General features: G+C 41.8%; 6 protein-coding genes and 2 pseudogenes across 7 annotated transcripts; 2 read left to right on the forward strand and 6 right to left on the reverse strand.

Annotated features, from left to right (window-relative positions):
• Window positions 1–15742: 15742 nt before the first annotated feature.
• Window positions 15743–21085, reverse strand: LOC106607775 (gap junction alpha-1 protein). Its single transcript, XM_014205120.3, has 2 exons — window positions 20939–21085; window positions 15743–18587 (listed from the first exon to the last, which is right to left on the reverse strand). Exon 2 carries the CDS (start codon window positions 18572–18574, stop codon window positions 17423–17425), a length of 1152 nt encoding a protein of 383 aa, XP_014060595.1. The 5' UTR covers window positions 18575–18587; window positions 20939–21085; the 3' UTR covers window positions 15743–17422.
• Window positions 21086–22222: 1137 nt separating this feature from the next.
• Window positions 22223–23206, reverse strand: LOC123743470 (gap junction Cx32.2 protein pseudogene; annotated as a pseudogene).
• A 1051-nt stretch (window positions 23207–24257) lies between these two features.
• On the forward strand, window positions 24258–25846 carry LOC106607621 (gap junction Cx32.2 protein-like; annotated as a pseudogene).
• Window positions 25847–28781: 2935 nt separating this feature from the next.
• gja12.1 (gap junction protein, alpha 12.1) lies at window positions 28782–33243 on the reverse strand. Its single transcript, XM_014205391.3, has 2 exons — window positions 33055–33243; window positions 28782–30022 (listed from the first exon to the last, which is right to left on the reverse strand). The coding sequence occupies exon 2, from the start codon at window positions 29991–29993 to the stop codon at window positions 29250–29252; it is 744 nt and encodes a 247-aa protein (XP_014060866.1). The 5' UTR covers window positions 29994–30022; window positions 33055–33243; the 3' UTR covers window positions 28782–29249.
• An 886-nt stretch (window positions 33244–34129) lies between these two features.
• Window positions 34130–36998, reverse strand: gja13.1 (gap junction protein alpha 13.1). Its single transcript, XM_014205121.3, has 2 exons — window positions 36907–36998; window positions 34130–35731 (listed from the first exon to the last, which is right to left on the reverse strand). The coding sequence occupies exon 2, from the start codon at window positions 35706–35708 to the stop codon at window positions 34833–34835; it is 876 nt and encodes a 291-aa protein (XP_014060596.1). The 5' UTR covers window positions 35709–35731; window positions 36907–36998; the 3' UTR covers window positions 34130–34832.
• A 330-nt stretch (window positions 36999–37328) lies between these two features.
• On the reverse strand, window positions 37329–38947 carry LOC106607914 (gap junction Cx32.7 protein). Its single transcript, XM_014205393.2, has one exon. It carries the CDS (start codon window positions 38498–38500, stop codon window positions 37604–37606), a length of 897 nt encoding a protein of 298 aa, XP_014060868.1. The 5' UTR covers window positions 38501–38947; the 3' UTR covers window positions 37329–37603.
• Window positions 38948–40024: 1077 nt separating this feature from the next.
• hsdl1 (hydroxysteroid dehydrogenase like 1) lies at window positions 40025–42273 on the reverse strand. The gene is made up of 4 exons (XM_014205122.2): window positions 41808–42273; window positions 41259–41704; window positions 40799–41008; window positions 40025–40675 (listed from the first exon to the last, which is right to left on the reverse strand). The coding sequence occupies exons 1-4, from the start codon at window positions 42025–42027 to the stop codon at window positions 40604–40606; spliced, it is 948 nt and encodes a 315-aa protein (XP_014060597.1). The 5' UTR covers window positions 42028–42273; the 3' UTR covers window positions 40025–40603.
• Window positions 42274–42508: 235 nt separating this feature from the next.
• Window positions 42509–82389, forward strand: tbc1d32 (TBC1 domain family, member 32). Of its 2 annotated transcripts, none has more exons than XM_014205123.3 (34): window positions 42509–42578; window positions 43011–43187; window positions 43289–43450; window positions 43665–43842; window positions 44295–44366; window positions 44491–44616; window positions 46709–46787; window positions 46889–46992; window positions 47092–47153; window positions 47239–47389; window positions 47501–47560; window positions 47942–48044; window positions 51362–51499; window positions 51653–51742; window positions 53461–53603; window positions 54287–54414; window positions 54647–54848; window positions 57127–57206; window positions 57370–57508; window positions 59613–59700; window positions 59782–59900; window positions 60754–60873; window positions 61481–61569; window positions 64366–64488; window positions 64795–64903; window positions 65383–65476; window positions 66100–66225; window positions 67224–67325; window positions 73333–73402; window positions 73800–73915; window positions 74477–74631; window positions 75658–75798; window positions 79314–79502; window positions 81371–82389. In XM_014205123.3, the coding sequence occupies exons 2-34, from the start codon at window positions 43033–43035 to the stop codon at window positions 81488–81490; spliced, it is 3933 nt and encodes a 1310-aa protein (XP_014060598.3). In that variant the 5' UTR covers window positions 42509–42578; window positions 43011–43032; the 3' UTR covers window positions 81491–82389. The 2 variants fall into 2 exon arrangements, with proteins under 2 accessions (XP_014060598.3, XP_014060599.3); XM_014205124.3 differs by having other exon boundaries at window positions 67224–67307.
• Window positions 82390–144179: the final 61790 nt, after the last annotated feature.

The following is a 144179-nucleotide window of genomic DNA, read 5'->3' on the forward strand; positions in this document are numbered from 1 at the left end:
ACTCAATATTAGGAAGGTGTTCTTAATGTTTTGTCCACTCAGTGTATATCATACAGTCATGTTTTGGATGGGCCTGAGCCCTTTTTGGTATGGTGAAAATGGCTTTACACATTACGACCTGCTAAAAATATCCACTCCACCCTCCTAAAATGTTGGCTTACTTGAGAAAGCAAAAAGGTTAGGGATTGGTGTCTACTCTACCTTACATGCCGTTTGAATGGGACGGACACAGTGCACGCCTACTGTAAGTTCATCGTTTTCCACTAAATCTACTTCTAAATCATCACACCTTTCTTTCCAGTTGTTAATGCTGGGATTATTAATACATTTTGTTACAACTTTACAGCCACTCCATTTTGAAGAAAGTGACTCATCTGCGCCTTAAACCATCACCCAGGTGTATTAGTCTAATAAAAAACGTTGAAATGTAAAACTCAGCTAGGGCCTGTGGTGAGGGTGACATGGGGGCTGGAGGGTATCCTCTTGTGGCATAGCCACGCTGTCCCTGGCTGGCCCACTGTCCACGGGCCAAGCACACCCAGCAGGTGATGCTGGTAGCTACTGTTTATGAAGCTGTTTTGTGGGCAGTAAAACCCAAGAAGAGGGTTATTAAGCCCTGTCTATGTCTGAGAGACCCAGGCCAAACGGTTCAGTAATTACAGCATATAAATGTTCAACTGCTTTAATTTTCATTACTTATTGCTGAGCCCCAGCAAAAAATAAATATTGTTGGACAAACATACCTAGTATGTAAATTACTGAATGGCTGTCCTCCATCTATATTGACTCAACTGACTCTGATACTGTTCCAATGTGGGAGATTGGTTTTCCAAACCAATAATGTATGATACTGAACCAGGATACTGTGATTGGGTGACACTGTTGCCCCCCAAAACATGAAAGAATTTGTTTGGAAGAGACTTGGCCAAGCCCACCTGATTGACTTCCTCTGAAATACCGTGGGAACATAATGGTGGGAATGTTCAAACTGAAAAGGTGAAAATAATAATTTCCTCAGTAATTATGTTTAGGCAAAACAAACCCGAACCATACATAGAATCACATGATGCGTTGACAGCATAACATATGATTTCATAATCATGGAGTAAACTTTGTCTGGGTTCAAGTTCATGAACATAACATCATTTTATTAAAAACTCATGTTGTGGGCAAAGAATGAGCTTAGTCTTCTTGAAAAACAAAAGAATGCCAAATTTCAAGGTTTGATGTGGGATTTGAATTTCAGATCTTTAAGAGAAGTGTACGTGGTTGGTAGTGTAATCCTATTTTCCACAGATACAGTGTTTCTGTTCTGATTAAGTCCAGATCAGTCTGTGTACCAATTGTTGCTGTATTGCTATTGTAATTAATTATCATAATGCTCCTGGTTGAGGGGGTGTGTCAGGTCGGTGGCGATTCTCGCTGCTGCTCTACTTGACAAGTTTAATGCTATATCACATTTTCCTCTTCTGCACACTTTTTTATTCACACGTGGTGAGAAAACACTATTTTTATGATCTGAAGTAAATCATGAAAAGATGTGCAGGTCTTTCCTCTAGACTAGACCTAAAGGCTATCAGAACATTGTGCGAAGAGTGTTTGTACATACAGGAAGGAAGGATATAACATTTGATGAAACGGACAGCGAGCCAAATTAAACACTTCTCTGATTTGCTATGGTTACCGTTCTTCACACTTTTCTATTGCCTGTGGAATATATTGGTACAAAGGGGTGCAGACATCAAGAGCTTAGTGCACTCACCTCTAGTACGTGGAGGGATGAACCCAGTCTCCTAGAGTGCACTTTCTGTCCATTAGCTTAGTTAAATGGTACTTAATCTTACTCTTACATTACTACCATAAATCATTTTCCATCTGAGAAACTATTTCAAAGTATACATACATGTATGTACTACAGCTGAAGTAATTATTGACCATAAAAATGACAGAAGCATAAAGATGTGGCCATGCCCTAATTTATATCCACTTCTCTAGAAGACATGAGCTCATTGCTTCTGCTGTGCATTTTTTAAATCAACCCATAGAAATGATAATTGCTGTATAAATACATACAGTACTTTTGGACTCAAAGGTGTTTCTTTTAAAACCTTCATAAAAAGCATACAGAGCTTGGCAGTGCATTTAAGTATGTGTCCAACTCTTTGTTGCCAATATCCCAAAGACTGACAGCAAGGCATTCGGAGGCGTGCGAAGCAGAGGTGGGGTTGCGTAGGGAAAAAATTCCTGATTTGGGCTCATGCGGGGAAAATTTGAAAAAGCAAAACACATTTAGTTGCGGATGTGGGAGGGTGTCTCTGCAGTTGTGCGCCATTTTGTCTTTCCATCAAACACATTGAGACTAAATCTTGCATTTCTTAGGTCTGTCACTTTACATGCTACTGTCAAGGGCAATGAGAGCTCATGTGCATGAAGTATAAATCCTGAATGTGTGCCTGGGTACACAGCTCCATTGTTAGTAAATAGACTTTGAATGGGCCTTCCCTTGAGTAAGGGCTTGGTTTTATTTGTCAGCATCATTTTGAATCAGCATTTTCAGCTGATTAGTTCTGGCAGTGGGATTGGGTTGGAACGTTAGACATTTGCCAATATACTTTGGGTGAGGAAGGATCTCTCTCTCTCTGGCTGTACTCAAGTCAAAGTGAAGGATTTGACGTCTCTGCTGAATCCTGGAGTTAGGTGCATTGCTTGCAGTGGTACCTACTCCTCTGTCCCCAATCCCTGTGCATATTAGCCGTTACATCCAGGTCTAATCCAGTGCATATGCTTGGAGATAATGGGGGTCGCCAAGGTAACACCTCATTAGCTTCACTTCAAAATAACAGAATAATTAACAGATTAGACATACACTACCGGTCAAAAGTTTTAGAACACCTACTCATTCAAGGGTTTTTCTTTATTTTGACTATTTTCTACATTGGAGAATAATAGTGAAGACAGCAAAACTATGAAAAATAACACAGATGGAATCATGTAGTAACAAAAAAAGTAATTTGACCATGAAGGCCTGGTTCACACAGTCTCCTCTGAACAGTTGACGTTGAGATGTGTCTGTTACTTGAACTCTGTAAAGCATTTATTTGGGCTGCAATTTCTGAGGCTGGTAACTCTAATGAATGTATCCTCTGCAGCAGAGGTAATTCTAGGTCTTCCATTCCCGTGGCGGTCCTCATGAGAGCCAGTTTCATCATAGCGATGGTTATTGCGACTGCACTTGAAGAAACTTTCAAAGTTCTTTACATTTTCCGTATTGACTGACCTTCATGTCTTAAAGTAATGATGGACTGTCGTTTCTCTTTGCTCATTTGAGTTGTTCTTGCCATAGTATGGACTTGGTCTTTTACCAAATAGAGCTATTTTCTGTATACCCCCCTACCTTGTCACAACACAACTGATTGGCTCAAACGCATTAAGATGGAAAGAAATTCCACAAATTAACTTTTAAGAAGACACACTGTCATACGATTCGCCTTCTGATGAAGAGTAAGAAATATCGGACCAATACGCAGCGTGGTAAGTGTCCATACTTATATATTTATTCATACGTGAACACTGAAACAAAACAAGAAAACGCACGACAGTCCTGTAAGGTAACCTTGCCTATACATGGAACAATCACCCACAAACACAAGAGAAAATAAACTCATATAAATATGGCCTCCAATTAGAAGCAACGAAAACCAGCTGCTTCTAATTGGAGGTCGTTCCCCAAACTAACATAGAAATACAAATACTAGAAATACGAACATAGAAATACAAAACATAGAACAATACCCCAAAAAACCCAACAACACAAAACAAACACACCCCTGCCATGTCCTGACCAAACTACAACAACAAATAACCCCTTTTACTGGTCAGAACGTGACACACACCTGTTAATTGAAATGCATTCCAGGTGACTACCTCATGAAGCTGGTTGAGAGAATGCCAAGCGTGTACAAAGCTGTCATCAAGGCAAAGGGTGGCTACTTTGAAGAATCTCAAATATAAAATATAATTTGATTTGTTTAACACTTTTTTGCTTACTACATGATTCCATATGTGTTATTTCATAGTTTTGATGTCTTCATTATTATTCTACGATGTAGAAAATAGTAAAAATAAAGAGAAACCCTTGAAGGAGTAAACTTTTGACCGGTAATATATCTAAACTGCTTTTATTGTTATGACAGGACACAAATCCTCAATTATTTTCACTGTGTGATTGACCTGATTGAGATTTGATTTGGGAAGATGGCTGGCCAAGAGACTACCATGGGTAGTAATAGGGTGGCAAAGTCCATTCTGCAAGAGGTTGTGCCATTTCCAAGCCTCTTCAAAGAGTTCTCTGTGAGTTGATTACTAATTAGCGTCTTGTTGGTTCCCGGTTTAACATGTCTGTTGTTTTTGTTGTTGTTTGTGCCTGGCTTGGTTGCTGAAGGTATTTGCCTTGCTTGGCCTTCTCATCGTGCAGTACGTGTTTAGCTCTTGTTCATACAGTACCTTCATACATTTCTAGAACTCTCTTTCCATAACTCTCAACCCAACCCACTTGGCACAGACGTCAATTCAACGTCTATTCCACTTTGGTCCAATGTAATTTCATTGATATTACATGGAAACAATGTTGATTCAACCAGTGTGTGCCATGTGGGAAGTTTTTTGTTGTTGTACTTCCGTTTCGTAATTCCACTGCAAGATGCTGTGGAAAAGATGACAAATTATTGTCTAACAATCCTTAATGAAACATTTGGTATTTGTTGATGTTTTAGTACACAAAACATTCCATATGGTCATTGTATGTGCAGTGTTTTGGAAAATAGCTTTGAGTTCATTTAAGAACATAAACCAAATGGATTATCACATTAGTCCTGAGTACAATTACCATTTGTCTAGGATGATGGAGAGGAAATATGGCAGTATCTCTGATGTTTGGAGATCTCATCACTGTCATTGCCCCAAGGTAGTGGCACTAGCATCTTACATTTTTTTGTCCTCTGTTTTAAATGCCATTTAATCCTGTTCATTTGTGCTGCGTCCTCCTTCCTTCCCTCTTGAACATAATAGTTTGTTCCACATTGGGTATTTTTTGTTCTGTCCAAAAACACTTGGGATTGTCTCCTTTCTATCACAGCGTGAACATTTTGAGAGTCTCTTTTTATTGAACAAAGGATGTTGAGGGTTCCCAAAAACTGTCTGGATGGTATGCAGGAACTAGCAGGATCAACATCCTCTGTCTTCTTTCATTTTGCTTTGCAAAACCTGTCCAGTCCCCATTGTTGGAAAGCACACGTACCCTCCACTTCCTGTTCAATTTCCGCAGTGGCCTGTCTCCTCCTTTTCTACATGAGTTGCTTATGCTCTTTTCCTCTCTTTTCATTCTGCTTCATCCAGCTAAATGCCCACGTCCCCAGTGTGCAGGTTTGTATGCTAATAGAAAAGCAGTATGCTCTAAGAATGCGTGACTCATTACCAGTAGCAAAGACACTGCCCCGGTAAATCTACTACAACTACAATCGCTTGAGAGGCAAGACAGTAGCCTCTCATCTTTACATTTCATATTCATTACATCTTCAACATAATCAACTGCTTATGTACATAGCCTTATATTGCGTAATAGCTTGCCAATGAAAACAAGTTCAGTTTTGAAATTGGTGGATGTGTTCTTCAACTTGTTTGTTGATTGCGTCCACAGCTTTAAGGTGGTGCTATGTCATACTCAGCATGTTGTATTGGCCTCTGAAAGTCATTTGTAGTCCTCACTAATCTACTGAATCTAGTTAGCACTTTCTTGCAGTCAATGACCAAAAGCGCTCTATTTGGCCTCATGGGTGGAATGTTATTAATGTTTTCATAATTTCATAGTTAATACATAATTTTTTTAAATGGTCCACAAAAATCCAGTGTTTCTATGTTACACAGTTTTGTTATATTTCAGTCTCAAAATGTAACAAACTCAAAATGTAACACATTTCAAGTGTAAATCTGACATTGTACAGGTGTCTTCTTTTTTAAAGCCCATAACCATGTGTGTGAGGTGTATACTTGTGTTTCAAAGTAGATTTGTTTAAGACTACCAAGAAACACTGTGTGGCCCTGATTTAGCCCACTGCAGTAAAAGGCTAACTAACCAGCCTGGCCTCGGAGCCATACAAAGCATACTGTATATATTTGTATGTACCTTCAAGACGAATGAAATGTACTAATGGTCTAGTTAATTTGGTAGGGAGGTCGGTTGGGGAGGATGGGTGGGCGTATACCGTGACAGTCTAGCAATCCAAACATTGTGTGTTCGAGTCAGGTTGGAAACAACTGTAGTATTTTTTACCTAATTCTCCTTTTTCATTTTAGTTCTCCTAACCTTTTACGTAAGTTATCCCAACCTTTGTTGTTAGTTCTCCCAACCACCAACCTAAATTGTTCCCCTTTTTCTTCTTTGTTGTTATGATGCAACAAGCAACCTGGTCTCAGAGAAATATGTATAATATTATACGTCCTACAAGATGTATGATACATCGCTTCATCCAATTCATATGCTATTCTCGACCAGGTAAGACGAATGATACTATACATCCTCTAATTATTATGATATTATATGACCGCTATTACCTTCATAATGTAACCTAACGTAACCTAATACAGTATTACATACTAACTGGAGGTAGCAAATTTACAAGTCCTACAAATTGCCCTGAGACAAGGTTGATCTACCATGTTATGGAAAACTCCAAAGAGTAATATAAAAATAAATATAAATGTCAGAGGGTTTAAGGGTTTGCATTCTTGGTGTGATTGCAAAGTGTTTATGAGTTGTATCTTGTGATATAAGCTACTGTGGTGATGAATACTTGGGCAAACTAAGGACTGTAGTCATTTGGGTGAAGGTAAGCTTTAGCTATTGCTATGAGTTAGTGCAAATCCAGATTTAGCTTAAACACCGGACTTAACTGGTTCTGATTATCAATCATAACAGAATGATAATCAGAAAGTTTTTTTTCCTAAAGGAGATTTGGATCAGTTTACAGTGAGTAACAGTTTCCACTGGGCAGTCTGTTCTGCTCTGTACTCCTCCTACTGTCTTAAGCCATCTCACTTGCTTTGGGATTAAGAATTATATGTTACTACCAACTGGTCTTGTTTCGTTTCATTTGCATGAGAGGCCAGGTGGTATACAGTATGTACTGTAGGGTCTTTATTTTGTTATGCAAGTGAGAGGTTGACTTTGGGCCTGACCCAGTGACTCTCCAAGCCATTAATCACACATTACCTCTGGTTATTTCACTCTGTTCCCTCAGCGAGAGCAAGCGTATAACTGCTTACAGACCTCTCCCGGTGAAATTATTGCTTTGGCGAATATGTACAGCATTGCCAAAAGAATCTTGTGCTTCAATGTGAAAGTGATTCAATCTCAAGCATATTAGGTATGTGAAATATAATGTAGAACTCGCCATTCCTGGCTTGATTTTTGAGATTTGGATCTTTCCATGGAAAACCAGGACCCAACTGGCTAAATATAGACTAACCAGCATTGCCTATGCACCAACCAGGCTGCGTTGTTAGCGACTGCTGATGTGGAAGTGTTAAGAAAGTATACAGAACAGTATTTAGTGAGATGTGGAAATACTTTGTGTGTGCCAGTAAAATTAGCTGAGCTTAACTTTTTTTGTACATAATGTCTCCGCCATAAATTCCTACGACCGAAAACAGCTTCTGGACATCAGAACAGCGATCACTAACCTCAATTTGGATTACAATTTCTACTTCAACAAGTCGTCAGCTCTGGACGATCTGCTTACTCTGGACCAGGTCCTAATCCCCGGGACTAGAAAGAGAAAGCGACGGCGCAAGAGAGGCAGACGAGCCGGCATCCTGACTTGACTACGTTGGTGAGCAAAAAAGACCCTTCTACCCTCCGTTCTATTGGCAAACGTACAGTTACTAGAGAACAAACTGGACGAGCTCCGTTCAAGACTATCCTATCAACGGGACCTGAAGAACTGTAATAGTCTATGTTTCTCAGAGTCGTGGCTGAACAAGGACATGGATAATATACATCTAGCTGGTTTTTCCATGCATCGTCGAGACCGGTCGGCAATGTTCCCTCTAAACTGCACACGGGCGCACAGCTCCTGCCATGCAGAAGAAATATAAGCCAGCGCAGGGAAGCACGAGATAGAACTTCACTCAAATTTCTAGAGTTTTCCCCTTTAGTTAACACTATCAACATTTCCCTTTACAGTGGGAATTAGGATCAAATCAACACAATATTAGCCACTTTCAATGCATCAAACCGAAACAAAATGAACTCTGGAACACTTAGTATGCAAACTAACTATGCAAGAGATTTTGTAGAAGGCCGAGAGCATCGGAATAGGATTCTATTGCATTGACAGGCTCAACTCAGGCCTCAACTCAGGCGCTATAACCAATCAGAGCCAGAATAGGCCTATATGCAAATAGACCATTGCCATATATGGATCTGTGCCATTCACTTTGAACTGGACTGTTTTTACAGCATGACCGGTTGTGATTAGATGCATTTGTTTTGAGATCAAAGTGAGAAATACATGTAGCCACATGTGCACATTTGTTCATATCCTTTGCTAGTTAGTGAGTTATTATCCCAGTTATAGCGAATTTGTAGTCAGCAATGTGGGAGTGATTGCTTCCTACAAAAAACACAAAACGTACATTTCTAGCCGTCTTTAAAAAGCGAGTCAGGTAAAGATTTTTTTTTTCTTAAAAGGGCAGTGGTGTATTTTGAGACAGGCTTGAATAAACTAAGTAGCTAATAGGCAGAGGGTAGCATAATTTGTCAGATTTTCTGTAATAATGGTATTGGAATAATAATGAATTGTATTTTGTAAAGTGGTTTCTTGCATCAAACAACACAACAAAATGTTCAGTCACCTCGTTGTCGGAAGGACAAGTGGATAAACAAGTTCATGTCAAGACCTGCATGTTTTTTTCAAAAATCTCAAGTAATTTGTCACGGCTTCCGCCGAAGTCGGTCCCTCTCCTTGTTCAGGCGGCGTTCGGCGGTCGGCGTCACCGGTCTTCTAGCCATCGCCGCTCCACCTTTCATTTTCCATTTGTTTTGTCTTGTTTTCCTGGACACCTGGTTCACATCTCCTCATAATTACTATGTGTATTTTGCCCTCTGTTCCCTCCATGTCTGTGTGGGGTATTGTTTATTGTCAAGGTTGGCACGCTTCCGGCTGGTTTGCATCGGGTTTTGTTTTGTACCCGTGCTTTGTGGCAGCCGGTACTTTGTACTTGGTTGTTGTTCTTTGTGCTGCCACACTTGTTCTTTGGGCATTTGTTTTTGTGACGCGGTTGCGTGTGTTCTAATAATTGCCTCAGTAAAGTGCTTTGTCCACTCATCTCTGCTCTCATGCGCCTGACTTCCATGCACCAGCTACACCCACCGTTTGAACACCACACATGGTAGGCCTACATTATGATCAAATAGCCACAGTAGCCTACTTGGCCACAGTTAAAACACTAAATTAAAAATGATAACGCACGTTGGAAGTTGCATAGAAGTTTGCGCTCAGCAGACCTGAAATGTTCTCAGTGCCCGAATTTTTTTTTGGTGAACATTACCAGTCGGCAGCCTTTGGTAAGATGGAGTGGGGAGAGGTGGGTCTCTTTGTTAAAAACAGCTGGTGCGCAATCTATAATGTTAAGTCTCAAGTTTTTGCTTGCCTGAGTTAGAATACCTCATGATACGATGCAGACCATACTATTTACCAAGAGAGTTTTCATCTATATTTTCCGTAGCTGTCTATCACAAACTGATGCTGGCACTAAGACTGCACTCAATGAGCTGCATAGGGCCATAAGCAAACAGGAACATGCACGTCCAGAGGCAACGCTTTTCGTGATCAATGATTTTAATGCAGAGAAACTGAAATTTGTTTTACTTCATTTTTACCAGCATGTCACCTGTGCAACTAGAGGCAACAAAACTCTAGATCACATAGATTACTCCACACACAGAAATTCATACAAGGCTTGCTCTCACCCTTCCTGACAGGCCACCCTCAGGTGGTGAAGGTGGGCAACAACACATCTGCCACACTGACCCTCAACACTTTGTCCCCTCCTGTACTCCCTGTTCACCCACAACTGCGTGGCCGTGCACGACTCCAACACCATCGTTAAGTTTGCCGACTACACAATGGTGGTAGACCTGATCACCGACGACGATGTGACAGCCTAAAGGCAAGATGTCAGTGACCAGGCAGCGTGGTGCCAGGACAACAGCCTCTCCCTCAACGTCAGCAAGAGAAAGCTGATGGTGGACTACAGGAACAGGAGCACGCCCCATCCACATTAACAGGGCTGCAGTGGAGTGGGGAGAGAGCTTCAAGTTCCAAGGGTTCTACATCACTAAGGATGGAACATGGTCCACACACACCAACACAGTCGTGAAGGCACAACAATGTTGCTTCCCCCTCAGGAGGCTGAACAGATTTGGCATGGGCCCTCAGATCCTCAAAATGTTCTACAGCTGCACCATTGAGAGCATCCTGGCTGGCTGCATCACCACTTGGTATGGCAACTGCTTGGCCTCAGACCGCAAGGCGCTACAGAGGGTAGTGCGAATGGCCCAGTACATCACTGGAGCCGAGATTCTTGCCATCCTGGACCTCTATACCAGGCAGTGTCAGAGGAAGGCCTTAAAAACTGTCAAAGACTCCAGCCACCCAAGTCATAGACTGTTCTCTCAGCTACTGCACTGCGAGCGGTACCGATGCACTAAGTCTGTAACCAACAGGGCCCTGACCAGCTTCTACACCCAAGCTTTAAGACTGCTAAACAGTTAACCAAATAGCTACCTGGACTATCTGCATTGACCCTTTTTGCACACATTTGTGTAAGGACAGACGCTAGGAGATGAGAAGCAAGTGCAGGGAGTGAACATTTCATAAACAACGGACATGAAACAGAACACGGACAGTGTCTGGACAGGGGGAACAAAATAACATTAATGCAGACGCGGGAAGAAACTGACGAAGTGACAGATATAGGGGAGGCAATCAATAAAGTAATAGAGTCCAGGTGAGTCCCATGAAGCTCTGATGCGTGTAACGATGGTGACAGGTATGCGTAATGATGGGTCTCCTGGCGCCTTCGAGCGCCAGTGAGGGGGAGCGGGAGCAGGCATGACACTTTTGACTCATCACATACGCTGCTGTTACTGTTTATTATCTATCCTGTTGTCTAGTAATTTTACCCCTACCTATATGTACATATCTATCTCAATTACCTTGTACCCCTGCACATCGACTTGGTACTGGTACCCTGTGTATATAACCAAGTTATCGTTACTCATTGTATATTTATTTCTCATGTTATTACTTTCCTTTTCTTCTCTATGCATTGTTTGGAAGGGCCTGTAAGCATTTCACGGATAGTCCACACTTCTTGTTTACCAAGCATGTGACAAATAAAATTAGATTAGATTTGATTTTGATTTGATTCCAGCTACCTGAGAGATCCTGTTTTTGTCCTCAGTGCTTCTTCTCTGCATATCTCTCTGCCTTAGGCTCCAGTTGTGTGGGACAAGGAAGCTCATTAACCATATGCCTCATATGCTGTTCACAGACTTCAAAAGCAAAAATGTCTGGGACACAGCTTTCTGCAATCTGTGGTTTATGTGCCTTGAAATAAAGGCACATAAAAATATGAATGTGTGTGTGTGTGTGTGTGTGTGTGTGTGTGTGTGTGTGTGTGTGTGTGTGTGTGTGTGTGTGTGTGTGTGTGTGTGTGTGTGTGTGTGTGTGTGTGTGTGTGTGTGTGTGTGTGTGTGTGTGTGTGTGTGTAATGTAATAAAAAAAAGAATGCATTAAGTTTAATGAAGTGATGTTTTATGGCTGATATTATGGTAAGAACCCCTAAGAATGCTTTTAGCTTTCAGTGTCTGGTAACTTTTCAACAATTATTCAACTCTTCTATTTAAGTCAGTTCATAAAAAAAGGAACTAATAAAAACACATAGTTCAGATACAGAACTGTTTACCTTGTGTTTTTGTGTCCTTTTCCGTGGGAGGAAACCCTGGGGGCACATGCTCTTATGCTCTGGGACCCCACATTTCAGCACATACATCCTGCTATGGCTCCACTTATGGTGGACACTTCCAGGGCAGATCCCTAATAGATTGGGCATGGTGGTGTGTGCTTGTCTAACTGACAGTAAAAGTGCATTAGCACAAACCTACTTTGACTCAGTGCATGTCCTCGTGTTCATTAGACATGTTCGGAGCAGCTTTCCCGTGTTTAATAAAACAACAGTGCTCTGGTTGGGGGCCTCCGTCCGGCAGAGGAAAAATTCTAAGAAAATGTATTGGGTATGAATCCAATTTGCAACCACAAAGAAAGCGGAGACCATTTGAGATCTGCTACTCTTGCCATTTAAAATTGGAAGCATCCTAATGTTTTCCTTTCCTTATGCTTATATAAACAGTTAGGAGTTTGTAGACAGCTCAGGAAACATGACTGAGCATGATATCTGCACTCACTGTGGATCTGCCCATTAAAGAAGATCTGAGGTTCCAGTACACAGGTAGCACATACAGTGACTATGTGATCTCCTACATTTTTCTCACATACATGTGGAAGGGTTGGGTTTATCCAGCCTGGGTTTATACTCTCTGTGCTCGGTTTGAGTCTGATGAAAGACCTGCTTGAAGGGATGAAACATGATGTTCTGTTTCACCTATAATCCCTGCAACTGCCAGCTAGCAGCAGGTGGGATATTTCCATGCTGTGATTTTGAAAGAGCTACATGTCGAAGTTTGTTAGCTGACCCAATAACGGTGACTGTAAAGTAAATAGGGTCAAGTCTGTGTTGTGGCCACAGCTTTGTCCTAACAAGAGATGGGAAAGTGAAAGGCATGTAAAAAAAAAACTCCATAGGTCAGTTAAGAGGTGAATGGTATACTGTCTAGTCAGTTCCATAATTATTGGCACCATTGATAAAGATGAGCAAAAAATATTTATACAAATAATGAGCTGTATTGTATGCTAAAATATATATATATATTATTTTATACTAATACAATTGCTCAGAGAAAGAGATTTTGTTGAACAAATAATGCAAAATCTTAAAAAAGAAAGGGGTCACAATTATTGGCACCCCGTTGTCTATACTCCAGAACCCTCTCCTTGCCTTTTCTAAAATCTTTTATGAGATTGGAGAACGCGTTGCGAGGGATCTTAAAACCATTCCCCCATACAGAATCTTTCCAAAATCCTTAACACTACAGTATCACTCCCGAGACCCCAGCAAAAATTGTATTTTCATTCATCTGACTTTAATTTATCTGCATGTCCAGCTCTTATATTTAGCCTCACAATTAAGTGTTTTACCATTTTATTTTCAGGACAACCAGGGCTACAAGTACAATACAAAACTATTTGACATAAACAATAAAATAACGTCTGCCAGAGCAAAAGCCTGATAAAAAGGAATTTCTATAAATGCTGTAAGTACAGAAATGGTTTGATCAGTGGGGAAATGAATATTCAACTAGTCAATGACAACTGTGTGGAGTTTGGAGTTTGTGACAACCACTATGTGAGCTTAATACAGTATTGTAGGGATTTCCTATGACAATCTTCTATGTAGAAGAACCCTTTATCTTCTCACAAATCTCGTGTAGCTTGTGAGCATCACAGAGGAAAACATACAGTATGTGTATTCGTGGGATTCTCAGCTTTTCATAGATAGTTTTTAATAGTTTGTAGCTCAAACCATTCAGACTCTACAGATGATTTTATAAAAAGACCCAGCCACAGGCCCCTTTGGGATACGTCCTTGTCTCACAAACACCGCTTTAGCTAAGCCCCCATTAATCACACTGACTAAGGCAGAGGTAACCAGGTTTTTGTCCTAGCACTGGGTAGAATGTCCTAGCACTGGGTAGAGTTCATGATGCCCTTGACCTTAACAAGGGCCCCAGGACCAGTGGAAGCAAAATATCCCCATAACGTCAAAAATTCATCACCATATTTTACCGTAGGTATGGGGTACTTTTCTACATATGATTCTGTTTTTCAACGCCAAATCCACCACTGGTGTGCGTGGCCAAAGAGCTCTATTTTCATGTCATCTGATCATAGCACCGGTTCCGATCGAAGTGGTGTATTTGGCGTAGAAAAACAGAAGCATATGCAGAAAAGTACCTCATACCCACTGTAAAATATGGTGGTGGATCTTTGATGTTATGGGAATATTTTGCTTGCAATATGCAATACAGCTCAGTATTTGTATTATATATTTCATACAGTCTTTTTTGCTCATCTTTATCAAAGGTTGACAATAATTATGGACCGGGCTATATCTACCATAGACAGTACAGTAGATAGTTTATCTCACTTTTTGATGTGTTGTGCTACCCATTCATCTGTAGTTTTCCTTTAGAGGACAAGGGAATGGCTAATCTGTCAAAGATGCCTAATAAAACTCATTTCCACCCCACTGACATGATAAAAGGAATAAATAACTTTTAAAAGCTTATTTTGTGACGTGAAATATCACGTGAGGTCTACACCAGGCACCAGCTGTTTCTATTAGCTTTACTACAGTATGTATTGGTAGCACCGCCCTGGCCTTGTGGTCTGAACGGTTGAACAGGCGGTGGAAATGTAACTCAGACGTTGAGGTTTACAGTAGTCTGTGAAGAAAATAAAGCTTAACGCGCTGTAAAGCTGTTCTCATTTGAATCCTTGTTGTCTAAAAAGAAGCATGCATAAACACAGTAAAATGTTGTCTTTCTAACCTGACCACTGCACCAAGTGCAGTTACAATCACAGGACTTTATTTGACATTTATCAAGTATGCATGTGGTTAGCATCTGCACCAGAGAGTCAGAAGTTGTAGTACTATAGATTTCCATCACCTTCTGAATGCTTTCAAATGTGCTAGGACGACTGTTTGAAATGTGAAAATGCTGTGATTTAGTTTTGCTAATTTTGTTTTACGTTTGAACTATTTCTGCCATTTAGTACTCAACAGTAATGTATTTGCTTTTAAACAGAGAATACAGATTGTTGAAACACATTTTAGATAACTTTATCTTAATTGAGTAAACTGCTGCTCTGTTACTTTTCAAACTCTGGCAATAGTTCTTAATTGGTATCTACTGTTATGTAAATGCATTATGTAATAAATATTTTTCTTTTAAATGGTGTGTTTCAACTGTTTTTGTGTCTTACAGTGACATCTTGTTTAAAAGTCCTGATAAAAAAGTCATTGTTAAATTAAAAATGTAGATTAATTAGCATTGGATCAAAGTCGAGCTTTTCTCCTCGGCTCCAGCCACATGTGGTCTACAGACTGGATCCAAACATGTGGTTTTATTTAGCTTTGTGGAAAGGTTAAATAGGAAACTTGGATAAGAGAAAAAAGTGCTGAGTCTTTGCATATTATGAAGTTTTCAAAGTCTCCAAGGCATTTTCACTACATATACTATATAGTACTTATCATTCTCTTAATATCCACGAGCAGGGGATCATATATGATCATTGGGGGGGGGGGGGGGGGGGTGTTACCTATGATAGAAGAAAGGCTACTCTGTAGTCTCAACACATGACAAATGTATCTTTTGACCATAATATCTATTTCATACCTATTTTTAAGGCACTTAGGTTCTGGTGGCCCAATGAGTCTAGACTATAGACACATACTGAATCAAGAAGAGGAAAGGCAGAATGAGGTGCATATGATGCCAGACTTGTAAAGAAAGAAAAAATCTTTATTGGTTAAAAAAAGCCTTTCACAGATATAATTAATTTTTTTTTTTTTCTTGCTCTCATGCACTTACACACTGTACAACAGTGGATTTCCATGGAATGACATTAGCTGACCACATTATTAAACAAATGTACACCGAAGTGTGTCTTGTATTCTGAATGGAGGCCCTTTGCTTTAGCCTTTTGAGATCATTGAAACCAGCGGTCACAAAAAAAAAAGCCCTGTCTGAATGTATGTACTCTAGTGATTTCTGCCTGGTGTATAGTAAAATAAATTAGTAACATGCATATCAGAAAACATTTGCCACTTTTTTTGCCTCATATTACACCGTAGTCAAGATCTCAGTGCAAACACCATTGTAGCTGAATAACCCATGAAACTCTCTGTTGACGTACCGAAATACCATGATGCAATATTGGGAGAGAAAAAAACACAGAAAACATGAAAATGTCCAATTGAAATCCCATCTACAAGTGTTTGGTAGTTGTGGAGCTACATTGGCATATACCTTTTAATATATTTGACTAAATATTAGTCCAGCTCTATAAGCAGTCTTCTAAAAACTCACATTGGTGAAACAGTTAGCTTGATTTACAGTACTAAAAATCTATCTCTCAAGCAGAAATGATTAAATTGAGTTAAAAAAAAAAGAAAAATGTCACTCCAAAGGTAAAACACAAATAATCATTCTACTGCCCTCCTCTACCATCCTACAGGAAAGAAAAGAAAAAGCAGACATACACTTTAAAATGAGAAGAAAATAAAGGTTTCTTTCAAAGATGCTTCGAGACCCAAAATAAAAAACTGTTGCTCTGTATTTCTCTTACAGCAGCTTGAGTCCACAATCTGAAAGCAACCACTTTCCCACAAAACCCAAAACAACAAATATCAAATAAAACAACCGACACCACATAAATTCAAAGTTTATCAGGAAATGACAGTCCACGATAATAAAAGCAACCTCTTATTTGTTGAGAAAATGGTATTGTATTAATCATTTTTTATTATTATCAATAAATATGCAGTTGGGTGTGGTGACTTTATATCATTTCTATGGATATGACCTTGGATAGTAGTACATTTTTTATCTAGTGGTGGATGTACTTTTACTAATAAATAAATATTAATTCATGAAACTGAGCATCCTTCTTACAATCCTGTTTCACAAGACAGACTTGGAAGTCATACAGAAGATGAGTGTGACGGAGACATACAAGCCAAATGTTTTCAAACTACTTGCAAAGCATGGAAAAAAGACACATTGCTGTTATACTGAAGTGCAATCTTTCTAAATGGAATGTAACTGTGTGAGGCCATATAATGAAACCTACAGGTAAAAACATGATAACTAACACATCGCCAAGGCATATTCTTCTAAAGTGAAACGTGGGCACAGTTATCGGAACAGGGTCACGTGTTCTTCGCCCACTAGATGTTTTTGTTGTTAAAGCTTGTTAGCTCCACTAGTTTCAAAGTCATCAATAAATGTATAGTACCTCCAACAGTGTAAGTATTTTAATGTCTCTTTATTGACTCTCTAGTTAGGACAGTGAATGGGCTATGCCCCGCCCTGCCCCGCCCTGCCCCGCCCTGCCCCCGCCCCCCTTGTACTCTCTGTTCTCTGGCGCCAAGGCCACCGACAGGGGGGGCTGGGGAGGGGCTAGACATCTAGATCGTCTGGCCTTGGCCGACTGCTCATGCGACTGCTGGCTCGACTGCAAGGCCTGGGGTCCATCAGGGCCAACGGCTGCAGCTCGTGCCCTGGGGTCATTTTCTTACTCTCCTGGGTGTCGTCAGGGAAGTCAAAGGCCTGTGCGTGGGAGTTGGAGATGGTGCTGCCATTATGGCCCAGGCGGTTCTGCTCTGTGCTGTAGTTGGCCCAGTTTTGCTCGTTGGCTTGCTTGTTGTAGTTGCGAACGGAGTTGGTTCTCTCCCCAGTGGCCAGCTTGTACCCCGGGGGTGACATGGGTGACAGGGGGGCAGTGGGAGAGGAACAGCCATTATAGTATGCATACTTAGTGGTGGACAGATCCTTGGGAGTGGGGCTTAATGTCCCAGTGCCAGGGTAGTGGACGGGCGGTTGTTTCCCTTTCACGCGGTCTTTGATCCTCTTGAACGTCACGTAGAAGAGCTCAATGACATTCAGAACCAGGGAGACCAGAGAGACTACCAGCATGAAGATGATGAAGACGGTTTTCTCAGTGGGTCTGGAGAGGAAACAGTCCACTCTGTGAGGGCAGGGGGACCTCTCACAGGTGTAGACAGCGGCCAAGCTGAAGCCGTAAATGTACCACTGTATGACCAGGAAGCCCACCTCAAAGATGGACTTAAAGAAAATGCTGACAATGTAGGTTCTCAAGAGGGCTCCCTTCATCTTAACCTTCCCATGCTCCTCCAGCCCATGCTTGAGCTTTTTTAACTCAATCTTCTTCAGAGGTACGTCCACGTCGCCTCCGTCGTTCTGGATGGTTTTCAGCCCTTCCTCTTTGCGGTTAATCTTCTGCTCTATTCTCAACAGGTAGAACACATGGGCAAGGTAGAGAAGAGTCGGCGTCGAGACAAAGATAATCTGTAACACCCAGAACCTTACATGTGATATAGGAAAGGATTTGTCGTAGCACACGTTCTCACAACCAGGTTGCTGGGTGTTGCACTTGAAGGCGGACTGCTCGTCCCCCCAGGCAGACTCCACAGCCGTCCCCAGCACCAGGATCCTGAAGATGAAGAGGACAGAGAGCCACACCTTCCCTCCAGCCGTGGAGTAAGCCTGAACCTTGTCCAGTAGCCTCCCCAAAGCACTCCAGTCACCCATGATGGAGTTTTAGCTGCAATTAGACAGAAAATAATGAATATACTGTAAGTGTTCAAACATATTCCTATATACAGTAAACACGGTTATATAGCACTATATCTCAAGTTACATTTGTGAATTGGATCAAATCAAATCAAATTTTAATTGTCACATGCGCCGAATACAACAGGTGTAGACCATACAGTGAAATGCTTACTTACAAGCCCTTAACCAATGATGCAGTTTTAAGAAAATACAAGTCAAAATAAAAGTTTCAAAAAAGTAAGAGATAAGAAAAACAAATAATTAAAAAGCAGCAGTAAATAACAATAGCGGGGCTATATACAGGGGGTACCGGTACAGAGTCAATGTGTCAAACACATCTCAATGTTTGAGGAAAATCTTGTGATGGCTGTAGTGACGCACAGAACAAATCCAATTGCCGGAAAAGACCTGAACAAGACCGATGTCAAGCGCCACCTTTCACTATGCTTAATGAATCGTCAATCCGGAGAGCCATTTTAAAGGCTATTGTCTTCCTATTGGAAGTAACGAGAGGAGGATCACATTGTGTGGTCCTACCAGTGTTGATGGAACTTTTTAAAATACTAAGTAAGTGAACAGTGTAATGGTAGATGATAGGACCCAGGTTGGGGAAACACAAGCGCAGACATTTGTTTCCCCTTCATCAGCAGGGTATGAAAACATGCGCCGGGGACCTGTTTCTCATCAAACCATTGTTTGTTAACAACTGTAATAAACATGAAACAACGCAGAAATAAGAGACGCCGACCAAATTAAAAGATGTCAAATCGCGTGTATGTAAGCATTTGTCAATGTTAAATTGTGCCGTACTGTGTAATCTAAGGATTGCTATGTAAATACCCCCCCCCCCCCCCAGTCTCAAAGAAATGTCGTGCAGTTGTAGACACAGTTACTGTTCCTAACATAACACATGCATTTACTAGTCAGCTGAGAAAATAACTATACGGTCTTCAGAATAGATGCCATTTCTTATCCTCATTAACTATCATCCTCAGTAGATATCATTCCCAAAATCTGGTAGAAACTCTACCTATACAGCCTATGAAGGAAGTGGACAGTGTACTAAGGCGCGATACTGTACTAAGGCACGATACTCTCTGCTCTCAGTGCAAGCCTAAGACTGGGGACCAACAGCTCTCCTGCTGGGGAGTGTCTGGAACACGCTCTCTCTGAGCCTCTGAGTCTGGAGCACAGGGCCCCAGTTCATTGTATGCATTTTAGTGACCTGCCTAGCTCCGCTACAAAGACCCAATTCTTACAGATACTAATGACACTGCATGTCAGATAGGAATCAAGTTTGTAAACATGAATACTACCCGAATAAAGATCCCAGGAATGACTGCACAATTAACAAACATGGATCAGTAGAAGCCATCTGTTGGAGGGTGTACCAACAGCATGGCTTCACTTAGCTAATGCTGTACTCCATAGGCTACTGTACAGGATGCCTACAGTATAGTGGAAAATAACCAAGGACTGCTTCTTACTCAATAATGATGGTACCATGATGTAAAAAAATATATTTAAAAAATGTTTCACTGAGTCATTTATAGGCCTATTTAATATCACAGTACCATTTGGAAACTAGAAGAAGAAGAAACACGTCCATGTAGACGTTGCTGATCTACAGTAAGAAACCCACTGATGCCATCGTCCCCCTGAGATCTCTGATCTTGACATTATGTTATTACAGCAATGAAACGAGAAGTTGGGTGAATAAAGCAATTTGTAAGGTTGTAAGCACATCAGCTCAACTTCAAGATCTCCTTACATTGGAAGAGGATTTAAACTGTGCTCTCAAGATGCAAGGAAGACGTTTAAAAATCCGAGTAGCCCAACTCGATCACATTTCATGAAGATTTTCTATAAGGCCAAAGAAAAATATCAATGAAACATGTCAATATGCTTGGTTACGATGTAGCTTGTTTTAAAACAAATCAATCCCCAGTTTACAATTTATAAACTGTTCAGTTAAAGTCCTCTATAAAGCGTGTAATAATTATTCATTCCATGCTGCTTTGAGTAATTTTCCGCAGGTTACTCGTTTATCTTAAAAGCACCAAACACACGCAATTGGAAAAATAAAACAGCAAAAGAAACAGATGGATCATTTAAACTTTTCCTTGTTAAACCCTGAAAAAATTAAATGTTTTATAAAGGATCTAGTATGGACCATACTATATCGGATAGCCTATAGAAATACAATGCGTCTGGATTGGCACAGCGTGCCTGGAATCTGAGCGCAAATTAGTTTCTTCTGACAGTGACAAAAAACATATATAGATACGAATTTTTACTTCTTCATGTCAATAATGGCAGTTGATATAGCGCAAAGCTTACCTGGAAAGTTACTGAGAAGTCAGAAGAGAGCCCTTAGGGACTTTCTCCGTCACTTCTTCAAAACAGTCACCGCTTTCTTGAAATCCAAGTTTGGGACCACGGAGAATCTGAGACTGACTTGTCAAACTTTCCTTGCTTATAACAGTCCACATACGGGCTGGGGGAGAGAAAAAAAAAGTAACGATGGAGAGAAAAGTTTGGAGTCAGTCACCTGACCCCTACGTCAAGACTTAGACATCCTTACGCTCTGTTTCTGTACTTTTCTTCTACTGAAATGTAATTGTGCTATAGAAAAATGAACCTTTTTTATAACAAAGATTAATAACACCTTTTTCAGACCAGTATGGATTTAAAACTTTACCAAGACCAAGTCTACAGCCTATACTAAAGCGTTCTGTATTAGGTCCTGTGGGCAAACCTGTAAACTAGTAGCCTAGTTGTGGAATATGCTATGTTTTAATGGGTGAAAATAATTCATATTAATCGCATGTAGATCAAAACATGTTTGATCATCTTGTTTTTCATCATTTCTTATGCCATGTTATGTTGTTGTCATAGGTCTCCCTTTATGTCGTTTTGTGTTGTCTCTCTTGTGTTTTGTCCTACATTTATATTTCATGTATTTTTAATCCCAGCCCCCGTCCTCGCAGGAGGCCTTTTGCCTTTTGGTAGGCCGTCATTGTAAATAAGAACTTGTTCTTAACTGACTTGCCTTGTTAAATAAAGGTTCAATAAAAATGACAGACCGAAAGTGTCAAACATGAATCAAGATGAGAGTTTTTTATTTTTTTATTTTTTTTTAGTCATTTAGCAGACGCTCTTATCCAGAGCGACTTACAGTAGTGAATGCATATATTTCATTTTCATTTCATACATCTTTTTTTTTCTTTTTCTTCTTCGTACTTGGCCCCCCGTGGGAATCGAACCCACAACCCTGGCGTTGCAAACACCATGCTCTACCAACTGAGCTACGGGGAAGGCTAATTCATCAAGAAACCTACCGATTTTATGTTGCACTATAATATGGAACTTTGACATGAAAGGTAACTTGTGTTGCGTGTGCTTATGTACATCGAACTAGACCTATAGATAAGACTATAACATATAGCCTATACTGCAGATCAGCAGTGCTGTTAACGTGATCTCAATCACCAAGTTTATGCTGCCATCTAGTGTATGCTCTGGGAATGAGCGGCTGTGTGGTGTTTTTCTAATTTCTTTTTAACAGTATACATAGCCTGCCAAACATTTGTCATTGCACTGTCAGCATAGAAATGAACTGTAATATGAACAAATACATACTGAATTCACTGGAATGTAACTTTACACTTTTTATATTACTTGTAGGCCACCCATTACAGTATGTCACTTCACAGAGCAGAATATCATCAAGTGAAATCTATTGGAAGCCTAACACGTGTTTTTCTGTTCCTCCAACAGTTCAGCTTCGCTCTGGAATCTGTGAAGGCATGAGTGAGTGATCTTTATGTCTATCCATGATACAGTACCATGCTGGTGCTTCATTGTAGAGGGTGGCTGTGTTCTCAGATGAGTTAATATGCAGTGGGCACTGTTTCTTGGCTCCACATTTTACTCTAGTGCAAATCAAATAAAACACCTCGACCACATTCAAAAGCAGAGACACACAGGCCACAACAAGCATGGATATTATGAAAATGGTCTTCTCTGTAGGACGGGACATGAAGTATTCAGCATCCAGTTTGGAACTGGGCTCTTGTTGACATTGGAAGAAGGATTTCATGACAAACCCGTATAAGTAGTACTGTCCCACAATAAAAGCGAGCTCTAACGCTATCTTAAAGAGCAATTGGGTCATGTAGCTACGCAGCAGTATTACCTTGATTTAGATTTTCCCCCGGTCATCTGTGTATTTGGGCTTCTTCAACTTGCCATTATCTTCTTGGTTGTGCAGTATGACTCTTAGCTTGTTCTCCTGGCTGATGACATGCATGGCATGGCCCAGGTACAGAAGAGTTGGAGTGGAGATGAAGATGATCTGCATGACCCAGAAACGGATGTGTGATATGGGGAAGATCCAGTCATAGCAGACATTTTCACAACCAGGTTCTTCGTTGTTGCGAGAAATCAGACTGTTCGTCGCCCCACACGCTCTCCGCTCCAGCACCCAGAACCAGGATCCTGAAGATAAACAGGACACTCATCCATATCTTCCCAATCACCGTTGAGTGGGACTGCACCTTGTCCAGTAATTTAGAAAGATATGACCAGTCCCCCATTGCGGCTGATTAGTATCTATGGAATAAGAAAAGGAGTAGTCTAACATTTTATTCAGGAATCCCTTCATAGAGAAATAGTTAAATCCTACTAAGATTATACTTTGACTTTGATAGTAGACTAGTGAGCTGTCAACCCGACTGGAGAAGTACATTTGTTTCACAGGACTATTTTAAAATTAAGTTTAAATAATTTCTAATCAAAATCTATGATAGTTTATTGTATATTTCTATTGACATCTACGTTTACATGATATACTGTATTATCCTCAGTTTGTACAAAACTGATTTACTCACCAGTTTTGTTGCTTAGGTCAGAAATACATTTTAATCTACAAGCCGGAGGCGAGGAATAATGTTTGTGCCCATGGATTAGGATGTTGAAAGACTGAAAGGGTAGGCCATTCTTATAAACCTGACGGTTTGGTCAGCCTGACTCACAGTCACACTGCATGCTTGTTGTCACACTTTTACACCAATCAGACTTCACTTATGAATTTGACCCATGCAACAATGGGTCATTTCCTTGAAAAGTGGATGACCTTTTGATGCTCCACCCTCACCTCATGTTAACTTCAGCACAAAGAAGATCTAAACATGTGAGATCCAAACACACTCCGTGGAGTCATTCAACCCTCTCTGACTGTATTGTCTGCAGAAAGTTAGTGGTTCTTACCGGATGTTTGTCTTATCTGAATGTTTGTGTCAGTACTTGAAATGATTGTACACAGCTGAGATCCTCCATGAGTAAACGCATCTGTTGATGTTAGACATCTTTGAAAAGTACAGTTGCCTACTCTCTACAGTAGGTAAGAACCAAATACCATGGGTCGTGTTTGATAACATCCATGAATCCACCATGGCCTTTTGGATTTACAGACACTTGATTCCTTCACAGGGATGAGACATTGGGTGTTGACTGACCAATGATAACATATTTAGTTGAAAAAGCAGTTCTGAGGAAGAACATGAGTTCCACCTTCCTTGGTTTAAACATTTGTAAAGAGGAATGAAAATCATGCAGGGTGTCAGTGAGTATCGGGGTGGACGGTGTTGACAACATAATGATACAAACCGATGTCAAACTGTAAGAGGAGAGAATCCAATTCATCAAGAGAGTTCAGTAGAAAATAACTGGCGTGAAGAGACGGTGCTCACCTCTGAGGTAAGAAAGCTGCTTTGGTTTAACAGTTGTATTCAGGTGGTACTGTATCCTTGAGCTTACGTGGCAGCAAAACATGTTACATAGAACATCGGCTGACTACTTTATTTACATTTGTAATAACACAATTATTATCACGTTTTCATTTTTTTTGTCTTCCCTTTGACCAATTAGCCAAACTTCAATCACGGAGGACTGGTCCTTTCTTGCCTTCCTGTTGGACAAAGTACAATCCCACTCTACGGTTGTCGGGAAGGTTTGACTGACTGTCCTGTTTGTGTTTAGACTGCTGGTACTGGTGGCAGGGATCGACAAAGTATGGGGAGATGAACAATCCTATATGGTCTGCAAAACACTTTCATCGGGCTGTAAGAGTTTGTGCTAAGACCGGGCTTTCCCCATCTCCCACATCTGCTTCTGGGTTCTTCAGATCGTCTTCATCTCCACCACCACTCGGGTTTACCTGGCTCATGTCATACACGTCATCCGCAGGGAGAACCAGCTAAGACACCAACAATCAAAAGGAAATAATGGAATTGTGAAATCACCACGAAATACACTGATGCCAAGGAGAAAGTTCACATATAGGGGACCTTGCTTGTCAGTAACATGTTCATGTGTTTTTTTAAGATTCTATTTGAGGTTGGATTCATAGTGGGTCAGTATTCCCTGTATGGCTTCGTGTTGCCCAGTAAGATTAAATGCAGTGGATACCCATGTAAGGGAGACCGTGTAGAGTGCTTCATGTCATGGCCCACTGAGAACGCTATCTTTATCATCTTCTTGCAGGTGATGGCTTGTGTCTCTTTGCTCCTCAATGTGGTTGAGATGTTCTACCTGATTGGGTCAAAGGTTAGGCAGGGGCGTAGCAGCCCTTCAGCAGCTGAGATGTATGCACTTAATGACAAACACAGTTTGATAAAGATGCGTTTTGCTAGATGTCCGGTTGAATCGCTGTCTATCTTCGTAATTAGTTTTCTCATGTATAGATATCCATGCTGATGAAAGCCATGCAGTGTAGACCTCACAACTATAACAAGAGATCCCAAATACAGTAGAATGCTGTTGATTTTACCAGTGATCTCTGACTCTGTTGTGTAACACTGATTGAATGTATTGCATAGATGTTTCATTTGTGTTACACCCTTTTACCACCATGGGGTGTGGCATATGCAGGTAACACTGGGATGTTGTAATGAATAATGAGACATTGCTGAGTTGTGACTTAAATATCTCATATGTCTAGGAATGTTAGAGGAGATTAGATGCATAGGCTACCGACATCTGGGTTAACGGCGGCAGGTAGCCTAGTGGTTGAGAGCGTTGGGCAAGTAACTGAAAGGTCGCTGGTTTGAATCCCTTAGTCGGCTAGGTGAAAAATCTGCCTATGTGCATTTGAGCAAGGCACTTAACCCTAAATGCTCCTTTAATTTGCTCTGGATAAGACTGTCTGCTAAATGATTAAAATGTGACTGAATTCGTTGTTTTTTGTGTGCGTTTCTTGGGTGACACCTAGCCAGGTGTTGTAACCAGAATGTGAACCCCAACCTAGCAAGGGGGCAGGAGGCAAACCATGCCAGCTCGGCCGAGGGCCACGTGTTGGTTGTGGAAAACCGACACGGTTTTAGATACAAACTGTTTGATTGATACAGGTTCCACGGGGTGCATGATCACAGAGAGTTTCTTTAAAGAAACCTACACCTTGAAGCTGAAGGTGTAGGTCTGCTGTCAGATTGTGGTTGGCTTGTGCTGAAGCAGAAAAGGGTCTAGACATCCCTTATGTAGGCAACCTAGAGTTGGATGTACTGGTAATAGGTAAAACCCTTTCAAAACCAAAATTATTTTATTTTATATTTATATATTTTCTCCCCAATTTCGTGATATCCCCAATTGGTAGTTACAGTCTTGTCCCGTACGGACTCCGGAGAGGCGAAGGTCGAGAGCCATGCGTCCTCCGAAACATGACCCTGCCAAGCCACACTGTTTCTTGACACACTGTTCACTTCACCCAGAAGCCAGCCCCACCAACGTGTCGGAAGAAACACTACAACTGGCGACCGTGTCAGCGTACATGTGCCTGGCCCGCCACAAAGAGTCGCTAGAGCGCAATGGGACAAGGACATCCCAGGCGGCCAAACCCTCCCCTAAACCGGACGAAGCTGGGACAATTGTGCACCGCCTTATGGGTCTCCTGGTCGTGGCCGGCTGCAACATCGAACCCGGGTCTGTAGTGATGCCTCAAACACTGCGATACAGTGCCTTAGACTGCTGCCAATCTCGGGAGGCCAAAACAGGGAATTCTGTCATGTCTGCTCCCGGTCTTCCCCCCGGGCGCACGAGGGCGCCGGCTCCCCAGCATTACGCACTCCTGCCACCATCATTACGCACACCTGCTTCCCTTGTCACGCGCATTAGCAATTTATTGGATTCACCTGGACTCAATCACCTGTTTATTACCTCCCCTATATTTGTCAGTTCCCCAGCTCTGTTCCCCGCTGCTGCATTGATTGTCGTCTGTCTTTGTATATCCGTGTGCTGACGCTGTTCCTGTCTTGTTCCATGTCTGTTCCTAATGAAATGTTGACTCCCCGTACCTGATTCTCGACTCCAGCGTCGGTCCTTATAGAATTCTAGTTGTCAAGGACTCCATGGACCCAGATATCAGGGAGAGAAAAGGGGAGGTTCCAGGACCAGTGGGAATGAATGTAATTCAAAATTATTTCAGCATTCTCAAGCAGCATCATGGTCCACAATACTGCCAGATACCAGTGTGAAGCCACATTTAGGCAGGCCTTAGAGGTATGTTGAGCCTAGGACATACAGGACAACAAGTTTGTAAATCTTCTCTCCCCTGCAGACCTTTTAATCCCACTATGAAGTTGGTCTCAGCCACTGGCTGCCAGGATGGGCTGAGCTCAGGGGTACCAGTACTGTTAGAATCTTTGACACCAGAGGAAGGTGACTTACCAGCAGGTATCTTGATCACCTTTATAGCTCAAGAAACAGGCCAGTTAATGATGCCAGTTATGAATGTGGGGGTAGCGAATGTGTATCTGGAACCAGGTATGCATTTAGCCTCCGCCCAGTCAGCAGAGGTGGTGTTTAGCAGTTCAGAAACAAAGGTTATGTTTACAGGTTTTCCCGATGAGAGTAGGTCTACTGTATTCATAGAACATATTCAGGTGTGTTCAAAACCAGATAAACCATCCATTTCACAACAGGTGAACGATCTACAGTTTCACAAATTGAGTCCATCTCAGGAAGAACAGGTCAGGGGTTTACTGCGTAAGTACTCGGATGTTTTTGCTAAAGGGGATGGAGATGTAGGATACACTGACCTGATAGAACATGAGATTCCTCACATAGATGATGTTCCAGTATGTCAGAGGTACAGATGTTTTCCACCAAGTCAGTAGAAGAAGGTCAAGGCTCACATCAAACTGCTGTTAGAGCAGAAGATTATCAGGGAGACGGCAAGCCCGCATTCCTCACCTACAGTTATTGTTATGAAGAAGGATGGCTCAATAAAGATGTGGATGGATTACAGGAGACTGAATGCTACAACGAGACGAGATGCTTACCCACTCCCAAGAAGTGAAGAATCCTGGATGCACTGAGTGGCGCCTGCTGGTTCCCCACCCTGGAGCTGGTGAGTGGCTTCAACCAGGTGGAGGTGGCAGAGAAAGACAAACACAAAACTGCTTTTTTCCCCCCGGATGCCTGCGACACGGGACTAGGGGCCCAGGTACACGATAGAGGGGAGCAAAAAATAAAATAGCAAACAAAATAAAACATCAACAATATGACCATACATTGAGAAGTGGTCTGTGGTCCCCACCTGCAGAACCACTCCTTTATTGGGGGTGTCCTGCTAATTGCCAATCATTTCCACCTGTTGTCTATTCCATTTGCACAACAGCATGTGGCATTTATTGTCAATCAGTGTTGCTTCCTAAGTGGACAGTTTGATTTCACAGAAGTGTGATTGACTTGGAGTTATATTGTGTTTTTTAAGTGTTCCCTTTATTTTTTTGAGCAGTGTACTTGCGTCTCATAAAATTAAACCATAATTGACTTGCAATATACTGTACATTCCTGCAGATATACATACAGCCTGTAGTCTACAGCCTCATTGCACACACATTTGCTATAGTCCATTATTACCATGAAGATTTTGTTGCACCTCTTGACCGAAGAAGACAATGCTATATTTACGGCTTGTATTTTTTTCTGAGTCATTCAAATCACTGATACAGTATACACATCATAGTCTAGTTTTGCTGCACGATTTACTTTTTTATATGCTGTACATACAGTATATTGACAGGAGAAAATATGATGGTATAAAACATCACACCAGTCGCCTGTTTATAGTTATTTAAATGTTTTCCTCATCTTATAACATAAAATACACTCTAGGCAAAGCTCACATTTTTTACATTTTATTTACAACCACATAAAATAAATACAAAAATCAAACTGACATATTTACAAATATTGAAAGTCACAAATATTTTCTGGATTTTGTTTTGGTCACTTTAGGTCAGTGTGGTTTCAATAACCCAAACAATGTATGATGAATCACATTATATTAAGATTCATACATGATCACACTGAGGAGTGACAAGACCGCTGAAAATTAGGTTGCAATCCATTTGATTCCCTTCTATTGCACACCATGAACAAATACAACATGTTGGCTTGGTTAACCAGAGGACAATAAATTAAAGCTCAAAGTTTTGGTCCTGTTACACGTACTGCATTGTATTAACCCATACTTATAGAATCAAGCCGAGCCTAACAATATTTTTTAGACACTGCATTATTTTAGGACTGAAAAGTTTCAGTGTCATCCTTTCTCTGCCACTGAATAGCTGAGTGGTGATCAATGATTTCAGGCAGTGCTGCCTCCATCCAGACAGCTGTGCATTGCGATGGCTGGGACTTGTTTGGCTCGTCTTCTTGAGCCAGAGCCACACGTAGAGCAGATCAGATAAAATATCTCCACCACATTCAGCAGCAGAGATACACACGCCACCACCAGCATAAAGATGATGAAGATGGTCTTCTCTGTTGGTCGTGACATGAAACATTCTACAGTGAACGGACAGGGAGCTTTGCTGCATTCAATCTTGGGTTCCAGAATAAACCCATACAAGTAATACTGACCCACTATAAACGCTATCTCAAGCAGAATCCTGAACAAGATATTGACTGTGTAACTAGCCAGCAATTCACCTTTGATTTTGACATGACCCTTCTCATCAGAATACTTAGGCATTTTCCCCATCTCATTGCCTGCCTGACTCAGCCATTGCCTCAGTTTATTCTCCTTGTGGATGACGTGCATGACATGTCCCAGGTACACCAACGTTGGGGTGGAGACGAAGATGATCTGAAGGACCCAGAAGCGGATGTGGGAGATGGGGAAGGCGTGGTCGTAGCACACGTTCTTACAGCCGGGCTGTTTGGTATTGCAAATCATATTGGACTGCTCATCGCCCCACACCTTCTCCGCCCCTGCTCCGAGGACCATGATCCTGAAGATAAACAGGACGGTCATCCAAACCTTTCCAATGACCGTGAAGTGCGACTGCACCTTGCCCAGCAGTGATGACAGGAATCCCCACTCTCCCATTTTTGCTGTTACCTCTGGCTAGAAAGAAGCTGGAAAAAACATAAATACGTTTGGTAAAACAAAGCGAAAGGTTGAGTTACACTATTGGCAACATTCTGACAAATGATTGGAAATCTATGATGAGATTGAATGAAAAAGGATTAAATGGGTAAAAAAAATCACAGAGTAGATGAACAGAGAGCGGTCTGTGTTACGGGGAGAAGAACACAAGCTGTTTATGGGATATTAAGGCTATTTCTTTGAGTAAAGTAAGCTATAAAACACATTGCCTGACTGGAGAGATTTCACATGCTGTCTGTTATCAAGAGATTAACTGTATTCTGAGTCAAAATCTGACGTATAATATTTTAGCATCAGACATTATAATTCAGTTTTTTTTCAATAACCAAATATACTGCTCAAAAAAATAAAGGGAACACTTAAACAACACATCCTAGATCTGAATGAAATAAATAATCTTGTTAATTACTTTTTTCTTTACATAGTTGAATGTGCTGACAACAAAACCACGCAAAAATAATCAATGGAAATCCAATTTATCAACCCATGGAGGTCTGGATTTGCAGTCACACTCAAAATTAAAGTGGAAAACCACACTACAGGCTGATCCAACTTTGATGTAATGTCCTTAAAACAAGTCAAAACGAGGCTCAGTAGTGTGTGTGGCCTCCACGTGCCTGTATGACCTCCCTACAATGCCTGGGCATGCTCCTGATGAGGTGGCGGATGGTCTCCTGAGGGATCTCCTCCCAGACCTGGACTAAAGCATCCGCCAACTCCTGGACAGTCTGTGGTGCAACGTGGCGTTGGTGGATGGAGCGAGACATGATGTCCCAGATGTGCTCAATTGGATTCAGGTCTGGGGAACAGGCGGGCCAGTCCATAGCATCAATGCCTTCCTCTTGCAGGAACTGCTGACACACTCCAGCCACATGAGGTCTAGCATTGTCTTGCATTAGGAGGAACCCAGGGCCAACCGCACCAGCATATGGTCTCACAAGGGGTCTGAGGATCTCATCTCGGTACCTAATGGCAGTCAGGCTACCTCTGGCGAGCACATGGAGGGCTGTGTGGCCCCCCAAAGAAATGCCACCCCACACCATGACTGACCCACCGCCAAACCGGTCATGCTGGAGGATGTTGCAGGCAGCAGAACGTTCTCCACGGCGTCTCCAGACTCTGTCACGTCTGTCACGTGCTCAGTGTGAACCTGCTTTCATCTGTGAAGAGCACAGGGCGCCAGTGGCGAATTTGCCAATCTTGGTGTTCTCTGGCAAATGCCAAACGTCCTACACGGTGTTGGGCTGTAAGCACAATCCCCACCTGTGGACGTCGGGCCCTCATACCACCCTCATGGAGTCTGTTTCTGACTGTTTGAGCAGACACATGCACATTTGTGGCCTGCTGGAGGTCATTTTGCAGGGCTCTGGCAGTGCTCCTCCTGCTCTTCCTTGCACAAAGGCGGAGGTAGTGGTCCTGCTGCTGAGTTGATGCCCTCCTACGGCCTCCTACGCTGACAGACACAGCAAACCTTCTTGCCACAGCTCGCATTGATGTGCCATCCTGGATGAGCTGCACTACCTGAGCCACTTGTGTGGGTTGTAGACTCCGTCTCATGCTACCACTAGAGTGAAAGCACCGGCAGCATTCAAAAGTGACCAAAACATCAGCCAGGAAGCATAGGAACTGAGAAGTGGTCTGTGGTCCCCACCTGCAGAACCACTCCTTTATTGGGGGTGTCTTGCTAATTGCCTATCATTTCCACCTGTTGTCTATTCCATTTGCACAACAGCATGTGAAATTTATTGTCAATCAGTGTTGCTTCCTAAGTGGACAGTTTGATTTCACAGAAGTGTGATTGACTTGGAGTTACATTGTGTTGTTTAAGTGTTCCCTTTATTTTTTTGAGCAGTGTATATAATGTTTTTTATATATGCAGTACATCACAGTCATATCCAACATTATTGGCACCCTTGATAAATACACACTCTATAAAATAAATAATACAAATCTAAGCTACAGTATATTGTAATATTATTTTATGCTAATAGAATTGCTCAGAGATAAAAATAAAAAAAAATATTGCTCAGTCATTTAAAAAATCTAAAAAAGATACTGGTCAAAATGACTGGCAACCCTGTTTTCAGTACCTTTCAATACCTCATCTTGTGAGGATAATGGCACTAAACATGTCCTGGTACTTGGTAAAGGGCCCAAGGACAAGTGGAAGGCAAAATAGCTCCATAACATCAAAGATCCACCACCAACATATTTGATGTTATGGGGCTATTTCGCTTCCACTGGTCCTGGGGCCATTGTTAAGGTCATACGCATCATGAACCCAGTACCAGGACATTTTAGACCTGGTTGCCTCTGCAAGGAGGCTAAAACGGACAAAAGTGCATCTTCCAGCAAGACAATAACCTCAAGCAAACATCAAAATCCACAGAGAAATGGTTAATTGACAACAAAATAATCTCAGTCTCTGGACTTGAACCCCATTAAAAAGCTGTGGTTTGAATTGAAGAGGGGATTCCAAAAGCACAGACCAAGGATATCAAGGATCTGGATTCTGTTTGCAGTAATGGTCTAAGATACCTCCCAATGTGATCTCTAATCTAAATCTCTAAACTACTGTATATCTATTTCTCTGAGCAATTGTAATAGTATAAAATCATTTCTATATTTGTTTGAGCATACAATATAGCTCAATATTTTATACTCCCTTTTTTGCTCATCTTTATCAAGGGTGCCAATAATTATGGGCCTGACTGAACATTCTGTTTTGAGTATCATTTTTTTACAAATTATTTATTTTTATTTTTATGATATGCCCAAAGTATGTAAGTGTAAAATGTCCCAAATACCACAAAATCAATATTTAAATAAAAACTCAAACTTTTGTTTGTAGGTTAAAGATATGTTTAAGCCTAGGTTGTCCATCTTACAATGGTTTAAGCTTATCCATAAATCATTTTGGTTTTAGTGATGTTAGATTTGCATTCTTATGTGTTTTCATGTAAAGTGAAAACAACAAAATAGTTCATTAAATATGTCTTACCTTTAAACAGACACCTTCTGGGCAGAACACAACATCCACCAGTTGTAGTGGCAAATGTTGAAATGCTACGTACTGCTACTAGTTTACCTTGAACTTTAGTTTTGTCGAATTACACAATTGTCTTGTCGTGCGAGCTGACACATGTTGTACATGGAAATGATACATCTGCTGTTTAGAATTATGTGTTCCTGGGAATGATTGTACAAGTTAATAATTGGCAAAACAATGATAAGGTACATTTTAAAGTTGAGTCATTTTGTATTTCCAAATGAGTCAGTAATAACCATGAAATTGCATTGTAATCTAAGCCATAGACTTTGCTAATGATTTCTCATAGAAAATGTGGGTGGTCTAGGTCTAGGTAGGCAAAGGGTAATATAAGTTCATGAAATCTTAAATCAATATTTTGAAGGGGTGGGGGATTTCTTTGGATAGTTTTCGGAGTATACTGTATGAAATTGTATATTTGTTGTTGACAATGCTCTCTCAGAATATGTGCCACGATTGACATTAATAGAGTTCTGGCAAAAAATAAGGATACTTATTTTATTATACTATAGCTATAAGCCCCTTTATTGTGAGGGTTGGAGGATGTGCCATTCCTTATTTTCAAGTTATGCCTATAGCAATATTTTCATATGCAGTGTACACAGTCTAGCACTCCTAGAACATTTGTCTGGATTGGTATTTTTACAAAGTTCTGGTATAATAATAAGCCACTTTATTTTGAGAGTTGGGAGACATACAGATGTAGGATCTTAATTTGAGCCAGTTTGCTACAGCAGGAAAATAATCCTGCAGCAACAGGAAATGTGAATTATTAGGTTATAATTTTAATTAATGTATTTTTGTAGGTGTTGATAAACCTTAAATACACTACAGCAAGAAAATAGTGATCAAATTAAGATCTTATTCTTCAGTGATGTTCATTTAAAAGCAATATTTCCATAAATGCTGTCCAAAGAGACTCAACTATTCCTTCATGTGTATTATTGTAACATGTTTCAGTGATTGTTTGATGAGTTTTCAGTCTCTAAGGTTCATGCAACCACCATTAATACAAATATTTAAAACATTTTTTTTTACAATATATTTTATTTATTCCTTCAAACAAATAAACACTGCATATCTAGATTGTATTGTAGGATAGACAATTTCTCGGTTGTTAACATTCATCAGGCAATATACAAATAATTTCAAGACCCCAGGTGGTATGGATTTTGGCAATGGGGCCCTTTATCAACTTCTCAATGCTAGCAGATACCCATAGACTCCCATTCATTGTGCTAACGCTAGTTAGCATGGGCTCACTAAACTACCTCTAACTTCCTTCATACTGGACACGGAGACATAGAAATAGTATCCACAAATTCATCTGACTGGGGAAATAGATTTCCAAAATCCCAAAGCTTCCTATGACAGAAAATGTTACATAGAACATACCATTGGGATATTATAACTGAATTACATTTCTATTTCACAGATATCAAGGTGTATTGGCATTTAGGGGTAACATTTCATTTTGTAGTAGTTCACAATTGAACAGTAAACATTCAACATCAATACATAAAATACACTAATTACTAGTGCACTGCGTTTAAATCAATAAACAAAAGCAAGCAAAACAGGTAGTGTATTCATTCAGATTTTCAACAATACAAAAGATTCGACATCAATACATAAAATACACGAACTACTAGTGCACTGCGTTTAAATCAATAAACATAAGCAAGCAAAACAGGTAGTGTACAATCATGGCTAATTAACTTTCAAGTGTTTTAGTGGTCACCTAGCAACCTTTTCTCTTGTGTGGCTCCATCCAGACTACCCCCTAAACTCTGGCCACTCTCAAACTCCAGGTTCATCTTGTTCTGTCTCAGTGGGTCCATCTCAGTATCCACGCGACCAGACCACCTATGGGAGCGGAGGGAGGCAGGGTTCGCTGCTGAGGTAGTGTGATGAGTGCGCCCCTTGGAGCCGCCACATCTCACTCTTGTGTAAAGCAGATAGAAAACCTCAATCACATTCAGAGCCAGAGACACACAGGCCACCACCAGCATGAAGATGATGAATATGGTCTTCTCTGTGGGACGGGACATGTAGCATTCTACAGTAAAGGGACAGGGAGATTTGGAGCAAGGGAACATGGGGACCATGACAAACCCATACAGGTAGTACTGGCCCACAATAAAAGCGATCTCTAGAATGATCTTAAAGAATAGCTGGGTCATGTAACTGCCCAACAAATCTCCCCTAATTCTGACCTTCCCTGCTTCATCTGTGTATTTGGGCTTCTTCAACATGCCATTATCTTCTTGGTTGTGCAGTATGACTCTTAGCTTGTTCTCCTGGCTGATGACATGCATGGCATGACCCAGGTACAGAAGAGTTGGAGTGGAGATGAAGATGATCTGCATGACCCAGAAACGGATGTGTGATATGGGGAAGATCCAGTCATAGCAGACATTTTCACAACCAGGTTGTTGCGTATTGCATATGAAACCAGATTGTTCATCGCCCCACACGCTCTCCGCTCCAGCACCCAGAACCATGATTCTGAACAGGAACAGGACACTCATCCATATCTTTCCAATGACCGTTGAGTGGGACTGCACCTTGTCCAGTAACGTGGAAAGAAAACCCCAGTCTCCCATGTTTGCTGATGTTAAATGGCTTTCTGAAGAAGAGAAGAAAATAACCAGTTAATTAATTTGACAGTAGAAGGCCCATCTTTTCAATGAGTCAAGTTGTCAATGTTTTCCACTTCTCTTTTTATCCTTAATCATTAATTTGATTTTTGGGGCACGCACTCAACAGCATCAAGACCAAGTTCCTAAAACTGATATCCCTCTATCATTATTAAGACTCTCTGGTCACCCCCAAAGCCAATTCCTCCTTTGGCCGTATTTCCTTCCAGTTCTTTGCTGCCAATGACTGGAACGAACTACAAAAATCTCTGAAACTGGAAACACTTATCTCCCTCACTAGCTTTAAGCACCAGCTGTCAGAGCAGCTCACAGATCACTGCACCTGTACATAGCCCATCTATAATTTAGCCCAAACAACTCCCTCTTCCCCTACTGTATTTATTTATTTTATTTTATTTGCTCCTTTGCACCCCATTATTTCTATTTCTACTTTGCACTTTCTTCTACTACAAATCTACCATTCCAGTGTTTTACTTGCTATATTGTATTTACTTTGCCACCATGGCCTTTTTTTTCCTTCACCTCCCTTATCTCACCTCTTTTGCTCACATTGTATATAGATGTATTTTTCTACTGTATTATTGACTGTATGTTTGTTTTACTCCATGTGTAACTCTGTGTTGTTGTATGTGTCGAACTGCTTTGCTTTATCTTGGCCAGGTCGCAATTGTAAATGAGAACTTGTTCTCAACTTGCCTACCTGGTTAAATAAAGGTGAAAGAAATAAAAATAAAATAAAGACAATATATATATATAACAACATTGTATGTAATAACCCTTCTATATTGAAAGATAACCCTCGTTCCAAAAAAAACTTAAAATGTAAGCAGTTAGTCACATAATGAAGAGCAACAAAAAGCACATGACAGGCTAGATCATAGTTCATGTCTAGTATGTATTGATAATGAGGAAAAGTTGATGTATGCCTTATTTACTATTAATAATATGTTCATATTTTATGATATTGCATGGTAGTCAGTACACCCCAAACACCTTACGTACTGAACAGTCTACTACTATAATAACTTCAATAAAAATTCATTAGATCCAAAAGAATTACAGAACAAACTATTACTTGTTTTTGTTTTTTAATGACTCAAAGGATAGGAAAATGTGAAGTGAGGAGAAAAAAGTTGCCTCCTACCTGGTCCTGACTCTATGGAAAATATACCTCTAAGACCAACTGATTGCTAACATGAGTTGAACCTTGAGTTTTGGAGGATGGTGGTAAGGATTGCGTCAGGTTCCCTGTCACGTTGTCATAATCAGCAAATGCCATTTTAAAAGTTAACCTGTACAGGACTGACAGGAAGGGCCATATATAATGACTGACAGAAAGATATATACCCACAACAATAAGAAGCATGCACTCAACAGTCTTAACAGGAACACATCTAAATAAACCATTTTGTCTTGTAATGAATTGATAACACAGAGCCCAGAGTTTTTCGTAAAATAGGTATCATGGTGTCCGAAACATTCAAACCAAACACAATACCAGCCAGAATAATTTCCTTATAAAATAATAATTTATTAAATCAAGATTATTGTGTTATATGAATGACATCTACTTATACATGCAATGTCACAACCAATTATACAAATCCCAAAGAAATATTTAGAAAATTAAGGAATGCATCTAATATAAAGAAACATATTTATATTAGACAATATTTGTCTGTGGTACAAGCTCAAACATGAATCCTTTATCACATAAAAACATGATCAATATGTAATTTAATATTTAGGAGAAATATGTATGGCTGTAGACTGGCATGCGAATCATTGAGTCAACAAACAAGCAGGTTGTGTGAAAAAGAATGTGTTCAAAAGCTGACACCTTAGATGTGGACCTCCCCCATGTTAGCAGTGTTTTCCTCAGAAGCCACACTTTTCGTCACCCCACTGCCTAGCTTCCTCCCCTGCAGCTCCAACTCCAGATTGACCCAGTTCTGGATCATCTGGTCTTTGTTCTCAAAGGCCTTCCTCTCCAGGACAGGGGTGACCGGGGTCACCGTGTAGTCCTGCCTTCTGTCCAGACACTCTTTGACCAATTTGACAAACAGGTAAAAGAGTTCAATGAGGTTGAGGAGTAGAGACACACAGGCTACAACCAGCATAAACCAGATGAAGACGGTTTTCTCTGTGGGTCTGGACAGGAAGCAGTCCACCTTGTGAGGGCAGGGGAAGCGAACGCAGACAAAGCGGGCCTGGAGGGTGAAGCCATATAGGTAGTACTGTCCCACAATGAACCCCACCTCTAGAAGGATCTTCACCAGTACGTGCAGTACGTAACTGCGTAATAGACGGCCACGCAGGTTAATCTTTCCATTGTCGTTGCTGTACTTGGGGACTTTGTAGCCCTTCTTCAGGAAGTTATTTGCTTGCTCATCCTGTGCTTGCTTCTTCATCTTCTCCCTGACTTTCTTCTCTACGTGGATGATGTGGAGGACATGGCCCAGGTACACCAGGGTTGGGCTGGAAACAGAGATGATCTGAAGCACCCAGAAACGGACGTGTGAGATGGGGAAGGCGTGGTCATAACAGACGTTCTCACATCCAGGCTGGTCTGTGTTACAGACGAAGTCTGACTGCTCGTCCCCCCACACCTTCTCTGCCCCGGCCCCAAGGACCAGGATCCTGAAGACAAACAGGACAGTTAGCCAGATCTTCCCTATGACCGTGGAGTGGGACTGCACTTTGTCCAGCAGCCGGCCCAGCAAGTCCCATTCACCCATTTTGATCAGTTAGACAGTTTGCTGTGGAAAAACATAGAATTGATTTATCACATGGTAGATTACTGTTGCGACTACAACAGTAAAATGTATTTAATGTTTTAAGCAATGTTTTAGAGAATGAATAGATCTCATAACAGCATGAATTAAACAGTACTAATTAAAATGTACCAATGAGTCGTCAATCAAGGACCTTCTTTATCGGTTAATTTGAACCATTGAGTACATTGATAAGTGAAGGCCAATGAGGCCCAGATATCAGGAGCCATTACAACAACAGACCTTTCCAATCTGGTGGGAACCAAGGACCCGACCTTGTTAAACCCCCAAACATTGATTGCTTTATTCAGAAGGCACAAGAAGACATTACAATTATTTCCTGCCTTTCCATTACAGTTTCCTGTGCCGCAATTTAATTCAGGGTCATTTATTGAACGCATACTCAAAATTGAATTTTTGCCTATCAACGTTTTCTGAGGAAAAACCTCTCACTGCAGATAGTTTTTCATCAAAGATGTACGTGCAGTCTAAGTATTGTTAAACAGGTATGTTCACATGTTATAAATACTATAATTATAGGCTATGTCATTACTTTTTAGTCATGGTCAGCAAATCTCATGCACCCTTATAAAATATCCCTTTAATGTAAATGTCAATTGATTAACCTCACTGTCTATGCATTATGACTGTCTAGTATAGTATTACCAACAACTAATCAGACACAATGTACTTAACTATTTTAAGAGACCCTTGCATTTCCGTAATAAAGAGACCATTACATCTCACTTTCTAATGTCATGAATGCAATTTGCACAAACCTGGTATTTGATTATGTAATGATCATAAGTGAATTGCTTGCTTTTTCAACTTACCAACGGACAAGACTTGAAGAACGTTTGGAGCGCTCAGTCTTTCAGGAGGGTGATGTCAGAGTGAAGCCGAGAATCTTCTCAACCTTCCCCTCTTATGGAGGCACCATCCAAACCACAACAAAGACTACATATCCCACCTCTTAGTCATGACACCATTCAATGACCTGTGGTAGTGTTGTTGCCCAAGGTCAAACCATAAAATGATCATTTAGGTTCATATGATATCTACTGTATGGCTATACCAAACATAGAGGCAGGGTATGCTAATATCCGAGAAATTAAGCTTAAAAAAACTAAAGTGAGACACTGCCAACCTGCAACAAAATTGAATTGACTACAGATCAAATATTGATATTTATACACAATATGCATTTTATGTGTCTAATAATTAGACATTTTGCCATTTCTTTGTCAGTTGTTACTTTCCAATTGTTCCATCAATTGTTTTGGTTTTAACAGCAGACTTTGCTTCACATGTCCTTGTGAGGATTACAGACAATGACTGACCACATTTTTTCGAAATAATATTCCATATGTCAAGATGGTTGATCTTTCTAAATAAAAATGATTTACAAAACTATCTTGTCTTTGTTGTTAAACACATAGATATGTTATGTTCAAAAATGAAACCCTGATCAAGTACATCAACAAATAGTTATCTAGTAAGGACCATATTTATTGAGATGCATAGCATAATAAAAAATGTATAACATATGCATATTCACCAAGCATAGACTACATGAAAAGTCATTCACAAGCACACAAGTTGTTTCTGCAATCATATCACCAATAATTATAATCACAGCACATCACTAAATAAAAAATAACCCATTTCAAAATCTATTCTCAAGTATACTGTCCGTTGTATCAAAACAACTCTTTACATAGGAATGCCAGTTAAACACCTCAATGATCACAGTTGGTCAAATAAACCTCAAATCACTGCAAAAAATATCTCCATCACCTCCCATATCTGTGCATTTCACAGACGTCATCAACATAATTTGGGCACTACACTCCTGGAGATTCTTTAGTATTATTATAAACTATGAATAAATATAATTTTTTATGCAATTCAAGATACAATCATTGCACACACTAATTCACTCATTAGTGTAATATTATCTGTATGATACTAGTGTAATATCATCTGTATGATGACTGTATGACTACCAGCTAGACATAACTTTGTTGTCATGAGTTCAGCTGCTGGAGTTCCGTTTCTGGAGACCTTTCAGCATGAGCTTGTGAGCATACGTGACCCCAAGACCCAAATCCATTCTGGCATTGACTGCACAAGTCGAAACTGGAAAAGATAACACCAACAAGAGAGTCATGGTTAGTCTATAGTTTAAAATGGACGATGGCTACTAAATGTCTATCCCTCAAATCTACCAAGACCCATTTTAATCAGCACTGATCTGTGTACCTGCAGTGTATGGGGCCAATAGCCTGTGGTCCTGTGTGAGATGCCCAGGGTGGAGATGGCATGACGGGCATACACATCTGACTGCGGTATTAGCCACCCGCCTGCTGATGCTCCATGGGGCGCCACTTGGAAAGGTACCAGACTTTGCACAAAGATTCCCTGACGACCATATTCATGGTGCAGAGCCCGGGAAAAGTTGTCAAGGTAAGCCTGAGAAAAAAGAGAAGAATCACAGCCATTTCAGTTCAACAAAACAGTAAGCTGATAAGGCCACAACGCATTTAAAAACATGAACGTCATTAGGGTCACACACACACACACACACACACACACACACACACACACACACACACACACACACACACACACACACACACACACACACACACACACACACACACACACACACACACACACCACACACACCTAATAGGGTGTATGTGTGTGCGTAGAATCTGACCGTAGACGCAGAGAGAGCAGCTTTGCTTGGAGAGGGTCTATAACATGCCCCAGAAGAGATGTTCACTACTGCTCCACGTCTCCTCTCTACCATGCCAGGTAGAACCAGGCGCGTCATCAGTGTGGTGGCAGCAATATTTCTGTTGATTACGTCCCATAACAGGTCTTCAGACAGACCAGTAAAGTTTGGCGAGTTGCGAAGGGAGTCATCCACACAGTTAACCAGAAAGCCTATGTCTTTGTCCCGCAAAGCGTCTTTGACAGGCTTGCAAGCTGCATGGCCCTGACTGAAGTCTGCCACAAGCACCATTGTATCCACTCTGTGAGTCTCAGATATGGCCTTGGCTGTGTCAGTGACACTGGCACCATCTTGGCTTATCAGGATGATGCAGATGCCCTGCCTGGCAAGCTCCTCTGCATAGGCTTTCCCTATGGCCTCTGAAGCACCTGCAATACATGGGCATAGAAGACATGATGAGAACCATAACATAAAAACCCTCTATGTGAACTGTGGAATTATTCGCTGTCTATTCTATTGCATTTACCTTACCATAAATGACAGCCCATTCACCAAAACGGCGGCCAAGGCGCACGCTTGGCATCAGTCGAGGAAGGAAATGCACCCTGACAAAGCTGTAGCAGTCCCGCACGAGGATGACAGCTTTGCTGGCTGTATACAGAGCACCCACAACGGCTAGGGTTTCCACACATGAATTGCATGACCGAGCAATTTCTCTATACAAAAGCTCAAAACTGTCAACAGCAGCCATAGCAGTCACGGGTTGGTTTTTAGCTAGCTAAACTAAAAGAAACTACAAACAATGGTTTCCAATCCTAGCCAATCTGTACTACTTATGTACTTCAATAAGCTAGCTAACGCTTTTCTGATTATATACTTTACTTGATACTTAGTTAAACTTTGTATCGTATTATGCCATCTAGATAAATAGCAATTCTGACAGGTGCAATCTTGAGCTAGTTTGGCTTTTGACAAACGATCCTTTCCCGGAAGGGATTGTAAACATAGGGACCATGTGACACCTAACACAGGAACGGGATTTAAAGGCACAGTAACAAGCATAACGTCTGAAAACCTTTTACAAGTAGTAGCTGTAATTTATTGCATATCATCATTGTCAATATTAACTTTATAAATATTCAAACATCCTTAAACATCCTCCACCATTGATGTTTGTTTGCAACCCTTTTCTCAGCATCATCTTTGCCTGTGACCTTCATCTGCTTTGAATATCCCACAATGCACGAGTGTGAGCTAGCTACCTGTTTCCATAGAGACAGTGGTCCAGCCAAGCTGCAGCAGGTACGAAATGTTTACAAACTATTCAACTAGCTAACGTTAACTAGCTATAATGACTAAATAAGCTGTACCATATGTAGCTAGTAAGTCCTACACCGTTTATTACAATGGGATACATTTGCTATGGTTTGGGAAAATGTTGAACGAAGTTAGGTCATGCAAAGGACTTTATCTAATTTCCTTCGTTGCTAGCAAGCTAACGTTAGCAACCGTCGTTAGCAAACTATGTTAGCGCCCTAATAGCAGAAATGTCAACAAACACAACATCAACTAGCTACATAGCAAGACAATGCGTGTACAGGTTTTTAATACAATTACATCGCTTGTCTAACTAGCTAGTTATCGCATTGAAGAAGCACTGTAGGAGCTAGCTAGATAACTAAGTTGGCACATTCTAATCTGAATTCTGCAGATAACGTTACTGTATTTCTGCAGAGAGTGAATCCACATCAAGACTATGTCTCAGTTCTCAGCTGAGGCTGAGGCTGAACTTCAGTCTCTGTTGAGGCAACTTCTAAAAAGCATCAAAGACAGAATCTCTGGTGCACCATCCATTGAATGTGCAGAGGAAATCTTGCTTCATCTGGAGGAGACAGACAAGAACTTCCATAAGTATTCAGAAATGAATTGCTTTCTCGATTGTTACCATCAAATCTGTAGTAATTTGTATCCATTTTCATATAATTCTTGTTTATTATTGGTCTCTTTTTTAGTTATGAATTTGTTAAGTACCTGCGGCAGTATGTGGAAAGCTCTCTGGGAGCAGTCATCGAGGAGGAGACCGAGAGCTGTGCCCGAGGAGAGGGATATGCTGTTGGGTCTGTTCAGGACACCTTGGTCCATGCTGTTACAAGGAAGACAAGAGAATCTGGAGAGTATGTATGGTCTCTCTCTCCAGTGTCCATAAAGCATTCCCAGTGAAGACGAGATGACTAACATGACTCGCCACTTATTTCACTGAATATTCCACTGCTTACAGGGGGAATCTGTATGTGCTTGTATGCTTCACAACGAATACAATCTTGAAGCAGGAGTGTAGACTAGATCTGACATTGCATTCACCCATCACATTTACTTTCTCATATGTAGATACAAGCAAATGATGCAGACATTGAAGAACACGATGATGGTAGTCGTTGAATCATTGATTAATAAATTTGAAGAGGACCAACTGAGAAAGGAGGAGATGCACAGGGAGAGCCAACATCAGCAGTCAAACAGCCATTACACAGACAACTGCTCTGACAGTGATTCGTCCTTCAATCAGGTAATAGCATGTAAAATAAATAGCCTACAAGTCACTCTTGATGCCCTAATTGAAATTGGTCTGCAACTCTGTGGTCTGCTACTCAGCATTGCTATATAAACGCATGATGTGTTTTTGTTTGTGCTGGCAGAGTTCATATTGATTTATAGGGGGTTTAATCTAGTCCAGGACAAAGTGAGGATCCACCCAACTATCCACTGAATGGCTTTTTATACACTATCAGAGCAGTATCATTATACCTTATTAACATATTTATTTTGGTTTGGATAAGTAATACTATTAAACGTGTAAATCATTACGTTATAGGCAACATTTGTTTGTGTTGCCTCTGAGTTGCGTTTGTAATCAGTGTAATTTATGCTGTCTAATTATAGCTTACCGAGCTCAAAAAAGTGAATGTACAGTAATTACACATTAACTACAGTTGCAAATGCTTCCATGTTTTTATACAGAGTTATGCATTTATCAAACAAGAACAGCTGCAAGTTCTTGCTGAAAAGCTTGACCCTAGTAGGCCTAAAGAGGTAAAAGGATTTCAATATGATTTCTATCCTGTATAATTTGCTAGGTTATTACTAGTGGCAGAGATTTAATTGATTGGAGCCAATGTTGTGTGGTCCCTGAGAATGAAAGTGATGTGTTGTGCAGGTGCGCTGGGAGGCCCTGCAGGCTCTGTGCTGTGCCCCGCCCTCGGATGTGCTAAGCTGTGAGAGTTGGAGTGGCCTGCGCAGGAACCTCTCTGCTGCCTTGGCTGACCCAGACCCTGACCTCAGTGTAAGTCACTGAATAATGCTCACAGAAAAGTTGGCTCCTATGAGTGCAGATAACATGTTCTCAGAGAGATGCCTGTCTTATGACATTTTGAAAATCATATTAAAGAGCCAACAAAGGAGAATGAATACTGTCATCCTTGTTTTGCTTATACAAGGAAAAGAGCTGGCCAGCTTAGTTTGGCAGCTGATGATTTCTAATATATAGTGAGGGAAAAAAGTATTTGATCCCATGCTGATTTTGTACATTTGCCCACTGACAAAGAAATTATCAGTCTATAATTTTAATGGTAGGTTTATTTGAACAGTGAGAGACAGAATAACAACAAAAAAATACAGAAAAACGCATGTCAAAAATGTTATAAATTGATTTGCATTTTAATGAGGGAAATAAGTATTTGACCCCCTCTCAATCAGAAAGATTTCTGGCTCCCAGGTGTCTTTTATACAGGTAACGAGCTGAGATTAGGAGCACACTCTTAAAGGGAGTGCTCCTAATCTCAGCTTGTTACCTGTATAAAAGACACCTGTCCACAGAAGCAATCAATCAATCAGATTCCAAACTCTCCACCATGGCCAAGACCAAAAAGCTCTCCAAGGATGTCAGGGACAAGATTGTAGACCTACACAAGGCTGGAATGGGCTACAAGACCATCGCCACGCAGCTTGGTGAGAAGGTGACAACAGTTGGTGCGATTATTCACAAATGGAAGAAACACAAAAGAACTGTCAATCTCCCTCGGCCTGGGGCTCCATGCAAGATCTCACCTCGTGGAGTTGCATTGATCATGAGAACGGTGAGGAATCAGCCCAGAACTACACGGGAGGATCTTGTCAATGATCTCAAGGCAGCTGGGACCATAGTCACCAAGAAAACAATTGGTAACACACTACGCCGCGAAGGACTGAAATCCTGCAGCGCCCGCAAGGTCCCCCTGCTCAAGAAAGCACATATACATGCCCATCTGAAGTTTGCCAATGAACATCTGAATGATTCAGAGGACAACTGGGTGAAAGTGTTGTGGTCAGATGAGACCAAAATGGAGCTCTTTGGCATCAACTCAACTCGCCGTGTTTGGAGGAGGAATGCTGCCAATGACCCCAAGAACACATGGAGTTGGAAACATTATGCTTTGGGGGTGTTTTTCTGCTAAGGGGACAGGACAACTTCACCGCATCAAAGGGACGATGGACGGGGCCATGTACCATCAAATCTTGGGTAAGAACCTCCTTCCCTCAGCCAGGGCATTGAAAATGGGTCGTGGATGGGTATTCCAGCATGACAATGACCCAAAATACACGGCCTAGGCAACAAAGGAGTGGCTCAAGAAGAAGCACATTAAAGTCCTGGAGTGGCCTAACCAGTCTCCAGACCTTAATCCCATAGAAAATCTGTGGAGGGAGCTGAAGGTTCAAGTTGCCATACGTCAGCCTCGAAACCTTAATAACTTGGAGAAGATTTGCAAAGAGGAGTGGGACAAAATCCCTTCTGAGATGTGTGCAACCTGGTGGCCAACTACAAGAAACGTTTCACCTCTGTGATGGCCAACAAGGGTTTTGCCTCCAAGTACTAAGTCATGTTTTGCAGAGGGGTCAAATACCTATTTCCCTCATTAAAATGGAAATCATTTTATAACATTTTTGACATGCGTTTTTCAGGATTTTTTTGTTGTTATTCTGTCTCTCACTGTTCAAATAAACCTACCATTAAAATTATAGACTGATCATTTCTTTGTCAGTGGGCAAACATACAAAATCAGCAGGGGATCAAATACTTTTTTCAATCATTGTATTAACTCAAAGTAAAGTAAGCCATTTTCACATATAGTTACACATTGTCGGTTTTTCTTGTAGGCATACTTAGAGTAGACATTTGAAACCTCAGATGAATACAAGGTCCTTAAATAGAAAAGGATACTCTGATATGGGAATTCACCCCCTAGGGAACTTGTGTACAACTTTAGCTGTTTTCAGTCTGATGAACATTTGTCACAGTGAAATTGCAACAATTCACATCTGTATGAGTCCTATTTCCCAAAGGCTGTCTGTTTCTCTCCTCAGATTTCTAAGTATTATTTTGTTTACTCTCTACTCAGGATAAGGTCTTGCGCTTTTTTGCAAAAACATTCTCCTGTTCTCCACTGAATGTAACAAGGGAGATCTACACCAGTTTAGGTAATTCATTTGTTTTTCCCATATATGTTTCTGAAATGTATTGTTTCTTTTTTATTCAAAGTCTGATGTGGATAATGCATATTTTGCCTTCTGATAAATAGCCAAAAGTCTGGAGTCTGACTTCCTGTACCATAAACTGAGCCTCCCTACTGGATCAGCGGGGATTGATGTAAACAGACAGGACATTACCCGTCTCCTAAAACAAGTATGCACCCTCTCTAATGGGATACTTTCATGGCAGTTATACCTATATGAAAATTATGTCATTTTTATAAATACTGAATACTTTTTTTCTTTTTGCCAGATGCGATTAATGAATGATTTTCAGAAGGAAGTAACAACCTTTTGGATTCGGCACCCAGAGAAGTGAGATGTTTGTTCTATTTTATTAAGTGATCCAAATTAATAGTTTCATCTAGAATTCGATTTAGTATCTTCTTTCTGTCACTAGGTACATGGAGGAGATAATAGAGAGTACTTTCTCCCTCCTGTCCTTACACCCTGAACACGGGTTAGAGACACAAGGGTCAGAGAAAGCCTTGAAGCCCATGCACCTCATTGCCTTACTGGATATCAAAGCCACCTGGTTTAAGAAGTGGATGGTGAGCACAATATTAACCTTCTCTAAACACCACAAAAAAACAATCCCCCTCATAGTAGTCAAACCAATTGTCAGTGCTGAGTGAATATGATGTCATTCCTGTCTCTTCCAGCATGGTTACTACAGCAGGACCGTGGTCTTTAGGCTCCTGGAGAGGAAGTACAAGTCTCTGGTGAGTGAGTGATGACTCATCTTTATGGTTCTGTGACAGTGAGGGTGGTGGTGATGCGATCGGTGACGAGCTGATGATTGTCTCTGATTGTCCTCCTTCGTGATGATAGATTTGTTTCCAGTTTTATTAAGATTAAAGTCTAGATTGCCTTTATATCTATTAAAACCTTGCCATACATTTCATTATTGTCTTGCAGTATATAGTTGATGGATGTTGAAGACATTAAACTTTCTATATATCGAGTTAAATTCTATTCGCAGGTAGAGTGCTGGAAAATGTATTACCCTCAAACAAATGATTTACTTTACAGGTCTTCAGTTGTATTTTTTCAGTGTTTTCAACATTCCTTTGATGATTGTAATGAGCGCTGTTCTATCCCAGATTGTGGCAGCTCTTCAGCAGTGCATTCATTATTATGACTCCTGTGAACCAGTCAGAGATGAGACGGCTGAGGTCATCCACTCTATGGAGCACCAGCACATCGGTAAATTGAACTTTCATCTACACTGGTATTTCTCCATTTTATTCAAATGATATTGTAACCAAGATCTACTGTAGCACAACACCAATAATCAACATGTAGACCTATTTTGTATTTGGTTGTTGGAGAACATTTCTAATTATTACACAGGACATTTTAATCAGTAGAGGCTAATAGCTTTTTTCTGTGGCTTCTCACCTGCTGTACATCCCTTGAGAACTCAATGCAGGCGCCAGGCCCTCCCTCCCAGCTCGCCTCCACCTCTCCCTATTCACCTGGTTCACACGCCTCCTTATCCCACTGAGTGTGGGGTGTTTCGATGCTGAATAAGTCAAGTCTTGTTGAGGCGGCCCGTATCGGCAGTTATCAGACACCCGGTGGTTTGTTTTCCTCTGTCTGTGGTCTTACGGTCTGTCCTCCTCCTCTCCAGGCCCGATGGCTCTGCTGCTATCTATCTATCGCCAGGGCCGAGGAGGGCTCCCATGCTTTGAAAGAGATTACCACTGTGTATACTGTGTAGTCTGGGGAAGAGCAGAGAAGCTGCATAGTGAAATACTGTTAGGGATGGTGGGGATGGAGGAAATCACTGACTGGCCAAGCTCAGGGAGTAGAATAGCATAATGTCTATAATATCAGCCAGAGTATATTCAAGTCTGGTCTTTCAAGTCTTGAGAAGCCCAGATTATGTATGACCATGTGTTATGTATTCATCATTTGGTCCATGATACAAATAATGACTTGTGTGGACTAGAGCTCACCTGTAATGAATATGCAGTGAGTCAGGAAGCAGGTGCAGAAAGAGTGTTTAATAATAAGACAAGGCAGATGAACAAACGAGGAGTAGTGGACTGAACGTGAAAACAAACCAATTCTGCCTGATGACTGAGGCTACTGAGAGCTAAAGAAAGGGAAGGTAATCTAGGTGATGATGAAGTCCAGGTGTGGGTAATGATGGGGAGCAGTGTGGGTAATGATCGGGAGCAGGTGTGGGTAATGATGGGGAACAGGTGTGGGTAAGGATGGGGAGCAGGTGTGGGTAATGATCGGGAGCAGGTGTGGGTAATGATCGGGAGCAGGTGTGGGTAATGATGGGGAACAGGTGTGGGTAAGGATGGGGAGCAGGTGTGTGTAATGATGGGGAGCAGGTGTGGGTAATGATCGGGAGCAGGTGTAGGTAATGATGGGGAACAGGTGTGGGTAAGGATGGGGAGCAGGTGTGTGTAATGATGGGGAGTGGGTGTGGGTAATGATGGCAAGCAGGTGTGGGTAATGATGGGGAGCAGGTGTGGGTAATGATCGGGAGCAGGTGTAGGTAATGATGGGGAACAGGTGTGGGTAAGGATGGGGAGCAGGTGTGTGTAATGATGGGGAGTGGGTGTGGGTAATGATGGCAAGCAGGTGTGGGTAATGATGGGGAGCAGGTGTGGGTAATGATGGGGAGCAGGTGTGGGTAATGATGGGGAGCAGGTATGGGTAATGATGGGGAGCAGCTGTGGGTAATGATGGGGAGCAGGTGTGGGTAATGATCGGGAGCAGGTGTGGGTAATGATGGGGAACAGGTGTGGGTAAGGATGGGGAGCAGGTGTGTGTAATGATGGGGAGTGGGTGTGGGTAATGATGGGGAGCAGGTGTGGGTAATGATGGGGAGCAGATGTGGGTAATGATAGGGAGCGGGTGTGGGTAATGATAGCGAGCGGGTGTGGATAACGATGGGGAGCGGGTGTGGGTAATGATGGGGAGCGGGTGTGGGTAATGATGGGGAGCGGGTGTGGGTAATGATGAGGAGCAGGTGTGGGTAATATTGGGGACCGGGTGGGGTTAATGATGAGGAGCGGGTGTGGGTAATATTGGGGAGCGGGTGTGGGTAATGATGGGGAGCGGGTGTGGATAATGATGGGGAGCGGGTGTGGGTAATGATGAGGAGCGGGTGTGGGTAATATTGGGGAGCGGTGTGGATAATGATGGGGAGCAGGTGTGGGTAATATTGGGGACCGGGTGTGGGTAATGATGAGGAGCGGGTGTGGGTAATGATGGGGAGCGGGTGTGGGTAATGATGAGGAGCAGGTGTGGGTAATATTGGGGACCGGGTGGGGTTAATGATGAGGAGCGGGTGTGGGTAATATTGGGGAGCGGGTGTGGGTAATGATGGGGAGCGGGTGTGGATAATGATGGGGAGCGGGTGTGGGTAATGATGAGGAGCGGGTGTGGGTAATATTGGAGAGCGGTGTGGATAATGATGGGGAGCAGGTGTGGGTAATATTGGGGACCGGGTGTGGGTAATGATGAGGAGCGGGTGTGGGTAATATTGGGGAGCGGGTGGGGTTAATGATGGGCAGCGGGTGTGGGTAATGATGGGGAGCGGGTGTGGGTAATGATGGGGAGCGGGTGTGGGTAATGATGGGGAGCGGGTGTGGGTAATGATGAGGAGCGGGTGTGGGTAATATTGGGGAGCGGGTGGGGTTAATGATGGGCAGCGGGTGTGGGTAATGATGGGGAGCGGGTGTGGGTAATGATGGGGAGCGGGTGTGGGTAATGATGGGGTGTGGGTAATGATGGTTGCCAGGACCGGTGGTTAGTAGACCGGCAACATCAAGTCCTGGAGAGGGGGAGCGGGTGTAGGCGTGACATCACCATGATTGTGCTAAACAACTAATTGTAAGCTATGTAGGAGGTAATTAGGTAAGGGAGACTCTGGGGTTATGGAAGTGCAGAAATTATTTAAGCATCCCTTAGGCTTTTTGAAAAAAAACTAAGCCTGTATTCTAATTCAGACTAGCTTCTCTCTCTTCTCTCCCAATGCTATATCCACTGAGACCTAAGAATGGCCCACTATTTCTCTCCCATACGTTGTTTCTCCTGAATACAGTGCCTTTGATATTTCCTACAGCCTCATGTATAGTATGGAAGGCCTAATAAAAAAGATGCCTAATGCCTCTCTCCCTTATAGGTCTCTTTAAAACAGAGCGTGCCTCGTGTTGTCTTCTGTGGGGCAGCTCTGCTGTAGAGTGAGGCTGCATTCTTGACCTTGCATTGGATGAACACAGATAAACTGACCCTGTTGTCAGTGATTGTGCAAAAGGCTTTTTTGTCCCTTGTTTGAACCTGTATTATCAGCACTGCCCATAGTGTTTTATTGTTTCAGCATATGCTAAAAGATAGGTTGGTGAAGAAATTGTATTTTGTTTCATATGAAATTACATCAGCATGCTATTTGTTACATGTCGTGAATGGAGTTTCACCTGAATAAATGTTAAAGGAGTTAAGACAGCATGTTATCTCTTTTGTTCCCACTGTTGAAGCATAATCTTGTTTCTGTCCAGGCACTGCTCAAAGGACTCTCTACACTACCAAGGAGCTGGAATATATGTATTTCGTTCACTCATTATGTGTGCTTGGAAGGCTTCTCATGTACACTAATGGGAGAAAGCTCTTTCCCATCACAGTGTGGAAACGCAAAGGTAAGAACAGAAATTAATACTTTTTTAAATGGAAAAAACATAGTGTGACAGTTATTTCACAGAAGTTACGTAGACCCCATCCTGGAGGAAGAGCTGTTGCATTTCTCTAGGTTGCCACCCTAACTGTCTGATACATGTGTACTTTTCTTCCAGATCCAGTCAGTCTGACAGACATGGTTGTCATTCTGATTAGCATCATGTACCAACACCCCAAGCCTCCTCACAGTGACTCATCACATGCAGGTGTGGTTCACATTGCCTCTCCCATCCCATTGACTCACTATCAAGCCTTCTTTTACACATGCTTCCCACCCTCTCATTAAGATGATGAATTAACTATGCAAGAAGGTGCAACAAGAGATGAGTTGTTCCACGAAGAGTGCCTTTTGCATCCCTTTGATATTTTAAGTAGAAATATTGCATTTAAAAGCAAGTTATATTAATGGAGGTGCCCTTTAATATAGACCACATGGAGAATTCAATGCATCAGATTTTTATAATGACTGAAGTCCCAAAATGCAGCATTTTGATATGTCCCTCGGTGCACCCTTTGTGACTTCTAGGAAGATTTTTTTTTTCACCTTCATTGGCCCTAGTACTTTTGCTGCTTTGACAAAGTCATTTCTGAATAGTATTATTTATTTAATTGTTCACGTCTGTCTGTCCCTCATTTTAAGGTCAACCCTGTTACGTGAACTGAACTCTTGTTTTAATGTGGTGAAACTATTTCTTTTTAAATATATATTTTAAAATGAACATTGAACATCTAATCCTGAAACCATAGTGTAAAAGCAGCTGAGCTGGTTCTATGATTTTTTGGGCTGTGTTCTGGTATTTTGTGGTTGAAAAGTGAGAGGGTTAAGCATAACTTGTCAACCCTGCTACCCATTGATAGACAAGCTAGAAATGTTTTAACAATACAGCCATTTTTGGGAAGCTTTCTTTCAATTGCCCCTCCCTGTTGCCAACGGCAAACTTCCAATTCCCCTGTCATAAGGGGATTTATGGCTGTTTTAAGATGAAATCGTCAACCCTGTTACTTTATTTGGCACTTTATAGGCACTTACCATATTCATTTTTTTATTTAACCTCGTGAGATGGGAAACAGTGTTTTATTTTTTTAGTTCTTTATGACAGAATGTAAAAATTACGTGAAATCTAAGTTTGTTTTTGCCCAGTTACACTACTCAAAGGCACCCAATTGGTGGAACAACTCAGATACTCCAGTATGTGGCTTAGTTTTTATGACAGGCCTTTATCTTGATATGTGTGTTCTAGAGTACACCCACTTTGTGTCTGTCAGACCTTTGTCTAGAGAACACTGTGATACTCACTGAGACGAGACATAACATCACTGAGACTCAACATGCAGACTGACCAGGTGAAAGCTATGATCCCTTATTGGTGTCACCTGTTAAATCCACTACAATCAGTGTAGATGAAGCGGAGGAGACAGGATATAGAATCATTTTTAAGCATTGAGACAATTGAGACATGGATTGTGTATGAGTGCCATTCAGAGGGTGAATGGGCAAGACAACATGTTTAAGTGCCTTTGAACAGGGTATGGTAGTAGGTGCCAGGCACAACTCAATATTAGGAAGGTGTCCTTAATGTTTTGTACACTCAGTGTATATTATCTGTTGGTGACACCAACACCCATTTTATTGCCCCTACACTTTCATGAGCAACACTACAATACCTTTACCCCAGTCAAATGATCAATAGTAATGTACCTTCCCTGTCTAACAGCATGTCCTTTGCCAGTGCTCCACAGCTAAAGCCACAAACTTTAGCTTAAAATAAACATATATTTTATGGTCCTTGTTCAAATAATGATTACTGATACTTAGGAATTTTCGTTGCAGTGTCGTAAGATCTTAAACTGAGCTGTCCCGTGTGTTTGTGTGCGTGGGTGTATGTGCATGTCTGCATGTGTGTCGTTGCAATTGTGTTTCTAGACACTCTCTCTCCCACCACTCTTGTAATGGAGTTGCTGAGGACCCTGGGTGACCGCACAGAGTGTGCAGTGGAGTGCCTTTACCAAACCCCTGTCATAGAGACACTGCTGGCTCCCATCATCACTCTGCTCAAAGGAAAACAGGTCAGTATAAAACAGGTCATCATAAAGCAGGTCAGTATAAGCAGGTCAGCATGAAACAGGTCAGCATGAAACAGGTCAGTATAAAGCAGGTCAGTATAAAGCAGGACAGTATAAAGCAGGTCAGCATAAAGCAGGTCAGTAAAAACCAGGTCAGCATAAAGCAGGTCAGCATGAAGCAGGTCAGCATAAAACAGGTCAGTATAAAGCAGGTCAGTATAAAACAGGTCAGTATAAAACAGGTCAGTATAAAACAGGTCAGTATAAGACAGGTCAGTATAAAACAGGTCAGTATAAAACAGGTCAGTATAAGACAGGTCAGTATAAAACAGGTCATCTTGCATTTTAGGTTACTTGGTACAATATCACTAAATAACTACACTAAAATAATACAATCTTTCAGCTCTAATGGTTATAAACCTGTATGTATTCAATATATGTAATGCAGTGTAAGCTGGGGTAAATCCAGGTGTTTATTTGGACATAATGTATACAATATTTCAGTTCAGTTCTATATACAAATGAATCAACCAACATCCCCAGCAATATGTTTATTAGTATTGTAGAAATGTGTTGATGGTATGTGATAAGTTAGTTACATTTGCACTGTATGAGTTGTCTGTGTTATTTTGTATTAATTCCGCAATGTGCCCAAAGCCATTTCAATTAAGTGTTTTGTGTCACAGGCTAAATTAAACTCCCCAGAAACTACATTGATTCATATAGCAGACACTCTCGCAAGAATTGCCACCACTGAGCGAGGATTATCACTTTTCTTATATGAAAGAAATCTAGTTTCTGGTGAGGGGGAAGGGTAAGTAAAAACGTATTTTATACACAGGGTACTTATTCATTGTTTATTATTATGAATATTGCACTTTCAGTATCTTAAGTATACTAAACAAGTATGATGTTTTTTCTCGTGTACTTACAGAGCACAACAATTTATGTTGGATTGTTAATCCTTGTACATCAAACAATTGAATGGTATACCAGTATGAGTGACGGCTCATGTAATCGATCAGGGTATTTTATTTGTGGTCTAGTATTTCAGCTGCCCATGTAATCGTTCAGTTCACCCAGAGGCTCCTGGCTAAAGAGCTGCCATTGTTACGGAATGCAGAGACATCCTATGGCGTGAGCGGGGCCTTCATCTTCGTGTGTCGGCAGATGTACAACACATGTGAAGGACTGCAGGTGCTCAGGCCCTATGGCCTGCATGAGTGCATCGCTGCAGCTTGGAAAAAGGTATGTTTTTACTCTACCGAAAAGGAAGCAATTTTTCCATCATACTAATCAAATCAAAATGTATTGGTCGCATACACAGTTTAGCAGATGTTATAGTGGGTGCAGCAAAATGCTTATGTTTCTAGCTCCTAACAATGCAGTGAAATGTCAAACAGCTACACAAATAATCAATAAAAAAATAAAAAAATGATGACTATGAGGTTAAATTGCAGACTGTCAGCTTTAGTTACAGCACTTTTTGTACATACAGTGGTTCTTCCTTTAAAAGTTGCGGCGTACTGCAGCACAGCTTGCGGGGTGCCGCAGAGTTCTATTGGACGTTATTTAAATCTCAGCCATTGTTGCCAGAATGATGCAATTTACCACAATCTGCCACCATCTACCACAAATGGTCGCGGCATAAGCTCAAAACTTTTAAAGGAAGAACCACTGTAGTCCCCCCGTTTTAGGGGACCAAAAGTATTGGGACAAAAGTACTTCCACTGAGATGGAACATCACTGAGACCTAACTTGTGTTGAGCCATTAAACACTGAGTGTACAAAACATTAAGGACACCTGCTCTTTCCATGCCATAGACTGAAGAGGTGAATTCAGGTGAAAGCTATGATCCTTTATTGATGTCACCTGTTAAATCCACTTCAATCAGTGTTGCCAAGAGTCAAGAACTGCCATGCTGCTGGGTTTTTCATGCTCAAAAGTGTCCCGTGTGTTTCAAGAATGGTCCACCACCCGAAAGACATCCAGCCAACTTGACACAACTGGGAAGCATTGGAGTCAACATGGGCCAGCATCCCTGTGGAACGCTTTTGACACCTTGTAGAGTCCATTCCCTGACGAATTCAGGCTGTTTTGAGGGCAAAAGATGGTGCAACTCAATATTAGGAAGTTGTTCCTAATGTTTTGTACACTCAGTGTATACTATATATATATATATATATATATATATATATATATATATATATATATATATATATATATAGTAAAAGCCAACAGCATATCATACATGCTAGCTGGCAAATGAGTAATCAAACTAGTAAAACTGCTGATACACTGGGAGTGTCTTAGGATAAGTTTAAGATCTTGCTTATGTAACCTTATATATATCAAATCTACACTCCCAGTGTATCAGCAGTTTTGCTAGTTTGATTACCCATTTGCCAGCTAGCATGTATGATATGCTGTTGGCTTTTATGAGCCATTGTCTACGCCTTTATCAATAGGAATTCTAAGTACTCCTTATCCCACATTCAGATACCAAACTCCACCCTCCTAAAATGTTCTCATACACATAACATGTGAAATACAGTATTAACTATTGTACTTGGTGGGTGGAAAACATCAGAAAAATACTATTTTACCATATACAGCAGCCCTATACAATATTTGGAGTCATTAAATGACCATGGATGCTGGAGTTTACCGAAAACCATACTTTATGATGGACAAGCTGTATTTTCTTGATCGCAAACCTCCAGCATCTGTGGTATCTTAAAAATCAAATCAAATTGTATTTGTCACATGCCCCGAATACAACGGGTGTAGGCTTAACCATGAAATGCTTGCTTACAAGCCCTTCCAATGATGCAGAGTTTAAAAAAATTATATTAAAAATAAAAATAGTAATACAAGAGGAATAAAATACACAAGAATGGAGCTATATACAGGAAGTACCAGTCCCAGATCAATGTGCAGAGAGAGGTATGAGGTAGATACTGTACAGTCATTTAGTCATTTAGGCAGGTTACCTTGGAATTCTTGGGAACAGAGACAATGGTGGTCAGCTTGAAACATGTTGGGATTACACACTGGGACAAGAAGAGATTGAAAATGTCTGTGAAGACACTTGCCAGCTGGTCTGTGCATGCTTTGAGAACCGGTCCTGGTGTTCCGTCTGGCGGCCTTGCGAGTGTTAACCAATTCTCAATTAGAGCTTCGCAACTACCCTCACCATCCCAGAACAAAACGTTGCCTTCACAATAGCACCTCCACAAACCAAATACCATGAAAGTTTAAACAAAACCATATTGTCTAAGGCCATTGTTTTGTGATGGGTGTTGCGTATCAGGCAGGCAGCTACAGGAGACAGAGAACTTTCTACACTGCTAATAATGAATCCCTGTGAGCCCTGTGCCTCTATGGAGGAAGGTAGAAAGACTGGAGGAATGAGATGCAGAGCCTCTAACATGACTGCTGAACTCCTCATTATTGAAGTTCAGTGTACGGGTTCAGGGGAGAAAAACAAAGGCTTAAGCTGAAGGTTTCTTTTCTCTCTCACAGACAAGCTCCCTGTCAGAAAGAGTTCCCACACCGGTTCCCGGAGCCATCCCCGGCACATCCTCTCAGGAGCTGCAGAATGTGTAAGTTTCTTTGTGTCTCCCCCTGCAGGCAAACAGCATCTATTAAAATGATGTTGTGATTTTATTTTCAGTCACCCCTCTAGCAAGTTGTTAGGAAGGATAAATAAGATGGAAAATAATGAGTCTTCCCATCAATCTTTCCTTCTGCTGTCTGTTCACACAGAGTGGTTTGGGAGGAGACATTGCTGGACAACCTGCTGAACTTCGCTGCCACACCGAAAGGCCTGCTGCTCCTCCAGCAGACTGGAGCCATCAATGAGTGTGTCACCTACATGTTCTCCAGGTTTACCAAGAAACTACAGGTATGGAGAGAAAACACCATGGTAGGGATGAATAGGCAAAATTGAGTCCACTACCCTACTTAGTATTTATAACGCCCAGCTATATACAGTTGAAGTCGGAAGTTTACATACACTTTAGCCAAATATATTTAAACTCAGTTTTTCACAATTCCTGACATTTAATCCTAGTAAAAATTCCCTGTCTTAGGTCAGTTAGGATGACCACTTTATTTTAAGAATGTGAAATGTCAGAATAATAGTAGAGAGAATGATTTATTTCAGCTTTTATTTATTTCATCACATTCACAGTGGGTCAGAAGTTTACATACACTCAATTAGTATTTGGTAGCATTGCCTTTAATTTGTTTAACTTGGGTCAAACATTTGAGGTAGCCTTCCACAAACTTCCCACAATAAGTTGGGTATTTTTCCTGCCTCATGGTGCCATGTATTTTGTGAAGTGCACCAGTCCCTCCTGCAGCAAAGCACCCCCACAACATGATGCTGCCACCCCCGTGCTTCACGGTTGGGATGATGTTCTTTGGCTTGCAAGCCTCCCCATTTTTCCTCCGAACATAACGATGGTCATTATGGCCAAACAGTTCTATTTTTGTTTCATCAGACCAGAGGACATTTCTCCAAAAAGTACAATCTTTGTCCTCATGTGCAGTTGCAAACCGTAGTCTGGCTTTTTAATGGCGGTTTTGGAGCAGTGGCTTTTTCCTTGCTGAGCGGCCTTTCAGATTATGTCGATATAGGACTCGTTTTACTGTGGATATAGATACTTGTGTACCTGTTTCCTCCAGCATCTTCACAAGGTCCTTTGCTGTTGTTCTGGGATTGATTTGTACTTTTCGCACCAAAGTACGTTTATCTCTAGGAGACAGAACGCGTCTCCTTCCTGAGCGGTATGACAGCTGAGTGGTCCCATGGTGTTTATACTTGCGTACTATTGTTTGTACAGATGAACGTAGTACCTTCAGGCGTTTGGAAATTGCTCCCAAGGATGAACCAGAATTGTGGAGGTCTTGGCTGATTTCTTTAGATTTTTCCATGTCAAGCAAAGAGGCACTGAGTTTGAAGGCAGGCCTTGAAATACATCCACAGGTACACCTCCAATTGACTCAAATGATGTCAATTAGCCTATCAGAAGCTTCTAAAGCCATGACATCATTTTCTGGAATTTTCCAAGCTGTTTAAAGGCACAGTCAACTTAGTGTATGTAAACTTCTAACCCATTGGAATTGTGATACAGTGAATTATAAGTGAAATAATCTGTCTGTAAACAATTGTTGGAAAAATGTCCTAACCGACTTGCCAAAACTAGTTTGTTAACAATACATTTGTGGAGTGGTTGAAAAATGAGTTTTAATGACTCCAACCTAAGTGTATGTAAACTTCCGACTTCAACTGTACATATGCTGGTACCCCTACACTGAATTTGATGTATTAATGTCTCATTATGTAGCCTTACTGCCCAATGTATACATCATGTACTGCAAACGTGGGCACAATTCCCTGCTGATTTAATTGACTAGAATTGTTAACATGCACTTCCTAATTACCTTCCTTGTTTTGCGTACATTTTGCTCCAGATTGTAATTAAGCTAATCTATTTTTAATTTGCGCCATTGTTTTGTAATTAGTTAAGAATCTTTACGCATGAAATCACTTTGTATTCACATTTATAAATGTTTTAAATCTTGCATTTCAGATTTTAGTCCTATCTGTAGTTAATGCTCATTACTTTGATTCATCCACAATATTGGTGAAAATGTGTTTGGAATCTGAGGCTTAATAGGCTTAAATTCTGTAGGTCTTTCTTGCATTTTCCACTTGTTATTTTACTTTCATCGTTATTTTCGATCAATTGTTTGAGCTAGTGATTTACATCAAATCAATTAACAGAAATACGATGTATTTATACATCTGAGTGCCATTTCGATAACCCAGAGTATAGAACAGTGCCTCTGGCCTAACTAATGTGTTCCCATTTTCAGAATAAACAAATATTCTTCACACAAAGACACACACATACACTTTTTGATTATGCAAGATAGTAAATAGCATTGGGCCAATAGTAATCATGGGCTATTTTAAAATCTGTGAAAACGCTTTCCTCCAGGTCAGCCGATGTGAGAAGTTTGGCTACGGTGTGATGGTAACACAGGTAGCAGCAACAGCCCCCGGTGTGGTGGCTTTACACAGTTCTGGTACAGTATTACTACTAGTAAAACAGAGCATATTGTTATACAGTGTTAACACATGAGTTACCCCTCAGTATGTCCTGGCAGGTTTTGTGCAGGCCTTAGTGGTGGAGATATGGTCGGTCCTGGAGTGTGGGAGAGAGGATGTGAGGGTCGTTCACCCCAAGTCCACCCCCATGGACCCCATTGACAGGAGCTGTCTGAAGGTAAATTATTTTGCTCAGATCTTTACAGTGCCGTGTGCTTCAACGTCCATGGTTTCCTCATGCAGCCTCCTGAGGATAATCAGCAGGACAACTCAGCCGTGGTATTCACAGTCAGCCTTTCTCGGTCATCAGGTCAGCGAGAGGACTTACTACAGAGAGTGCTCATGAACGGGATGGATGGTTTATTTCAGTGAGCAGTCCTCTGATTGACATTGGTGTTATGACTGTGGGCCCTGTTCTGTTAGCTATTCATGGTGGGTGGGTCAAAGGTTGAGTGGTAGGTCTATACTGTATTCAGATAGGATAGGAACCAGAATAGTAGAAGACCTGCAAGAATGACAATGTTTATTTATTTTTTGCTGCCATTTATCCCCTAAATTAAATAACGGTATCTAACAGAAAATAGCCTAGCTCTTGTTTTCTGATGTTTTATTTCAATACGGTCTTTTATATTCACCAATCTACAGGAAGTAATCTACTCAGGTATTCACAGTTGGTGTTCATCAGTTTGAGATGATCTAGCAATATGTCAGTCCTCTGATACGCCTCAGCAATACACACTGTCTGGAGCACATGTGAATGTAATTGTCATCCCTTTGATCCTTTTTTATTGAAATGCAGTATAGATCTTTAGACCTATAACGTTCCAAGTTCCATTTTCAGCAACAACAAAAAAGCTCTTTGAATAAATAGAATGTAGGAAAGAAACAAAAAAATTGCTGTACCCCAACCTTGTCATAAACCCAAACTCATTTCATCTTGACCTTAGCTTTTCAGAACAACCAAATGACGTATGACTGTTTGATGTATGATGTATGACTGTTTTGACCCCACCCCTCCCCTTCCCCCCCAGTCGTTCCTGTCCTTGGTCAACCTGCTGTCCTCCCCCCATGCTGTGTGGGAGCTCCTGGGACACCAGCCTCTGCCCAACAAGGCTGAGTACAACCTAAGGGAGATGCCCACATCCGTTACAGTCAGTCCCGACCCTCACACCCTACCAGGAGAATGCTGGACTTGACATACACTTGTATCTGTTTCCTATGTTGGATATCATTTTAACATCAGTTTGTTCAGATTATGCTACCCATAAATAAAATGTATTGTTTCAGATATGTGAAAATGTGAAATATAAGATTATGCAGACAATGTTGAAGATAAGGTAGTACCAAAAGGTGAATACATGAAGATAGTTCACTCGGGCCGTTTACCATTGGAAAACAATGGTCAGTTCCGGTCTGCTTAACGGGGTGGTTCTCTCATAGACACCAATGCAATATCAGCTGGGTCTGGTCTGCTTAGTTTATTAAATGTAATGTAACCAGCTAAAAATGAGGGAATGGGGTGTGTCGCTTCCTCTTCTGTCTCTGGTAGTACTTTTAACTGTGGTTGCAGTTCCAGGTTTTGCCATAGGAGGCCACACTTACATTGTAACATAGTCCTACATGTGTACTTCTACAGGCATAGCCTAATCAATAACTACTGCACACGATCAGGATGTAGGTAGAAATGTAATTATCTACCTTTCACATCATCACAATCTTTTCAGCATTTTCACTCTGTATTGTACCTCTTTGCCACAGGATTTGATTGATAGGCTGATTGCTGTGAACTCAGATGTGAAAATTCATTCACTGTTCAACTACGAGCAATCTCACACGTTTGGCCTGAGGTAAGATCAATACTGTTCTCCGATCTTTCTTTCAGAATGAATGGGGGGCGGGAGCACAAAGGCACAGCAGTGCATGCATTGTGTGGTTTATCATCTGATTGGCCTGATTAGCCTGATCAATATGAGATTGACTCTTTGCTTTATGCTATTTTTATGCGACATCGACTGTCTGAATAATTCCACTATATAAAAAGAGTTTTTCTCAGAATTGACTCGTATGTTTTCTTAGTTGAATTAAGGCTGTGTTACTGAGTCACTATTTTAGACACAGAGAAAGCAAATTAATATAACACTAAATAATTTGCTACAGATTAGACCCCACGACTGTTAAAGCTACCACAAAGGATATTCTTATTTTTGAAGTATTTTTTTTAAAATTCTAAACATGATTTGATGTGAATGTTTTGTTTTGTTTATATTGCTCACATCTTTTGTGAACTCTCCGGAAAATAATCTTCCATCAACCTAGTGATGTATATGGATTGGAAAGGGCAATGTATTCCACATCGACTTCAAACAAACACCAGGCTGCCTCAGTGTTAACATGGCTGGCTGGTTCTTTCACTTTTACACACTTCTAGTGGTTATAGACTTGTCACTGGATGACCTCTGCCTGTCTCTCTGGGGAGAGGTCATCATTACTGAGCCACTGTCCCTCCTCACGTCCTCATTTCACCCAACAACTGTCACAGCCGTCTGTGTGTCGCTGGAGTGGCTGGCAGGATATCACAGGGAGGACTAGTCAGAGTGACGTGTACGGTGTCCATAGGACAGTCGAGACATGTCTAGTCTCTGACAGCACAGCACAGTGTAGATGTAGCAGCTGCTGTGTGTTTATGGGTGAGTAAACCAGTTTCCTAGTGGAGGAAGAGTGGATAAATAATGCAGAGCACTGTGAGTACGGACCACCTGGTAACCATTTCTCAATGCTGGGGGGCTGTATTTCTTCTCTGGCATGGAAGTAGCTCTTGGAAATGAGGAAAGTATTTTTTGTTCCACTTCCAAGCTGCCTTACTCAGGCTTGACTGGGTGTTAGCTCACTCACTGTTTGTTAGGGTTTCTCCACGCTAATTGTCCTTGGAACTGAACACAACATCTACATCTTGAAAAAGAACTGTAGATATAGGTTAGATGTTGACCTGCATGCTAAACAATGAGTTGGGAAACGGACAGCCTTCAGAACTCACAAAGCCATTCTGTCTTCCAATGGACATCAAACTGAATGACTGAAGGTGTCCATCACACTGAGGGCATGATGACAGTTGACAGCATCACAGAAATGAATCATCTTGCTTTGACAGAATGCTCCATCACAGCAACAACTCACACCTCTCCTTGCTTAACCAGATCACATCTCTGTGTACCGCATCTCAAAGGGCTGTCTCTAGATTGTTCTCTTACAAACACCTTATTGTTTTTTAACACATTGCCCCTGAATTTTTCACTACTTTAGACTATTTTCTTTCTGCTGTTTCGAATGTTCTGTACTTTCTGCCAGAGGGACACACTGGTTTTGAAGTCAAAGGGAATCCTTAGCGATGGCCGCCCCAGTCAGAAGGAGGGCAAGTCAGTGTTGGTGTTTCAGGGAGCGTGGCGGAAACTGCAGATGAAAGAGCCTGAGCTACATTCTCTTAGGAGGGCCCCGCTCAGCTCCACCAAATATGCAAAATGGATCAATTAGGAGACTCTTGTTTTTGAAGAGGAAGGCTTCCTGTTGACAAAACGCTGTGGCTGTGTAATTTGCTTGAATGGTTTTATTCAGTGTTCATTTCACAAGTGTCTCAGCAGCACGTTGGCTCCCATTTTTCATGCTTAAAATAATGATAATGAATTGCCCTCACGCTGCACTCCTTATCAGAGCCTGTAATGGTATGAACAAAGATGGAGCTCCTTGCTCCCTGAATGCAGAACAAGCATTTATAATGTTTACTGCCTCCTGGCTGGCTTCTACACAATCTTTCACTTGTAGTTAATGATTTGACTGGTAGGATTATTTCTGCTCAAGGACTGGATCTTTTTTCCTGTTTACAAGAACTTGCATTCCTGCAGTTTGGTGTCTGTGTTGAAACAATTATATCTAGAATTGCTCCAAGGGTCCCAAGATTGTTTTGGTCTTAAGTTAAAGAGCAGGCTGCAATGGAAGAACCATTTTGGTTGAGTACAGCTTCAGTACAGTATGTTGTGTTGCTGCCCAAATCCTGTTCAGTAGGCTTGTGTCACTGTCACTGTAAAATGACCAGGCTGATATGAACTGACTGCTAGGTAGGAAATCCCTTCATTATAGCTATTAGAGAGGGACATCTCTGTCACTTAACAATATAACCCAAGGGTGTCATATTTTACTGTTCACTTCCACCTGCCTGTTTTATGTCGCAGCTATGTTCTCCAAAAATACACAATGTCTCCGTCACATCACTGCTGCATCCGCTTTCAGGATTTATTACTCTCACAACTGCTGCATTAATGTTGAAATCTATTTCCACAAATCAGTTAGGGATTCTTTCTCCCTATTATGCAAAGCACTCTGGCTTGGTCCTCTGTGGAGTCTGTTAATATACAAGGCAATAAGGCAGGCTACCAGAAACAAATGATAGCTTTCATAAGCCCTGGGAAAAAGACAACATGCTGTCCGTTGTAGGTGTGTAAGCAGTAGGCAGCTAGACCCAATGGGTTGTCAGAGCAAGCACTCGAAATCAAGTGGCTGAGTCATGTTATAACGATTACGTCTGTACGATCTGTAATTCTGTCCTTGAGAAGTAAAAATGTGTTTATCTATGTATTTTGGTGTACTTTCAGATTACTTAGTGTGATGTGCTGCAACCTAGACTCCCTCCTTCTTCTGGAGTCACAGTACAACATCTCCGACATGTTGCTGCAATGTCAGAAGGACAACATCACCGATCCATCGTCTGGTGAAGGGTATTTGAAAAGGGTTTTGATTTCCTGTGCCTCATAATGGTATGGCAGGCTTTGGTTCCACCGTTAGAGGTTAATCACAACAAAATAAGAAATGGATCATTTGCCTTGTCATGGAAATAAAGCGTAAACAAAAGGCAATTTCCAAAAGGGTGTTTTGAATGCCTCAATGGATATTGCAACTGTTCATGAATTGAAATGCTCCATATTGTCCAGTCACAAAATAAATATATCTGCATGCACGCTAGTTTTATTTGTGAAGTGGAGATTTCTCCTCCCATCTTTCATTCCCCCCCTCTCCTCTCTCAGAGATTTCATCATTGATGGTCTATCTGTGGAGAGGAACCACATCCTGGTGCGTATGAGTGTGATTGGAGGACCATCGGAGAGGAGGCTTCCCCTTAGGGTCCTCCAGAAGGTCAGTTCCCTTCTACTCACACCCCTTGGCCTCACATCAAGTCGAGGAAGTCCTGATGACTGAAGGAATGGTTTTCCAGAACTGTGTGTTACATTTAAATGCTATCATCTGCATACAAAAGGTTCATCATGGTAACCTGTTCCAGGGATGCTGTGATATTCCGTGGCTTCCGTGACACACATGTCTTCAATGAATGTAAATAGCACAGACAAGATGATAAGGATTAGCAAACAAAACCCATTAACATTTAGAGTACACTGAATCTGAAAAGTAAACCATGGTTCATATGTGATTTATATTCTAAATCTTTACATGTGGAATAGCTCAGATTTCACTTATTACATAGCATCTACAGACAATCAGTAATACACCATATTTTTATTAGGTGTGTGAATAATATGAGATACGTACGCTTGTAGGAGTTTGTAAACAGAGAGATCACATATATTTTAACATAATGATTATTAATATTTTTTTAGGGCACTGACCCTTATCCATGGCCGATGTTTTCATCATACCCTCTGCCCAAGTATTATATACTGAATCTTCCAAAGACAACCCGAGGTAAACAGGGTAAGTGTTACATACTGAATCTTCCAAAGACTACCCGGGGTAAACAGGGTAAGCATTACATACTGAATCTTCCAAAGACTACCCGGGGTAAACAGGGTAAGAATTACATACTGAATCTTTCAAAGACTACCCGGGGTAAGCAGGGTAAGAATTACATACTGAATCTTCCAAAGACTACCCGGGGTAAACGGTAAGAATTACATACTGAATCTTCCAAAGACTACCCGGGGTAAGCAGGGTAAGAATTACATACTGAATCTTCCAAAGACTACCCGGGGTAAACAGGGTAAGCATTACATAGTGAATCTTCCAAAGACTACCCGGGGTAAGCAGGGTAAGAATTACATACTGCATCTTCCAAAGACAACCCGGGATAAATAGGGTAAATATTACATTATACATTGTCAGGAATTGTGAAAAACTGAGTTTAAATGTATTTGGCTAAGGTGTATGTAAACTTCCGACTTCAACGGTATGTCAATGTTGTTTTAAAGGTCAGGGTCACAAAAGAAAATATATCTCCGATTGCATAATGGAGGCAAAAGACTCCTGGAAGTTAATGAGAATGTGAATAAATGCATTTGGTAGTCGGAGTGAACAATGTATTTTTGTTTTGTCTGTAGACTGTGAGATAAGTGCCTTCCTGGCCTCCACCAAGAACACAGAGAAGGATGGGAGCTGGATGGATACCTGTAGGAGACAGTACTGCAAAGTCATGACCACCAAGTCCAACATTGTCTCAGGGAACGGTGGGTGATATACAATGATGTTATGTGTAGGGCAATATGTTTTTCTAGACCACATGGTCTAACCAGGAACAACTCTGGGCCCTAGATACGATACAGAGATATTCCCGGTAAGGTCACATGGTCAGAAGGGAAAAAACCCAGACCTAGACTTCTGACCTTGAATAGTTTATCAATAAAAACCCTGAATCAACATTTGAAAGTTCTTGCCATTACATGATATGCTACAATCAATACGTTACACACAGTATTTGAGAACGATAGTTCTGTTGGGTTATAACTCATCTGTTTTATATTCAAACCACAGACGGAGGACACAGTATGTTAACATTTGATAGTCCGTTAAGTTCCCACAAATAAATGGACGATCAATTTGTCAGTGAATGATCAATTTGTCAGTGGATGAAATGATAGACCCATATTGAGTGTCCTGACTACTAGATAATGAAGAACCAATAGCTCTCTGCATATAACTGCAAATGTATCAATGACCAATTTGTTAAGATTCCTATCTTTCCCACATAAGATTTTCATTTACTGTACTTGTAATTGACCATACTTGTCATGTGTCAACTGTTGCGGTCTCTGAGGGTGTTCATGTCATTTATTGGTTGCTAATCATCGAAACCGTCATGATTCATTGTGTGTTCAATTGCTTCCTCTGAATGTCAATCTAAAATAGTTACATTTTGAATTATTGCTTGTGAAGGGATCACGGAGTGCAGAGTCAGAGACTTCATGATTTCCTATTTAATTCAGAGACAAAGAAGCGCCCAGGACGAGGGCCTTTGATGTAGCTTAAATTATAAAAATTGTCTACACAGAGCTTCCTTTCTTCATATATTAGATAAACAAGATGCTTGATTACCTTCCTATTTTCCCAGCTGTGTGTACAGTAAAAGCAGCTCAATTTGTACTTGCATGATGTATCATTGAAGACTTTTCAAAGGCATCTGTGATGTTCCTTAAACCCACTATGTGTTTCCTGTATCCGCCCCCAGTCCTGGCTGATCTACTGGAGAAGGCTGTGTCGCACCTTTCTGCTTTGCCGTCAGAACGTTTCTTCCCACCTGCGGACTACATAGGTCAGTGTGGCCTAGTGAGTGAGTGAGGGATTCATCTTGCATTTTTGTGGATTTTGGCTTGACGCTTTCCCAGTGGTGACACATTTATCAATCAAAAGTAAAGAGCAAATGATAAAATGCTGCCATCGGTGTCACATTCACAGTTTTGTTATCTATAATTAACTGTTTTAATTAGTGATGATTCTCTCATCTACAGTTGAAGTCGGAAGTTTACATACACTTAGGTTGGAGTCATTAAAACTCGTTTTTCAACCACTCCACAAATGTCTTGTTAACAAACTATGGTTTTGCCAAGTCGGTTAGGACATCTACTTTGTGCATGACACAAGTCATTTTTCCAACAATTGTTTACAGACAGATTATTTCACTTATAATTCACTGTATCATAATTCCAGTGGGTTAGAAGTTTACATACACTAAGTTGACTGTGCCTTTAAACAGCTTGAAAAATTCCATAAAATGATGTCATGGCTTTAGAAGCTTCTGATAGGCTAATTGACATCATTTGAGTCAATTGGAGGTGTACCTGTGGATGTATTTCAAGGCCTACCTTCAAACTCAGTGCCTCTTTTCTTGACATCATGGGAAAATCAAAAAAAATCAGCCAAGACCTCAGAAAAACAAATGTAGACCTCCACAATTCTGTTTCATCATTGGGAGCAATTTCCAAATGCCTGAAGGTACCACGTTCATCTGTCCAAACAATAGTACGCAAGTATAAACACCATGGGACCACGCAGCCGTCATACCGCTCAGGAAGGGGACGCGTTCTGTCTCCTAGAGATGAACGTACTTTGGTGCGAAAAGTACAAATCAATCCCAGAACAACAGCAAAGGACCTTGTGAAGATGCGGGAGGAAACAGGTACAAAAGTATCTATATCCACAGTAAAACGAGTCCTATATCGACATAACCTGAAAGGCCGCTCAGCAAGGAAGAGGCCACTGCTCCAAAACTGCCATAAAAAAGCCAGACTACGGTTTGCAACTGCACATGGGGACAAATATCGTACTTTTTGGAGAAATGTCCTCTGGTCTGATGAAACAAAAATAGAACTTTTGGCCATAATGACCATTGTTATGTTTGGATGAAAAAGGGGGAGGCTTGCAAGCCGAAGAACACCATCCCAACCGTGAAGCACGGGGGTGGCAGCATCATGTTGTGGGGGTGCTTTGCTGCAGGAGGGACTGGTGCACTTCACAAAATAGATGGCATCATGAGATCGGAAAATTCTGTGGCTATATTGAAGCAACATCTCAAGACATCAGTCAGGAAGTTAAAGCTTGGTTGCAAATGGGTCTTCCAAATGGACAATGACCCCAAGCATACTTCCGAAGTTGTGGAAAAATGGCTTAAGGACAACAAAGTCAAGGTATTGGAGTGGCCATCACAAAGTCCTGACCTCAATCCCATAGAACATTTGTGGGAAGAACTGAGAAGGCGTGTGCGAGCAAAGAGGCCTACAAACCTGACTCAGTTACACCAGCTCTGTCAGGAGGAATGGGCCAAAATTCACCCAACTTATTGTGGGAAGCTTATGGAAGGCTACCCGAAACGTTTGACCCAAGTTAAACAATTTAAAGGCAATGCTACCAAATACTAATTGAGTGTATGTAAACTTCTGACCCACTGGGAATGTGATGAAAGAAATAAAAGCTGAAATAATTCGTTCTCTCTACTATTATTCTGACATTTCACATTCTTAAAATAAAGTGGTGATCCTAACTGACCTGAAACAGGGAATTCTTACTTGGATTAAATGTCAGGAATTGTGAACAACTGAGTTTAAATGTATTTGGCTAAGGTGTACGTAAACTTCCGACTTCAACTTTATGTGGATATCTAATGTCAGGACAAATCAGCATCCATCCCCCACTCATATAGAATGGAACATTTTAAATCCAACTCAAATATAGTTTTTTCCCCTAGTGTTATAATCATTTATCTCGTACAATGTGCTCCATCATGACATCTGGCTCTTTGTCCAGAAATCCAAAGGCAGGTTATTTACTGTTCAGTGAGCACATTCTCTCCATCTCATCACTAGTTATTTAACTAACTTTCCGTTGAAGCTCAAAGGATCCTCAGTGCTTTGGTGTTCTTTTAGCCGTCAACACACATCAACGTTTTCAGGGTCCAATGAGACCTCACTGCCCATTATCTATTAATGGGAGCTAGCTAGTAACTTTAGACCAGTCAATGATGGTCTGTCATTTCTAAAGCATTGGTGCTGATGTTTTCTTGGAGCTTAGTTTTAGTGTTTCCTCAAACCTAGGCTAATATACCTTTATCACCGTTTGAGACCCCTTCCCTTATATATGTTCCGTTATGTGTTCCTGTAGAATTCTGTTAATAAATGTCTAATAATATAAGGTTGACTTGGTAACATGCAGAGGTGCGTCAGTGTTTCTCATTGAGCCCCCTGTGTTTTAGTCCTGATCAATAGCATGAATGTGGCAGGGCTTGCAAACTATTGTAACGGCTGCCGTAGAGAGGGGACCAAAGTGCAGCGTGTTGATTGCTCATGATGAATATTTATTTAAACTCAGAACACAAAATAAAAAAATAACAAAGAGAAAACGAAAGCGCACAGTTCTATCAGGTACATAAACTAAACAGAAGACAACTACCCACAAACACAGGTGGAAAAAAACCCTACTTAATTAAGGTAATCTCCAATTAGAGGCAACGAGGACCAGCTTTCTCTAATTGGAGATCATCCCCCCCCAAAAAACATAGAAATAGAAAACTAGATCCTAAACATAGATATACAAAACATTGAAAAACACAAAACACCCCATGTCACGCCCTGACCTACTCTACCATAGAAAATAACATCTTACTATGGTCAGGACGTGACAACTATCACAGATTACAAAGGGAAACCCAGCTGAGAGATGCCCAGTGATGTGAGCCTACCAGATAAGCTAAATTCCTTCTATGCTCGCTTCAAGGCAAGCAACACTGAACCATGCTGTCCCCTGACAACTGTATGATCACACCTCTCCGTAGCCGATGTGAGAGAATTCTAAGTGCTTTTAACAGGTTAACATTCACAAGGCCGCAGGCCCAGAGGGATTACCAGGGCGAGTACTCAAAGCATGCGCTGACCTGCTGGCAAGTGTCTTCACTGACATTTTCAACGTCTCTCTGACCCAGTCTGTAATGCCTACATCAGGGCTGCCCAACCCTCTTCCTGGAGATCTACCGTCTTGTGGGTTTTCAGTCCAACCCTAAATTAACACACTAATTAGCTGCTCAACAAGACCTTAACTAGCTGAAACAGATATGCTAAATTAGGGTTGGACTGAAAACCTACAGGACAGTAAATCTCCAGGAAGAGGGTTGGACTGATAACCTACAGGACAGTAGATCTCCAGGAAGAGGGTTGGGCAGCCCTGACCTACATGTTTCAAGCAAACCACCATAGACCCTGTGCCTAAGAATGCCAAGGTAATCTGTCTAAATGACTACCACCTCATAGCACTCACATCTGTAGCCATGAAATGCTTTGAAAGGCTGGTCATGGCTCACATCAACACCATCATTGCAGACCCACTCCAATTCGCATACTGCCCTCAACAGATCCACAGATGACACAATCTCTATTGCACTCCACACTGCCCTTTCCCACCTGGACAAAAGGAACACCTATGTGAGAATGCTGTTCATTGACTACAGCTCAGAGTTCAACACCATAGTGCCCTCCAAGCTCATCACTAAGCTCAGGAACCTGGGACTGAACACCTCCCTTTTCAACTGGATCCTGGACTTCCTGACGGGCCGCCACCAGATGGTTAGGGTAGGCAACAACACATCTGCCACGCTGACCCTCAACACAGGGGCCCCTCATGGGTGCGTGCTCAGTCCCCTCCTGTAATCCCTGTTCACCCAGGACTGCATGGCCGCACATGACTCCAACACCATCGTTAAGTTTGCCGACAACGTGACGGTGGTAGGCTTGATCACCGACGACAATGAGACAGCCTATAGGGAGGAGGTCAGAGACTTGGCAGTGTAGTGCCAGGACAACAACCTCTCCCTCAACGTCAGCAAGATAAAGGAGCTTATCATGGACTACAGGAAACAGAGTGCCGATACGCCCCCATTCACGTCGACGGGGCTGTAGTAGGTCGGGTCGAGACCTTCAAGTTCTTCAGTGTCCACATCACTAAGGACCAATCATGGTCCAAACACACCAACACAATCGTAAAGAGGGCACGACATCGCCCCCGTCCCCGTCCCCCCGTCAGGAGGCTGAAAAGATTTGGCATGGGCCCACAGATCCTCAGAAAGTTCTACAGCTGCACCACTGAGAGCATCTTGACTAGCTACATCACCGCTTGGTATGGGAACTGCTCGGCATCCGACCGCAAGGGGCTACAGAGGGTAGTGAGTACGGCCCAGTACATCACTGGGGCCAAACTCCCTGCTATTCAGGACTTTTATACCAGGCGGTGTCAGAGGAAGGCCCTAAAAATACTCCAGCCACCCAAGTCATAGACTCTTCTCTCTGCTGCCACATGGCAAGTGGTACCAGAGTGCCAAGTCTGTGACCAAAAGGCACCTGAACAGCTTCTAGCCATAAGACTGATGAAAAGTTAATCAAATGGCTACCAGGACTATTTACATTGACCCTTTATTATTATTTATTTATCTTAGTTGTTTTGCACTGACTCCCTTGCACTGGCTGTATGCACACTCACTAAACTACACCCACACACTCACACTACATACGCTCACACACACAAAACACACATACACACATGCATATTGATGCCATACACACACACTCACAGATTGACACTTTCACACACTCTGCTGCTACTCTGTTTATGGTATATCCTGATTGCCTAGTCACTTTTACCCCTACCCACATGTACATACTGTATTACCTCAACTACCTCGTACCCCTGCACATTAACTCGGTACTGGTACTCCTTGTATATAGCCTCGTTATTGTTTTTATTGTGTTACTATTTACTTTTTTATTTAGCAAATATGTGTCTTACTTTTTAACTCTACACTGTAAAGTAAGCATTTCACTGTAAAGACTACACCTGTTGTATTTGGCACATGTGACAAATTACATTTGATTTTGATTTGAAGTGTTCTTTCTCCGCTTCGCTTGCTTAACTCAAACAAACACTGGAGTCTCTTTGTGCGAGACATGCTCATTAGAGCTGAGCTGTACTCGTGGGCTGTACTGTAGCTCACAAAGGAGGGTGAATCGTAGAAAAAGTCTAAAGAAACTTGAAAAGTCAAGAAAACCATTTCTCTCTCACGCTCTCCCATCTCCCCCTCAGACACACATGCACACACACACTCCCATGCCCTGTTTTCCCCTTTTGTCCTTTCCTCCGTGAAGTTATTCCTTTCACCAAATGGTCCATTAGGGGAGCAGTTGTCATAGCCTGTGCGGTTTAGCTCTCTTCCCCTTTCCTGTCATGGCGTGTGATTGACATTAACAACAGGCTCACAGATTTGCTCATGTCGAGGGGCTGCCATTATGTGGTGGAGAGTCATTTGCTGGAGTTCCTTCACCTCACTCCCAGGCCTTTCTCAGGGGCTCATCTATCAAGAAGAAACAATGGCCGATGGGAGAGAGAAGCCATTCATCTCCATTAGATAGTCATTTCAATCAGGGAGTGGCACTGATATTAATAAGGAGGGAAGAGTAGTTTCCACAGAGCTGCAGGTTTACTTCACTCTCATCAAGGCCATTTTCTCAATTAAAGCATGCATTGGTTTCTATGATGAATACAGAATGCTCGTCTGATCATCTCTGCAGTGTAAGTCGCTCTGGATAAGAGCGTCTGCTAAATGACTAAAATGTAAATGTAAAAAATGTATCACTTGATGCGAGATTAGGGTTTGAGTCATTTCGCCAAATGAGCGAGCATTGCCAAAGGCACAGTCGCTTTGCTTTGCCACAGTCATTGAATTGACATTTTTATTGATGGCTGGGGAGCGCTAGTGAGTAAACCCCTGGTAATTTCCAGTTCCTTTATTGCGTGTTTTATAGCGTCGGGGAGCGGCATAAAGACTGGCAGCCTGTCGTCTGTGGACCAGCTGGGGATTCAGGCCTCTCTCAGGTAACGCCGTCTGCATCCTCAAAGTCTGAACCTCCCAGCTTTGTTCCAATCCCCCCAGTAAGCACCAGCCATTTTCTCAGATAGGGCAGGTACTCAACGGCCAATAAAGATAACAAAAAAACGATTATTACAGAATGATATGGTGATCAGCACTATTGCAGAGATATTCTAGAACAATAGATAAACTTTCTATAAACTCAAATAAGATATTGCATACTCTTTGGGCAATATGCTAATGAGAGATGAGTGTTAAGACAAGGCTCATTTAGGCTAATTATATCCTTCTATTAACCCTAATTGTTCTGATTGAACACCACATAATTTGTTAAATAGATGAGTCAAAGTGTGATCTACAGTAGAATCCTGAATGTTTGAATTTGTGTCTGTTTGTTTGTAGGTATGGGAGACATCTGAACTTACTGAGGGATAACTCTGAGCAGGACCTCTGTCTTTTGATGAAACATTGCCAAGAGCTCCTATCGCAACAGAGAGCCAAACTCACGTCGGAGCTTTGTATCCTTATCAACTATGTTGGATAACCTTACGAATCACAATGGGACTGACTAAGCATCCGCTGACTATTCCAGAGTCAGTCAAGTGATATCTATTATTTTCTCTCAGAGGAAGAAAATATATTTTACACCTGCTTTTTTCAAGGACGCAACATGAACCCTCAAGAGCCTTTCAGAAACTTACATTTTTCTCAAATGAATGATACTTGAAGTTCTGCTGAGATTCCTCTCTTTATTCCCTGATAAGAGCCTCTCATGACTATGCTCTGTTTTAAATTTAGATTCATACGTCTATGTTTATCATCCTCATCGTCTACTCCCCTACAGTATGTGTCTGTCAATCACATTAAGGAGGCCCACTGCATCCAGCCTCGGGCCCCTCAATCTTTAACCCCTCTCCTGCCTGCTGAGACTGACCTGTGGTGCTCTAGGTGTGGTTTTTATAGTGGCCCTGACATTACCCCTGGTCTGGCTGTTCTGCTGGGGGGCCATGGTGATGTCCAGTCAGACAGGCCCGGATGTTGCACTCTGTCAGAGCCTCTCCATAACTCCCCTCCACCAGACACTCTGCAGGGAGCCTACCCCGGTCATGACTGGTTCGCCTCCACCGTGTTCCTCATCATGGCTGGAGACATGGAGAGAGCCCTCCGCCTCCTCCTCCACCTCTCCACCCTGCTCACATCAGCCTTCCTCTGGCCCGCCAGGCTCCACGGATCGGTGAGTCCAGCAGCCCACCTCTCGTTCTTCCAGGAAGGGACTGAATACTAAGTTGCCTCCAGTCTGACAGATAGAGCGTAGCTCTTTTCTCCCCCTGCTCTCTCCCTCTGTTTCTCCCTGCCTTCTATTTTCATGCAGCTGTGGAAGTAGTCAAGGAAGAGGACGGTTAAAAGTATGTAAGGAGATAAACACGTCTTTCATTCGGTGGGAGCGTGTAATGAATCCTGCTGCAAAATTGGATTCTTATGAAATACTGTCATTTGTATGGCCATACGTTGGAAAGATGAGTTGCGTTTTAATGCTAAATATTCTCACCCAATTTATGAACCACAAGCCAAATCATACACGTTTGAGTTATGTTATCGTTTGTATCCATGTAGACTAGGGATTCTTAATACTGCGTGTTTTCTTGATGGAAATGGTGAATATGATAAGATTATGCTGGAATCGTCATTATCAATGTCCCCACTTACATTTGGAAACAGCCATCTTTGGCTGCTGATGACGTTGAATACTCAGCCGTTAATAGCGTTTCAGCAGTAAGAATATGTCTTGGAAATGGTGGAAGCGTTTGTACAACTGATTACAAATCTTCATGGCTCTGCCATCCGAACAGCAGTGCATGCAAATCAGGATGTACGCAGGCAGATGGGAGTAAGCACACCATGTTGCAGATGAGGGAGAATTACTAAACAGTGGCGGCACAATCCTCTGTAAGTTTTATGCGGTCGATGCTGTCAATACCTAGAAGAACAGAGGGACAAGTGATTAAGTGATAGTAGCAAATTTACACAGTGTACCCAGTGAAACACATACACGCACGCACACACACTGCGTTCTCCGAAAGCATTGGGCTCTAACAATTCTGTTTTGAGGAAATTGAGGAGTGAAAATCAGACCAATCAGCTGTCTGTTTGTGTGGCATTTGGTGTTCACATTTGGCAAGTTTAGCTATTAACCTACAGAGCTTGGCTTTTGTAGTTAGTTACTATGCTTTGTAAATCTGAACTTCTCTTCACCTTTTAGGTTCACCTGCCCATGGAGATTGCTCAGTCTAGCATCCATCCGGTCTACTCATGCACAACACACTATGTAGAGATGCTGCTGAAGACTGAAGTGCCTCTAGTTTTCTCTGCCTTCAGGATGTCCGGTTTTACCCCCTCCCAGGTATAATATCACCCTCCGTCCTTTCACTCGTCCAAATGTTTTGCTCATCAGGATGGTATTATAATGAAATGGACACCCTAGGAGACTATTTTGACCATGCTTATGACCATTAAAATGGGATAGAAAATGAGTTTTCATGAACCGGCATAATACGTTTTCCTCAAGGTGACAGTAGTACTTATTCTCCATATAAAAGTTCAGAACTGAGGCTGCGGAATCCCTCTGTTGTTCAGGCTTGCCACAGTTGATTCCCTTGACGTAAACTTTCATCCTCAAACAAAAAGTTCACCTTGAAAAATCTTCCTTTTGATCTCATCTCCTTTTGGCTCAGTGTTTCAGGCGGACTGTCATCTCAGACGTAATGTGTGTCAACAGGGACTATAAGCCAAAGAGTCTCTCACAATAAAAAAAGTTTATAATATAGCTTTTAAGTCAAAGTCATTGGGTGCAAACTATTGAATGCACTTCCTCCCAGTTTCCCAATCACAGCTCTATATATAAATCCAGTATATTCTTTGCCATAAATGAAAATATACCCTAATAAATTGAGTTTTGAAAACATGACAAATCAGGAATCACGTCATGAATCTGACAATCGGATGAAGGTCAGATTCATTCCTCCATCAGGAATGGCAAGATATTATTGTGCTCCTGGGTGCCTCGTTAAAATTCCAGCTGCAGCTACGCCACATCCTTTGGAGTTGCTAGGAAAGATATTCAGAGAATGTAAACATACAGAGTAAATTGCAGTGTGGAGTTGGTGGGCAGAGGTGAAGGGCCTAGCAGAACAGGCTGGGACTTGAGTTAGCTCTGTCTTTTATTTATTTTTTATTTATTTCACCTTTATTTAACCAGGTAGGCTAGTTGAGAACAAGTTCTCATTTGCAACTGCGACCTGGCCAAGATAAAGCATAGCAATTCGACACATACAACAACACAGAGTTACACATGGAATAAACAAAACATACAGTCAATAATACAGTAGAACAAAAGAAAACAAAAAGTCTATATACAGTGAGTGCAAATGAGGTAAGTTAAGGCAATAAATAGGCCATGGAGGCAAAGTAATTACAATATAGCATTTAAACACTGGAATGGTAGATGTGCAGAAGATGAATGTGCAAGTAGAGATACTGGGGTGCAAAGGAGCAAGATAAATAAATAAATACAGTATGGGGATGAGGTAGGTAGATAGATGGGCTGTTTACAGATGGGCTATGTACAGGTGCAGTGATCTGTGAGCTGCTCTGACAGCTGGTGCTTAAAGCTAGTGAGGGAGATATGAGTCTCCAGCTTCAGAGATTTTTGCAGTTCGTTCCAGTCATTGGCAGCAGAGAACTGGAAGGAAAGACGACCAAAGGAGGAATTGGCTTTTGGGGGTGACCAGTGAGATATACCTGCTGGAGCGCGTGCTACGAGTGGGTGCTGCTATGGTGACCAGTGAGCTGAGATAAGGCGAGGCTTTACCTATCAGAGACTTGTAGATAACCTGTAGCCAGTGGGTTTGGCGACGAGTATGAAGCGAGGGCCAACCAATGAGAGCGTACAGGTCACAATGGTGGGTAGTGCATGGGGCTTTGGTGACAAAACAGATGGCACTGTGATAGACTGCATCCAGTTTGTTGAGTAGAGTGTTGGAGGCTATTTTATAGATGACATCACCAAAGTCGAGGATCGGTAGGATGGTCAGTTTTACGAGGGTATGTTTGGCAGCATGAGTGAAGGATGCTTTGTTGCGATATAGGAAGCCGATTCTAGATTTAATTTTGGATTGGAGATGCTTAATGTGAGTCTGGAAGGAGAGTTTACAGTCTAACCAGACACCAAGGTATTTGTAGAGGTGCACCCATGACCAGCTCTGAAACCAGATTGCATAGCGGAGAAGGTACGGTGGGATTCGAAATGGTCAGTAATCTGTTTGTTAACTTGGCTTTCGAAGACCTTAGAAAGACAGTGTAGGATAAACTGAATAGTTCTAGTTGAATTCACTTCTTTCCCTTCAAAATACTGTCATTGAAAATAACTTGAAAAGACAATGCATTCTCAACATGCTCTTGGAGGCCCAGTTAGAAAGAACTGTAAAGGGTGTCCAGCGTACTGGTGATTCTGACAGGAAAACCAATTAGGATGTGTCATTATTTTTATTGGTGCATTATATGAGCTTGATAGTAATCCATTATGCATTGAAAATAAACTCAGCAAAAAACAAAACATCCTCTCACTGTCAACTGTGTTTATTTTCAGCAAACTTAACATGTGTAAATATTTGTATGAACATAAGATTGAACAACTGAGACATAAACTGAACAAGTTCCACAGACATATGACTAACAGAAATGGAATAATGTGTCCTTGAACAAAGGGGGGGTCAAAATCAAAGTAACAGTCAGTATCTGGTTTGGCCACCAGCTGCATTAAGTACTGCAGTGCATCTCCTCATGGACTGCACCAGATTTGCCAGTTCTTGCTGTGAGATGTTACCCCACTCTTCCACCAAGGCACCTGCAAGTTCCCGGACATTTCTCGGGGGATTGGCCCTATCCCTCACCCTCCGATCCAATAGGTCCCAGACGTGCTCAATGGGATTGAGACCCAGGCTCTTCGCTGGCCATGGCAGAACACTTACATTCCTGTCTTGCAGGAAATCACACACAGAACGAGCAGTATGGCTGGTGGCATTGTCATGCTGGAGGGTCATGTCAGGATGAGCCTGCAGAAAGGGTACCACATGAGGGAGGAGGATGTCTTCCCTGAAATCCACAGTGTTGAGATTGCCTGCAATGACAACAAGCTCAGTCCGATGATGCTGTGACACACCGCCCCAGACCATGACAGAACCTCCAGCTCTGTCTTTGGCGTCTCACAGTACAGACATTGCCATTTATTGCCTTGGCCACATCTGCAGTCCTCATGCCTCCTTGCAGCATGCCTAAGGCACGTTCACGCAGATGAGCAGGGACCCTGGGCATCTTTCTTTTGGTGTTTTTCAGAGTCAGTAGAAAGGCCTCTTTAGTGTCCCAAGTTTTCATAACTGATCTTAATTGCCTACTGTCTGTAAGCTGTTAGTGTCTTAACGACTGTTCCACAGATGGATGTTCATTAATTGGTTATGGTTTATTGAACAAGCATGGGAAACAGTGTTTAAACCCTTTACAATGAAGACCTGTGAAGTTATTTGGATTTTTATGAATTATCTTTGAAAGACAGGGTGCTTTACCTATTGTCCTCTGTGTGCTTCAGTATCCTAGGTAGAGTGTTAAAGTCAGGTCATTATGTCAGTCAGACTGTCCAGTTGTTTTTCATGTAACCCCAGTTATTAAAGCACGTGGTAGACTTACAACCACTCTGCATGCTCCACAAAGCTACTGCCTCAAAGCCTTAATACTCTTTTCTCCAAGTCATTAGATAAAAAAAAAAAAAAGCATAACCCTTTATTTTCATCACTTCAACCATCTAATTTTATGGTTTACATTCTTAATATAATTTATTCAATGTGTGGGCGGGTGTTTTTCCAGATGTGTGTGCAGTGGCTAGGCCAGTGTTTCTGGAACTACCTGGACTGGTCTGAGATCTGCCACTACGTGTCCACCTGTGTGGTGATGGGGCCGGACTACCAGGTGTACATGTGCGTGGCTGTGCTGAAACACCTGCAGCAGGACATCCTGCAGCACACACAGACCCAGGACCTGCAGGTCTTCCTCAAGGTGAGTCTGTTTGTCTACCTGGGGTTAGTGAATCGGTCTTCAGCAGATAACAGCAGAGTCCACGCTCCATCGACAGACTCTGACAGTAGTTTGAATAAAAGATCATGTTATGGCTGTATCTGGAGATATTCTTGTGATGAATTGTAGCATGCATTTTTGTAGCAAATACAGCTTGACAGAAACACACTTAAGCAGTCTCTTCACTGTCCCCGGTTCAACTTGGAAAGTTTGAAACGTGCCGTCTTGTATATGTCCCGTGTGGCTCAGTTGGTAGAGCATGGTGTTTGCAACGTCAGGGTTGTGGGTTCGATTCCCACGGGGGACGGGTACAGGGAGAAAAAAATGTATGAAATGTATGCATTCACTACTGTAGGTCGCTCTGGATAAGAGCGTCTGCTAAATGACTAAAATGTAAAATGTAAATGTATATGCTCATTGAGGTTCACACTTTGAATAATAGGAGAAGGGTTTAAGCCGGACTTCGGATGGGTTTGTTGGGTTTTTACATATCTACACCTTCTGAGTCTATATTTCATGTAAATAAAACATTGAAATGGAAATGACTTGTTACAATTGTTCTTGATGTCAGTCTGCAGCTTGATGCGGTGGAAGACACAAAGTGAAAAAGCATCGTCATTGACTCAGAAGTTACATGAAAAACTGAAAATAAAGCCTTTCTTTGTTTGTGAAAATTCTAAAGGAAATGCCTGTCATTACATAATGCTGCCATAGGTTTTCAGCCAACATAGCTTGGCTTTTTCAAAGAACTGCTCCGAAACATTTTCTAAAGTGCCTTCCAACATGTCCACTTCTTCCCCTACTTACTTCTCTCTCACTGTAACAATAAGATCAAGGCTGCAGTACAGTTGGTATACCTTCTTGCAGTATGAATTCTTATCTGTTCACTATTTCCACATGTTTGACGGTGTTTACAGCTCTTTTTTCTGGGTGATAAGTGATAAAGGGAAATTGCATTGGTCATTTTGATGGATTTTCAAACAACGATTGGCGTTGTCATCTACAGAGAAAGAAACAGGATGTAGGATGTTCTTCATGCTAATCTCACATTTATCATGACGGCACTCATGTTTTGACAGGGTGATTAAGTGAATGTACTCCTGAACATACTGTAGATAACAGGTCTACCTTATGTCTGGCAATGTACTCAGACACAAAGACCTTGTACCTGTACCTCTCTGCATCATTTAAAGTGTGAATTTAAGAATGTGAAATTAGCTTTGCACTTGTTTGATCAGGGTTGTTCATGAAAAAGTCATGAAAATAAAATGTGCTTTTTGATCTTAATTGAAGGTTAGGGTTAGGCATTCAGATTAGGCTTAGCAGTATGGTTAAGGTTCGGTTTAAATCAGATTTTATGATTTTGTGACTGTGCTAGCTAGTGACCACACTGCATAGCTGCCTCCAGGGCAAGATTCATGACAATAAATGCCAACCTGCCCTTTGGGTGCTGTGTTCTGTAGGTAGCAAACAGAATACACTTGCACACCGAGTGTTTTTCATTTTCATTGTCTGTGAACTTGAGAATCACCATAAAAGATGTGTCACTCCGAGAGTAATTATAATACCTTAAGGTAAATTGCTGACAGTACAAATGACCAAATTAAATGTTATCTTCTTGTCTCTAGCATTTTGGCCTTGATCCAATTGGGGTTGTTAAATTGTCCTTGCAAATTAGGTCATACCACATACTGGCTGCACTATTACAGGTTGTTAAGTCCACGTTGTTGTTAGTTGTATATTGCTATGCCACCCTCCTTACCACACACACACACACAGCCCATAAAACTCTGGACTAGGAGCCTAACCAGAGTTGTTGTGTTTTCTTCTCTCCCCTTGATTCCCATCAGGAGGAACCCATCCAAGGCTTCAGAGTGAGTAATTACCTTGAGTTCATGGAGGGTCTGGAGCGCAGTTACAGAACAATGGTACTGACAGACATGAACAATATCTCCCAGAGAGTCAGCTAGCAGTGCTAAGACAGACAATAGTCTCCACTCACCAGGCTGCACTGGGACTGGTTATAACAAGGTAAAGGATTCTCAAGACGGGTTAAACATGTGATATTGTGTATGCTTTCTGTAAATGTTTGATTTATTTTTTACCTCTAAGATCTGTCAATATTTCTCGCCATATTTAAAGATGTACAGTGGCATATAATGTATGTATGACATATTATTTAACGGATTGAGATAATGTTATGAAATACATGGTAATTAACTTCTTGCTTGATGTACTTTCTGGTCTATCTTCATGGATCTTCTTGAAATGTTATGATCATTCTCTATATTAATCCAACCTTAAGGGCATAATGATATTTACCTGTAAACCTACTGACCTCTCCTATCCGATACAGCCACTACTAATACCTCCACTAGACAATGTGATGACTGTTTGTTCACACCTTTTAATTCTACTTCTACTCGTCAATGCATTACAGATCGTACGCTACTAACCGTAATGGGAGGTGTAGGGTCTGTGTACGTGCCGCAAGTGTAGCTTACCAAGTGGTTCTACGTTGTGGGTCCGATCTCCTCGTTGAGAGGCTTGATGGTGACAGTGGAGAGGCAGCGTGTTGTTGTTACAAGTCTTAGTAAACAGCCCATCTCTCTCTTTCAGCTGAACCATCTGATATGAACGCCTCTGAATAATGAATGAGATCATTAAAGCCTTTGGTTACTCCAACACAACTGTTAAATATTATATACTGTTTACCATCTACGTAGGGCAGAGGTTGACAGACGAGATAGAAATCAGTGCCACCAAATGTTTACCCGATAAGCACTTAAAGTGAGGTTTAAAATGAGTTTGACTTTTATTTCTTTATCTTTGATCTCCATGTGTTAAATAAAATTGAACATTCAGTCAAGGTTTGATTGTCTGTCAGTGTCCCTTGTCCCCTGTTGGTACGTCCCATAATTCCGTTGTGCTAAATCAATTAATTTCAGTGTAATGAGCTGTTTATTTAAATGTGAAAAATCTCATCGGCCAACACTGCTGCATCTGCTGGAGATGGCGCTTAGATTACATTTTAGAAATGACAACAGCAACCTTTACAGTAATGATGACTCTAATAGTTCATCTCAATGATAGACTTGAAATTACAGGAACTAATTTGAATTGGCTAATTAGTTATCATTACACTGATTGTGGTAATTAAGGCACACCCTCAGCTGCTGTGCGACACTACCATGCCAAGCCTTTTCTTAGCAGATTCCCGATATTATTATTTACTTATTTATTTATTTTTTACTAGCATTTCGGTGGTTACTAATGCCTATGTTGGTGCGGTATACTGTTGAACTTGCATGCGTGTGGAGCAGGGTGGTTTGGGAATAACAACTCAATACCTCCCACCATTACATCAGACATATTGATGGGCAACCAACTCACAGAATAGCATAGGTCATTGGATGCCATCTGAACTTAGTATTTTACAACCACGTCTTTGCTGACTATAACAATTTGCAATTGTTTATTGATCCAAAAGTGCATTAAACAGCGGTAGAAACTCCATAACTTGAGTCTCCATTCCACTGCTGCCTCCCCTTTAATTTGAAATGGGCTGGTGTTGATTAAAATGCAAGAGGTAGACTCTCGTAGTCCCTCTGCCTAAACCCTGCTTACGTCAACCCCTAGATTTGACAGTTTGTCCCGTCTGAGAGAGAACAGAACGACGGAGAGAAAATAATACATTCTGTTCTCTTCGTTGGATAGAGGTGGAAGAAGGAATTGGATGGAAAGGACAAGATAATAGGGAGACCAATCAAGAAACTTGAAACAACTCTTGAAGAAAGATTCTTTGTCATGGGCACAGGTTCTGAATTGGTAGATATTCACGAGGCAACATTTTGCTTGGTCTTTTAAGATTGTAATGGCTTTGCTGTCCCTAACATAGTGGCTAAGTGGTTGGCTATATATGCCCTACCCATTTCTCCACATCTAATCTAATGCCTCCATGATCTAACATTTCATAGTTGTATTAGTCCACAGTCACACTTCGACTTCATCACTGTTGATCCGCATTATTGTTTGTTGCCGTTTGAAAAGCAGTTGTAGGTGTTTGTACAGAGATTTGTATAGAGCCCATGAGAGAGTAGAATGGTTTGAGAACCAAAGGCAATGAGTGAACTGTAAATGATAACCCGGCCGATCAAACTCCCTCTAAGTGTCTATCAGTTGTAATCGCTGCATTGGCCACACTCCCAAAGCGTTTATTCCACTCACTGGTCCCAGGTCAGTGGAGGAGGACTGAACTAGAAAGGTGCAGAGGCGCGACTGTGGCACCTGGCTGGCAAAGAAGTCAGCTTTGCATGTTTTCATTCTGTGTCATCCAAGCCGTTGCACTCTGACCCTTTGGGAGACTTTGTGAAGGAGAACTGTAAATTGGCCTGTAGATTGCTTGTGGAGACTCCTCGCTTTAGAGAGGAGAGGTGAGAGGATCGATAACGCATTAATCACCCTGGTCAACTCGCTCTTATTACTCCCCTTTCACACAAATAACACTCTGCCACAGCACCCTCATATTCTTTATAAAAGATTCCAGATTCCACACCTCCTTGTTCGGCTGTCTGTTGTATCTGTCAGGGCTTGGTGACACAGGCAGAAGTGTAGTAATGAAGAGCTTCCAACAAGACATGTTTGGTGATGTACAACTGAGAGGTGAGGGATAAAGGTTAACACTAATTTAACACTCATTTAATTAGTCAAAACTCTGGTCTCTTTTGCTTTCTATTTATATAAAATATATGGTTTTCAACTTCTGCTTCAACTTCTGCAGTTGAAGGACATCTTTCCAAAGAACACACAACATGCACTGGTCCATGTGTCCTGTTAGAATACTGAACAAGAGCCCTGAAAGAAAATAAATGAGAAATGGCAAAGAAACCCAGACCTGAACTGCAATACAGAGAGGAACACACACTGATAACAGCGCGCACACTCTCACTCTCCTGCACGCACACATAAACACACACACTCACCCGCAAACATTAGGTTTCCAACCAACACTCAAGTAGCACTTATCCATCCAAAACAATGAAACAGGAAATCAAGCTGCAAACCAGTCATAATTAATAGGCTGGCAGTTGCAGAATAAGAGATGCTGCTATGGTGACCACTCTGATACATCCGTTAAATGAAGGGGCAGTACCTGACTAACAGGCACTGTGTAATGCGTGTGAAGGGCAATAAGTCAGAGCAGCTCCTCACCATACATCACAGCAACATGATAGCAGGGACACTACCTCACGTCTCAGACACCCGCGGAGAAAGGTCACTAGCTGGAGACATCATTAGAAGGGCCTGACCGCTGTGCAAATAATGGATAGATCCTCTCATTCTGACTCAAGTGCTCTCATCACCTCAGCCCTCATAATGGTCAGCATTGAAACATGATTTAATCGTGTTGTGTTGTATTCGTCTCAGCTGTGCTTCATTGGGATTCACATGTTGCGCAGGCTGTAATGAATGACAGATGATTATGGCTAACCAATAACAGTCATGTTTTTGGACCATGCTCCGTACTAGCAACAAAGCAGCATGTCAAACAAAAACGTACAGTATATTTTTTTTGTTTTTTTTACCTTAATTTAACCAGGTAGGCTAGTTGAGAACAAGTTCTCATTTACAACTGCTGTAAGGGGTGCGTACTGGCGGCAGAGAAGTCAGACGCAGGAGAGCAAAAACTGTGTTTCCAACGGCACAGTTTAATAATAAAAACCCACCGGAAAACGGAACAATCAATAAATGGGTACATAACCCGACGCACACCAGACATAACGTGCACAAGCACTTACAATAAACAATACCGGACAAGGACATGGGGGGAACAGAGGGTTAAATACACAACATGTAATTGATGGGATTGAAACCAGGTGTGTGATAAAACAAAACAAATGGAAAATGAAAGGTGGATCGGCGATGGCTAGAAGACCGGTGACGTCGACCGCCGAACGTTGCCCGAACAAGGAGAGTGATCGACTTCGGAGGAAGTCGTAACAACTGCGACCTGGCCAAGATAAAGCAAAGCAGTTCGACACATACAACAACACAGAGTTACACATGGAATAAACAAACATACAGTCAATAATACAGTAGAAAAAAGTATATATACAGTGTGAGCAAATGAGGTAAGATAAGGGAGGTGAGGCAATAAAATAGGCGAGGTAATTACGATATAGCAATTAAACACTGGAGTGATAGATGTGCAGAAGATGAATGTGCAAGTAGAGATACTGGGGTGCAAAGGAGCAAAATAAATAAATAAATAAATACAGTATGCGGATGAGGTAGTTGGATGAGCTATTTACAGATGGGCTATGTAGAGGTGCAATGATTTGTGAGCTGCTCTGACAGCTGGTGCGTGAAGTTAGTGAGGGAGATAATAGTCTCCAGCTTTAGCGATTTTTGCAGTTCATTCCAGTCATTGGCAGCAGAGAACTGGAAGGAAAGGTGGCCAAAGGAGGAATTGGCTTTGGGGGTGACCAGTGAAATATACCTGCTGGAGCGCGTGCTGCGGGTGGGTGCTGCTATGGTGACCAGTGAACTGAGATAAGGCGGGGCTTTACCTAGCAGAGACTTGTAGATGACCTGGAGCCAGTGGGTTTGGCGATGAGTATGAAGCGAGGGCCAGCCAACGAGCGTACATGTCGCAGTGGTGGGTAGTGTATGGGGCTTTGGTGACAAAACAGATGGCACTGTGATAGACTGCATCCAATTTGTTAGGTAGAGTATTATTTTGTAAATGACATCACCGAAGTCGAGGATCGGTAGGATAGTCAGTTTTACAAGGGTATATTTGGCAGCATGAGTGAAGGATGCTTTGTTGCGAAATAGGAAGTCGATTCTATTTTGGATTGAAGATGCTTAATGTGGGTCTGGAAGGAGAGTTTACAGTCTAACCAGACACCTAGGTATTTGTAGTTGTCCACATGTTCTAGGTCAGAACCGTCCAGAGTGCTGATGCTGGACGGGCAGGCAGGTGCGGGTAGCGATCGGTTGAAGAGCATGCATTTAGATTTACTTGCATTTAAGAGCAGTTGGAGGCCACGGAAGGAGAGTTGTATGGCATTGAAGCTCGTCTGGAGGTTAGTTAGCACAGTGTCCAAAGAAAGGCCAGAGTATACAGAATGGTGTCGTCTGCGTAGAGGTGGATCAGAGAATCACCAGCAGCAAGAACAACATCATTGATGTATACAGAGAAGAGAGTCGGCCCGAGAATTGAACCCTGTGGCTTCCCCATAGAGACTGCCAGAGGTCCGGACAACAGGCCCTCCGATTTGACACACTGAACTCTATCAGAGAAGTAGTTGGTGAACCAGGCGAGTTAGTTATTTGAGAAACAAAGGCTGTTGAGTCAGCCGATAAGAATGTGGTGATTGACAGAGTCGAAGGCCTTGGCCAGGTCGAGGAATACGGCTGCACAGTATTGTCTCTTATCGATGGCAGTTATAATATCGTTTAGGACCTTGAGCGTAGCTGAGGTGCACCCATGACCAGCTCGGAAGCCAGATTGCATAGCGGAGAAGGTACGGTGGGATTCGAAATGGTCAGTAATCTGTTTGTTAAAACCTCTCTAGGCTAGGCGGGACGAATTCGTCCCACCTACGTAACAGCCACTTGCAGCCTGTGGCGCGATTTTCAAAACATTAAAAATCCTATTACTTCAATTTCTCAAACATATGACTATTTTACAGCTATTTAAAGACAAGACTCTCGTTAATCTAACCACACTGTCCGATTTCAAAAAGGCTTTACAACGAAAGCAAAACATTAGATTATGTCAGCAGAGTACCAAGCCAGAAATAATCAGACACCCATTTTTCAAGCCAGCATATAATGTCACCAAAACCCAGAAGACAGCTAAATGCAGCACTCACCTTTGATGATCTTCATCAGATGACAACCCTAGGACATTATGTTATACAATACATGCATGTTTTGTTCAATCAAGTTCATATTTATATCAAAAACCAGCTTTTTACATTAGCATGTGACGTTCAGAACTAGCATACTTCCCGCGGAATTCGCTAACATTTTACTAAATTACTCACGATAAACGTTCACAAAAAGCATAACAATTATTTTAAGAATTATAGATACAGACCTCCTCTATGCACTCGATATGTCCGATTTTAAAATAGCTTTTTGGTGAAAGCACATTTTGCAATATTCTAAGTACATAGTCCAGGCATCACGTGCTCGCTATTTAGACACCCGGCAAGTTTAGCACTCACCATAATCATATTTACTATTATAAAAGTTTGATTACCTTTTGTTGTCTTCGTCAGAATGCACACCCAGGACTGCTACTTCAATAACAAATGTTGGTTTGGTCCAAAATAATCCATCGTTATATCCGAATAGCGGCGTTTTGTTCGTGCGTTCCAGACACTATCCGAAATAGTAAAGAAGTGTCGCGCGCATGGCGCAATTCGTGACAATAAAATTCTAAATATTCCATTACCGTACTTCGAAGCATGTCAACCGCTGTTTAAAATCAATTTTTACGCCATTTTTCTCGTAGAAAAGCGATAATATTCCGACAGGGAATCTCCTTTTCGGCAAACAGAGGAAAAAATCCCAAAGGCGGGGGCGGTCGGGTCACGCGCCTAAGCCCAGTGTCCCTTGATCGGCCACTTGAGAAAGGCGATAATGTGTTTCAGCCTGGGGCTGGAATGACGACATTCTGTTTTTTCCCGGGCTCTGAGCGCCTATGGACGACGTGGGAAGTGTCACGTTAGAGCAGAGATCCTTAGTAAATGATAGAGATGGAAAAGAAGTTCAAGAAATGGTCAGACAGGCCACTTCCTGTAAAGGAATCTCTCAGGTTTTGACCTGCCATTTGAGTTCTGTTATACTCACAGACACCATTCAAACAGTTTTCGAAAATTTAGGGTGTTTTCTATCCATATGTAATAAGTATATGCATATTCTAGTTACTGGGTAGGAGTGGTAACCAGATTAAATCGGGTATGTTTTTTATCCAGCCGTGTCAATACTGCCCCCTAGCCCTAGCAGGCTAACTTGGCTTTTGAAGACCTTAGAAAGGCAGGGTAGGATAGATATAGGTCTGTAGATGTTTGGGTCTAGAGTGTCTCCCCCTTTGAAGAGGGGAATGGCCGCGGCAGCTTTCCAATCTTTGGGGATCTCAGATGATATGAAAGAGAGGTTGAACAGGCTAGTAATAGGGGTTGCAGCAATTTCGGCAGATCATTTTAGAAAGAGAGGGTCCAGATTGGGGGGGTCTGGCTGATTTGTAGGGGTTCAGATTTTGCAGCTCTTTCAGAACATCAGCTATCTGGATTTGGGTGAAGGCGAAATGGGAGAGGCTTGGGCGAGTTGCTGTGGGGGGTGCAGGACAGTTGACCGGGGTAGGGGTAGCCAGGTGGAAAGCATGGCCAGCCGTAGAAAAATGCTTATTGAAATGGTCAATTATCGTGGATTTATTGGTGGTGACAGTGTTTCCTAGCCTCAGTGCAGTGGGCAGCTGGGAGGAGGTGCTCTTATTCTACATTGACTTTACAGTGTCCCAGAACTTTTTAGAGTTTGTGCTACAGGATGCAAATTTCTGTTTGAAAAAGCTAGCCTTAGCTTTCCTAACTGCTTGTGTATATTGGTTTTTAACTTCCCTGAAAAGTTGCATAACACAGGGGCTATTTGATGCTAATGCAGTACGCCACAGGATGTTTTTGTGCTGGTCAAGGGCAGACAGGTCCGGAGTGAACCAAGGGCTATATCTGTTCCTGGTTCTACATTTTTTGAATGGAGCATGCTTATTTAAGATAGTGAGGAAGACACTTTTAAAGAATAACCAGGCATCCTTTACTGACGGGATGAGGTCAATATCCTTCCAGGATACCCGGGCCAGGTCGATTAGAAAGGCCTGCTCGCTGAAGTGTTTTAGGGAGCATTTGACAGTGATGAGGGGTGGTCGTTTGACCGCAGACCCATTACGGATGCAGGCAATGAGGCAGTGATCGCTGAGATCTTGGTTGAAGACAGCAGAGGTGTATTTGGAGGGCAAGTTGGTTAGGATGATATCTATGAGGGTGCCCGTGTTTACGGATTTGGGGTTGTACCTGGTAGGTTCATTGATAATTTGTGTGAGATTGAGGGCATCAAGCTTAGATTGTAGGATGGCTGGGGTGTTAAGCATGTCCCAGTTTAGGTCAGCTAGCAGCACGAGCTCTGAAGATAGATGGGGGGCAATCAATTTACATATGGTGTCCAGGGCACAGCTGGGGGAAGAGGGTGGTCTATAGCAAGCGGCAACATTGAGAGATTTGTTTCTGGAAAGGTGGATTTTTAGAAGTAGAAGCTCAAATTGTTTGGGCACAGACCTGGATAGTATGACAGATCTCTGCAGGCTATCTCTGCAGTAGATTGCCACTCCGCATCCGTTGGCAGTTCTATCTTGTCGAAAAATGTTATAGTTAGGGATGGAAATTTCAGGGGTTTTGGTGGTCTTCCTAAGCCAGGATTCAGACACGGCTAGGTTGGCAGAGTGTGCTAAGGCAGAATAAAACAAACTTGGGGAGGAGGCTTCTAATGTTAACATGCATGAAACCAAGGCTTTTACGGTTACAGAAGTCAACAAATGAGAGCGCCTGGGGAATGGGAGTGGAGCTAGGCACTGCTGGGCCTGGATTAACCTCTACATCACCAGAGGAACGTTCGGAACAGAGAGTAAAAGGAGCAGGTTTCTGGGCGCGATAGAATAGATTCAAGGCATAATGTACAGACAAAGGTATGGTAGGATGTGAATACAGTGGAGGTAAACCTAGGCAAAAAGTGATGATGAGAGAGATATTGTCTCTAGAAACATATTTTAAACCAGGTGATGTCACCGCATGTGTGGGAGGTGGAACTGAAGGGTTAGCTAAGGCATATTGAGCAGGGCTAGAGGCTCTACAGTAAAATAAGACAATAATCACTAACCAGAACAGCAATGACAAGGCATAGTTACATTAGTGAGAGGCATGCGTAGCCGACTGATCATAGGGGTCCAGTGAGTAGCTAAGCTGGCTGGAGACACGGCGATTCAGACAGCTAGCGGGACGGGGCTAGCAAGCTAGCAGAAGGGCCTTTGAGGGAGGTCGTGACGGAAGACGTTTGTTGTAGCCTCCTCGTGCTGTTCCGTCGGCAGACCAGCCGTGATGGATTAGTAGGGTTCCATGTAGTAAAGGTGCCCAGTCCAATTGGCAAAATAGGTATAGTGGCCCAAGAAGTTGGCCGATGGACCTATTCAGCTAACAGTCCGATGTGCTCTAGACAGATAGCCGGGCCGTGGCTAGCAGGCTAGCAGATGCGCATTCAGGGGACGTTGCGACGGAGGGTCCTGTTGGAAAAAGAACCCTCGGGCAGATTACGTCGGTAGTCCAGTCGTGATGGATAGTGTTGGCCTTACAGGTAGTTAATATCTTTAACTCTTCACAATGCATGCGTTTAACTCGCTGTCATAGTATTATGCACCTGCGGCTCAGGCGTTTTGAGTTCAGATGATGTCCATGGGCATTAGTGTGCAGACGAGGGCTATTTCTGACAGCTTGTATTGGTGTGAGGAAATGTCAGGCTAGTGTCAGAGTGTTCATAGCTGCGTTAGCTGCTCTGTGCTGTTGAATGTCACAACTCCAGAGACATTGTTTGGAGCGGAGCACGCCCGGTCAACAGCTGATGCTAAACTTTACGGTAACAATGGCTCCCTTTAAAGGTCAGAGCTGAATGTCATTCATTTTTTACAGGGGTTTGGTAGTGTACGTTGAGAAAGAAACCTGTCGGTCTAGAAGTGACATTATTTGTTGAGTGTACCACTCTATCATGCTTAAAACATATTTTATCCAGGGTTGGCGATGCCAGTGATATAGTGCTTTATTTATTGACATGAATACAGTTTGTGTATACTGTGCATAGTGATACCCTTATAAAGGTGTCCATACAAAAGCAATGTGATTACAGGAGACACTTTTTCTTACTGATCACCATGATTTATTACAGTGAAACAAGGCAGTAAAAATAATCACTGGCCTGCTTTGCTGGGGATGTGACAAACAACATCGGGTGAAAGATAGATGAGACCGATGAATTGGGATGCAACTGTTCTCTATTGTATAGCCTTGACTGGGCAGATCAAACAAGCTGAACTTAGTGCTCTTCATGCATCAATACAGGCCCCTCAGGGGGAGGGAGACACAAGAGTCCAGGGACAGTTCCAGTCAAATATTAATCATAATGTCACAGAGTATGAGTGCACTCTGCAAGCTCCCAGTCATGGAAAAGTGGTCCACTCTGCAAGTCATGCAAAGAGATTAGATTGATAATGACAAGGCTTTGCAGACTCACTAAAAGTCTGAATTTAGCTCTTAGCCAGGCAATCTATAAAGCTAAACAAAATCTAATAATAATGTATTAATATTAATAGCTACGATGACTAACCGAGGGCGTTTTCCCATGCCGTCTTGTTGGCTGTCTTGATATTCCCCTTTGGATATGAGCAGTTTGGCAGTTTGAGAGAGAGAGTGTGATAAAAGTGCAACAGTAAATGAGTTTGGCCTGGTGAGGTGCAGGAGTTCTCCCTGTACAGAGGAGATGAAAGGTCAGTAAGCGAGATGGGCTGAGTAATCAGATCAAATGGGCCGGTGAGCTCAGCCATGAAATAAACATGACCTCTGTCATCTAGATTTTTTCACCAGCGACAGACGGCCAACAGCATCTCATCTGCTGATTAAAAAAAAAGAGATAACAAAAACAGATCACACTGCACCTGTAAAAGCAAGTCCTGGAATCACCCCCTAGCACCATACTGCAGGCAATGCATTTGAACTAATATTTAAATACAATAATATGACATAAGTAAAACGTCCAATGCTGTTGTGTGCAGAGGTGTCCCGGTCAGGATGGAGTGAGTCAGGGAAGAAATAGAGAAGATGAGATGGAGAGATTGATTATTCAGTGGGGACGCTGACATGCATGGTAAACGCAGCCTGTCTCTTTCCTCGTATTACCATTTGAAATATTCCTCCAGTTTCATTAACCCTGGCAAGTTCACATTCGTCATGCTGCTATTGATCCCACTGGCATGACCAGCAGAGGAGAGGAGAGGAGAAGGGGAGGGGTGGCCCTCACATCGAGAGCTAGCGTCAAGCTACATTATCTGGATGCATTCATTAGCAGTAGGTAGACTTGTAAACCATCTGTTGTCATGGTCAAAGTCTGTCCTTGTGCCAATCAATAACCTTAACCATATTCGTATCATGCTAAATCAATGTTTTGTGTACAGTTTCTACTTACGTAGTTACCAAAATTAGTTGTGTCAGGGATTATGCAATAAGTGTAGCTTCACTTCTTGAATGGCAGCTAAATGAGCATTAGAGCCACTGATGTCTGTGAGGGCAGTACAAAAATAGGAGACGCTCATTTACATCCACATACATTGACATTAATTTGGTGGCAGCTGCACTAGCCCTGAAATCCCTGCAAAGTTCAGCATGTGGCACAGATTATACCAGCTCTAATTAATGATGTGGCCCTGGAGCCTCAGCAACCAGTGATCAGAGTGGCAATGAGCTCACATGTCAATCGACAGAGCACGCGCACACACACACACACACACACACACACACACACACACACACACACACACACACACACACACCCTGTAGGCACACACACACACACAGTATGCCCTCATTACCCTCATATACATTTGGATGAGTGCTCATTACTGAGGGCAAATCAAACTAACTTATCAACGATTTTACAGATCCTACCACCTGAGCTTTTTGTAGATTACGAATTTTCATAACCATAGCCACTACAATTAGAATATGATTCCCACCTTCCAGACATACTATATCACAGTAAATAGATACTGGAGAAGAATATAATAAAAAGTTGCCTAGGCTTTCAAGAGCGCTTGTCACCAAACTATGGATTGATTGCAACACATTTTCCTCCCAGACAAAGGGCGCCTTAAGAGAATTCCTCATCTTACTAACAAGCATCCTGTCGAGAACTTTGCAGTTCATCTGATTTAAATTACACATTCCATCATCCAAAATTTGCATCTGCACAATATCAGTAATTAAAGAGAGAGCTAGCGAGGCAAGTTGGTAATAATTTCAGCCTTTCTCACACTGAATGAGACACACAGTCGGAGAGGGAGGAATTATCACTTCCATCCCAGCCTCCTTTCAGCACATTCACAGACCTACAGTGTTGCTCTTTAGAATATACAAGAGCAGAGGTTATGTCCAAGCACACATAGCTAGTGAATTACCCTGAGTCATGGTAGATGTCTGTTTATGGTTAACAGTAATAATATTGTTAGCAGTAGCCAAGGATACCGTGTCTATTTATCTCATTTACCTTTTCATCAACCCATCGTCTTCTTGAACTGTCATTAGCTAGGTTTCCATCCATTTGGGGACAGATTTGAATGCAAATACTCTAAAATCTGCATAAAAACATTTTCAACTTTACCGATGGTTGTCACAAAAACTGTTGTGATTAATAAAAATGTGCTCACTCTGCTCTCTAGACAACAGTTTGTTGATAAAGTGGACAGCTAATATGATGAGATATGGATAAGAGCAAGATTATTTTATTTGATAACTGGCACCCAAGCACTGATCATAATGTCACCATCATTAAAAAATAGCCTACCCTCGCTATTTAGCCTATTGGAAACGAGCATGATCACAAAGCAACTGTTCTTTCATCTGAAGTTCATCATAACATGTTTAATCTGCCTTGAAACTCTTCATGCTTTTCCACCTCATGGAGGTATGCCTACAACTTAACATATCATTTGCATGACGCCACATTTTTGTTGTTGTTGATATTATGGTTATTTTAGCAATATTTGCGAATAGAGGCGTTTCCACGGCAATTTCTCTCATAATACATTTTGCCATGTCGAACGAACAAATTGTCTGTCGACGTCTATGAATTTGAACCGACATTTCCGGTTTCCATCAGCACTGTAGTGACTTTCTTTTTATGTGTCAGGTAATTCATCCGCATGAAAAGGTTGGATGGAAATCTTCCTAATGGCACTTCAGAAAGGCTTGAATTGAAATGTATAAAAAGCGGACAAGCCCAGATGGTCTCCATGGTGGCTGGGCACACAGTGCAATGCTCATGATGACATTATCATCGTCCTGAGAAAGGACCGTGGTTTATGTCTGTGGTTGATGGGGACAGTTAAGGAGGTGATCTGCCTTGACTCCATCACGTGGTGTCGTTATCGACACCTCAGATGATGTTCTCTCTCTCTCTCCTGTCTCTCTATCTTTCTCCTGTGGAGGTTCTGTAGGAGAGAGATCACCTCATCACCTGCCCTGACAGTGGTCCTTGTCTTCATAGATGAAGAGGGGGCTTGGGTAGTCATGCCTGTCCATTCGGATTAAATGGGTGGTTTGTAAGGGGCTGATGGGCGCATTTATATCACCTTGGAGGCTCTGATTTAGCCTACTGTGCCCAGGGTCTTCCTGCTCAGCAGTAAAACAGTCATATCTGATGAGCAGGCCCAGTATTGGACTTGGGTGGAAGTGTTCTTTAACACCTATTTTTATATCTGAACAATGGTTGTCATTTGAAAGGGTGTCATTTTATAGGGTTAGAGCAGGAGTCAAATTCATTTTGTTTCTGACATAGCTGTTGTGAGTGACACTCAAACCTCTGTTAGGAAAGTTTTGCCCTTTCCCAGTGATGGTGTATCTGGGCGGAATAGAATATACTGTACATTCCTAGTGACAGTTATGGGGGCACAGTGTCCCCTATTTCCTGGTTATTGTGGCAGAGTAGAATATCTCCATTACCGCCATATTTCTGGTTGACAGTAATGGACCAATACAAGTGCCTGAGACCAGAGTCCAGTGACAGGCAAAAGACAAGGTCCCAGCCAGCCCAGGCTAAAATAGTCAGTGGAGGACCTCGGGCCCCTAGCAGCCCCACTCTGTCTTCTCTGACGTAGCCTAATATGATTTGAGTCTGGTACTTTGAGAGGGGAGGTGTGTGTGCACGTTTGAGGCATTTGCACTGGCGTAATTCCGACAGCTTTTCTGTGATGCAGACGGCCCCGCTTGAACTTGTCACTTCACCGTTCTAAAATACAGAGCAATAATCACAAACACAAGAGCTATTTCAGTATCCACAGGAAGCATAACAGATGCCATTATTTCCATTTGTGCGAGACGTTTCGCGCAGTCTTCTCTGAAATGCAAAAATGAAAGCTCAGAGCAGTGATCTGTGTATTCAAATGAATAGGTTGTGGATTTGTCAGCTAAGGATGGTAGTCTAGGCATCAAAATGCCGCCTTGCTCGAACACAAAAGGGCCTTCACATTGGTGTATGGTGTGGCATGAAAAGGTGCCTACTCTCACAGATTGAAATTGTAAGGCATAAATTATAGATAATAAGGCGATTTTTGAAAATGTACCAGTAGAACAATTAGTCATCATGTCTAGACATGGCTTATGCTTTGTTTTTTAGCTGTCAAACAGAATTGGAGGCAGAATGTAATAATGAGAGGCCGGGTGTTTGCTCTTCAACCTTCCTGTCTTGAGCAGTGAAACCCCACCTCTTCAAGGAATACCTGGGATAGGATAAAGTAATCCTTCTAACCCCCCCCCTTAAAAGATTTAGATGCACTATTGTAAAGTGGTTGTTCCACTGGATATTATAAGGTGAATGCACCAATTTGTAAGTCGCTCTGGATAAGAGCGTCTGCTAAATGACTTAAATGTAAAATGTAAATGTTAAGTATTCTTCTGTTCTCTTGTTGCTCACCAGGTAAAGCAGAACATATAAGGAGGGGATTTGTAGGCTCAGTTGGATTCATCATTCATCAATGTCATGTCAAATTATCAGATGGAAGCAATCTCTGCCTAGCTATTTTCAGAGAAATAGTATTTTCTGACTAACACCTTCAGAAAATACTTCAGTGTTTTTCGACATAAACAGTCAGCGAGTGGATTTGCCCAATGAGTCCCACCGTGGTGGACTTCTATCCCCTTTAAAAATATTGCCTAGGGGTTAAGAGCGTTGGGCCAGTAACCGAAAGGTTGCTGGTTCGAATCCCTGAGCCGCCTAGGTGAAAACTCTGTCGATGTAAACTTGAGCAAGGCACTTAACCTTAATTGCTCCTGTAAATCGCTCTGGATAAGAACGTCTGCTAAATGATAAAAAAAAGGACTAATAATAAGAAGAATTAACAGGGGCTGAGCTCGAGCGTGCTTGTGAAACAAGGAAGGATCCCAAAGGGGTCCGGGGCCGGGTCTTTTTACAAAAACGTCTGTAGAGTCTGAATGGTTTGCGCTACAAACTATGAAACGCTATCTATGAAAAGCTGAGACATGTTTTGCGCTATGATGCTCACAAGCCACACAAGAGTCGTTAGAAGGTAAGGGGTTCTTCTGCATAGATCACAGGAAATCCAAGGACATAGTGTCTATAGTACTGTAATAAGCTCACATAGTTGCTGTCACAAACGCCAAACTCCACACAGTTGTCACTGACTAGTTGAATATTAATTTCTCACTGAGCAACCTATTTCTGTACTTTTCTGTACATTTTTACAGCTTTGGCTGACCTTTTCTTCTGGACATTTGTCAATAAAACTCATGAATGTAACTATTTATGTCAAATTCATTTGTGTTCTACTTGTAGCCCTGGTTGTCCTGAAAATAAAATTGTAATTGTAAAATTGTGAGGCTAAATATAAGGGCAGGTCATGTAGATAAATGAAAGTCAGATAAATGAAAAGCAGATTTTTTTTGCTGTGGTCTCGGGAGTGATAGGGTTAAATTCACTGATCAGCGATGTAAAAGGTTAACATTTCATTCACTCTATCAGGAATTAACAGAGAAATGTGACAGTAACATAACTGTTGGTTACTGTTGTTCAGTTCTCCTCTCCCCTCTTGTTCATATTCCCATGTCACTCACACATAGCCAGTGTTCCCGCAAACCATATTCAGCATGAAAACTGACACTCCATTTATTATACAACGGTCATATTTGACTGATAAACGATAATGGTTCTAAATAAATCAGAACTTTCCAGCGACAGAGGCCATTTGAAAAACGTGTTTCAGTTTTTTGTTGTTGCTGTTGTCTCTTTCATTTCTCTATGTCAGAGGGGGAGAATGATGGTGGAAGGTTGTTGAAACAATACACTCCCAGGAGGGGATGTCTGTCCTGTTTTTAATGGATTCCTTCAAACAGTCCGATCGGCCGGTGCCCGCTGCTCGTTCAGCTCCGGAGCGCGTGCAACATATATCCACTGCTCACTCAACAAGATGAAATTCTGCCACCTCAGAACGCCACGCCATAGAAAATATCAACAACAGACAGCAGAGGGATTGCTGCTTTCACTGCTTGCTAGAACCGCTGTGATTGTTTCTTAAGCATTTTCACTCAAAAGACAAAGATTAGGACTAGAGGAGAGGAAGCAGACAGCATCAATGAAGTGATAGCAACGTGTTTAATAACCGGCAGTTAAACAGCAGGATTGTGACTTGCAATTAAGTGCTAGAATCTGTCAAATAATCCTGCTCATAAAGGAGAAGGGGAGGACATTTTAGAAATCCTACCTTCAGAAACTTTGAGAAGCTATGTTTTTGGAGAACATTGTTTTTTAATAAAGAGATCTTTCTACTCTCACAGTGGAGAACCGTCTTAGTCAAAACTTTCACAATAAAGTTCTAGATTAGCAGTGGAGTCCACATTTGCTGGTGTGACAAGTTTATCAAGCAGTACTGAAAGTCCTTACAACAGTTTTTTTAGGCTTTTGAATTGCCTCTTGAAGCATACAGCTTTTACAATATGTCTATACTGAACTAGTATGAAAATGTATTTTAAAAAGACTATGCTAGATAAATCAGGGAATTACCACTAATACTGCAATATTTTTGTAATACTCATGTCCGGTGTGATATCACAATCCAAAAGTAGTAAACACTGGAGGGTAACTACTAAGGAATGCAGTACCGTAATTTCCGGACTATTAAGCGCACCTGAATATAAGCCGCACCCACTGAATTTTAAAAAAAGTATTATTTTGAACATAAATAAGCCGCACATGTCTATAAGCCGCAGGTGCCTACCGGTACATTGAAACAAATGAACTTTACACAGGCTTTAACGAAACACAGCTTGTAACAAAAATAAATAGGCTTTTAACGAAACACGGCTTGTAACAAAAAAAAAATAATTAGCAGTAAACAGTAGCCTACCAAGAAAGTCATTGCTCCAGACCAAGCTCCCGTTCAGCAGCTCTATTTCCTTTTCCAACAGCCAGATCAATCGCCTTCAACTTGAAAGCTGTATCATATGCATTTCTCCGTGTCTTTGCCATGATGAGGGTGACAAAATGACTACCGTAATCAGAATGATGGGAAGTTTGAGAGCGCTCGATTTAATCTAAACAGTAAACAAAAAAGGTGCTTGACCTTAACCCGTTCGGCAATTTCATTGGTCTAATGAAAGCTTCATGCCGCCAAAAAACTGAGCACGTCACAGAATGTGTTTTTTTTTTACATTTTTATTTGAAAGCGGGAAAAATCCATATATTAGCTGCGTCATTGTTTAAGCTGCGAGGTTCAAAGCATGGGAAAAAAGTAGCGGCTTATAGTCCGGAAATTACGGTAGTTTGTGGTGAGGCCATAGCAGCATGCTTATGAAGAAACCTTTGTGAGCACAAAGCCTAGGAAGTGTTTGAGAGCAGAATTGAGATGAGACAGAGGAGCTTCTTGGCCTGAACGCATCACAAAGCATACACACTCTGAGACCTCCATCTCAAACATGTAAATCTCAGTGAGCCACATCCTCCAGGGACGGAGAGAGAGAGGGAGAGAGGGGGGAGCAAAGAGGGAGAGAGTTTCACTGAAGTCAGCCTCTCTGACTCTTTGCTCTCCTTGGGGAAATCCCATCCTCTGCATAGTATAAAACTGCAGAGGTATGCAATAAAAAATCATGTAAAATACATATAGCTAGCTACATACGGTATGTCAATCTTTATCTATACTTCATGCTGACCCCAATCTAACCAACTTGCTCAAAGACACCGACCCAATTTTTTTTATCTGCATACAGAAATGGATTTCTTGTAACAGACTCTCTAGAAAGTAAGAGAATTCTCCCGGGATCTCTAAGACGACCAATAGTTGGGAAACAACTTCAAAGGAGGATTTTTCCCAATAGCTGCTTATGTAGGCATCAAAGGGACTGTATTAAAGACATGCTCCGGAATTTTAACGACTACTAAGTAGTTTTTAAACCTCCCGCTTTGGGCTGGATGTGTCAATGTGTAGTTCATACATGCATAATCTATGAGCAGAATTGCTGTTTTACCTCAATTAGCCACGAAATCCCCTAGTTTAAAAGCGACTGTTTTCTGGAAGGTGTGCAGCGCCATTTTCCCTACATTTTCCCCACATTGCTAGCCCCCTAGTAATTTCAGCCAATGAGCTTGAGCCCCTTGCCATTTGAGTGACAGCTAGCAAGAGCACACACAGCGGAGCGCGAGAGAGCTCTGAAGTGGTGCCCATATCTGCACATATGTGACGTAGTACACAATTTTCAGGGACCACTTTTGGCTCGTGAGCAATACTTTCAGAACTACTGGCTAAAAAGTATACAAAAGTACCGGAGATAAAAATAAAAATAAAATAAAAAATCATTGCAGCCCAACAGGCTTTAATGTCAAGATTTCTATATGAAGTTGTGGGAATTGTTGAAATAAAATATAAATTATGAATGCCTTAAGATACAGATGTGTATGGGTAAGATTGTTGTCAATATTATATTGTCAATGAATGTAATATTCCAATGCCTTTATAACAATACGTTTGTGATGTCCTGCAATGATTTTGATTTTATAGTCATGCACCGGTAGTGCCAAAGCATAGTCATTCTAGGTACCTTGAGTGACCTTGAGTCATTAATCCTCATGTCCAGTAAATTCATGTAATGCAGTATTAATTGCTCTACAGCACATTAGATTTTTTTACATCTCCTGTGTATTCACCCACATCTCAGTGGATTTAAAAATATATATATGTTCTGTGCTGTGGTTCATTGACAAGTTTATGTTTTCCAAGCTCCATCAATTCATCTGAAAATATGTTAAAAAATGTTTACTGTGTTTGTCAATAAAAATGATATATCAAAAGATTCCCAACTCATTTGAATTCATATTCCGGTAGCAAGTAAGTGAAATAACCATGACACTCATCACCTGCAACAAAACATGCAAGGAATGTCAAATAGTGCACTTCATAGATCCAGTACTGTATTGTTCTGCAGTCAGAGGATGCAGGGCACAGTATCTATTAGTGAAGATGTGGCCGTCTGTTCCCCTTCCCTGGGTTCCCTTGGATCATTTTCACAACGGTGTGTCTGCTTTAAGGAGAGCTCTCCCCGGGAAGAGTAAGAAGAGACAAACGTCAGGCCAGATTAAGGCAAAACCACAGCCATAGAAGAAGAGCCTCATCCACTCCAACACTACACTCCTGAGTGCACTTACTCACCCTCATCCAGTCACTTACTCAGTTTCAAAACTCTCTGAGACAATGGAGACCTTACTGTCAGTGACAGCGATATGGACTACAGCTAAGAATGAAAAGGCCCAAGACCCACTGCAGTCTGCCCAGTTTGCTCACTCCTACAAGCGTCAGATCCAAGATTTTTGTGGATTATGGATTTTTGGAAGCAGTGAACATAAATACTGTACAGACTATAGGAATTTTGCTTTGGTCATTGGAGAAAATAACCACAAGAAAAGCAATGCGAAAGAGATGAAGAACATAGCATAAAACATGGATAGGGAGTTTCACCCAGCAACAGGGATCTTCTACCTATGATCTCTACCACACTGATCCAGAATAACCCTGCTGTGATCCCCGGAGATTATACCAGCACCCTAAGAGTGGGAGGTTCTGATCCCAGATCAGTGGAGAAGGACGCCCTGTTGGAACAGATACATTATGGGATTCCTTTGAATGTCCTCCCAGGGATACGCAGTCTAATCTGTTTTTACCCTTTGAAGCATCTGCTCACAAATGAAATATTAATCCAAGATGGTTGAAGTAATTTCAATATATTCTCAAGTGCAACGCCGGATGTGATCTGTTGCCAAGAGCAACAGCGTATTCATATTTCTTGTAAACATGAACTGATTGTCGAGGGAAACGCATACAAAATAAGCTGTCAACTTCTTGATTATTCATCTTTATTTAGATGGAAAATGGTGATGATTTCTATTATATTTCCATCTCAGCACTGTGAGCGGCTCTCAACTTCAGTCAATCATTCTGGAAAATATGTAAAACTGTGTTATATAGTCAGTAGGGGACAAAACAGTTATGAAAGACAGAATAATGGTCAGAGTTTGAAAGGTTTCTCAAATATATGCACTCAAGGAAAAAAGTGGAACCCTCTATCTACAGTGAGCTCCAAAAGTATTGGGATAGTGACACATTTTCTGTTGTTTTGTGTCACGTCCTGACCAGTAAAGGGGTTATTTGTTCATATAGTTTGGTCAGGACGTGGCAGGGGGTATTTGTTTTATGTGGTTCGGGGTGGTTGTGTATGTAGAGGGGTGTTCGATTTATGTATTCCGGGGTTTTTGGTTATTGTTCTATGTTAGTTTATTTCTATGTTCTGTCTAGTCGTTTGTATTTCTATGTGTTGCTAATTGGTGTTGGGGCCTTCAGTTGGAGGCAGCTGTCTATCGTTGCCTCTGATTGAAGGTCCTATATTTAGGAGTGTGTTTGTTTTGGTGGAGATTGTTTCTTGTTTTGCTGTATGCCTGACGAGACTGTCTAGTTCGTTTGTGTTTTTCCTTCTTCACAAATAAAAAGAAGATGAGTATACATTTTCCCGTTGCATTTTGGTCTACACCCTGTGACATTTTGGCTCTGTACTCCAGCACTTTGGATTTGAAATGATACAATGACTATGAAGTGAAAGTGCAGACTGTCAGCTATAACTTGAGGCTATTTTAATCTGTATCCGGGGAACCGTTTTGAAATTACAGCACTTTTTGTAAATAGTACCCCCATTTTAGGGGACCAAAAGTATTGGGACAAATTCACATAGTACCAGTCAAAAGTTTGGACACACCTACTCATTCAAGGGTTTTTCTTAATTTTTACTATTTTCTACATTGTAGAATAATAGTGAAGACATCAAAACAATTAAATAAAACATATGGAATCATGTAGTAACCAAAAAACTGTTTAACAAATCAAAATATATTTTAGATTTTAGATTCTTCAAAGTAGCCACCCTTTGCCTTGATGACAGCTTTACACATTCTTGGCATTCTCTCAACTAGCATTTCAATTAACAGGTGTGCCAATCAGTTGTGTTGTGACAAGGTAGGGGTGCTATACAGACGATAGCCCTATTTGGTAAAATACCAAGTCTATATTATGGCAAGAACAGCTCAAATAAGCAGAGAAATACCAGTCCATCATTACTTTAAGACATGAAAGTCAGTCAATGCGGAAACTTTCAAGAACTTTGAAGGTTTCTTCAAGTGCAGTCGCAAAAACCATCAAGCGCTTTGATGAAACTGGCTCTTATTAGTACCGCCACAAGAGAGGAAGATGCAGCGTTATCTCTGCTAGAGAGGATAAGTTCGCTAGAGTTCCCAGCCTCAGAAATTGCAGACCTAATAAATGCTTCACAGAATTCAAGTAACAGACACATCTCAACATCAACTGTTCAGAGGAGACTGCGTAAAGCAGGACTTAATGGTTGAATTGCTGCAAAGAAACCACAACTAAATGACACCAATAACAAAAAAAGACTGGGCCCAGAAATACGAGCAATGGACGTTAGACCGGTGGAAATCTGTCCTTTGGTCTGACGAGTCCAAATTTGAGATTTTTGTTTCCAACCGCCCTGTCTTTGTAAGACGCAGAGTAGGTGAACGGATGATCTCCGCATGTGTGGTTCCCACCGTAAAGCATGGAGGAGGAGGTGTGATGGTGTGGGGTTTCTTTGTTGGTGACTATCTGTGATTTATTTAGAATTCAAGGCACACTTAACCAGCATGGCTACCACAGCATTCTGCAGCGATACGCCATCCAAACTGGTTTGCACTAAGTGGGACTATCGTTTGTTTTTCAACAGGACAATGACCCAACACAAGAAGAGTGATGGAGTGCTGCTTCAGATAACCTGGCCTCCACAATCACCCTACCTCAACCCAATTCAGATGGTTTGGGATGAGTTGGACCACAGAATGAAGGAAAAGCAGCCAACAGGTGCACATGTGGGAAGTCCTTCAAGCCTGTTGGAAAAGCATTCCAGGTGAAGCTAGTTGAGAGAATGCCAAGAGTGTGCAATGCTGTCATCAAGCCAATGGGTGGCTACTTTGAAGAATCTCAAATATAAAATATATTTCGATTTTTTCAACACCTTTTTGGTTACTACATGATTCCATATGTGTTATTTCATATTTTTGATGTCTTCACTATAATTCAACAATGTAGAAAATAGGAAAAATAAAGAAAAACCCTTGAATGAGTAGGTGTGTCCAAACTTTTGACCGGTACTGTATATGTAAAGTAGTTAAAAGTGTAGTATTCGGTCCCATATTCCTAGCACGCAATGAATAGATGAAGCTTGTGACTACAAACTTGTTGGATGCATTTGCTGTGTGTTTTGGTTGTGTTTCATGTTATTTGTGCCCAATAGAAATGTATGGTAAATAATGTATTCTGTTATTTTGAACTCACTTTTATTGTAAATAAGAAAATATACACTATATGACCATAAGTATGTAGACCCTTGTTCATCAAACATCTCTTCCAAAATCATGGGCATTAATACGGAGTTGGTCCCGCCTTTACTGCTATAACAGCCTGGGAAGGCTTTCCACTAGATGTTGGAACATTGTTGCAGGGGCTTGATTGCATCAGCCAAAGGAGCATTAGTGAGGTCGGGCACTGATGTTGGGCAATTAGGCGTGGCTCGCAGTCGGCGTTCCAATTTATACCAAAGGTGTTCGATGGGGTTGAGGTCAGGGCTCTGTGCAGGCCAGTCAAATTCTTCCACACCGATCTTGACAAACCATTTCTGTATGGACCTCACTTATTGCACAGGGGCATTGTCATGCTGAAAAAGGAAAGGGCTTTCCCTAAACTGTTCTCACAAAGTTGGAAGCACAGAATTGTCTAGAATGTCATTGTATGCTGTAGTGTTAAGATTTCCCTTCACTGGAACTAAGGGGCCTAGCCCGAACCATGAAAAACAACCCCAGACCATTATTCCTCCTCCACTAAAATGTACAGTTGGCACCATCCATTTGGGCAGGTAGCGTTCTCCTGGCATCCGCCAAACCGGATGGTTTGCCACCAAACCTCGGTGGATGGTTTGTCTTCTGACAAATCAACTGTACATTTTGGTGTTCCTCAAGGTTCCGTTTTAGGACCACTATTGTTTTCACTATATATTTTACCTCTAGGTGATGTCATTCGGAAACATAATGTTAACTTTCACTGCTATGCGGACGATACACAGCTGTACATTTCGATGAAACATGGTGAAGCCCCAAAATTGCCCTCCCTGGAAGCCTGTGTTTCAGACATAAGGAAGTGGATGGCGGCAAATGTTTTACTTTTAAACTCAGACAAACAGAGATGCTAGTTCTAGGTCCCAAGAAACAAAGAGATCTTCTGTTGGATATGACAATTAATCTTGATGGTTGTACAGTCATCATAAAACTGTGAAGGACCTCGTGTTACTCTGGACCCTGTACTCTCTTTTGACGAACATATCAAGAATACTTCAAGGACAGCTTTTTTCCATCTTCGTAAGATTGCAAAATTCAAAAACCTTCTGTCCAAAAATGATGCAGAAAAATGGATCCATGCTTTTGTCACTTCTAGATTAGACTTCTGCAATGCCCTACTTTCCGTTTACCCAGATAAAGCACTAAATAAACTTCAGTTAGTGCTAAACACAGCTGCTAGAATCTTGACTAGAACCAAAATGTTTTATCATATTACTCCAGTGCTAGCCTCTCTACACTGGCTTTCTGTTAAGGTCTCCTATAGAGGTCAATTTTTATGGAATGGTCTGCCTATCCATGTGAGAGATGTAGTCTCGATCTCGACCTTTAAGTCTTTATTGAAGACTCATCTCTTCACTAGGTCCTATGGTTAAGTGTAGTCTGGCCCAGGGGTGTGAAGGTGAACAGAAAGGCACTGGAGCGATGAACCGCCCTTGCTGTCTCTGCCTGGCTGGTTCCCCTCTCTCCACTGGGATTCTCTGCCTCTAACCCTATTACAGGGGCTGAGTCACTGGCTTACTGGTGCTCTTCCATGCCGTCCCTAGGAGGGGTGCGTCACTTGAATGGGTTGAGTCACTGATGTGATCTTCCTGTCCGGGTTGGCACCCCCCTCGGGTTCGTGCCGTGGGGGAGATCTTCGTGGGCTATGTATACTCAGCCTTGTCTCAGGGTAGTAGGTTGGTGGTTGAAGATATCCCTCTAGAGATGTGGGGGCTGTGCTTTGGCAAAGTGGGTGGGGTTATATCCTGCCTGTTTGGCCCTGTCCGGGGGTATTGTCAGACAGGGCCACAGTGTCTCCCGACCCCTCCTGTCTCAGTCTCCAGTATTTTTGCTGCAATAGTTTATGTGTCAGGGGGCTAGGGTCAGTCTGTTATATCTGGAGTATTTCTCCTGTCTTATCCGGTGTCCTGTGTGAATTTAAGTATGCTTCCTCTAATTCTCTCGCTCTCTTTTTCTCTCTTTCTCCTTCTCTCTCTCTTTCTCTCTCTCTTTCTCTCTCTTTCTTTCTCTCTCTCTTCTCTCGGAGGACCTGAGCCCAAGGACCATGCCTCAGGACTACCTGGCCTGATGACTCCTTGCTGTCCCCAGTCCACCTGGTCATGCTGCTGCTCCAGTTTCAACTGTTCTGCCTGCGGCTATGGAACCCTGACCTGTTCACTGGACGTGCTACCTTGTCCCGGACCTGTTGTTTTGGACTCTCTCTCTACCACACTTGCTGCCTCTAACTCTGAATGATCGGCTATGAAAAGCTAACCGACATTTACTCCTGAGGTGCTGACCTGTTGCACAATCTGCAAACACTCTGATTATTATTATCTGACCCTGCTGGTCATCTATGAATGTTTGAACATCTTGGCCATGTACTGTTATAATCTCCACCCGGCACAGCCAGAAGAGGACTGACCACCCCTCAGAGCCTGGTTCCTCTCTAGATTTCTTCCTAGGTTCCGGCCTTTCTAGGGGGTTTTTCCTAGCCACCGTGCTTCTACATCTGCATTGCCTGCTGTTTGGGGATTTAGGCTTGGTTTCTGTACAGCACTTTGTGACATCGGCTGATGTAAAAAGGGCTTTAAAAATAAATTTGATTGATTGATTGAAGCGGGATTCATCACTCCAGAGACCGTGTTTCTACTGCTCCCGAGTCCAATGGTGGCGAGCTTTACACCACTCCAGCTGATGCTTGGCATTGTGCATGGTGATCTTAGGCTTGTGGAAATCTATTTCATTAAGCTCCCAACGAAAGGTTATTGTGCTGACGTTGCTTCCAGAGGCAGTTTGGAACTCAATAGTGAGTGGTAGCATTAATGTGAATGCTACCATGATTACGGATAATCCTGAATGAAGCGTGAATAATGATGAGTGAGAAAGTTAAAGGCATAAATATCATACCACCCCAAAAATCCTAACCTCCCCTGTTATTGTAATGGTGAGAGGTTAGCATGTCTCGGGGGAATGATATTTGTGCATCTAACTTTCTCACTTGTCATTATTCACGATTCATTCAGGATTATCTGTAATCATGGTAGCATCCACGTGAATGTAGAAACATATTATATTCTTACTTAAGATAAAAGTGACTCCAAAATGACACCATTATTTACCATACATTTTTAATGGACCCAAAATAATCTGAAACACAACCAAAACAAACAGCAAATGCATCCAACAAGTACCGTAAATTCCGGACTATAAGCCGCAACTTTTTTCCCACGCTTTGAACCTCGCGGCTTAAACAATGACGCGGCTAATATATGGATTTTTCCCGCTTTCAATTTTTTTTCCCCAAAAAACACATTCTGTGACGTGCTCAGTTTTTTGGCGGCATGAAGCTTTCATTAGACCAATGAAATTGCCGAATGGGTTAAGGTCAAACAGTGACGAGAGCGACAATGAAAACGATCCAATATCGGATGAAGCAATTCTGAGGCTATTCAACTCCGACACCGAAGGAGATGACTTCAGTGGTTTCAGTGCACAGGAGGAGGAAGATAGTGACCAATGACTTTCTTGGTAGGCTACTGTTTACTGCAAATTTGTTATTTTTTGTTACAAGCCGTGTTTCGTTAAAGCCTATTTATTTTTGTTACAAGCCGTGTTTTGTTAAAGCCTGTGTAAAGTTAATTTGTTTCAATGTACCGGTAGGCACCTGCGGCTTATAGACATGTGCGGCTTATTTATGTTGAAAATAATAATGTTTTAAAAATTCAGTGGGTGCAGCTTATATTCAGGTGCATTACGATATGTAAAGTCACAAGCTTGATGTAACTTTTTACTACGTTAATACACGTATAAATGAATTTGTCCCAATACTTTTGCTCCACTAAAATGGGGGGACTATGTACAAAAAGTGCTATAATTTTTAAGCGGTTCACCCAATATGGATGAAAATACCCTCAAAGCTGACTCTCTGCACTTTAACCTGGTAGTCATTGTATCATTTCAAATCCAAGGTGCTGGAGTGCAGAGCCAAAACAACACCAAACGTGTCACTGTCCCAATACTTGTGGAACTCACTGTATTTCATTTCTGAAACACATTTAGGTTAAAAAAACATCCACAAAGCAGTCTGTACACTTTGTTCCCACCATTCCAGTGCCTGGCGTGGGTATAGTTCTGTATATGCTGCTGTAAAGAGCATCCTCACAACGGATGCACCAATCTAAATTAACAATTGAAAAGAAGGTACTCTACATAACTGGTGCCCCCTGTGAGGACTATTCCTTTTCACAGCTTTACTCTTTACTGTTTAAGATGCTGCCGTCCCCTCTAGTCACCCTTTCTATTTTAACTATGGACATACTCGTTTGGACGAGCTGCTTTACATTTTCAATGCGGAACACTGTATTTTTCTTTCTGATTTCATCTTTCCCATCCAATTTTACAGTGTCAATAACCCCCAGCCATTTAAGCCTAAGGCAGTGGTTGGAAGAATATCCTTGAACATCCATATGATGCATCAGCCTTTTCAAATTTAATGAGAGCAGGAGAGAGCTGAGTGACAGTATCTGCAGGTGGGCAGGGAAACAAGAACTGGTGCTGAGAGCCTCTTTTAACACCCTGGTTGTGTGAAGTAGAAAACACCTCCTCTGGTGTGTCTTACAATTGGGGATATCATGTAAATATCAGAAAAGCTACTGTCTTTGATATCTACTCATTCCAGTAAGTAAGTGCTAGCCAGCTTCATTATTAGTGCTGTGTGTCTCCCTATGGGAGTGATCTTGTAGTGGTTTTATATAGCATCCCCATCTGAATCACACAACAGGGGGCTGATGGGACATGAAGGTGTAGTAGATGGATTTATAACTCCAGGCTGTGGCACACAACTTGGCATAGGTGGTGTGTGAGTTTTGGGAAGCTTACCGATCAGTGATTTCCATATGCGCATTTTTGTGGAATGGTTTCATTTTAATAATTTGTTTCTCAAAATCATTATCAGGTGTTTAATTATATAAATCAGAATTTAAATGATAAAAATCTAAAAGTTAAAATGAACTAATGCAAGCGCAACAGCCTGTGCCATATGGACACATTGATACACCGTGAGCCATTGTCGGCTAAAGAAATTAGCTTATGCAATGCAGCATGCCTATAACTTCCCTTGTCAACTAAGTAAAAATACATAAAGCCGACAAATAAAAACATTAGAAAATATCCTGATGAAAAAAGATCTTCTATATATCACATTGACTACAAATGGCAATTGGTTCAGATTCTTTCAATCGCATTCATCTCTCTATTCCGCCTGTCTACCTCCCTTTCTGTCTGTGTTGACTTGAGCTATCGCTGGTGAATGTGCAACGTTGTATCAAATCAATCAACAAGGTCCTGCCCGAAGCTGTTGCTAGTGAACTTGCAACTTAATATAAAGTGAGTCAGTCCCGAAGCTGTCTAGCGAACTTGCAACATTGTATCAATTCTATTCTGGGCCCTCAGAGTTTTACATGCCAGTGAGCTCGGGACAGACACAGCTGTATTTGTAAGGGAATGTGCAAGAATTGGTGGGAGACAGCTGAGAGCATTCTGAAGAGACACACCTACTGTACGTACGTTTGCCACACACCTCTCTCCTTCTTTTTGTCTCAACATTTTTTATTATACTCAAGACACGTTATCTTTCAGATGCTTTTCACTGACAGCTGCAACTCAATAATCAGCTAGGCCTATTGCCGTGCTCCCTGCCCAAGTTGCGGCCTTCCCAACTGTAGACTATATGTGCTTGAGATTTGAAACAATCCACAGCTATTTTTAAAAGAAGCAAATTATCCTCTGTGGCTAAGTCATGCTCTCTGGTGTAGTACTTAGAATAATATTTAATTTATTTCTGTATAGACTGGGGTAATTATATAATTTTGGCAAATGTATTTCAATTTACTTTAGGGGAAGCGTAGTTTAGCCTATTGGACGCACCGCCTATGCCTGGTGGTAACAAAAAGTGAGTGATGCAACTCACTATTTGCCATTAATAGCATAGGAGAAGAAGGAGATTGTGCAGTAGTGTTTTTTTTAAATGATTTATTCTGTTTATTTCCCCCATAATAGGTCTACTAGGGTGGAATAAATGTATTTCTGATTCAGGTGTGTTAAATTAGTCTTAGATTTTTTTTAACAACCTCCCCACATAGTGATATTCAAACATAAACCCTTATTTGTTAAGTCCCTTGTTTATATGCAGTGTTTGAGATCCTTCACTCCCCTGCTAAACTGAACAAATAACAAATCTTCGGAAACATTAAAACCCCAGCTAAATACTAACATTTTCCCAATATTGTTTTGATGTGAAAGATACTTTAGGCTTGTCTTAGTTGTTATAAATGGAGATTGATTTCTTTCTGTCTGTGTCCGCTGCTAATTGGCCAGCCAGTATGTGTGTTTTAACGTGGCTGAAGAGATTGACAGGTATACAGCCCTTTTGTGCATCATGATCACAGAGTCGTCGTGGTGTCAAGCTGCATCTGAATGAACTGAGCTGCTGCTTGTTAAATGGGCTCCACTTCATTTAATTACCAATTTTTGAAGGTAATTACATGCACCTCCGGGAAAAAGTCTTCCACAGCAGCGGTCAATCATGATTTTTATTTTTATTTTACTTCGAACATAACATCCATATAAATTATGCAATCTCTATGAAATGTGTTCATACTTCAATTTACTAAAATCAACTTCAGCAAATCATACAGCACAGCATGCTTTCAAAACCTGTCTGTTGCCTGTAGCATAATTCTTCCTGCAGCAGAATTATGTGAGGAGCATACACATTGCTGTCGTCGGGTGAAAGAACAGGTCCATGTCAGCCAGATAGTTCTCCTTCATTACTGAGGCTAGCCCTCAGAGAGATAACCCAGCTCATTGGGCATTCATGTCCAGCCTCCTGCTCTGCTCCCACTTAACTCAGACCCTCATCTTGTGCATTGGACCTGCATCCCCGATCACTAATTACTTACAGTAAACATGGGCCTCAATCCTGGCATACATGGGGGAAAGGGGGTCAATACCCTGGCATACATGGGGGAGAGGGGGTCATTTTTGGCACTGCATTATGGTTTTCCAAGTCTGTATCCTTTCAAAGCTAATGAGGTGTGTTTTTCAAATAATATTTATCACAAAAGCTGACCTGAACAACAGAATAGCACCACACGCTCCTGGAGAGCTATAGTAATGGCTGTGTACAAACAGGAAGCATAGCGCTGATGATTAAAGAACGACATTCCACGTTACTTGATTAAAGTACATTTGAATCAACATACAGTTGTGTAAAAAGTAAATCCACAAATTTAACATCACTGTAAGAGTTACATTTTATTTCAAAGGCAACAGAGAGAAAGACATTGTTTACTGCAGGGATTTGAAGACGTGTACATTTGAAAATATAGTAAGAAAAACATGGTAATTGTTACAAGTATAACCTACTCTATTATCCCTGAGATACATTTCAAATGTGGCAGACCTTGTAGTACTGCATCTGAATGACAAAATGTATCTTATTAAATGTGTGTATCTCTGGATAAATGTAACATATACCAAAGCTTATGGGATTGAAAAGCATATTCAGTCATCTGTGTGCAAAATCACTGATTCTGTCATTCAGGCACATTATTTATAGCGATTCTACAGAAATAAATCAGAGAGGGAAAGCAAATCTTTCAGTCCTTGAGTTTATGTATTCCATTTTCCTCATTATATCATCAATTAATAATTCAGCGTTTGACGTGGTGAGACTGATGATTTCAACCCACTGATGGAGTCATTGCAATAATCAGCCATGCACTGGGGATGTGCAGTTACCTGAATTAATTTTATAATTGAATGGTTTTCATGTCGCTGTGTGCACTGGTGTCTGCTGCCTTCTATCAGTAAGTCCAGGGAATCTGTCACGCTTCCTCTGAGCCGGATGTAAGCCATGGGCCATATCCGAGCAGCCTCTCATCGGGGTGGGCCTGTCTAAGATCTCTCTCCCCACCAGGCTGCATCACTTGAAAAAGGCTCAGCAAAGCAGCATGGCAACAGGTAGATTTGCAAGGGATTCAGGATCTGCTTAGGGTTCCCAGACATGCTTGATATACACTCTGTGCAGTGTCTGAAAGAATCTGAGGGCCAAAAGCTGTCAGTCATATGCCCACTGTCTGTTATTTTCATTGTTGCATCCGTTTACTGTTGACAAATAAAGGAATATCCATCGTAAGGCTTGCCTGACGACTCAAACTGAATTCTTCCGCTGCTTTATTGTTCGCTACGTACTTCAGTCTGAGATTGCCATCATTGAAGTCGTTTGAGTAAATGTCATAATGAGGGGTGTTGTACAAAACAAAGTCATCAGCGATTGGATCATCTCTAACCAATCAGAGTATCAAAGCCAATGACAAATTTTCTAACCGCCGCTTTACCCACGTGTGTTCTAGATCTAGCTCAACCCATCGGTTTCTGGGACCAATCAGAACGGCTAGAATCGTTTTCTGTTCTAGAAATCGTCTAAGAGGTATTCAGATTCAGACTCGGAGAAGAAACTTACATCCTTGGGCGTGGTGCAGCGTTTGGCCGGCCAAGGAGTTTGGGTAGCCAGGCAACTGTAAGGCAACATCATCTCCAAGGTAACTGCTGAAAGGCTTCATAATTTCTAACATAATTCTCTGCTCTCTTCTGAAATGTGACTGTGGTGAAATATGTCCCACTGGGCACAGACATCAATTCAACGTCTATTCCACGTTGGTTCAATTTAATTTCATTGAAATGATGTGAAAACAAGGTCGATTCATACAGTGTGTGCCCAGTGGAGTAGCCTGCTATGGTAGAGGTAATGTAAAATGACAGAGTGAGGAGATTAGCATTACAGATATGATGATCAGGACATTTTAAGGTCTGAAATCAGCAGGTGAAAGACCGGTATCGGAGCCCCAGTTCTATACAGCTTTCATCTGCCAGTGATTATAAGGTGGCCGTGTTACAGCATCCCTCAGGGTACCACTGGTATCCAGAGACAGGAGAGGAAGTCACACTCCGACTGTTCCATTTGCAAGCCCCTTTCAGATCTGAGAATTCCCATCATGTAGCTATTCATCAGTACATGGCTGCCAGAATGGCTGAATGGTAGAGAGAGGGGACCCATTTTTATTCTCCTGGGGAAAGGAGAGCACATGCTGATATGTCACAGCCCCCCACTCTCATCACATAGATAAATATTTTTCAGGTTCATTACTCATAAGAGGTCTCTTATGTGGGAGCAGCGTGGATCCGTCTGCCCTGGTTACATAGTTAACCAGGATAAACATTGACACTGACAATACAGGTCACGGAGATTCTAGCTATATGTGCCGCACTCAGAATTTCAAACAGGGTGTGCTCACTTCTGTTGCTGTACACTGTATGTCTCCGACAAATCCATGTGCTATAGTGGTTGACTCGCCCTTTCCCTTTGTTCAGTAAGTATTTAAGCAGCTAGCCTATTCCCCAAAACAGCCAGTGACTGAAACTGGTGACATTTTTCAAATGTGTCCTGATTTTCAGTATATTCAGATACTAATATACACTGAATGTACAAAACATTAAGAACACCTGCCTAATATTGAGTTGCACCCCCTTTTGCCCTCAGAACAGCCTTAATTCATCAGGCCATGGACTCTACATGTTTCAAAAGTATCCCACAGGGATGCTGGACCATGTTGACTCCAATACTTCCAACAGTTGTGTCAAGTTGGCTGGATCTCCTTTGGTGGACTATTCTTGATACACATGGGAAACTGTTGTGTGAAAAACCGAGCAGCGTTGCAGTTCTTGTCACAAACTGGTGCACCTTGCACCGACTTCCATTCCCCGTTAAAAGGCACTTAAATATGTTTTCTTGACAATTCACCCTCTGAATGGCACACATACACAATCCATGTCTCAATTGTCTCAAGATTTCAAAATCCTTCTTTAACCTGTCTCCTCTCCTTCATCTAAGCTGATTGAAGTGGATATAACAGGTGACTTCAATAAGGGATCATATCTTTCACCTGGATTCACCTGGTCAGTCTGTGTCATGGAAAGAGTAGTGGTTCATAACACCCAGTGTATGTACAAAATGAATATGTAATGCAATCAAAGGCCAATCCCCAGTCGTTAGTCTAGTATCCCTAGTAGTTAGTCTAGTATCCCTAGTAGTTAGTCTAATATCCCCAGTCGTTAGTCTAATATCCCCAGTAGTTAGTCTAATATCCCAGTAGTCAGTCTAATATCCCCAGTAGTTAGTCTAATATCCCAGTAGTCAGTCTAGTATCCCCAGTAGTTAGTCTAGTATCCCCAGTAGTTAGTCTAATATCCCCAGTAGTTAGTCTAATATCCCAGTAGTCAGTCTAGTATCCCCAGTAGTTAGTCTAGTATCCCTAGTAGTTAGTCTAGTATCCCTAGTAGTTAGTCTAGTATCCCCAGTAGTTAGTCTAATATCCCCAGTAGTCAGTCTAGTATCCCCAGTAGTCAGTCTAGTATCCCTAGTAGTTAGTCTAATATCCCCAGTAGTCAGTCTAGTATCCCTAGGAGTTAGTCTAGTATCCCCAGTAGTTAGTCTAGTATCCCTAGTAGTTAGTCTAGTATTCTACGGGACAGCATCTCTTGCTCTCAAGATGAAAGTAGTGACTAATTGTATTAATGCATCTACATTCAAAGGAGAAATCAGCCCGTACACCCTCTCCTACTTCATCAAGTTTTATTTTCATTTCTCATTAGTTGGGGAGAACTCAAGGAGGAGTCGCAGTGTGCATCTCCATAAAATCCCATTGCCGTTAATACTCTAAATCTGCGTGGAGCTGCTGCGTGAAATCACAGTCGTGGGGGGTAGATTAGTTACAGTACCCCTCAATGAAAGAGAGAGAGAGAGAGAGAGAGGAGACCGGTTTGTCAGTCAGGATGTGTTGTTCAGCAAGCTAGCAAGCCACTCTGCAACCCATCATGAATGTTAACCTGCACAGCAACCCATCCCTGTATACATGTTGGAGATAGAATAACGACAGACTGGCAATCATCACTCCTGGCTAGACGTTTCATTATGTACTGATGTTTACATCTGAAATCTATAGTTTTTTATAGTCCAAAATTATAGACAAATTAAAATCCATAGTTTAGAAAAAATGTGTACAGGTTGTCCTGTCATCATGTCTTGCGTTCAGTTTTACAGGCCAACATTTCCTTTCATTCTCCACAAATAATAAGTATGTACAAAAAATGATTTTGGAGACCGCTGATAAATTGTAGCAGTTTTGCTGTTGGTTGTACTTGTTTGTTTGTTTGTACCAGCTCTGAGTGGTGAAGTCACAGACTTTACATGCCATTAAGATTTGTTGTTAATTAGAAGTGAGAGGTGATGAAAATGAGGGAAAACAAGCTGTCTCCTGGGAGAAGTGATTACATATTTAATGACAGTATCGTTGATGTTGGAGAGAGAATGATTGGCAAGCCTGTCGATACAGATATTTAAATACTTTCCTGAGATACCTTTAGTGTCTTTATTCAAGCCATTGCCGTTACATTGTCATTGAGTTGTATTTATTGCCATTGACCATTTGTATTTCTACTCTCTCCTCCTAGCATTTAACCGTACTTACCCCTATGTTACATCTGTTTATGAAGGATAAATGTAAAATAAGTACCGAACAAGTTTTACTTATTCATGAGTATAGCTCAAAACAAACTGTACTTAATTCCCTACAATAGCTAGGGTAATCAACATCAGAACGCTGAGTTTCCATAGTCACACATGACCACAGCAAGTCCTAGCACATCTAATATGATGTATGAGGCGCTAGCCAACCAGCTTACATAAAGTGATTAATTATAAATGGGATAGAGGAGCATATTTTCCATGCAGTAAACCAAAACAGGGAACGGTTTGATGCACCAGGCAGAAGTCATTAGTATGCTCACTAATCTCTGAAACACTGGTTTTCCTTGCAGCTACAAAAAAGCTAAAAGCTCAAAAGGCACGGGGAGTCAGACTTCAGCTCAGTACCGACGCTGAAGCAACTTGGGAAAAGACACTCAGCAAGGAGAGAAGAAGAAGTAGAAGAAGAACTTCAGTGCAGCCAGCCAAGTGAGAACAGATACTGTAGTCCTCATAAATTGAGGTCAACCTCCTGCGAATCACTCAGTGAACATACTTAATGCAAAATCCCAATGTGCCCGTGTGCAAAATTAGGCGGAAAAGTGTTTTACGTGCTTGTAATCATCACAATAGGAATGCATCTCATGGTGATTTATCCATAAGGTTTCTGATTTTGTGTGCTGTAAATCAGACTGTGCTTCTGGCTACTGCTGCTCGCCTGCTTTACAGCCTGCAGGCTGATAAGGAGACAGATTTATTGAACGTTTGCCTGCTTCTTTGGGGCATTTACGAGCAATTCTGTGCTACCGCAACGAAATTAGAACCAGGCTAGGATTATTGTTTTGTTACTGGCAAGGGCTGTGTAACAAGCTTTTTATATCTTACAGACACTGTGAAAGAGTCAGTCTCCTTCAGAGTGATGTGCGTTACTCTCAACAGGTGCTTGCACAACTCCAGCTAGACCTTGAGCCACAAGTTTTACAAACTTTAAATATACTCCTTCAGTTCTTAGATAAGCCAAATGTATTCAGCCTCATGTTAAATCAGAGTTGTTTTCACTCTCTCTACTTCATAACTTATTTTCTTTCATTGGGTGATGACTGACGAGGGAAGGCAGGCAGTGCTCAGAGCGGTGAAATAATTGTCAACCGTATGAGCCAACGCCGGGCGTAGGGCGGGGGATGTGGTGTCATGGGAGTTGCTACACGGATCAGTCAGAAGTAATTACTGCAGGCAGCCACAACACTGAGGAGAAACGCTACAGGGTCCACAGGTCCCCAACACCCCACTCACTTCCTCATTAGCACGACACCTCCCAACCCAATCTCACAAAACACTACCACACTCACTACCACAAACTAAGTGCCATCCATTCCTGAACAATTCAACCCACTCTCACACCAGAGCCTCTCCAGTCCAATCCATAGTCCATTAATCCACGGCTAATACAGCTACTGGCCACAGAAAGTCTGATGTTCATTAGAGAGAGGAATAATTGGTCTGGGGTGTTTGTAAAGGTGTTGTTATCTCCCCTGATTCATTTTGAGTATTAGGTATTTTCCAGTGGTGGAAAAAGTACCCAATTGTCATACTTGAGTAAAAATAAAGATACCTTAATAGAAAATGACTTAAGTAAAAGTGGAAGTAGCCCAGTACATTTCTACTTGATTAAAATTAAAAAAATATTTGATTGGAATATACTTAAGTATCAAAAGTAAATGTAATTGCTAAAATATACTTAAGTATCGAAGTAGAAATTCAAGTATAAATCATTTCAAATTCCTCATATTAAGCAAACCATACAGCACCATTTTCTTGTTTTTTTAATTTACGGATAGCAAGGGGCATGCTCCAACACTCAGACATAATTTACAAATGAAGCATGCGTTTAGTGAGTCCACCAGATCAGAGACAGTAGGGATGACCAGAGATGTTCTCTTGATAAGTGTGTGGATTAGACCATTTTCCTGTCCTGCTGAGCATTCAAAATCTAACGAGTACTTTTGGGTGTCAGGGAAAATGTATGGAGTAAAAAGTACATACTTTTCTCGAGGAATGTAGTGAAGTAAAAATGGTCCAAAATATAAATAGTAAAGTAAAGTACAGATACCAACAAAAAAAACGACTTAAGTAGTACTTTCAAGTCTTTTTACTTAAGTACTTTACACCACTGGTATTTTCACTGTTCTCTTATTCTAGCCTTGATTAAGAGATCTTGTATGCAGGAACTAACAGTCAAGTAGACCCACTGGTCAGCAAATGAACCAACATTAACATGAATAAGTCAGAGAATTGTCTGACAACTCTTTTCTGCTTTCCCCTGTAGAATATTGAGGAAGTACAGCACCGTATTGAGCTAATCATTTTTGCAGCACTGCTTTGATGGACTCTACCTTTATTGAAGTTATGAGCACCGTAAGCTGTTTTCGGAGCTCTAAAATAACATAAACGTGTATCTCACCGTGATTAATTGACTTAATCTGCTCAGATCCTTAGCAATGCTTCGATCAATATGAGGTTGATGATATGCATGTGAACACTCCACCAGTCTCATTCTCCTGCCACCGGTGCATGTCCCTATTAAGACATAATAAACCTTTTATTTCCAGCCCGTGCTCAGGGCTGAAGTAGGGGCTTGACAGAGATCATGTGAAAAGGTTGCACTTCAGGGATGAATGAAGGATGACTGAAGCAATAAGGCCCGGGGGTAGGGGGGGGGGGTTGTGGAAAATTGGCCATATACCACAACCCCCTGAGGTGCCTTATTGCTATTATAAACTGGTTACCAACGTAATTAGACGAGTAAAAATACATGTTTTGTCATACCCGTGATATACCACGTGGTATTGAACCACCCAGTTTATAACACTTGATTGGTACCTTTTGAAAGTTTGATCCAACCAAAACAATACACATGATCACACTGAAGTGGCTTTATGTACTGAAGGGCTGAATACTGCAGCATGGATGTGGGAGGAAAACGAAGGAGCAATTACTGCTCTGGGTGTACAACATGGGATGCCTTATTCAGAAGACAGATACACACGTTTGCCATGCAGTAAATTCATCTACCATGAGATGTTTCATACCTTCATGCAGTGCAATTTATCATAAACGAGTTGACCATACATAGGGCTACATATAAAATATCCGATAGGGACACTTTTAAGTGAGATTAAAAATAGCACACGCCAGGTGCCTATTTCATACACTCCGCTCACCACAACGGTGTAGAGGACATCGATATAAATAATATATGGAACATGATGTTAGACCTAGACCTAAATGTCCTAGTGTAGGTCTTTGTTAATAGTTGTAGCGATCATCTTGGATGAATTTCCAAGACAGGGGGACAGGGATATAGTGGATGAGCATTAAAGGTCATGCTAAGATCATTTAGATAGGACTGCTTGATGAAAAACCAGCAATGACATGATATAGCTTAGAGAAATGTGTTTTCTCCCCTCAGCACCCACACACACACACACACACACACACACACACACACACACACACACACACACACACACACACACACCACACACACACACACACACACACGCACACACACACGCACACGTACAGCATTGGCTGACAAACTGCAGCATTTTTGAAGCTGGGTACAGTGTGTTCCTCCCTGACAGGCCTGCATCATTCTCCCAGTGTGGCTCCTCCGTGTCTCCCTGAGGTCCTACTGATGTGGAGGAACAGCATGTTGCTGACAGAACCCAGATGAATTCCTGGAACCTCAGCTTTAAATAGGCCCCTGTATTAAAAAAAAACTTCACAGCCATTCTCCATGGGCTCCTTCATCACTCCATTCTGCTTTGAGCTATGGGAGAGGCACTAAGCTTTACACGTGATTAAGATCCTATATACCCTGGACACTCATGGTGGACATCTGGAGGTACACAGTAATGTTCTAGAAAACCAATTTTGTTTTCTTTGTTGCAGCCAGCACAGCACACAAAAGTTCTTTCCTTCTTGTTTTCCGTTGCAAAGTCGTGGCTAGTAGCTGCAGGGTGTTGTGGAGTTAGTGTCTCTGTGGCCAGCTGTATTGATCAGCCTGAAGTTTGGATGGAGCCAGAGGGTCCACTGAGCAGACAGATAACTGTCTATGCCTGAGAATCAGACTTCCTCTCTCCAAGCACACAGACTAATAACATCAAACCCTGCCTGCCTGCCTGCCTGCCTGCCTGCCTGCCTGCCTGCCTGCCTGCCTGCCTGCCTGCCTGCCTGCCTGCCTGCCTGCCTGCCTGCCTGCCTGCCTGCCTGCCTGCCTATCTCACAGAGTAGCTTCGAACCGGCCGTCCAAAACCTCCTTTGTCTCAACAACTTGCTTGGGAAATGCTGCTTTTACAAATGCTACACAAAAACGACATTGTTCTATAATTACAGCAGAAGATAAAGCATTCCCGGTAAATGTCATTCAGCCTTGGCCAAAAAAAACAGACAAAGCCTTTGCAGTACTCAGCGGAAACAGTCAAAAGACAGAGAGGGAAAGGTACTGTAGGACTGGAAAGTAGCTAAATTAATCATACCGCTTTGAAATTAACAGATTAATCTCACTGTGTTATCAATTTGGTGGTATTGGTTACAATAGATTTGCTGACATTAGAGAAAGGATGTGCATCTATTTCGAGGTACCTCTCTCTCTCTCTCTCTCTCTCTCTCTCTCTCTCTCTCTCTCTCTCTCTCTCTCTCTCTCTCTCTCTCTCAGGGGTACAGTAGACGTTCTTGTGTTACATGGAGAGACGAGAAGAGGAGCCATACTGCCTCTGGGAAGTAATGCACAAATTATTGAGAATGCTGTTTCACCATGAACAGTTTGTGGATTGTTCTCCATGCATGACTTCAGTCATAGCTGCGCCCACTGAGAATACACATTTCAGGTAAATGCACTGATGGTGCAATCGGAAAGTGCATTCGACCCCTTCCCTTTTCCATATTTTGTTACGTTACAGCCTTATCTAAAATGGATTAAATAAAAAAAACACACAATACCCCATAATGACAAAGTGAAAACAGGCTTTTAGAAATGTTTGCAAATGTGTTGAAAATAAAAAACAGAAATACCTTATTTACATATGTATTCAGACCCTTTGCTATGAGACTCAAAACTGAGCTCAGGTGCATCCTGTTCCCATTGAACATCCTTGAGATGTTTCTACAACTTGATTGGAGGCCACCTGTGGTAAATTCAATTGATTGTAGATGATTTGGAAAGGCACACACCTGTCTATATAAGGCCCCACGTTCGACAGTGCATATCAAAAGCAAAAACCAAGCCATGAGGTCGAAGTAATTGTCCATAGAGCTCTGAGACAGGATTGTGTCGAAGCACAGATGGCCTCAATCATTCTTAAATGGAAGAAGTTAGAGCTGGCCGCCTGGCCAAACTGAGCAATCGGGGGAGAAGGGCCTTGGTCAGTGAGTTGACCAAGAACCCGATGGTTATTCTGACAGAGTTACTCTGTGGAGATGGGAGAACCTTCCAGAAGGACAACCATTTCTGCAGCACTCCACCAATCAGGCTTTTATGGTAGAGTGGCCAGACGGAAGCCACTCCTCAGTAAAAGGCACATGACAGCCCGCTTGGAGTTTGCCAAAAGGCACCTAAAGGACTCTCAGACCATGAGAAACAAGATTCTCTGGTCCTTTGGCCTGAATGCCAAGCGTCACGTCTGGAGGAAACTAGCCACCATCCCTACGGTGAAGCATGGTGGTGGCAGGATCATGCTGTCGGGGTGGTTTTCAGCTGCAGGGACTGGGAGACTACTCAGGCTTGAGGGAAATATGAACGGAGCAAAGTAAAGAGAGATCTTTGATGAAAACCTGCTCCAGAGCGCTCAGGACATCAGACTGGGGCGAAGGTTCACCTTCCAAAAGGACAATGACCCTAAGCACACAGCCAAGACAATGCAGGAGTAGCTTGGGGACAAGTCTCTGAATGTCCTTGAGTGGCCCAGCCAGAGCCCGGACATGAACCCGATCGAACATCTCTGGAGAGACCAGAAAATAGCTGTGCAGCGACGCTCCCAATCCAACCTTACAGAGCTTGAGAGGATCTGCAGAGAAGAATGGGAGAAACTCCGCAAATACATGTGTGCCAAGCTTGTAGCGTCATACCCAAGAAGACTCAAGACTGTAATCTCTGCCAAAGGTACGTCAACAAAGTACTGAGTAAACGCTCTGAATACTTATGTAAATGTTATATTTCATTTTTAAAAATATTTTTGTTTACCTGTGTGTAGTTGATGTGGGGGAAAAACAATTTAATACATTTTAGAATAAGGCTGCAACTTAACAAAATGTGGAAAAAGTCAAGGGGTCTGAATACTTTCTGAATGCGCGGTACATAATCAAGCAGAGAGAACAGTCTATGACTAGGGTGGCTGGAATCTGACAATTTTTAGGGCCTTCCTATGACACCGCCTGGTATAGAGGTCCTGGATGGCAGGAAGCTTGGCCCCAGTGATGTACTGGGCCGTACGCACTGCCCTCTGTAGTGCCTTGTGGTCGGAGGCCGAGCAGTTGCCATACCAGGCTGTGATGCAACCAGTCAGGATGCTCTCGATGGTGCAGCTGTAGAACCTTTTGAGGATCTGAGGACACATGCCAAATCTTTTCAGTCTCCTGAGGGGGAATAGGTTTTGTCGTGCCCACTTCACAAGTGGTGTGCTTGAACCATGTTAGTTTGTTGGTGATGTGGACACCAAGGAACTTGAAGCTCTCAACCTGCTCCACTGCATTACCGTCAATGAGAGCGGGGGCGTGCTCGGTCCTCTTTTTCCTGTAGTCCACAATCATCTCCTTTGTCTTGATCACGTTGAGGGAGAGGTTGTTGTCCTGGCACCACACGGCCAGGTCTCTAACCTCCTCCCTATAGGCTGTCTCATTGTTGTCGGTGATCAGGCCTACCACTGTTGTGTCATCTGCAAATTTAATGATGGTGTTGGAGTTGTGCCTGGCCGTGCAGTCATGAGTGAACAGGGAGTACAGGAGGGGGCTGAGCACGTACCCCTGAGGGGCCCCTGTGTTGAGGATAAGCGTGGCGGATGTGTTATTACCTACCCTTACCACCTGGGGGCGGCCCGTCAGGAAGTCCAGGATCCAGTTGCAGAGGGAGGTGTTTAGTCCCAAGGTCCTTAGCTTATTGATGAGCTTTGAGTGCACTATGGTGTTGAACGCTGAGCTGATTACAACTGTGAGTCTTTCTGGGTCTCTAAGACCTTTGCTCACCTGGATTGAACAACAATTATAATTTTTTTAATTCTTCAAGCTCTGTCAAGTTGGTTGTTGATCATTGCTAGACAACTATTTTAAATTCTTGCCATATATTTTCAAGCTGATTTAAGTCAAAACTATGCTACTCAGGAACATTCAATGTCATCTTGATAAGCAACTCCAGTGTATATTTGGCCTTGTGTTTTAGGGTATTGTCCTGCTGAAAGGTGAAAGGTCTCCCAGTGTCTGTTGGAAAGTAGACTGAACTAGGTTTTCGCTCTAGGATTTTTCCTGTGCTTAGCTCTGTTCAGTTTATTTTTATCCCCCAAAAATCTCCCTTGTCCTTACTTATTTCCCTCATTAAAATGCAAATCATTTTATAACATTTTTGACATGCGTTTTTCTGGATTTTTGTTGTTGTTATTCTGTCTCTCACTGTTCAAATAAACCTACCATTAAAATTATAGACTGATCATTTCTTTGTCAGTGGGAAAACATACAAAATCAGCAGGGGATCAAATACTTTTATCCCTCACTGTAAAGCATGCACGTTCAAGATAGCATGCATAGGTCATCGCAGGTCTGTGGAGATCTTCACAATTGCTGTAACAAACTGCGCAGAATCTCGAAACGGCATTGATCACCATGTTCTTTTAATGTAATCTTAACTGCAATCTAGGCCATTTGCTTCTGCTATTAGATGAAGCACAGCAAAAACACATTCATCTGTTGTATAAATAAACAAAATATCTGACATTTTATTCCCATTTGAACTTTAGTGTGCTTTTAAATGGTTGAAAGCACAGTGATGGACATTAAACTAAACTCAACAAAAATCTGACATTGTTTTTCCATTGGAGTTTGGTTGTGCTTTTAGATGGTTTAAAGCATAGTGATAACTTTTGCCTATCTTTTTGAGTGGGTGAATATAGGTTGTGATCTCACTGATCAACCAAATATTAGCCAATTATCCACGCCGAAATGACCTGGTGTGCCCAGTGGGTATGTACACTTGGTAAAAAATTCAATTGAAAGTTCACATTGTTCAACTCAAAGTCGGCCTATTAAAGAGCAAGAGGAAGTCAGTTCCCACTATTTACCAGCGAGAGCAGGCAACTAGATGCCAAGTCCAATATTTCACTTTAGACTAATCACAGTAATTCCTAAGTACTCATCATGCCAAGGCATCCTTCACAGTCCATGTTCAAGAGGATCTTAACAGTGTAATCTACACAACCACGTCGTCCTGATCTATTTTGAGTAAACAGTAATCTCGTCTCCCAGTGACTATCCCTCAGGTTGACAATGTTTTTGCAGTCACCTTTGTACCCATAACCTGGGGCCACTAAATGTGGTGAGAGGTTTGGAGAATGGCGTGCAATTTGTGTGAATGTTGCAAACATCTTAGAGTGCCTTTTCGGAGTGCTGGAGTCACTGAAGCGTTCTTCTGCATCCTCTCAGCCTCCTCTCTCGTTGTCGGACAGATACAATCTCGGCATAGCAAAAGCTGTCCATGTGCTAAGGATGAAAGCATTCTGGACAGGCCCAAATGAAACATAATGGTAAGTCCATTGGTGAGTCAGTCACAGTGTTTTGGAGATCTGGGATGCTCTTTGCTGTGTTCTCTGGTGCACTTACCGTTTCGAAAGCCATATCCTAATTGGAGAGGTTTGCCTTTATGTAAAGTGCAATTTCCTGTGCACTTCCCCTGTCCTCTCACAAATACAGATGCTCCCAAATGTGTGTGCATTAGCATGTAGAGCGAAGATACTCCCATGGTATACTGTGAGATAGTGAGATAGGGGGTCATGTGAGTGATGGAGGGGGTCATATTTTCTTTTTAAACCCCCTGACATTAAGCCTTTTACAGCATGACATAATCACAGTCACTCAGTTCCCTGCATTACCCAGAGATGGCTCCTGTATTATAATTGGGATATTTTCCTTCTTCCATCCCATTTCTGGGGAAATAAAACTTTGGGAGCGGGGCTGTCTGTGTTATTGGCAACGCAGACTGTTTGTGCATCAGCTCACAGAAGCCAGCTGTCAGACCCAGAAAGTGATGAACTGTTCATGCTAAGTTGCTCAGCTCTTGTGCGATGAATTTGCAAATGAAGTAAATAATGAATTCCATTAGGATTTTCTAAATAGCTTTTCAACAGCAGAGTGTGTTCGTTGATGCACATTCTCAGCTTTTAATTCAAATCTGCGATTACGGCACGGAAACGGGCAAAAGCTGGAACGTTTAGACCTATTTGGTATCGAAAATGGTTTTAATAGAACTGGGGTTACTCTGGGATAGAGTTGCAAGCTCTGCTTAAATCCAGTCACACTTAACTGGCTCCGGCAGAGAACCCCCTTATAAGAGAACCATGCATTTCAATTGAGCTGCTTTACGTACTCCTAATTGGCCAAAAGGCTCACTCTGCCCCCTCTCTCATACACATTCATGATGGATACTTTTTGGGGGGTAAACAAAAGGAAGTTTTCAGGTCTTTGAAAGGTTACGGGACAGTGCAGAGCACACATTCTCATTATTAGTCAAACACTTACTGTGTTGACATCTCTCGGAAACCTGCAGTCTCATCGTTTCTTGTATCTCTGTCCCACTGTATTTGGTGCCTCTCTGTAGCAGCAAAAATGATGAATCATCTCAGCCATAGCAATTATGGCTCACTCAGCATAGGTCTCAGTGGGGCTCCAAACCTGTATGGCAGAGAAGAGGATTACGTTTTCATATAAATTTATAACAGCATCTCCGCTGAGGATCTTAGAGGCCAGCGGTGAAGCAAATGAACATTGTTTTCTATCTCTGCTAAGCGGTTCATTACTAAACACACCGTTGGAGCCCCCAGCACTTATCCTAATTGAGGGGGCCATGTTAATAATGTTTCTATCTATTACAGGGCTGAGCAGATAAGGCCTTTTTATATCCTCTTGTATGGGAGACACTGGAATGATATCAGTGTCAATACTCAAAGGACAGAAGGGTTCGGAGGAAGGGGGTGTAACATATAGATTCACATTTCTTTCAGTCTTATGCATCTTTATCTTTCAACGTCTGTCTCCTCACTGAATGAAGAGTAATTTCGAAATCCGTCAGCTGGAAACCGAAATATACCTTCCCTTGTGCAGATCTCCGGAGGAAAATATTTCATGAAGTACTCCTTTTTGAAAGCTATTCATTAGATCTAGATTTATACTCTGTTGTGGCTGCCAGTTTTCTACCCAAAGTCCTCTAAGTATAAGTGCGTGGTATAAATCTTGTGATTTAACATACCCTCTTTCCAGTTCAGAGAGTTGTTTAGGGTTATGACTCCACTCTGATATAGAATTTCTCTCACTCCGAGGTGTACGTTTCTAAACGTTATATACAGAATAGTAAGGCCCTTTTAAAATTGAAACTTCAAGAAATTGTAATCAATAATCACATAGCCAGCTTATTCTACTGTGAACAGGACTGAAACACAAAATCAGCCTGGGCTATGGCAAAAATATTACATTACAAACATATCATCCCTTGATCCCTCATACTTGATTTTTATTTCTACTTAAACTCAAATGTGTTGAACTGAGATATACCGTACTTCAGATATTTTTTGGTAAAAAAAAAACAAGTCTCTTCCCTCCAATTTTCCACAGAAACGGTCTCTTCACATACGAACAGAGAGACGGCGGTCGGCTTCAGAAGCCATCAGCGTGTGAATTACAGTGGTCGTGATTGAGGCAGGAAGAGAAGATGCCGGCTGAAATGAAATTTAAAATGGAGACACGTTCCCATCTTCAGATCTAAATCAGAGGTGGAGATTGGAAGCAGAGTGCTTCCTCTACATTAGCTGTCAGGCTGACCTTGGCCACTCTGGCTTTACACTCAGGATATGATTTTTTTTTTCATTGAGATTTACTCCCCAGCTCTCGCATGCTCATTTACAGCCTCTGCAATGTGCAGGTGTTTGCTTCTTGTTTGATTGACACCTCCTGGGCCAACGTATATGATTGGTGGGAGATTGATGTATGTGCTTGTGCATCCATTGCGTTTCTGGGAGGCGCTAAACACTCATGCAGAGAGCAGTGGTGCACATGTATTAATTTATGAATAAATCAGTCAATCAAGCCTTTAGCTTTCAAAGTTCAACAATTTATCAAACCACACCTGGCATAGATGACAATGCTTAGTTTCTGTTATTACTCATAGCCATAGCGAATAACATGCTAGTGTCTCTGACAACATGTTTATTTTTCTGTTTTCTATTCTTTTGCATCTGTCTTTGGGGGAGAGCTAAGGGAGAAGACGAGAGGGGGGGAAACTAAGACAAGCCCTAATTTGGTAGTTTTGAAGAGATTACAATGGAGAACAGTTATTTCATTTTCTAGCCTTTTGAGCAGTGTTTGTTTCCAGAGGGAAATTAGCAGTCTCTTTATTGAATTCAGATACACAGACACGACAAGGCCACAGCTCTTCTTTGCTATATTAATCAACATTTACAATTGAGTTGAATAAAAATAAAAGAAGCTATTTCCAAGGCCGAATCCAACATTAGGTTCACTATGGTCAGACTGTGCTATTGGTTCACCTTAGTCTATGGGGAGCTGATACCCTCTCACCTAGAAGGGGAGGGGAGGGGGAAATATTATTATTAAACTATATAACGAAAAATAGGTCTGAGTTGTTGAACTAGTCACTAGGGAAATATTATAATGAATATTCCTGTTTATAAGAATTATTTCATACAATGCAGTTCAGCCATCTTAAAAACTTTCCATAGATTTCTCTCCTCATGAGCTCACACATTGATGCTCTTTGGCCCCCTGTGTGTGGCCAGGACAACTATAAATCAGTTAAAGGCACAAGTGATTAAAGTCAATGACATTTGGATGGGAGGGAACATTTTGGCTTTGGTGAGATAGTTATTGAAATCTTTAAAAGCATTAAAAGCAGCTAATAACAGCCTATCAGGTCCTGTAACATGGCTGTTATTAGTCCTCTCCCTCCCTCTGTGCTCTCTATCAGAATCCCTCAACAGCACAACTAGAGCTATGGAATACCATGGTGACAGTAACCCAAATGGCAATACTGTAGTTCTTGACCCTTACTGCAGTAAAGAAATCCGATTTTACATTCGGAGTCACAAATAGGTGGATTGTCTCTCAAAGTCATACATAGAATAATTTGAACTCTTTCTCCTCTCTCTTTCTCAGTGGCGATTTTAACATGTACATCTTGGTGGGGCATGCCAGCAAACCCACTATATAACACAACACTAAATAATACATTAATTGCACTATAACGGTGACAAACGGTGCCCACACACTGTTTGTGTCTACATAACGCTGTCCCAACAGCAGAGTCCCAACAGCAGTCCCAACACCTGACCACTGGCTACACCTGGCAGCGAAACAGTTAATTCAGCCTCATTTACTACCTTTAAAACAAACATAGCTGAAATGACTGACTTTCTTAAACAAAATGTGGTTTCTACTGACAATTGAGGTGTACAAACTATGGCACAAGGGGACAATGAGAGGATAAGAGGCAATACATAATTTCAATTAAGACATTAATGAGCGAGCTAGGATGAACAAAGTCAATATAACTATTTGTTCAGCACTTTTGAAATGTAGAGCGACAGATTTCAAGACATGGGCCGGTCTCACAGTATTCTCCCTGTACACCAAGTCAGAACCGTAGGATAAATAAAGGGGGCAAATAAGCAGACAATGAAAGCTCTTACAATATTCAATGATTACATTTCTCTAAAACAGGCTATAGGCTACATGTGCACCACCAAGTCAGAACAGTACGTGAAATTAGGAGGGGAAACGGGACCAAATGATTAGGGTGAGGTACATGGGCTACTAACAGCTTATGGGCTACAAACAACATACACTTAGTATTACTTTCTTAGCTACATGCATATTACATCATTTATGGGGGGGGGGGGGGGGGAAGTTAAAGCTTGGTTGCAAATGGGTCTTCCAAATGGACAATGAACCCAAGCGTACTTCCAAAGTTGTGGCAAAATGGCTTAAGGACAACAAAGTCAAGGTATTGGAGTGGCCATCACAAAGCCCTGACCTCAACCCTATAGAAAATTTGTGGGCAGAACTGAAAAAGCGTGTGCGAGCAAGGAGGCCTACAAACCTGACTCGGTTACACCAGTTTTGTCAGGAGGAATGGGCCAAAATTCACCCAACTTATTGTGGGAAGCTTGTGGAAGGCTACCCGAAACGTTTGACCCAAGTTAAACAATTTAAAGGCAATGCTACCAAATACTAATTGAGTGTATGTAAACTTCTGACCCACTGGGAATAGGAAAAAAAATAAATAATAATAAATAAAAGCTGAAATGAATAATTCTCTCTACTATTATTCTGACATTTCACATTCTTAAAATAAAGTGGTGATCCTAACTGACCTAAGACAGGGAATTTTTACTAGGATTAATTGTCAGGAATTGTGAAAAACTGAGTTGAAATGCATTTGGCTAAGATGTATGTAAACTTCCGACTTCAACTCTATGTATACTGTAGCAAAGAAAGTAATACTAAGTGTATGTTGTGTAGTAAGCTGTAAGTAGCCCATGTGCCTCACCCTAATAATTTGTTCCCGTTTCCCCTCCTAATTTCGCGTTCTGTTCTGACTTGATGGTGCACATGTAGCCTATACCTTGTTTTAGAGAAATGTATTCACAGAATATTGTAAGAGCTGTCATTGTCTGCTTATACCCCGGACGGTGGAGGAAAGGGAGAGGAGGAAAGGGAGAGCAGAGGGATGTTGAGATGCGGACCCTCAGTCTGCTGCTCTCGCTCTCCGCTGAGACTGACCATCCGATGCAGGCACCATCAGCCCAGTAAATAAAAATAAATAGCGAATTATTTAAATGTATGATCACTCAGCTGTGCTTCACAAGTAATATAACAACGGATCTATTACCGGTGTGATCATATAGCGCACCTTTTTTTTCCTTAAAGTCTCATGGAATGTAGGCCTACACTGAACACCACACATTAGCTGCTACTGTAGGCTAAATGATAGAACAGCTATTTCCATGTTAAAATGTTATGGGATGCAATTTCTCCATTGGTTTTGATAGTAGGATGCTCTGGTAGGCCTACATTATGATCAAATAGCCACAGTAGCCTACATGTCCACTGTTAAAACTGTAACATAAAGCGAGTACAGCCTAAGTGTTCACAGTAAACACATGCTGGAAGTTGCAGAGAAGTTTTGTTTTAACCTTTTATTTAACTAGGTAAGTCAGTTAAGAAAAAAATCTTATTTTCAATGACGGCCTAGGAACAGTGGGCAACAACCGCCTTGTTCAGGGGCAGAACGACAGATTTTTACCTTGTCGGCTCGGGGATTCGATTTTGCAACCTTTCAGTTACAAGTCCAACTCTCTAACCACTAAGCTACCTGCCACCCAGTTTACCTCAGGAGACCTGAAATTTGACCCGATTCAGAAAACTAGGCCTATGTCGCAAGTCACGACTTCACAGGGGAGCCTTTTGAATGTAAAAAAAATATTTTTTATCAAAATGCAGAAATGCCTTCTCCAACATGTGAACTTTCATGTGCCTTAATATCAAACTTGTATGTCATGTGTAAACACGAATCCAATTGATAAATTACTAGCCTAGTTCGTTTAGCCACAGAAAAAGCCGGCAAACCTTCCCGCTTGCCATGATTGGCTGAGATAATGAGTGGGCTGGACATGCCGAGAGATGAGTTTGGATTGGTCGGTGTTGCATAAAATGAGTTGCTCGTAATGCGTAAATAATTGTTTCTGCAAATATGTTGCTACTGCTCTCAATAACATTGCTGCCCTGAATTTATCAGGCGCTTTGACAAAGGTCAGTGGGAAAAAGTTGTGATGAACTACTTTCTGGATGACGATCGACGTGCCATGCAATGGTAACTCTCATTTCATAACATGTTTTGAAATCAGTGGATCACAACCGGCCAAACAAGCTGTGCAAACTAAACGGAAACACAGGATGTCTTATAAAGGGTTGCAGTCTGCCGTGAAGCTTTCATCGATGTATACAGGTAAGAATCTAGCTACAGATTCAGATATTACACGTTTCTAATTTTGCCCAAATCTTTTCATTGCAAGCTAAAGCTTGCTGTTAGCTAGCCAGCTAGAGTTCGATGACTGGCTTGCTAACTAACTAACAAAACTGAAAATCAAATTTTGCTACATAAGACCGAATCCAGGTCATGAGTCACAAATTTGCTCAGTGCTGGAATTTCTTTTTAGGGAACATTGCATGTACCGGTATGCAAATGTTAGATTTGAAATTATTATGTTTTAGTCAAACAATATCTGTGTGGGCTTCTTGCTCTTAATTTTATCAAGACTCAGGATATGACCCAGATGCAGACACAGAAGGTGGATAGTACAGTTCTCAGATCATTTATTACAAACACGTGGCAGGCAAAGGGCAGGTCGAGGACAAGCAGAGGTTCGTGATCAGGTCAGAGTCAGGCAGGTACAGGATGGTAGAAAGGCTCGGGGTAAGGGCAGGCATATGTTCGTAAACAGGTCAGTCAGGCAGGTACAAGACGGCAGGAAGGCTCGGGGTCAGGGTAGGCAGAATGGTCAGAACTGGGAAAAATAGGAAACAGAACTTGTGAAACAGGAAGACGGGAAAGCATGCCGGTAAGACCTGACAAGACGAACTGGCAACAGACAAACAGAGAACACAGGTATAAATACACAGGGGATAATGGGGCAGATGGGTGACACCTGGAGGGAGGTGGAGACAAGCACAAAGACAGGTGAAACAGATCAGGGTGTGACAAATTTGCAGTTTACAAATTATTTGTAATTATGTTGTTTCGGGCCCCCTGACCATCCGCTCAAGAAAGAAAATTGGCCTGAGGCTAAATCTAATTGATGTTCCCTGGTTTATGGTATGTAGGATTAATTCATTATATCTGACTTAATCACTTTATAGCAAACAAGTATGCTAGCTAGATTACACACTTTCTTAATTCTGCATCAAAAGTCACCCTCCTGAAATGTAATTTGAAGGCCTAAGTCTGTTTGGTCTAATAATGTGAAAAATACAGCTCTCTCTGTGAGTCTGCCACTTCAACCAACATTATTTAATATAAAATGTGTCTTACAGAGAACGAATAATGCTGATAGTAATCACAGTCTAAGTGTGGTACAGTAGTTGTCTAGGAATATACCACACAAGCTTACAGTAAATGAGGATGATGCATGGCATGACCTGTAGAATTTGAGACATTTTAGATGAGGATAAAGTACATGGCAGCAGGAAAAGCATTGCTTTTAATATTGACTGAGTTCTACTTTATTTGATCCTCATTCTGTCAAGCCCTGATCTTTTTCACCTGTCCTTGTGCTTGTCTCCACCCCCGCCAGGTGTCGCCCATCTTCCCCACTTATCCTCTGGGTATTTATACCTGTGATTTCTGTCTGTCCATGCCAGTTTGTCTTGTTTGTTCAAGCCAACCAGCGTTTTGTGTGTCAGTGCTTGCTTTTTCCAGTTTCTCTTTTCTCGTCCTCCTGGTTTTTGACACTTGCCTGTCCTGACCCTGTACCGGCCTGCCTGACCACTCTGCCTGAGCCTGCCTGCTGTCCTTGTACCTTTGCTCCACCTCTTTATTACCGACCTCTGCCTGACCTGACCCTGAGCCTGCCGTCCTGTACCTTGGCATCTACTCTGGATTATCAACACCTGCCTGCCTTGACCTGTCGTTTGCCTGCCCCTGTTACATTAAACATTGTTATTTCACACAGTCTGCACTTGGGTCTTACCTTGAAGCAAATACAGCAGTAAACATAAATTAATCTGTAATCTACTAACACCACAAGCCTAAAGCTAAATAATCAAATTCGTAGCCACCCCAGGAGAAGGGGGAAGATTAAACTGATTAAAATTATGAGGTTCACCTAAAGTGCTTTGGTTCAACAGATAACCATAACTCCCCAGAATATCTTAGCAAAAAAAAAAGCTATTGTTTCCTAACAGGTAGGGGAAGTTGTGCTGAGGGGAAGTGGATGTAGACAGAGAGAGGGTCTAGCCATCCTTAGCAGAGATGAGAAGAGTGCCTGGAGCAAGATTCCCACCAGGGATATGAAGTGTACAGTACAGTATATGTCTGTCTCACTGGGTTGTGTTTGTTAGAAGCAACTTCTCATGTTCCCTAAAACAGCATGCAGGAGAAGTTATGTATTTAATGAAGACCTCAATCATTTCTGGCACATATAATACCTCACTATGATGATGTGCCTGTCCTGTTGGAATTCAAATACTCCCTCAGTGTGGTTACAACTGCTCAGGAGATGGCAAAACTTGTTAATAGTCACATGTAAATTTCCCTCAGGGCATTTAAATTGACTTTCTGAAATGAGTTCCATGATGTCCTTATAATCTAGCATTTTGCAGAAAGAGGCCTAACCAAATGTAATTTGCCATCTGCTTCGTAATAGGTTCCATCTTTCAATATAAATGTTAATAACCCTTTCTGTAGACTGAAACTGTAATGCTGGAATTCACAGAAGATTATTGAATGTCTGCTTCTGTAGATGCAAGTGAAATAAAAATATTTGTTCATTGACACACCTGTACTAGAGCTTGCCAGTCCTAAAAAATTGAAATAAAACCTCTGGTTCGTTCAGCCATTCCTATGGGGGAAATTAATGGGGTTTTGGGATAAACGCTGAAAATAAGGTCTGAGGTTAACACAGGCTTAAGAGGTCTTATACTTTTTGTTCTATGACAAAATGTCAGTCAGTTAACATGACCTTTATGAATTAGGATGCTTTTATCTGCTTTATGTGCTTATTTTGATTACATAAATGCTTAAAAAAATCACAAAAAGTGAAGTTAGCTGATCTCAGACCCTATTTTCCGGATATCCCCTAAAAAAAAAGTAAAAAAAATAAACACATTTCCCCATAAGCTTTGGCCAACGAGCCATGGCAGAGTTAGCCTCAGTTAGTGCCTACAAAAAGACCCCTAAACCATTGCTCTCTATTGTGTCTGATTTAAAGCTAAGAAACTGTTCAGCAAATTATTTTGGCACCATTCCAATACTCTGCCATTTTATGAGCTTTCTTCATTCTAGCACACAGCTCTCTCTCTAACTGATTCCATGTCTATTCTCTCGCCTAACCACAGTGACAGGTAGTCAGTGTCATCACCATCCTGTCTCTCCCTGCCTGCCTCCCAGTAAAAATGCAAGCTATCTCCCTTCTCATTCCCCATTCGTCAAAGTCACTAACTTGCCTTATAATAGCTGAGTAAAAGGCCATATTACAGTAGGCCTGCGACAAAGCAATGGATTAATTCCCTCTGATCCAAATGCTGTCAGACCATTAAAAATGTATGCAATTTTGCATTATCTCCTGTGCTCCGAATGTTTGAATTAAGGAAAAACAATAGTGAATTAATCAATGCCTCATTTGTACAATTCAGTATGTCTGCAACATTTCCCCCGCCTCGCCCCCAAATGAAGATAAGGCATGTCTCTTATTTCTGCCCGTCAATCATAATTCAGTCATGAAATTACATTCACTCCTCACTCTGGCATGGTATTTCTGAACGAGCACAGCGGTGCCATCAGTGTTCTGTCACAACATTTGCAATGTGAAGATTCAAAGGAGGAAGTGCTTTCAAAATGTCTTCTCCTTTTTGAAAGAGAAATATGATAAACAAGGAAGTCGTGTGCTTAGAGCCTTAATCATTTCCATATCTCCTGTGGCAATTTATACATAGTGTATGTGTCTCTCTATGCCTGAAGTGAATGATACTCTCTCACATTTAGAGTACTGCACTTAATTCTTCTCTAACTATAGATTCATTCAAATTGGATTCCCGATTCAGATACATTCAGATAGTACCAATGATGCCATATTTGCATATACAGTATATTGTACAGCATACTGTATATATGATGTCTATGGATCTCAGACATTGCAAGTACAGTAGAACAAGTAATGTATTCCAACACTAAGCAATAGGCCACTGATATCTGATGTATTGTTTGCCTATTTATGTTCTGCCAGTTCCCATGTAAATGCTGGATAAAATGGCCTCTAGAAGTGCAATTAGCTACAGCAACAAAGCACCATTCTGTGCTCCAGACATGAAACATATGCTAATGTTTTTAGCTTTTTGACAGTTTCCTTTTCACCACAAACACAGATCCAGATGGCTGAACGGGTGGTGAGGCTAATGTTGAGCGTCTGTGTGTTTACACACTGCCGATTTATACATATGTTTCAACTTGTTCAACTTTACAAATGGGGACATTTCCATAATCCGTATGTTTTACCAATGAAGAGAGCAAAAGGTAACAGTTCAAAAGCTAAATAGATGGCACTGTATCGGTAACTTATGAGAATGGGTTGCCCTGTGAGCGTCTGTTCTCCACTATAGCAGCCTGGTCTCATACACTAGATGTAACGTAGTAAACATAAATTCGGTACACTATAATTAATATGATGTTTCACATTTGGTATGGTTACATAAGATAGATGGTTACTTAAGGCAAAAACTAAAGCAGGGTGTTTGATCGGGGTAGATGGGAAGGCGTATAACGCAAACGTCTAGCAAACCAAAGGTTGCGAGTTCCAATCTCATCACGGATAACTTTAACATTTTAGCTCATTTCAACTACTTACTACTTTTTAGCTACTTTGCAACTAAACTCAGCAAAAAAAGAAACGTCCCTTTTTCAGGACCCTGTCTTTCAAAGATAATTCGTAAAAATTCAAATAACTTCACAGATCTTCATTGTAAAGGGTTTAAACACTGTTTCCCATGCTTGTTCAATGAACCATAAACAATTAATGAACATGCCCCTGTGGAACGGTTGTTAAGACACTAACAGCTTACAGACGGTAGGCAATTAAGGTCACATTTATGAAAACTTAGGACACTGAAGAGGCCTTTCTACTGACTGAAAAACACCAAATAAAAGATGCGCAGGGTCCCTGCTCATCTGCGTGAATGTGCCTTAGACATGCTGCAAGGAGTCAAGAGGACTGCAGATGTGGCCAGGGCAATAAATTGCAATGTCTGTACTGTGAGACGCCTAAGACAGAGCAACAGGGAGACAGGACGGACAGCTGATCATCCTCGCAGTGGCAGACCACGTCTAACAACACCTGCACAGAATCGGTACATCCGAACAACACACCTGCGGGACAGGTACAGGATGGCAACAACAACTGCCCGAGTTACACCAGGAACGCACTATCCCTCCATCAGTGCTCAGACTGTCCACAATAGCCTGAGAGAGCCTGGACTGAGGGCTTGTAGGCCTGTTGTAAGGCAGGTCCTCACCAGACATCACCGGCAACAACGTCGCCTATGGGCACAAAACCACCATCGCTGGACCAGACAGAACTGTGAAAAAGTACTCTTGACTAACGAGTCGCGGTTTTCGAGGTCGATTTGGAGGTAGAGGGTCCGTCATGGTCTGGGGCGGTGTGTCACAGCATCATCAGACTGAGCTTGTTGTCATTACAGGCAATCTTAACGCTGTGCGTTACAGGGAAGACATCCTCCTACCTCATGTGGTACCCTTCCTGCAGGCTCATCCTGACATGACCCTCCAGCATGACAATGCCACCAGCCATACTGTTCGTTCTGTACGTGATTTCCTGCAAGACAGGAATGTCAGTGTTCTGCCATGACCAGCGAAGAGCCCGGATCGCAATCCCATTGAGCACGTCTGGGACCTGTTGGATCGGAGGGTGAGGGCTAGGGCCATTCCCCCCAGAAATGTCCGGGAATTTACAGGTGCCTTGGTGGAAGAGAGGGGTAACATCTCACAGCAAGAACGGGCAAATCTGGTGCAGTCCATGAGGAGGAGATGCTCTGCAGTACTTAATGCAGCTGGTGGCCACACCAGATACTGACTGTTACTTTTGATTTTGACCCCCCCTTTGTTCAGGGACACAATGTTCCATTTCTGTTCATCACGTCTGTGGAACTTGTTGTTCAGTTTATGCCTCAGTTGTTGAATCTTGTTATGTTCATACAAATATTACACATGTTAAGTTTGCTGAAAATAAACACAGTTGACAGTGAGAGGACGTTTCTTTTTTTGCTGAGTTTATTTAGCATGTTAGCTAACCCTTTCCCTAACCCTAACCCTTCCCCTAACCTTAACCCTAAACCCTACCCCTAACCCCTAGTCTATCACGTCTGTGGAACTTGTTGTTCAGTTTATGCCTCAGTTGTTGAATCTTGTTATGTTCATACAAATATTACACATGTTAAGTTTGCTGAAAATAAACACAGTTGACAGTGAGAGGACGTTTCTTTTTTTGTTGAGTTTATTTAGCATGTTAGCTAACCCTTTCCCTAACCCTAACCCTTCCCCTAACCTTAACCCTAAACCCTACCCCTAACCCCTAGTCTAGCTATAATTCGTAACACATCATACTGTAGGTTTTGCAAATTTGTAACATAATGTACGTTTTGCAAATTCATAACATATAATACACATTGTAATTCGTGACATATCATACGCAATGGGTTATGGACATCCACAAATGAATACATACCATACGAAACATAACATATCATACTAAATGGCTTGTCTCAGATTTACATGCAGAATAATACGAAATGCTCTGAGACCAGGTTGACTATAGACATCGTCAGGTAATTCACAAAACCTTCTGGTTCTATCAACCTTCCTTAACAGAGTAGAGAGCAACAACCCCGCTGTATCTCAACACCATCAGTATCTCACTGCTCTCCTATACCAGAGAGACATTGAACTCCGTGTGGCCGTCTCTAACTAATGCGTCATAATTCTAGCGTGACATTCATGTTGCTATTCATGTTTCATTTATAGGGGGACCTTCAGGTTACAAAGGATAGTTTGTGTAAATTGAATTGCATACTTTTACAGGAGCATGTTGGGAATGACTGATGGCAAGTGGAAATGCAATTACTCTGCAGTCCAAAGACACTTGGGGCTCCAAAAGCACATACAGAAACACCACAAACTGAATAGTGAGGCTTTACAGTGGCTATTGTTCATACTGTAGGATTCAATGATGGTTTCTACCAAGAGTAATGAAAGCCGAGAGATACAGTGCGCTGAATGACTGCTCTTTGGGTTTAAACCAATGTCCTTAGCATGATGACCAGTGGTGACTATATGACAAAGTCATGGTCAGAGAAGCGCAGAGCACAAAATCCCTCAGCATGCCCCATTCAACTGGGAGAGAGAGAGGAGCAACATGGAGGAAATCAAGAACTCCCAGCTCGACTCCACATGTAAACAACCCCGGGGCTACGCACTAACAATGGAGCTCGTCCATTCCTAAAACACCCACTCCAAACCTTTATCTTGTTTTTAACAATTCTCCATTCATACCGAAACAAAAGTGCGCCCTGTATGCTGTAGCACATTAATTAAGAGCCCCTTACAGAGTGTGTTCAGACTGTGGCACCTCGTCTCAGAGCTGGGATGGAATTGAATGTGGCACCTCGTCTCAGACCTGGGATGGAATTGAATCTGACAGCGTTTTGACTTGAGGGATTAATGGATAAACACAACCTTGGACCTGCCTAGAGGCTGGGTGCCTGGTCTTAATGCTGACTTCTTCCCTTTCGAGTGTGACCGTCATGGGACTAAACCTCCAGCGGGCGAGGCAGGGCCTGGAGGAAAACCTCTTGTGGGTCTGTAATTGATTTCACAGGGCTTTATCAAAAATTAATAATATTGGTGAATCTTTCCATTAGAGGCACAGATGCTGGGTGGATGATGGCAACATATGTTTTCCTAAGCAACACAGGACAACATATTGTGGTTTGATCTCTCAACATAAAAACAAATATGAAATCAGGTTCTCTGATAGATGTTTTAACCATCTTAACACAGGGACAGTCAGAAAAAACATAGCAGCTTCTGTATAAGGCTCCAGTCACTTCTTAAGATAGAGGTATTTTTTCTGAGGAAGCCCTATCCTGTTCTGCCACATCTGTGTTGTCATGAAAGCATTTATCTCGTCAGCTTGACAGACAGAGGCAATCAGAAACTCTCAGCTCCCTATGACAGGCCAAGTGAACTCTCTGCCATTAACCAACTTTAAGAAGTATCTCCCTTGAAACACACTTCAAAGAGCACCAGAAGTTTGCCAAACTGACAAACAGACCACACAACTCCACACTGTGCGACACCACACAACGAATGCTTAACAGGCCATCAGAAAATGCTTGAACGGGTGAGAAAAAAAACTGGGCTCCTTAAAATTGAAAAAAGCGGCTAATAAAGAACGCTTCACATTTTCAAAGAGCTCGCTCTCCAGCTTGCATTAGTATTACATAAACAGCTTGTTATGTTCGGACGCTGTCATCTCCGAAGAAAAGAAGAAGTGGGACATCAGATGTTTCACAACTGAAAGCGCTGTCCCTGATGGACTAACCTTTATCTGGCCTGAAAGCACTGGAAATGTGAATAGCAACATGCTGGGACATCTCCATGGGAGATTTAGGACCCCTCGCTTCACACATCTTATAGAGCGCTAGAGAGGGGAAGAAAATCTAACGAGACGGAGCTATTGCTTACAACTACCCAGTCATCTCAGCTCAGCGGAGGGGATAATGTTTTGGAAAGAAACATAGTCTAGGAGTGACATAATCCTCAACACCATAATCAAGGCATGATTGTGTTGAAATAGTAAAGCTGGAAAATTGAAATGGAGTTAAAACAAAACTGTATGGTCAAGTATGTGGAGCTATGTGAGAAAATCCCAAATTATGCATTGGAGTGTCTACTTACTTACACATTGGTTAACTTGCTGGCTGAAGCTGCGGTTAACATCTGGAAGGGTGAGAGGGAGGCAGAGGGGAAATATGAGCTGATGTCAAGAGGCCACTGAGCTCTAGTCAAACCCCTTCACTGTGCCCCTGGCCTGCCCTGCTTCTGGTACATACATGAGTCTGTGTGAAAGGCTGGAGAGGGTAGGTAGGTACTGGTGGTGGTGTAGTCCAGGTCTTCAGCATGTTTTTTTTGTTGGTATGTTTTATTATTTTTTATCACGTAGCCAAACATTGCGTTATCTTCCATCTGTATCTCCAAGGAGTCAACCAGATGGGTGTTGATTTGGCACAGTCATTTCACGTAATGGCTTTATCTGGGAGAGGCTGCTGGTGGTTAGAGGTACGTAGTGACAAGAGCTGAAGGACATCTTTGCCAGAATATTTTCCTTTCTGAGGTTGCAAGAATGGATCCTCAATGTCGGACGATTTTTGTTGAGGGTTTTATGTTAATTCCCATCCCTCTGCCTTTCCATCAAAAATAGCCCAGAAGAAAATATCTTATAATTTGTAAGGACCATTCTAAGGACTTTTTTCCATCTCCAGAAAGGAAGGCCTCTCTCATTATAGTTATTTACTCAACTACTGCAATAGGTGCAAAGTCATGATCTGAGGCTGCCACTTTTTCAGTTTCCCCAGCACAGGTAGATTTTGATCTGCACCTGAGCTCCACACTGTTAGATACATGCACGTAAAAGAGCATACCATGCAAGGCTATTTATATGGATGGATCCTGAAGCACTTTATCAAAAGTTTAGAGTGGGTGCTATTTTCCCTAGCTGTCAAACTCCTCAGTCATTTGTGTGTTGTAAAAATGATCGTATTTTCTCTCAGTTTCTCCGTAGAGGCAGTTTATTTAAGATTCCCAGTGGAACTCACATAAAGATTCCAGCAACAGTGAGACAGTTACAGAATGAGACAAAGGTTTCCACTGGAAGAGAACTGCCAGTTCCTCCACGCGTCAATACCACTTCCTGCATGTTTCAGTGCCTCCATGACAAATCTGCTCATTTCATGTTAACACATCATACAGCACAAGCCTTCCAATGTGCAACACCATGTCAAATAAATGAATACAAGTCATCTTAACCAGATGTCAGTTTTATTTTTACTGTAGGAGAACTACAAAGGGGAATAGGCGCATGTTCCCTGAAAACACAAGGCCCTACTGTGTAGATATACTTTTCTATTCTTATACAGTAGTTGCCACTAGTTGAATTGACTCTTAATTAACTCATTAGAGGAAAGTGGGGTATGTTGATACATTTTTACATTCAGCATCACTCGTCAAGGGAAATATAGTATTATTTTTAACAAAGGTGTGCTATATTGTATATCTTAAATGTATGCCTACATTCAGATAAAGATCTGTCACGCCTGCTCCTGCTTCCCCTCTCTGGCGCTCGAGGGCCTCAGCCGGCTCGTCGGGCTTCTACGGCTCATCGGGCTTCTACGCCTCAGCCGGCTAGTCCAGCACCATGCCTTGGCCGGCCTGCCGTGCTCGCCAAGGTGGGGGTGCTGTTACCCAGGCTGTCACACCTGCTCCCGCTTCCACTCTCTGGCGCTCGAGAGTGCCAGGCTGCCCTTCATTACGCACACCTGTCACCATCATTACGCGCATAAGCACTCATTCGACTCACCTGGACTCCCTTACTTTGTTGATTGCCCCTCTATATCTGTCTGCTCCTCAGTTTGTTCTTTGCGTCAGCACTGATGTCTTACATTTTCCCCTGTCCAGACACTGTCCTTGTTTGTTTCTTGTCTATTTTCCATTAAATGTTCAGTCCCTGTACTTGCTTCTCGTCTCCCAGCGTCGGTCTGTTCAATATCACTTACCCTTCCATTTCTTGACCAGTTGTCTGGTTACAGGGATTTCGTTTCGATGTGCCAATTGATAGGCAAGTTCTCTGTCTTTGAGGCTACTAAGCCCATGAAACTGGTCCGCGAGATTCTTGATATGTTTATCAAGCTCAGACTCCATGTCATCAGATAAGACCTTGTGTGCTTCTGCTACTCTATCATAGCTTCTCTTTCGCACAAGTGATGTTCAATTTCTTTTTTTGTCAATGTACAGGTAACTGCCAAATAAAGGAAATACTTGAGTAAATTAGGGATACAAAGTATATTGAAAACAGGTTCTTCCACAAAGGTGTAGTACCTGAATTAATTAAGCAATTAACATTCCATCATGCTTAGGGTCATGCATAAAAATGCCCTGTTGCCCATTATTTAAGAGATCTTAGTTACTTTGAAAGAGGGATCTCAAAGGAGCATAGGGGGTCTAAAGTGTGTGTGTGTGTGTGTGTGTGTGTGTGTGTGTGTGTGTGTGTGTGTGTGTGTGTGTGTGTGTGTGTGTGTGTGTGTGTGTGTGTGTGTGTGTGTTAGTCACCAGCTCTCAACCCAATTGAACAAGCCTGAGACAGTGTTTTCTACCATCATCAACAAAATACCAAATTATGAAATTTCTCGTGGAAGAATGGTGTCGCATCCCTCCAATAGAGTTCCAGACACTTGTAAAATCTATACCAAGGTGCATTGAAGCTGTTTTGGCAGCTCGTGGTGGCCTAACGCCCTATTAAGACTCCCGAGTGGCGCATCGGTCTAAGGCACTGCATCTCAGTGCTAGAGGTGTCACTACAGACCTTGGTTTGATTCCAGGCTGTATCACAACCGGCTGTGATTGGGAGTCCCATAGGGCAGCGCACAATTTGCCCAGTGTCGTCCGGGTTTGGCCGGGGTAGGCCGTCATTGTAAATAATAATTTGTTCTTAACTGACTTGCCTAGTTAAATAGAGCTTATATTAAAAATTAAATAAGTAAAATACACCTTATGTTGTTTCCTGTTGTTACCTGTACCTCGAGTGTCATTCACTCTAATTTTTCATCTCTTGCTGCTACTCGAATGGACTTCTTTCCTTCTCTCACTTCCTTGGCTGCTCTATCAAGAACCTCAAGGGGGGCTAGACCCTTGCTTGTTACATTTGTATACATGGGGCATGATGAAGTCTGCTCTGTAACAATAAAACACACTCAAGTTCATATGCATGACACACTGCAAAAGCATTATGCATATTATGCATAAAACTTTAAAAATGTCATTTTTATTTGTATGGGATATGGTGGTCATTGGCTCAATTTACCCCATGACCATTGATTCAACTTACCCCACACAGCTACAAGGATGCACTTTCATGCTAGGTTTAGCACCTCATATTGTAGCTTATAGAGACCCCAACTGATGTATAAAACATTCTACTTTGGTTTAGATATAAGCATCATGAAACCTATTACTCAAGCTCGTTTGACTTTGTGAAAAAAAAAAAAAATTCTTTTAACTGCACATGCTTACAACTTTTTCCATGTGGTTTCTTCCTTCACAGAATCCATGAAAGGATGACGTCTCCCTAAATATTTGGTCACATTTATTTTGTTTATGGTTTCCTAGAAACAAGGGGTGGTTCAACTTACCCTTTATCTCAACTTACCCCACTCTCCCCTACTGTTTGATTATCCTTAAATCACCCTGTATTATAGCCACCCAATTATCACAGTATAATTTAATTATAATTCATCTAATTGATGAAGTTTGAAACTCTAAACATAGTTTTATAACAGTTACATTGCAATACGCTGTCACGTCCTGACCATAGTAAGTTGTTATTTTCTATGGTAGAGTAGGTCAGGGCGTGACAGGGGGTGTTTGTCTGTTTTTTGTATTTCTAAGTTCAGTTTCTAGTTTTGTATTTCTAGGTTGGTTTTTGTTTGGCATGACCTCCAATTAGAGGCAGCCGGTTGTCGTTGTCTCTAATTGGAGGTCATGTTTAAGTTGTTGTTTGTCCCACTTGTTTTTTGTGGGTGATTATATTTTGTGAGTAGTGTTTGTTCCTCCTGCGTCACGGTTTGTTGTTTTGTCCTTCAGTTTATTTTTTGTATTGCATTAAGTTTCACAGTTTAATAAATATGTGGAACGAAACAGACGCTGCATTTTGGTCCGATCATTCAAACAGCCGTGACATACGCCGGCAGAAAAAAAAGGGAACATTGACAGTGCCTTCATAATCACATTTAACTGTCTGGATCCATCCCTGTAGGGAAAGGTCATAACAAAGAGCAGGCCGGACATTTAGCAGGCGGCGCGGTGAAGCTGCCACTCCAAACGAGCAGGGCAGAGATTAACCCACCTTCCTCATCAGTCTGCTGCTAGCCCTGTTATAGGACCACTGACCTTTAGCCGA

Source organism: Salmo salar, chromosome 06 (assembly GCF_965601325.2).
Source record: "Salmo salar chromosome 06, fSalSal1, whole genome shotgun sequence".
Taxonomy (NCBI): Eukaryota; Metazoa; Chordata; class Actinopteri; order Salmoniformes; family Salmonidae; genus Salmo; species Salmo salar.

Excerpts from the sequence above, each read along its gene's own strand:
- LOC106607775 (XM_014205120.3), bottom strand. The coding sequence starts at position 18,574 with ATGGGTGACTGGAGTGCTTTGGGGAGGCTACTGGACAAGGTTCAGGCT.
- gja12.1 (XM_014205391.3), bottom strand. The coding sequence starts at position 29,993 with ATGGGAGAGTGGGGATTCCTGTCATCACTGCTGGGCAAGGTGCAGTCG.
- gja13.1 (XM_014205121.3), bottom strand. The coding sequence starts at position 35,708 with ATGGGAGACTGGGGTTTTCTTTCCACGTTACTGGACAAGGTGCAGTCC.
- LOC106607914 (XM_014205393.2), bottom strand. The coding sequence starts at position 38,500 with ATGGGTGAATGGGACTTGCTGGGCCGGCTGCTGGACAAAGTGCAGTCC.
- hsdl1 (XM_014205122.2), bottom strand. The coding sequence starts at position 42,027 with ATGGCTGCTGTTGACAGTTTTGAGCTTTTGTATAGAGAAATTGCTCGG. Across the intron at positions 41,705-41,807 it reads TGAATGGGCTGTCATTTATG|GTGCTTCAGAGGCCATAGGG; the intron begins GTAAGGTAAATG and ends CATGTATTGCAG. Across the intron at positions 40,676-40,798 it reads ATTGGCCCCATACACTGCAG|TTTCGACTTGTGCAGTCAAT; the intron begins GTACACAGATCA and ends TATCTTTTCCAG.
- tbc1d32 (XM_014205123.3), top strand. The coding sequence starts at position 43,033 with ATGTCTCAGTTCTCAGCTGAGGCTGAGGCTGAACTTCAGTCTCTGTTG. Across the intron at positions 60,874-61,480 it reads AGATGCCCACATCCGTTACA|GATTTGATTGATAGGCTGAT; the intron begins GTCAGTCCCGAC and ends TCTTTGCCACAG. Across the intron at positions 73,403-73,799 it reads GGGATTCAGGCCTCTCTCAG|GTATGGGAGACATCTGAACT; the intron begins GTAACGCCGTCT and ends GTTTGTTTGTAG.